This window comes from Camelina sativa, chromosome 14 (genome assembly GCF_030686135.1).
Source record: "Camelina sativa cultivar CO46 ecotype springtype chromosome 14, ASM3068613v1".
In the NCBI taxonomy this organism is placed as follows: domain Eukaryota; kingdom Viridiplantae; phylum Streptophyta; class Magnoliopsida; order Brassicales; family Brassicaceae; genus Camelina; species Camelina sativa.
Genome location: NC_141893.1, coordinates 18,331,329 through 18,438,021, shown reverse-complemented (window position 1 = coordinate 18,438,021; position 106,693 = coordinate 18,331,329). Strand labels below are relative to the sequence as shown.

Below are 106,693 nucleotides of genomic sequence, written 5' to 3'. Positions count from 1 at the left end.
AATTGCAGTCTAATTCGAAACAACACCAAAACTAAATCCTAAACTCACAGAACTCGATCTAAACATCAATGAACAACGAAAACAAACCCTAAAACTAGACAAACGAAATAAATCAAGCCACAAACGAGATTAGGGTTTTTAGAATCGCTTAGCCTTTGGCACAGAGTTGGCTCTGATACCACATAATACGATCTCCCTAGGATAGAACTCCGATGAAAGGCTGAAGATAGGTGATAGGCGACGTGATCTTGCTGATGATGATGGACGAATGACTTTGAGTGATGATGTGTGAAGATCGAATGATGAAAACAATGGTTCGATGGAGATAGAGGTTTAGGTGGTTGTATGGATTGGAACAAAGTGAAGAGTTTCTGAATCACAAAGTGTATAGAAACCCAGAAATCAAGAACACATTCTAGAATTCAAATTGAGAGAAAAAGGTGTGACAATACTTGTTCATACAACTTCTTCGCTACCAAACAAGGAGGCGTCGCTTTTGGGTTTTATAATAAACCCTAGGGCTCGAAACTCTAAACAACAGGAAGTTCAAAATAAAACAACAAGGTGTGTAAAGGAAATAAGAAAACAATGAAGCGTCTAGGTGATCTGTAGTAGTACAGAAGTCACTTGTATTAGTACATTATTCCCCATTGGTAATGACTTCTAGATAACTCGACGTAGTGATCCATTTGCCTCATTAAAAACCATACCGAGAAAACCCATTGGGACAAAACTCAGCTATGGGAAAAAGAGTACAAACTTCACACCTAAGTTATCTAGTTATCATTACCGGGTGAAGTCTTCAGGGTGGATATGTTGAAGACTTGGATCCTCGGTAGATTGAATGACCCATCAGCTATGAGTGCATGAGCTTCCTTGGCCATCTCCTTAGCTCTTGAACGAGTGATCCTTCCCACGATCTCCGGTTTCTATGCAGCTTCTGTCTCCTTGCTGGCCACGATCATATCATGTTAAGCAACTAATGCATGGATCAGACCAATAATGTTATGATATTCTTCGTATGAATCAAAGAAAGTTTGAAGCATTATGTAGGATGCTTACTACGAGATATGGTTTAGAAGAGAACAAAGATAGAGGTTGAAATGTTCACACTGAAGAAGCAGTTGCTATGTTTCTTGAGATGGTTGGTCAGGATAAAACCGTGACAGAGATTGTTGTAAGGTATCAAAGATGATGTGATCCTCCCAAGGAATCGACGCTCTAAGTTAGGTAGACTGATAATCCTAAAAGTTCGAAGGCTCGCAAAGCTAGATGATAAAGCGTGAGATAAACTCGAAAATCCTTATCCGCAAACTCTCTTAAAACAAACCTAACAAAGCAAGGCGGTGGAACTTTAGATAGAAGCTTCGCGGAGATAGATGACAAGGCGTGAGACGAATCCCAAAAATCCTTGTGCCCTAAACTCTCTTGTAACGACTCTTCAATCCTCAGCTAATGAATGGCAACGTCAAGTGCGGCGGAATCACTTGATATACCGAAAACTCTTTGATGTAACCCACCAAGGAGAAAGAACAAGTTCCAAAGGAACAAAGGAGTTTACCACTCTCAAATAAAAGATAAAAGACTTCTTGATTGAATTATTTCTCAAATGAGATTACATGTGTTTATATAGAGATAGAAAACTTGGTCATAAAGCCAAGTATTAATTATTCTTGAAACTAAAAACATTACAGATACTAAGTTGAATGAAGACCCAACTCTTGGTGCATGTTTCCAAAGTGACTCTTGATGCATGTATCTCTTATTTTCGTCACTCTTCTTTGACCACAAAATAAAGTGATTATTTTGGGCTTTCTTGGGCTTGTATTATGCTCAAAGTGGCCTGATAGATATCATCCCCAATAGAAATTCTCATGTTCTCTTTGCTCCAAATATCTTCAAATATCAAATGAACAGCTCCAACAAGCAGTTTGGTCCTTGCCCTTGTCATTGGTCCAACAGGTATAAGCATAGCATCCTCAGGAACAAGCTCAGCTTCCACTTGATCATCCTCATTGCTTCCCAATATCATATCATGCCCCTTCTCTTCAAAAGGATTTGTCCTCAAATCCGGACCATCTGCAACAAATGGAGCCAAATTAGAAACATTAAAAATGGAACTCATTTGGTACTTACCTTGCAAATCAAGCTTGTAAGCATTACCACTGATTTTCTTCCAGACTTTTAATGGACCATCGACCCTTGGCATTAGTTTAGACTCTCTTTCAGCTGGGAAACGTTCCTTTCTCAAGTGTATCCATACTAGATCTCCCACTTCAAAAACCAGCTGCCGTCTTCCTTTGTTTGCTTGCTTCTCATACTGCTTTAGAGACACATGATCTATGTGAATCACAAACTCTTTCGGCCAAAGATAGTGTTGCCAAGTTTGTAGAGCTCTAACCAAGGCATACAACTCCTTGTCATTAGTTGGATAGTTCAGGGTCGCTCCACCAAGTTTCTCACTGAAATAAGCAATTTGTCTCTCCTCTTGCATCAACACAGCTCCAATTCCTACACCATAAGCATCACATTTAATTTCAAAAGTTTTCTTAAAATCTGGTAAAGAAATAAGGGGTGCAGAAGTTAGTTTTTGTTTCTAGAGTTGAAATGCTTCTTCTTGTGCTGTCTCCCATTTAAATCCAATGTCTTTCTTGATAACCTCAGTGAGAGGAGCAGCAATGGTGCTGAAATCCTTCACAAATCTCCGATAGAAGCCGGCAAGACCATGGAAACTCCGGACTTCACCAACCGTCTTTGGACTAGGCCATTCTCGAATTGCCTAAACCTTCTCTTCGTCGACCTTAATGCCCTTTGCACTCACAAAAAATCCTAGAAAAAACAAGGTTATCTGTGCAAAAAGTGCATTTCTTGAAATTGGCAAACAGTTGCTCCCTCCTTAGAACATCTAAAACAGTTTTCAAATGCTCTACATGGTCATCTTGGCTTCGACTGTATATCAAGATGTCATCAAAATAAACAACTACAAAAACTCCTATGAATGCTCTCAAGACATGATTCATTAACCTCATAAAAGTACTAGGTGCATTTGTTAACCCAAAAGGCATCACAAGCCATTCATATAATCCATGCTTAGTCTTAAATGCAATTTTCCACTCTTCACCCTCCTTCATACGAATTTGGCGATATCCACTCTTAAGATCAATTTTAGAAAACACACAAGACCCATGTAACTCATCTAGCATGTTATCTAAGCGAGGGATAGGGTGGCGATACTTTACAGTGATATTGTTGATGGCTCCGCAATCCATGCACATTCTCCAACTACCATCCTTTTTTGGCACAAGTAACACCGGCACAACACATGGGCTCATGCTCTCCCTAATGTATCCCTTTTCCATGAGCTCACTGACTTGTTTCTGCAGCTCCTTTGTCTCCACAGGATTGGTTCTATAAGCTGGCCTATTAGGAAGTGAAGCTCCTGGGACAAAGTCTATTTGATGTTCAATTCCCCGAATTGTTGGCAAACCATCTGGATTTTCTTCTGGGAAAACATCTTCATAGTCCTGCAAAAGGGAATCAATATTGTTCGGAAGTTCCGACTCAAAATTAGTCAAACTCAGGAGAGTTTCCTTGTACATAAGTACAATGATAGGTTGATCCAAAAATAAAGCTCTCTTTATCTCACTTTCTCTCACAAAGAAGTTAGATTTTCTCACGGGGTTACTCTCAAAGGTCTTTTGCTGGGTTTTTCTCAAACTCTCGCTCTCTTCTTTATGGTTTTTAGTGTTTAGGGGTTCACTCACATTGTTCTTTCCAAGTTGCAGCTGATCTTCGTAGACCTCTTGTGGTGTTAATGGAACTAGTGTGATCTTCTTCCCTTTGTGCTCAAGAGAATGTTTGTTGGTGTAGCCGTCATGATTAACCTTGCGATCAAACTGCTATGGCCTTCCCAACAGAATGTGACTTGCTTCCATGGGCAATATATCACACAACACTTCATCTTCATACTTTCCAATGGATAAGGGAATCAACACTTGCTGGTTAACCTTCATATTCCTCTGGTTATTCAACCACTGAAGATTATATGGTCTGGGATGCTTCTTTGTGTCCAACTTCAGCTTCTCCACCAAAATAGTGCTTGCAACATTAGTACAGCTTCCTCCATCAATGATAAGACTGCACACTTTATCCTTCACCAAACACCTTGTGTGGAACAAGTTTTCTCGTTGTTCTACTTCCTGGACCTTGTTTTGCATCACCAAAGCTCTTCGCGTAACCAACAATTTTCCCTCTTTAGCACAAACCTCATGTTCTTCCAAAGATGAAGTAGAATCACATTCTTTCTCTTCCTCGGTTTCAATCTCTCCATTATGCATCAATACAAAGGTGTTGACTTATTGTGCGAAGAATGAAGTTTCTTTTCCACATCCTCCAAATGGGAAGTATTATTTGGTTGACTCTGGATATCCCACAAAGACAGGGTATCTTGGCCCGCATCGTAGTGTTAGATATCACCTTGATTAGTTTACTAGAGGAGGACCACCACAAAACACGCGGGAGTTGTTTAAAATGAAACATTCAGGACTACGATCAGTGATTGAGAGGACTTTTGTAGTTTGGAAAGAAAAATGGAGAATCTTAGATCGTAAGCATCCTAAGTATGGTTTGAATTAGTGGATCAAGATTGTGACAGCAACTATGGCACTACACAACTTCATACGTGAATCACATCGAGAGGATAATGATTTTATACGTTGGCAAAGAATAGAAGAATATCATATTCATGGCAATGAAGATGGTGATGATGAAGATGATGATGATGATGATGATGATGATGATCATGGTGGATATACTCCATATGAACCTACTGGAGACAGAGCAATGGAAGGGTTGCGTGATTATCACCGGTCAGATTGGTCGAGGACGTCAATTGCCTTATTAAAACGTTTTAGTGTGAAACTTTAATTATTTATGAGAATAATACTTATGTAATTAATGGTATTTGAATTGATTAATTACAACTTATGTCCTTATTTTATATTTTCAATTAATTTAAATTTACACAATTTAAAATTTTCATCAGTACACATATTTATTATACATTAAAAAGGTAAAAACTTAAAAATAATAATAATAATAATAATAATCTCTAGCGACAGCCAAACGAACGACATAGCAACAGTCGCTGATTCAGCGACAGGAAAACGAACAATATAGCGACAGCTTTCAGCGAACGGATTCAGAGATAGGAAAACGAACAACAAACAATGTCACTGGTCGCTGGTCGCTGTCGCTGAAACCAGCGACACACAAACGAACAGGGCCTACATATAATCTTATACTTCCTCCGTTTCATACATTATGATGTTTTAGAGAATATTTTTTGTTTCACAATACACAATAACCGAGACCCTAGATCATCCTCCTCCTCATCACCATGATTCCACGTCACATACCTGCACACCACAAACAACAATTGAGATACGTGAGTATTATCACAAATACTTAGTAAGGTGATCCTTCCATCTATTAGGTTATACTCACAAGCGAAAAGACAAACATAATCAATACACAGAACAAACAAACCAGGAAATTTTGAACACATCCGTGATTCCGCGACCTTACGTTGACCGACGCATGGTCTGATGCAATGCCTCCCGCGACGACCGATGCACTCCATCGTCTCCATCTAACTGCATCAACTGATGCACACCTTGCATCGATCGATGCAGTCACGTGAAGCATCGTCGAACATGATCTCAACCGACACTCACAAAGATCACCAAACTTAAGGCAAACACTAACAAACAATCACATAAGCAATCGATATCCAAAAACACACATCTAATCGCTTAGATCAGCCATGGTCCCGCACTCACCTCTTACACAAGCGGATCCAACGAAGAACAACGAGAAACACACCACAGCAAGCTCTCCACCACGTCCTTAGCCACAGATCTCCACTCCCACCAAAGAATCTCTCAAGAACAAGCCCCATATCTCACGGAAACTCACTGGAAACTTTTTTCTTCTTTCTAACTCTTTAGGAACGACAAAGTGGTTAAAAACACACCCTAGGCATTGAGTTTCCCTTATATACTCGAGTCTTAGGCTGCTATCCTCCAAACCGAACCAAACAAGAGAAAATAGAACTAACCCGAGCAAAAACCCAGCCTTGCATCGATCAATGTACATACTGCATTGATCAATGCACTCCCTAAACCAGGATTCTGGTTCACGAGCGTTACATTGATGTTTTATGCGAGTCACAGGAGGGAGACCGGGTTAGGATATAGGACTCAGACGTGTTTATAATTGTTTTCTCTAAAGACAGTTGGTCTTGAACGACTCTTTGGAGAACTTAGTTCTCCTAGTACTATCATATTCTGAGACTTTGTAGCTTGAGAGTATGGCTGGCATATCGACTTTGGATGACAATACAGATGCGCGCTGTAGGGTGGCAACCCGAGTGACGAATGTTGGATTCCCTTTATATATTATGGCATGCAGGCTTAGGCCCGATGAGGAGCCAATATTATGGCATACAGGCTAAAGCCTGATGAGGAGCCAATAAAAACTCATGGTTGAGACCACCGTTTTAAAAATCCCAGCCTAGCATCGATTATCTAATTATGTCCGTCTAATTTGATTATAACCTGTACTCCAATTATTTTCCGCTTAATTTTGTATATACCGTTTATTTTCGGAGCCAAATATAAATCAAATATATATATATTTTTGTTATTTAGACATTTAAATTAAGAGTTTATGATGTTTTACAATAACTAATATACAAAATTTTAATGAAAATCATTAATTTTTTTTTTAAATTATGTTTTTATGTGTGTACCGTAATTTTAAAGATAGTACTATATTTTTATATTTTATTTGATATTTTTTTTTAACATAAACATAATTATTCATATATTTAATACTATATATTTGTATTTATGATTAATTTAATAAAATAACCCTAAAACCAGTCCCCGATTAATCTCCGTTTATTCTCTAATTTTTTCGCTAGGCGCTATGCCCTTACCGACCGCCCAACTAGCGCCTAACAATTTCTAAAACAGGGGTTGAGACCTATAAGTAAAGGAAAGTCCAAAAGTCGAGAGCAAATAATGTCTGGAACGTGAGTCTATTGCTAGAAGGTAACCTTCATCGATCGGTTGGAGGAAGTGGGGACGTGGATACGGTTGCACGGGAGTCCTTGACTGATGGTTGTTCGAGATTTGAGGATAAATCTATACTGGTGGGGGAGAATTGTAACGCTCATTTTGCATGACAACTTAAATTAAACACTCAATTTGGTTTGGTTTTAGGTTTGGAAACCCTAGGTCTCGCATATAAAAGGGGAACTCGATGTTTAAGAGTGGGTTTCAACCTTTTGTCGTTTCTAAAAGGGAGAAAATTTCTAAAAAGTTCCTGTGATTGGAGATCTGAGGCTGAGGACGTGTGAGGAGCTTGCTAGGAGGCTATTTTCGTGGGTTTTAGAATCAGATTCATCATTCTCAAAGGTAAGTGTGTGACCATGGCTGATCTAAACGATTAATTGTTTGATTTTGTGTTTTTGGGTTGTTTTTGCTTATTGCTCGTATGCGTGTGTTGGTTGTGAGTTTTTGTGGGCTTAGGAGTCGGTTTCGGTATCTTGAAGCCGGGAGGAGACAGAGGAAATCGCGAGCGGCAATGCGTCGCGCGGCTGCATCGATCAATACAGAGAGTGCATTGGTCGACAAAATTAGGGATTTGACGGCTATGCGAGAAATTGCATTGGTTGATGCAAAAAGTGCAACGGTCGATGCATCCAGTAATTTGGAGGATTGCATCGGTCGATGCAAGGACGTTGCATCGGTCGACGCAAGGAGTGCGTCGGTCGACACAATTGCACAGAGTCGACGCATGTGTTCAGAGTTGTCTGGTTTGCTTGTTTCCTTGTGTATTGGTTATGTTTGTCTTTTTGCTTGTGTGTTTAGCCCGATAGATGGGAAGATCGCCTCAGAAAGTATTTATGATAATACGCATCTCATTTGTGTTGTGGTGAAGGTAAAGGCAAAGTGTGATCGTGGAATCAAGCGATGAAAAGGAGGATGTTCTAGGTGCTCGTTGATCTGTTGTCTGGCTTATGTTAGGTTGCTAGACATGAGTCAATAGAATGTTCCTTAGGATGCTGGTTATTTGATTCATGTTGTTTGCTTATGAATATTGGTTATTTATTCTATTGAGGTATCTATTGGATAATTGGTTTAATGTTTGGTATTTTCCATTCTTAGGTTTGTTAGTGAGTATGGATTCTGTAGTTTAATAAGATATTAAAAAAAAATGGGTCGGTCATTTCAATAAATCACCAAATGATATTTTTCTGTGTTTTGTCCTCACTCGCACAATTACGACAATCACGTCTCGGAATATCACTCATTCTGAAACTACTCCAGCTCAAGTACGCTTAACTCTGGAGTTCTCTCAGGACCCTTGACCAAAAAGATAAGTGCACTTTGGTGACATAAGTGGTCAAGTCAATTCTTTTAAACCTCTCCGCAAACCAGGATGTCACATAGCTAGACCGTCTGCATTTCTAAACTAATTGAGGTGATGTCCAAATGTCCAACTGATATATCCCCCAACAAGAAGATGATAACAACAAGAGAGGAAGATCAAACCTGAGAGATGGGAGTTCCATCCTTTTACCTATGTTGGCGCTACCACTCGCCCACCACCATGTGGGAAAAATTATTAAAGGGGTTTGAGAAAAATCATTTACCAGCAAAGATGAAATGTAATGGAGGCTAGTGGTTGTATCGGTTGTTGAGTTGACATTGAGAGTCTCGCTTCAAACCATAATGGAGAAAATGTTACTGTATCTCTAACCTTATGGTTTAAACAGATTCTTTTGTCAAATATTAATCTAACATTCTCCAAAAAGTGCCAACCCCATTTTTTTATTCAACTCTTGTTAATTTAGATTATACTTGTTAGTTGTGACCACTGATTGTTTTCTGTTTGTATATAATTTAATACCACAAAATCTTAGAATATGATGACATAAGATTCTATGTGAATCGTATTATTGGATTCTATGTGAGTTGTATTATGTATTTAATTTTGATAAATCCAATATTAAGAGTAGAGAGAAACAACAAAATAAATTGTATGTCTATACTATTAAAAGGGAAACATTTTTAATAAAAAGACATAGGATTCCTCAAATTGGAATAAGGATATGCATAATTCTTCAAGCCAAACAAATTGAAATTGAAATTAATTGGATCCAAACAGATTGATAGTAATTGTACTAACCGAAAAAAATATTAAATGATATTAACACATAAAAATCAGAAGCCACTAAGACCAGCCATAAAATCTAAATAAATTAACTCCCATAATTAGCATAGAATTTAAATCAATGATTTAAAAAGCCTTCCTAAAATCAATCGTTTGAAGACAATATGAAAGATACAAGTGAAGATTGTACATAGTTGGAAGTTGTATACGAGTTTCTTAGGAGAAACCTTGGAAATGATACTCGCAGATGTTGATGTGAGTGTATATGACATTATACATTATATTATTTAGCTTTATGATATATATTGATATATCTTTGTTTTCGTGTTCTTTATATAGGAGAATCTGATCCATGCAAAAAAATATATATATATTTGGTTAAAAAGTTTTTCAGATTGATTGTGGCGGGATAGTGGAGAATAATCAAGAATTTCCAGCTGACAAATCTTTGGGAAAGAACCGGGCAACGAACCATGCATTCAAGATGTCCCTAACAAACACCTCAATCATTACCTATTGTCCTGCAATATCATATGATTGGTATTTGGATCTGAAAAGCTTTGAAAGCATAACTGCTAATGAAGGACTTAATGATAACATCTTAATTGGTATGTTTTTTTTTTTTCATATTTGTTAATCTACGGAATAACCTTAAAATCACTGACGTCATATTTTCTTGTGTTGTAGATGTTTTTGGTCATGTCGTTAACATTAGGGCTATGATAACTCATGACCTCAATGGGAAAATATCCATGAGACTGGAAGTTGTTCTCAGAGACACAAGGTGACACAAACTTTAAGCTAATATATGCTTGTGTAAACAAGTTATAAACTAATTTAACCATTTTTTTACATTGAGAACCGGTTGTCGTGTACTTTATGGGGGAGATTTGCTGATGCCATGTGGGCAGCGTTTGAACAAGCTGAGGAAAGCATGGTTACTTGCTTGCTACGCCTTGCGAAGATCAATACGTTTAATGGTAATATCGTCATCTTATGAGACTTTGCTCTTAACAATTATTATAAGATGTATTAATATAATTTTATCCATTCCAGGTCAGGTATCCATATCTAATGCATTTGAGATGTCATTGCTAATTATCAATGCTGACTATCCTGCTGTGCAAGACTTCCTTGCCAGGTACAAGATTAACATAAAAATGTATATGAAATATGGTATTGATGGCTATTTGTTATTTTTATCTAATACATAAACAACCAATTCTTTGTTATTAAAATATAGGCTGCCTAGGGATGAAGTGAGAATCGTTGTCATACAACCAAAGACAGTTCAACCAAAACTGATCCGAAGGTGGATTATCTCGACCATTTTGAAAGGAAAACCATTTATGAGCTACTTGAAACTCCAATGGTAAGCTATATCTCTATTGAAAAATCATTTTTGTTATCAAAAACTAAATTTACAAAAATAATATAATTATATTAAACTGTATTCGTATGAAGGAAAATTTTAAGATAATGGCCACAATTTTCAATATCGAGATGGATTATCGTTGGTACTACTTCACTTGTGTAAGGTGTGACAAAACTTTCACGTTGGTTCCCAAGAAAGAGAACGACGTTAAAAGCAAGATAAAGAAACGTATGTTTTGGTGTAAGCAGTGTAATGAGAACACAACTGATGTGCAGCCTAGGTTATAATCATGTTTGGTCAATTAATCTATTATAATCTAATATACTATATACCAAAAATTGTTATTTAACTAACCAAGCTCTTTTTATTTATTTTTTGTAATATAATGTTAAATTAATTCAAGAAAAAATAACGTTTTTTCACAACTGGTTAGATGTGTTCTGAAAATATAGAAAGTGAAAACAGAGCAATACATTCAAACTCTTTAAAACTTTCAGAAGCCCCAGGAGGATAGCCAGAAACCGTAGAGCAGCTTCATACCACATACCCCCCTCCATTTGAATAGCTAGGAGCTTGTTTCGAATCTGCTTATCCAGCAAAGAGATGAGTTGTGTTGCCCGGATAGACGATGCACCATGTTTCCTCTCATTACGCTCTCTCCACAGCCAATAGACAATGATTTGAAAGCAGTAGCGAGCCAAAAATAGGGGAATAGGGTCATTGTCAGGCTGGTTGAGATGGTGTGTAACGTCCTCCCAATCAGTGGAGAAGCCATGAGGGATGATTGAGCGAGCTAGTACAGTCCAAACCTCTGTGGATTAGTTGCATCGAAAAAACTGGTGATCTCTCGTCTCAGTGTGTTGATTACAGAGAACACACAGTGGAGTCAGAACCTTTTTCCAGACCATCCTTCGGTTTGTAGTAGAGAGGCAGTTCCTCATTGCGAGCCAAGTACAAAAAGAGAACTTTGGTGTAGCATAAGGAAACCAAACACCTGTATGCCAAGTGACCTTGTGTGAAGCTATGTGAGTATGGTGCCAAGTGTCTTTGGTTGAGAAAGAGTCAACGAAAGAGTCACCCTTACCTCTCCAAAACACTGCATCAGGTGTGGAACTGTCACATTTTTGCCACTGCTGAGTTAAAACATTCTCTATGAGGTTTAGATCATCCTCTCTATGTCGGCGCAATCGTCGAAGATGCCATGCCTCAGCCAAAGTAGCGGACAGTTTGATTCCTAAAGCAATGATTCCTCGACGACCTGTTATATCCATAAGGCATCCCAGTGGAGACCACTTATCAAACATGAAAGAGGTCTGTAAGCCATTCCCTACTTCACACTTACAAAGCTCTCTTGCTATTGTCTTGTATTTTAGCAATTTGCTCCATATCCATGACCCTACAGAAGTTGTCACACTTACAGACCAGAAAGATGCACCTTTGAGGAGGTTGACATATACCCATTTAACCCACAAGGAGGAGCTGTGCAAAATAATTCTCCAGACCAGCTTCAAACAACAAACATTATTCACCTCTTTTAAAGCTCGGAGACCTAGTCCTCCCTCATTCCTTGAATTACAGACATCCTCACAAGCCACATTTGCTTGTTTGAATTCAGCTTTGGACCGGACGAAAGGAAGGCAGAGCAGAGCTTATCATCTCTGATACAGTCTCTTGGAAGGTGAAATGCCGCTAGCCAGAAATTGATAATGCTGCATAGGACCGAGCTTACCAAATTTAATCTGCCCACAAAAGATAGAGATCGTGTAGTCCATGTACTGATCTGCTTCTTGGTTTGAACCAGTAAAGGTTGGTAATCGGCTACTACAAATCTTTTTGTGAGAAAAGATAGTCCCAATTAGCGCACCGGGAGCTACCTATAGCGAAAGGAAAGCGAGCAAAAATGTCCTGGTGGACTGCCTCTATAATTACCGCTAAATACAGGGATGATTTTTCAAGACTGATCCTGAGTCCAGAGGCTTTAGCAAACTCCTTGAAGACATTTATGATACCTTCTATAGATCGAACCTTCCCATTCGTAAGTACTATCAAGTCATCCGCAAAGCTCGAGATGAGTAAAGCCCATATTTTTACACCGTGGATAATATCCAAAACGTATTGTGGTCGCAGCCATGTCTAGCTTCTTGGGGATAACCTCCATACAAATAACAAATAAATAAGGCGAAAGAGAGCAACATTGCCTCAGTCATTGCTTGCTACCAAAATAACCTGCTAGTTCCCCGTTACCTTGAACTAAAAACGAAGTTGTGGTAACACACAAAGTGATCCATAGCAGTAAGAGTATAAAACAAAAATAATAACTGAATTGAGTCAAAGGCCTTGGAGATATCAATTTGAATCGCACAGCGAAAGGTACCCATATCCTTATGATAATCATTTCCCAACTCTGTGGCCAACATGACATTTTCAATCAACAAACTATCCTTCACAAATGCTGATTGGTTACCTGAGATGAACTTAGGCAGCACTTTCTTGAGCTTGTTAGCAAGAATTTTAGAGATCACCTTGTAGAGCACATTGAAGCATGAGATGGGATGGTAATCTTTCATTTCCCGCGCCTCGGTTTTTTTTTAGAATAAGAGCAAGAATAGTAGCATTCAAACCCTTTGGAAGAAACCCTTTAACAAAGAAAGACTGAACAACGGTAATAAAATCAGGGCCTAAAATATCCCACATTGCTTTATAAAACTCCATAGTATAGCCATTCGGGCCCGGAGACCTATCTCTTGGCATTGCAAATAAGACTGCCTTGATCTCATCCGCCGTGGCAGACTTCGTAAGCATATCCACATCTTTAGTCGAACATCAAAAAGGAAGAAGGGTTTGGAGATCCTCCACCGTGATACCCTCATAGTCATTAGGACAATTTTGAAGAAATGTCTTAAAATGCTTCTCCGCTTCCATTTTAATCTCAGCCCCAGAGACCACCACACCATCCGGATACTGAATTGTATTGTATTGATGTTCCCTAACAGTGACATCACAGTGAAAGGCCTTATTATTCTTATCTCTAACCACCAACCAGTGAAGCTTGGATTTTTGCTTAAGATACTTCTCTTCCCACCGCGCTACAAACTCCCATCAAGAGTAAGCAACACTCTCCTCTACCATTAACTGTTGGGAAGGGGCTGCCAAAGATGCCGCCTGTTTTTTACAAAGATCCTCATATGCTTCCTTCGTCCGCTTAACCAAGTTACCAATCCTGTTCTTTTGAAAACGAAAAGAGGGAGGATGTCGATAGAAATAAAGACTCTGATTCATGCCAATAGTCTGAGACCATAGGCCAAAATTCCTCCGAATCGATTACTGCATTAACAAACTTAAATGGCTAAGCTTCCTATCTCCATCAGCATATCTCCACAAATGAATGATACTCCTCAGGTGGCCAGAACAGCCACTTGTATCAAAAACCGTGTACGATATGGGAAAGATTGAGCCCATTTGTCATTAACAAGCATCTTATCAAGCTTTTTGGATATCAGATCACCATCCCTTCGGTTACACCAAGTAAGCAATGGACCATGGTAAGCCATATTCGCTAGAGATTAGTAGTTTACAAAGTCCTTAAAATCTTGCATTGCATTTGTAAAGCTCGAAAAATCAACCCTAGAATTCTCCTCTACATCCAAAGTAACATGAAAATCACCCAACAATAGCCACGACCAGATATAAATAATATGTGAATCATAATGGGCTCGTAGATCATCCCATAGCCCTCTCCTCACGTCATCAAACTTTGATGCGTAAATGAATGAACAGAAAAACTCTCCAGCCTCGCCCTCCAACTATACTGAACATGTGACGACTTGATCACTTTAACAAAACGGTGTTAGTCTAGCTGTTGGCTTCCAAACGACCCAAATACGACCAAGATGGGAATATTCATAGTTTGTAAGCACCAGCCAATCCTTAAAAACCTTATCAATCACCTTTGGAGCCTTCCTTTCCTGTACTCGAGGCTCCAAAACACACACAAATTGAAACTTCTCCCTCTTTATCAACTGCTTTATCACGGAATGCTTAGATGTGGTGTTTAAACCACACACATTCCAAAAGAAGCCTGACATACTTATCTCTTCTTGGAGGATGGCTTCCTGCTATATACACCTGGATTAGCATCCTTGATGGGTAATGCAGAAGATTCAAATTGCTTATTGGAGCCTTTCCCCGAACGAAATAGCAACTTCCTAATAGAGTTATCAACTTGGCTTGACACCAGCGTACGCGGAGCAGCATCTCCAGTCCCTTTGGCAGTCGTAACAATCTCTCCCTCTTCTTTATCTTGACTTAGCAATTCTTTATCAATCCCTGACTCCACGTTCGCAGTTTCCTCTCTTTCAGAGATTAGAACTTCATAACGGGAAGGTGAGACAACCACTGATGTTTCCACCCGACGCTCACCCCCTCTACCAGCTTTTTTCAGGTGAAACTACAGACCATCCTTATTCTTCTAGATTGACTATTTTGGTGTGGTTAACCTCCCCTTGCAAAACAGGCAAACTTCCAGCCGAAACCATTGTCTTCATAACCTTGTTCGCAGAAGGACTCACTGCCTCTCCTATGATAATAGCCCCTATAGTCTATTTTTTGGCGAGCTCATTGCATCTGCCCTGCCTATGTTTTCCAAAGGTGTGTTCATAGTAGACTTGCGCTTATATTCAACATCCCGAGGTCCCCACTTCAAACAACTAGAACAGCGAGAAGGAAGCCAAGGGTAAACAAACTCAATATGAGCATCAATTTCCAATTTTGAAGTGAAATGGTATGTTGTAGGCAACTCCTTTGACATTGTAGCTGCAACAAACACCTTAGCTTCCTTAAAGTTGGAACATAGCTCCGTCTCAGGGTGAAGACGAATGGGCGTCCTCACAGCACTCGCAATAAAATGAAGTGGAGTATAGTTGATGTGGTACATTCTTCAAAGTGACCCAAAAAGGAACAGTTGAGATGACCTGATCCTCCTTCACTACATGGGACCACTTTGACACAACCATAGGAATATCTACTATATTCCACATACCCCGATGTAAAATTCCACCCCGTGTCTGCTAATCCTTGATTCTAAATTTGACTGTGGTTGCATTCAATACAAAGACATCAATCCGAATTGATCATTTCTCAAAGACCAGATCTTGTTAACAATGGCCTGGATCTTGCCTACATGAGGCACAATGTCTAAAAACTTACCTTGAAGGAAATCAACCCACAAAGTGAAACAAACCGACCCGTTTTTTTTTTTAATATCATAATTAAGCATCCCCATAATATTTAATTAAACCCACCAAACCACAAATCATCATTAAACCAACAACAACCAATATGCACATCGGAAACATACTAACAATACAAGAACATTCCTAACCATTCTAACCAACAACCCTAGCATGCTACTAAACCAGGTTCAAACAACATAAATATCAAGACCAACATCACAAGACTAAGACCCTAGTTCATCCTCCTCCACATCGCCATGATTCCACGTCACATACCTGCACACCACAAACAACAATTGAGATGCGTAAGTATTATCACAAATACTTAGTGAGGCGATCCTCCAATCTACTAGGTTATACACACAAGCAATTAAGGCCATACACAAGGAAACAACAGAAAAACAGCCAAAACAGACAATTGGAAGAAAAACTGCGTCCACAGACACCTGGTGTTGGTCGACACCACCACCACTCGAAACCACTTCTGCAATATGATCTCCTTCTGCGAAGTCAGATAGTGTCGATCGACACCCGCCTGGTGTCGGTCAACACTTAACCTCTGCAACACCTCCATTGACGATCTCCACCATCAACCGACCCTAAAACTCCACCACATCATCTCCCACGATGACTCAACTAAGAACAGCCACACATGTCCACACAAACACGACAAAAGCACACAAAACATAAAGGAATCAATCATACAATCACCAAATCAATCACATAAACCCTAATTGCTCAGATAAGTATAGTCATGCACTCACCTTAGCAAAGAGAAGATTGAGATGAAGAACAGCAAAAAAATCACGCCACAGCAACCTACTCACACCCAGAAAGCTACTGATCTGCTTCTCCTCTCATTGACAATACCAAAACAAGCCCTTATGCTCCTCTTAACTCTCCTTAACCTTCTACTTAAGCCTCTAGATCAAGCTCCCAAGGCAATTCTCTCTGTTTTCCTCTTTCTCCAGAATCGACCAATGACCAAAAACCAACAAAGAGACGCTGTTTGTGCCTTTTACATTGAGACTTAGGGTTTTCAAAACCAAACCAAGCTAAACCGGACAATTACAAAAAACCCGCATAATCACAATTTGATGGTGTCGATCGACACAAGGCCATCTGGTATCTCCACTCGTGAATCCCCATCCACCACTTCAACGTGTAACGTGTGACTTAAGTTTGAAAACCTATTCTTGACTACCCCTACATATGATTTAGGTTAAAACTGAACTTGCGAACAACTCGGACTAGCTTGCTCCACCAGGAGAGGAGGAGCCTCCTTCTTCGGCGCCGACATCACACTAGAAAGCCCCTGCCTGACGGCAAAGATAAGAAATGTGGGTTTTTCAAATTATGAATAGTGAATGTATCAATTTGCTAATTATGTTTCTAAAATGTACTAAAACTAAACTTTTCTCTTTAAACAAGACATATGTAATCTTAAACCCTCCAGATCATTTAGTGTCTTTCATCGTCAGTGTGACAACCAATTCTTAATCCCAACTTGTGTGCCACGTCACCAGCATTTTCATACTCATCAGAATCCCCTCTTTCATAAACGTACAAAACTTATTAAAGTTGATTGTCATTTTGTTTTTGATGCAGTTTAAGACAAAGTCATTGTGTGTGTGTGTATGTTTGAAACATCAATTCTGATTTAACAATGTGCTTTGGTTAAGCACTGTATTTCATAAGGATATACATAAACTTAATACACCACACATACATCCAAATGTCTATGCTCAATCTATACATATAATTTAGTATCTCTGTATTAGAAGAAGAATCACCACAGACCAAGATCAAAAGATGGCGCATCTTTCTCCTCAGCATCATTCCTCTGCTTGCCTTGACGAGGTATAAGCGATGCATGTTCCTTCTCTTTTGCTTCTGACCTCTGTTTCGACAATAACAATGTGGCTTGTGCTTCCATAGCATCAAAGTCTAGTGTCGCGAAGAATGCATCATCATCATCATCGTCGTCATTGTGCTCTAATGCACTTGCATTGCTTCTCACGCCTTCAAAGCTTTCCTTCTCTGTGGCTTGTGCTTGAGCTGCAAACTTGCTTTCTAAGTTAATCACGGGGGCATCTCCCGAGTTGCATAAGCTGAATTTCCTTTTCCGGCTCTCTGATGAGATTTGTACTACCGAAAAATCTCCTATCTCTATTGCATCCTGGTTTGTCTCAGAGTTTGTTGTTTGTGGGGTTCTGAGAGAAGACAATGATTTATCTGAGACGCTTCTGCTCTCATTTATTCTCTTCAAAAGTCCAGCAGAATAGGGACTCGGACTTGATGCGGCTAAATCACGAAATCTCGCCGGTAATGGTGACTGGCTGAGAAGAGAACGTCTGTGGTATACATTGTGATTTTTATTAAGTTCATTGACTATTTTACTCATAAAGGAGACAGATATTTTCAGTCCTATATACCTGTAAACGGCCATCATGTCAACTTTACCAGACTGGGTTTGAGTATTTGCCGTAGGCATTGTCCCATCATCTATGAAACTATCTTCAAATGAATCTCCAGTCACATCTTCGTTCTCATCAGCAGACATTTCTGCTCCCGAAGAGACCCTAATCAAAATATAAAGGTTTGAAACAACTAAACATCAACTTTGTATCTAGAAAACCTACTTTTGTTAAGTTGCCTTTCGTTGTTTTGTGAAAGTAAAAGAAAGACCATCAGGTGTTTTTTAGATTAGATTAAAACTTACTCCGCTTCTGCATCAATAAATACTCTGGCATCATCATCCACGCTCATCTTCTTCTTACCTGAAATTTAAAACACAGAGCAACAAAGCAGCGATCATTCAAACATGTCTATGTGATAAGTGTTTCAACTTTCGACTCTGCCAGCACATCGAGACTTTTAGTTAACGCAGATGCTTGATAGAAAAACTCATTGTTTAATTGAAAAACATCTTCTGCCACCAATGCACAAGCAACAGAAGAAAGTGTAAAATCCAACTCTCACACTTTCAATTCACTTTAAAACCGGCAACATTCTATTCTAGTTACAATAAGATCTTAAGGGTCTACTCACCAAACCAATTGGTATAATATATATTTTGGTCATTTTAAGTTAACACAGAACCAGTTACCTCTAATTTGCTTTTCACTGCGAGAGCGAGATCTCATAGGGTTTGCGTCTGTAATTCCAGGATTATTCTCCTTTACAGCACTCGAGCAATCTCCAAGTCTTCGTAGTCTCTTCAACTTGCGAGGCTGTCGAAGAGTTTCTGACTTTTCTCCAGAACTCACCCGCCAATCTTTGCTAGCGCTGCTGTTTGTGTTTGTGAGATTCGCCAAGGGAGTTCTCCACTCCTCAAGAACGGGAGAAACATTCAAACATTCTGTTCCATTGGCCAAACAGTCCTCCTTTTGAGGAGTTCTGACCTCATTGGTCTTTGACGCAATGTGATAATCGCTGCGTTTATGATGAACATTTGTCCCAGGGAAAGAAGGCTCTTCGGCTAATTCATTACTAAACCTCATGGGTGAAGAAATCTTAGGAAGATCAAGGTCTTCTTCTCTGCTCGCTTCTTCTGCAACTCCTGCAGCATTATTTCCAAATATTTTAAAGACGGGTTCGAAAATCTTTACAGATCAAAGTAAATAAGTTTCCAATTTTTTTAAATACGGTTCAAATTTCGGATGTTTTTATTGTTTTCCGAGTCCTGTTCTCGTGGAGGTTACTATTGCCTGAAATATAAAAAACTATTTAACAGAGCTTAGCTACAACAGTCCATTAATTCCACTCATCCATATCAATAAATTAAAATTTTGTAAATCTAGATTTCTCTAACATTTTCATAGAACTTTACGTATATAAAAAATTTCTTTAATATGCTAATACAGTAGCACCAACGCTCTGTGGTTGCAGCCAATTGCATCCACAATTCCAAACACTATGATTGACGCATCCAATGTATTGGGACTCTAAGGCCGATGCAAACATTTGTAGCTATATAGTTATATTTCCACCTCTAACACATACTAAATGTTCAAAATATAACACTAACCTTGGTCATAGACGGGTGACTCTGGAACAACGCCACTCTTGATAAAATTAGTGAGCCTTGGACTAAGCTCCAAGTCCTCACAGTCATCTTCATCCGATGATAGCACAATTTCTCCAACACAACTCTCGACATCACCTTTACCTACATCGGTGGAATGCCCTTTCACAAGGCTACAAGTCTCTAGTGGCTCATTGGCACCGTCTGGCGAGGATCTTTGCCTTAACTTGCATGAAATATTATTATCTTGCCGTTTTTTTGTGGAAGTATCTATCGGACCAAAGTCAATGTGCGATCTATTCGGGGAAGATTGTTGTTTTTCTGTTTCAGCACAAGGCATATAGTTTGACGTTGGTAGATTAGAAAAGAAAGATAGAGGAACCGGCATTACGAAGACCTTCCCCAGAGTATCAACGGATGCACATTCTGAACTGAAAAGATAACGGTGTTTGAGTGAAGATTCTTCGTAATCTTTCTCTGTAGTCTCTAAGGTGCTTGTGGGAGATTCAACTATTTTTTTTGCGTTTCTCTGTGATGTGTTGACTTCCCAGTCACAGAAAGAGGGTAAATCTGCCCATAAATACAGTAGAATATACATTAGCACTCCAGTTATTATTTGACAAAATATAGCTTATGTAAGCATATATACAATACATCTGAAATAGAATATATACGAAAACAAAAACCAAAAAGACTATTTTAGGATATACTCTCTGCTCTCTTAGGTGATAATATCTTCCTAAATGGTCTTGGATAGTATGAACATAATTTTTTATAAAGCTCCATGTCATTTCTCACAAACCCAAATGATATTGTCACTAATGTATAGGACGTAGATGCTTATAGACTTCGATCAAATCACTTATGGCCTGGTCGATAATGGGGCTAATAACACACTCTAAACACGAGAAGCTGCAGTATAACTATAGCTTATAAGCCTATAGAACTCCTACTAGCTGATAGCTTATAAGCCTATAGACCTCCTACTACCTCCTACTAGCCGATAACTTATAAGTTTACCGACCTCCTCCTAACTGGTAGTAATTATATCCATGCAACTGTTAGAATAGGTACTTCAGCAAAATCAACGAGACTAAATATACCTTTCGGATCATCACCAACCCTCAGACCTGTGTCAAACTCCTCTCTTTCACCCAAAGGAGCTCCAAACTAATAGAGTAAGTGAATCCACATAAGTAAACAGTGAAATTCACAAAAGGCATGGAAAGACTAAATTTATACCGGGATTATAAACCACACCTCAGTGAAGAAACTTTTACTCTGCTCTGAAATAGTTGCCTCTTGCAATTGCTGCATAGCGTCAATTAACAAGCCTGTTTGACGTGAATGCATTACTTCGTGCACTTTGGATGGCAATGTCTGGAAGTGAGGGAACGCAATCAAGGACAGTCTCAACTTTTCCTCATCGGTTTCGTAATACTTGGCGAGCATATCCGTCTCTGCAGATGTAAGTTTTTTCTTGAAAGCTGGAGTCTCAGTGGCATAGTCATCTTGTAGTTTCTTTCCACGTGGAATAAACTGCTTGATTGAAAACTCAACATGCTGAACTTCTGGCTTATAAATATGGGGAATCTGTAATTAATACATGACAAGGATATGTTATTAGAAGTAACTGAAGCAAAAAGGTAAGGAAAACGAAGTATTAAAAAAGAAAGAGCTTTTAACAGCGCCTACCATCCTTGGACTCGGATGAAAATTAAAACTATTTGTTCCTCCATTCCGCATGTGCTTTTTAATGGCCCGTCCATTTGCTTGCTTTCGCATATAGCTGTTCTTTTCTGACCCTTCACAAGCAAGAACTAGTAAAGGCTAGTCAAGGAATGGCATAATAGCTTTCCAATGAAAAAGTGATACTGCAAAGATTTGTAATGGAAGAATCAATGAGAAGTGCATAAATCAAGCGAGCTGAAGGATATCAACTCGACCATTATTTTTCCTTCCGGTTCTTCCCATCCGTTGAATCATCCTTAGAGGGGATACATTAGCATCAAAACATATAACTAGGTCGACTTCCATGATATCCAAGCCTTCTTCGCCAATAGATGTTGCAACAATAACATTGAACCCACCAGCTCTAAATTTCTGTTGAAAAACAAGTATATCATGCAGAAGATAAACCATCAGTGACTCGGTGTGATACATCAAAGTTAATTTTCATGAAATCCGACAAAGGGAAACAGACGTACCTCCAAAACTGCCTGCTGAACTTTTTGCGACTGCCCTTTCAGTGTCTTACCTGCAAGAAACATACATTGTTACAGCTATAAATGATAATTCCGTGTAACTGAAAGTTTCACAAGTAAAAATCAAAGTAACAAACCTGAACTTTGGCCAATAAACTCAGTTGCTTTGACCACATCTCCAATATTACTTAAGGCGTCCATTATGTCTCTAAAGATAAATGTAATCCAGTGAATGCATAGAAGAAACATGATGGGCGAGTAAAAGGAACACAAACGACAATTATACAGACCTCACGCTTCCTCTAAAATTTGAGAAGATTATGACCCGTGATGTCCTCGGATCTTTCACTTCTGCAGCCATAGAATAAGATCATAACAATGTTCAATTTTAAGTTAACAACTGAGAACTAACATCAACTCCAGATCAAAATTAAAAAGAATACATACTGAAATGATCAACTAGTATTTCTAACATCTTCGAAAGTTTTGGGCTTGGTGCTCCATGTGACAACCTTTGCTGCATCAAAAGCTTTGTCTTCCAAATATCTTCATTCTTACTCATCAGCCTAGCAAATGGCCTGGCAAGGGTGATAGTTTTAGAGAAACTTATTTGACTATTCTCTTGATATTAAAAGCTATAATACCTAAACCCAGTGAAGGCATCCCAACAAATCAGTTCAACAGAAGAAAGTACGAGCATACCCTTCTCTCAGTTTCTCTTCTAGCATCTCATACGCTGGTCTTATTCCATGACTAGAGAGGAGCTTACGAATGTGATAAAGAGTGATAAGAGCTGAAAAGCAAGCTTCTACATCTCCGTGATTTACATGGGGAAGGCCTGGTAGAGGTGCTTGACGAAATGTATCCCTTGCCATAAGTACTTCATGTGGACTTAACTGTCAAACATGAGTTGGTGTTTGCGTGGATAAGAAAATGTGAGCACTGACGCTAATGGTTAAACAGATATAAGGATTGAGGCACATACAGTTTGATAATCCCTATTTAATTTAACCCCAAAGTTTTTAAGCCTGGCTGCATATGGACGTATAACATCTAATAGGCGTTTGGATACATCATCTGCATCTTGCCCCAAGGGAACCTGCTCTGCCAGAAAGATGCTAAAATTATTAGACATGCATTTGGAGAGCAACACGATTGGAAAATGCAGAAACCAGACTGAACCTCGATGAGTTCTAATTTTCTGTCGTGGACATAAGGGCAAACATCATGGTCACTCTCATTTCGATATTCAAGTGTGGATATCTGCAAATTATCAATGATACCCTGGATGGCCTGTGTCTTTGCTGAAAATAACATTAACCGTTAATGGGTGCCGAAATATAATAACCTCCACCACCCAAAAAAAAAAAAAAAAAGTGAAAGTCAATCACTTACATCCAGGAGTTGCAGTAAGGGCCAGTATTCTCAACTGTATTGGTACCGCCATCAACTAAAAGTTAAAGGGAATTAGTTGGTACCTTCACATTGATCATTTTTACATTTACGAAGAGAAAGAAAAGAAACACATAGACATGCTCCAAGATATAAGCAAAGGAAAGCTTCTTAAAAGAACAACAAACCTCACGAACTACAACACAATAAGAATAATTCCCTAAAGCTCGATGTGCCTCGTCGATCACCAAGCAAACCAAGTATTTAGTAAGACAGGTTCCTGAAAGATACGGTTACTGTGATCAAATGGTAATTTGAATACAAATTAAATAAGCATAAAGAGATTTCTGCTCAACATTTTGATAGAATAACCCGAGTATCACCTGACTGTATATCCTTCTCAAGCACTTGTGGAGTAACAAAGAAGACCCTTTTGCTTTTCCACAAGAAGGCTCTTTTCGAAGGGCATGTCTGACCCGTCAAGTCAATAGTCCATTCCTGCAATCAATTCAACCCACATTTCTCAGAAATATATCTACAATTCTAATAAAGAAATGATCAGATTCTCAATATATCTGTCTAAAGAGAATGACATACTTGTGGAATTCCCACAATATTATGACAGGCCTCAATCTGCTGCATCACAAGAGGCCTAGAAGGTGCTGCAAAAACAATTTTACCTAGGAATAACAACAACAACAAGAGTTACATTTCTAAATCATTAAAGCTAAAGATTGTAAGAGCTACTTCATGGAGGGTTTTTTTTACCTTGTGGAAACCATCTGAAGTAATTATACATAACAACTGCAGCTATAAGTGTTTTACCAAGTCCCGTAGGCAAAGCCACCAATGTATTCGAAAACAAAGCAGTCTTCGTTATAGCAAACTGATAATCTCTAAGAGAAACACTCCCATTCACTTAAAATACCCAAAAAAAAAACACAAAACACATTATTCATCACCATAACACAAATTAAAAAGATTTATAACAAAAATCATAAAGTTACAATCTCAACAAACCTGGATAAATCCAAGTTTTAGCTGTCTCAGGATCAATCCCAACCAAAGGACTGTTGTCAAAATTGGGCTCGTAAACAAGTTGATTCTCCGGTTTATTCTCGGTTCTTCCTATGAATCTATCGAGAGTAGATTGTCTTTTCGCAGGAGGCTTAGTGCCATTTCCCGTAACTGGTTGATGAGCCAAAGGAGTGAAATGGGACGAAGAAGAAGAAGGAAGAGGAGGAGGAGGAGGAATTGAGGTTTTCAAACAAGCCAAATCGATTTCTTTAACTGCTGCTTCCCAATCGAACTCCTGCACAATTAAACCCACAAGTTGAAAAATCGATTCAAACAACGAAATTTTCAAAAAACAAAACCCAGAAAGAGATTGGACTCACTTCGTCTTCTTCGATGGTTTCTATTGGAACCCTAGATCCCATTTTCCGGGAAAATCAAATTCACTGTACGGAATCAAGCTTTTGGTTTTGAAATCTACACTGTTTTGTGATTGTCGCATGAATTTTGAGCTTTCAGATTTGTAGGTTCAGTGGGTTTTTTGTCGTCGTTCTTTGGAATAAACCCCTTTTGACGAAGCGACAGAGAGAGAGATTCGCGGGCAAATTTCGGAAAAGAAAAAGATGCAAAAAAATTTACAAACCAATTTTTAATTGGAAAAAATGCCAACAAAAAATCTAGAAATTATTTTTATTTGAACGTTTAACACCCAACAATTTTGGATTAGAATAAAAATATATTAAATAATAAAAATATATTATTTAAAACTTAAAATAATAAGTATTGTTATTTTTATATATTCGATATTTTAACAAAATCAAAATTTTAAATTTACGCGGATTATCTAATTAATTATTAATTTTTAATATAAAAAATTTCTGTTTTCTGTTAACTATGTCATACCAAAAATTAACCCTGATTATCTCTCTCCTTCTTCTTCTTCCTCTCTAATTGTCGTTGCTCCTCTCTCTAAATTGTCTGCTCCTCTCTCTAATTGTCGTTGCTCGATAATACCCAAAAACCACGAAACAATAAAACAATCACTATCCCTTGTTCTCTAAGCTTAACCCAAAACATTTCAAGTCATTTCATAATATATAACAATAAAACTGAAGAACTCAAAACCAAAGAACGTCACAAATAGCACAGAACAAGCTTTAGCCTCAAAGTCACTAACCTTTTCAAATGGCATCATCATCATCATCTTCTTCTTCTACAGTCAAATTCATAGAAAAAGCCTTCCTTGCCACCGGTTCCTTTGCTCTATCTTACACCGACCCTGATCAGAAATGGCTAATCAGAAAGCATCTAACTTCATTCCTCCAAGACTATCCAAACTGGGAGCTTTCAACTGATACTTTCAATCACAACAACGGAGCCAGAGTGTTTATAAACCCTGATTTGACCACTACACAACTCCCAACCGTGCAATTAACCATTTGGATTCACGAAAACTACCCAATAACGCCTCCTCTAGTGTTTATAAACCCTGATTTGATTCCAATTCGCACCAACAACCCATTCGTCAGTTCTTCAGGATTCACAAACTCTAGATACATCGATATATGGGAATACCCACGATGAAATTTACTCAATTTCATTCGTAACCTCAAGAAAGTTCTCGCTAACAATCACCCTTTTGTACTCACTGATTCAATCCCTACCCGGAACCTATAGATTTCGAGAACCGAAGATTTAGATCGATTAGCCACGAGTCTCCACTACGACGTTCTAACAATCATGGAGAGATCAGAGGAAGAGATTGAAAATGAGTGCTGATTTGTTTCGATGAAAGCTTCCATCGCCGATCAATCCTGGTTTTTGGGTATTATCGGAGCAACGACAATTAGAGAGAGGAGGAAGAAGAAGAGAGATAACCGGGGTTAATTCTTGGTATGATATGGTTAACATAAAACCGAAATTTTTTATATTAAAAACTAATAATTAATTAGATAATCGGAGTAAAATTGGAATTTTTATTTTGTTTAAAAATCGAGTGTATGAAAATAACACTTATTATTTTGGGTTTTGAATGACACGTTTTTATTATTTGGTGTATTTTTATTCCAGTCCAAAACCATTGGGTATTAAATGTTCAAATAAAAATAACTTCGGGTTTGTTTTGGCATTTTTTCCAGTTTTAATTTTAGATAGGCAAATTAATTTATTTATTCGGCATATTAAATCATATCATTTTGGGATGATTTTTTTTTCTTTTTCCAGATCTCTTAATTTGAATTGGTGAGATTTTAAAAAATATTAGGATGAATTTCAAAAATACTCCTTTACGATACTTTTTTCAAAATATCTTTTCTTTCAAAATTTACCAAAAAAAATTATATATTTTATAAATACAATATAAATACCTTTTAAAAACTTTTTAAAGACTATTTAAAAACCTTGTAAACCTTGTAAAAACCTTTTAAAATGTTTTAAAACTTCATAAATATTTGGATTGAGTCTAGAGGTATTAGTTATTCTCTAGAAGTACCTTGTGAACCATATAAAACTTTATAATTTTTCATATTTAAAAATTGGTATTTTTTAAAATAGATAGATGAAAGATGTAATTTTTGAAAAGGGGTACACCAAAAATGGTATTTCTCAAAAAAACTGAAAATACAATTCAAAAGCCAACAAAAATAGCCACACATTTTTCTCATAAAAAAAATAATTCATGGTGTTCATAAATTTATATGATAATAATAGTTTGAAAAGTGTCATCAATAATTACTTCTATTCATAGGAATTTTTCGTAAATTAGATTTAATTTTTTTGTAGGAAAACGAAAACACACCATCTATGTCGCGTTTTCTCATCGTTAAATTTTATAATAAACAAATAATAATTAAATTTTGAAAATTAAAAACATCGTCAACAGTCACGTTTTTTCGTCGTAATCTTTCATAAAACATTTTTAAAAAATGGTTTGCAAGGTTGCGTCTATAAAGTTGCATATGTTCCATTTAGAGTAGGGTCTACTAAACTTTTGTTTTTTAACACAAAATTCTTCCTTTTATGATGAATCAAAATAATATAAAATTGAATACTCAACATTTTAATTTACTCACTAAACTATTTATTAACATATAGCATTTTAAGTTTGAAGAAATTCCACTAATTCTTGATCTAATTGAAGATTTTTAGAATGACTAATAATAAGACTTTTAGTCAATTTTAAATATAAAATTATAATTTGAAGATGCAAACAATTTTTCCCTAGATGAATTATATAGTGAATTTTCAATTTAATAATTTTGTATGGTAATAGAGATTTTTTTTTTTTTACATAAAAGCAGTATATTTGGGTTGCATAAAACATAATTTAAATGATGCACTAACAATATTACAAATCTCAAATATGAAAAACATCTTCAAGCAATATGGCTTGCATGCTGAATAAATGTATTTTATAGTTTGGTCTTTTGGTGATACCTTCACAATTACTTTTCTTCTAAATTACTAAGATAGACTAGGTATCGAGCCCCCGCGATATCGCGGGAAACTCATTTTAGTAAAATATTTCTTACAAAAATTCTTTAATTAAATTTATTTATTAAACTATTGAGATTCTTAAACTATTTAATAAAAATTTCAAAAACATACAATTTTTTGAAAAAAAAAATATTTTATTTGAAAAATATACTTAAAAAATAATCTTACCTTCACACATGATTAAATAAATTTATTGAAAAGGCGACTTGGTAATTTTCTTTTTGTTTTGTTTTAAATGATAAAATTATGAATACATTGTATAAGACACTATAAATTTTTTCAATAATCATATAATAAATTACAAATATTAAAAATATTAATTGAGGGCAATTCTTAATATGACATAATGATCTGTTTAAATTCATTTTAATTCATTATTTTTTATCTTTTTTTAGTATAAATCAAACATATTTCTATTTCCAAAATCAATTTTTACTTCATAAAAATAAATATTAATATTACTATTCAGTCAATCAGTAAGAAAATTACCAATCCTCTCAAATTTAAATATAACTAAACAGAAAATTATCACATATTTTATTTACTTGAATCAAAACTCAGTTATATATTCATATATAAAAGAATATATCTATTTTCATAAAGGCAGTATTGTAAATGAATATATAATATAAACAACTATCGTTTAATGATGAAACATATTTCTATATAAAACAACCTATAGTCATTAAACATTTTGGCAATTATAATAGATTATATATATATATATAGTTAATCTAATATTGAATGTACTTACTACTTATTTTTCTCTACCTAAGATGCTGGTTAATTATCCCGAGTTACACATAAATAAAGAATATAATAAATATTAGAGGGGAACAATAATAGTTAAACCTTATAACAATAATATTTAGGTGTATGATGTAGCATCACAATGTGCGCGTCTAAGGAAGATGTTCAGCCAAGGACGATCGGGTTCATTGCTCTCACACACACCTCTTTTTTTTGCAGTCAGAATCCAAAACCTTTTCAAACTTTTAAAATATTTCATATTCAGTATCTTTTGTTGTTAAGATTTCAATTTGAGTGTAATATGACTAGAACTAAATATACAAATTCCCTTAACCAATATAAAGTTGTAGATAAGTCTTTGTCGTCAAGATAGTTTATTGGACAATCATCTCAACCGTCAATTTTTCTGTTGATCACAGGTTTTTCATCTCCCAATAAATTGAATATTCCCAACAATAGAAAATATAATAGAATGAATTTTAATATTTTATTTTTATTTTTATCTTGATATTTCATAATCAGATATTTAAAAAAAAATAGAAATATAGAAATCCATATTGTTTTCTCTAATACAATTAGTTTTCTAATCAAAAAGCATGGAGTAGACAAATATATACTTGTGACCAAAAAAAAAACCAAACATATACGAGCTAATATGCTCTCATTTTCTGAAAAACTAACTTGAACCACATTTGTTAACAGCTAAAAACAAAAATTTCGGTTTGGATTTAAGTGTAGCAGTCCATCATCTATATACTTTACACTGGTTTATCAAATAAACGAAAGTTGTAACAATTCATCAAATAAAGTATAGTTGTAACAATTCATCAAATAAACTAAAGTTGAAAATGTCCCTTAATATTTAGATTCTATAATTTTAGATAGATTGTATTTTCCGGTTTGGATTCTATATATCCGAGATTCTATAATTTCGATTTGGATATATTTTTGAAAATCTATTCTATGATACTGCTTCTTGGATATAACTCTTTTAAAAAAAATTGTTAGTAACACCTTTTTATAGATACATATTGTAACAACCCATCCCGCGGATCCCACTAGCCCCCCCGCTAGCTGTCCCAATGGACCGTCCGTGGACCCTGCTAGCCCCCCACTAGCCGTCCCAACGGATCCCAAGCTGGCCTTGCAGGACATCGATCCTAATCCATCACTGTGAATATCCAAATCAACCAATAGGTTATTGGTGCGCCAAGCGTTCCTCGAACCCTGGTCCCCACCCTTTAACAACCTTCCCACAGGACAAGCTGTCACCAATTGACATGGGTTAGGATCGATGCCCTGCAGGACCAGCTTGGGGTCCGTTGGGGCGGCTAGTGGGGGGCTAGTGGGGTCTGCAGGACGGGTTGTCACATATCTCAGGAACCTATGGGAAACACGAAAACAACAAACCCAAGCAAGCAAACACCACAAATAGACAAAGAACAACCAAACAAAAGAGATCTCAGGCTTAGATCAGCCATGGTCCAGCACTCACCTTTTCTTCAGGAAGATTTGATTGAGAAACGGTGGAAACAACACCTTAGGAAGCTTCTCCTTCGTTCACAACAACAGCTCTCCCTTCTACAACTACAGATCTCACCAAAAACCACCAAGAACAAGCTAAATCTCAAAAACCACAAGTTCTCTCCTTTCTCTCTTTTTCCTCTGCAAACGGCGACAAGACACACCATCAAACCCTTAATTCGTCGTTTCTCCCCTTATATACTCGGTTTAGATAACTAAACCAAACCAACTAAACCAAAATCACGAATTAAAAACAAACCCGACGAACCCAAAAATAGTGGTGTCGATCGACACACCCCTGGTCACAATGTAAAGTTTCAAAAATCACAATGAATTTACATATTTTCAAAAATAACTATTTTTTTGCTTTTTTCATTTTGGCTTTTTTTTGTCCAATTACAATATGTTAAATTGATTTTTAGAATATTTTTTTTAGGTTTGGGTTCTCTATTTTACTTCATGGTATAGTTTTAAGAAGGTAGAGTTTAGTATTTGGAGTTTAAGGTTTAAAATTTAGTCATTTTGTTTTTGTTTATATAAAATGATATTATTGAAAATTGACAACAAGAGAACCTAAACTATACCAACCACAACAAGACTACGAAGACGAGGCATGAATATTGATCCTTTATGTCCAAGATGTCACCAAACAGAGGAAACAATCCAACATGCTCTGTTCTCATGTCCTTTTGCTCAAATGGCATGGAGACTATCCAACACTGCAGCTATAAACATCAACCAACTTTCATCGAATGCGGAAGAGTCTATTTCTCAAATGATAATTTTTTCATCTCAAACCACCAACAGATTTGACTCTCTTCTTCCTTTTGTTCTACTTTGGCGAATTTGGAAAGCTAGAAATAATCTAGTTTTCAACAATTACCGCGAAAGTGCAACTAAAATAGTTCTGCAGGCAAAGTCAGAAACTACATAATGGATTCACAGTTTTCAACTTTCAGCAACTCCATCGACGATCTTAAGAACCGATCATAGTAATTGGCTACCACCGACACATCCGGCTATTAAATGAAATTTTGATGCAAGCTATGATTATCATACACAACAGTCAACAAGTGGATGGATATTCAGGAACAATCGAGGTAAAGCAATTGTATGGGGAGCAACAAGACTAAGCTCAGTAGGATCTCCCTTAGAGGCGGAAACAAAAGGACTTTTAGCTGCGATTCAGCAAGCCTGGATTAGGGGTTACCAATCACTTGTTTTCGAAGGAGAGAGTGAAGTTTTAATCAAAATAGTTAATGGACAAACGCAGAATGTTTCCCTAACAAATCACATACAAGATATTAAACTCTGGGCATCAAAATTACACAAAGTTTCTTTTACTTTCACAAAGAGACAATGTAACAATGTCGCACATGCTCTAGCAAAATTTGGTTGTATAGATACTTCATATTATACTGATTCTGTATTGCAGTCTCTTTAGCTAAGAAACTCTCTCTGTAATGATCTATCTTAATCAATATATATTTCATTTGTGGAAAAAAAAAACCTAAACTATATCATATCGAGAGCCTGCACTACAAATCACCCAACAAATTTGAATCACTTCTCACTCGCTGACGTTCCGTTCTGGGGAGTCCTCATTGGTTACTCTTGCTCGGGGTAATTTTCTAGCAAAACATTACCAAAAAATTTTGTAGGTAAGTTTTTCTTTTGTTGATTAATAAATTTAACATTTCAACTTAAAAAACCAAAAAAAATATATATTTCTGCAAAAAGGTATACAAAATGGTATTTGCAAATGTCCCTTAAAAAAAAGTAAATTATGCATTTTTTTTCTTCAATAATCTGATTATATTGTGTGTGCAAATCGTTTTTGTCCATTTGGGTCTGAAGGACAATCGGCTTTTTCACCCCCACAATGGTGTTATGTTAAATCTATACCTAAACTATATCGTTGTGCTAAAACATTAGTGTTTTCTTAAGTAGCCTTTTTTATTTTCTTAAGATAGTGTTTGTTGCACACTACAAAAAGACACAACTTGTATTGATGTTTTATAGTATAAAACACTAGAGAACCCACTTGGCCGTCTGGCAATTCATACAAGGTTCACGTGATCCCAAGTTACAAACACAAACGTCACGCGTCGCCTATCGATTCGGACTAGACCCGAGTGTGAGGTCCAAGTTCAGCTCACTGTCCACACTTCAAATTTGTAATCGCGATCAACACTTAACCGAAGATCCTCGTCTGTGGTCGTACCACTCGCGGAGGCACAATTCAATTTAACATAAGCGTTAACATGAGGACACGTCGGCTTTACATCTCTGTTTCGAGAATGAAACGGGGTCGTTTTGGGTTGGATGATCGAATGGTGAGTGTTTGGGTCAATCCCACGGCTAAGAAGTTTCCGCTTTATATGTGTGTTCCAATAATTTTTAATCTCATTATCTGTTCTTCCCGGTAATTTTCCAGCAATCAACGACCATCTTTAATTAAAAAAAAATTTGAAAATGTTAATAATAGATATTTTCTAAGAAAGTTAAGTAATTTTCGCTAGGAATGAGAGGAAAATTCTATAAGATAGAAAAGACTTTGTTTTATAAGAATGGCTCTCTTATATTATTGTTTAGAAAATCTCTTCCCAAAACTAAACAATGCTTTGCACTCTTTTCATACCTTTGATCACAACTCAATCAAAGATATATATAATGCTTTCATTCTCCTATTTCTATTAGAACTAGATATCTCCTAATTCTAGTAGGATTATGCTTAGCCCTTTCTTGTCCTTAACATTCCTTTGTAAGGTATCTTGGGCCTTTAGTATTTGAAGTTTATCCAACATTTTCCCCCTTAAACTTCAATTCCTCTTTCTTAACTTCATGAACACCTGTCAAGCTTCTCATTTCTTCAAACTTTACTCTAGCCAATGCTTTGGTAAGAATATCAGCCTTCTGTTCCACTCCTGGAATGTGCTCCACACGAATAAGCTCTCTCTCAATGCATTCTCGCACAAAGAAGTATCGCTTGTGTATGTGTTTGCTTCTCCCATGAAACACTGGGTTCTTAGCTAATGCAATTGCAGATTTGTTGTCGACATACATCATGATTTGAGCTTCCTTCTTCCCTGTGACTTCACTCAACAGATCCTGAAGCCATATCGCTTGCTTAGCTCCTTCTGTTACAGCCATAAACTCGGCCTCACATGAAGACATAGCAACTATGTCTTGCTTCCGTGTACACCATGTGATCGGAGTATTACCAAAGAGGAATAAATATCCAGTAGTGCTCCTCCCATCATCTTGATCGACGTTGTGACTGCTGTCACTAAAACCGATGATCTCCTTTAAGCCTCCACGCTTATACTTGAGACCATATGACGTCGTTCCTCTGAGATAACGCAGGATCTGTTTGATGATCTCTCCATGAGACTTCCTCGGGCTCTGCATATACCTGCTTACAACACTTACCGCAAAAGATAAGTCAGGTCGAGTGTGTAAAAGGTATCTCAAACAGCCAACGTTCCTTCTGAACCGAGTAGGATCTATCTCTGTTTCATCATGCAGCCCAAACTCCATTGGGATCACTGTTGAGTTGCAGTTTTGAAGTCCTGCTTCCTTTAAAATCCTCTGTGCATATCCTTCTTGTTTAATGGTGATACCATCAACTCCTTGATGCACTTCAATACCAAGGTAGTAGGTGAGTCTACCGAGATCCAACATCTCGAACTTCGACGATATCCCTTCCTTGAACTCCTTAATTGCTCTAAGGTTGTTGCCTGTAATGAATAGGTCGTCCACATAAACATCAACAATTAGTAGGTCACCCCCTTTCTCCTTTCGATACACTGCAATCTCCTTTAAACATCTCTTGAAGCTCATCTCCTTCAAGATTTGATCCAACTTAGTGTTCCAGGCTCGAGGAGCTTGTCTTAAGCCATATAGAGCTTTTGTCAGCTTATAAACTCTATGTTCTTACCCCTTGATCTCAAAACCTTCTGGTTGTTCTACATAGACGTCCTCCTTCAATTCACTATGTAAAAATGCAGTTTTTACATCCAAGTGATGGATCTCCCATCCATCCGATGCAGCCAAACCAATCAACATTCTTATTGTCTCCATGCGAGCTATAGGGGCAAAAGCTTCTTCGTAATCAACTCCACTCTCTTGTACGTAGCCCTTAGCAACAAGCCTAGCCTTGTATTTGTTCACAGTTCCATCTGCATTCCTCTTAATCTTGAAAACCCACTTGAGACCGATTACCTTCACTCCTTGTGGTCTATCAACAAGAAACCAAGTCTTGTTTTTGTTGATAGAGTCAATCTCATCCTTACAAGCCACTCTCCACACTTGATTTCCTTTTGCTTCCTCATAGAACCGTGGCTCATCATTTATCATTAACAATAACATCTCGCTTTCGATTGATGCTAATAACACATAGTCATCAAGATACTTAGGATGTTTAGATTGACGTCCTGACCTTTTTAGCGATGGTTGCTGGTTCTCATGAGCAACAACATTCTCATCATCAACTCTGGTTTCAACTCTATCTTCTCGAGTTATACCATTCTCTGATTCTGCTCTGTTTTCATCAACTCGATCTTGTTCTGCAGAATTCGATGATATTGGTCCTTTTCCAGCATCCTTTATCTCTCCCCATTGCATAAGAAACATCCCTGGATCTCTGCTATCTCTATTTTCTGCCCTGTTCCAGCTCCATTTATTTTTTTTCATCAAAAACAACATCTCTGCTGACTACAATTCTTCTAGTTGACGGATTGAACAGTCGATATGCCTTGGATCCAGGTTCGATACCAAGGTGAACTAACGACAGCGAACAACCATCCAACTTCTTAAGACATGCAGTATCAGCTTTAGCATAAGCTATACACCCAAACACTCTCAGGTGATCAATGTTTGGTTTTCTCTCTCGCAAACATTCATACGGAGTGATATTTTTTAGTGCCTTAGTAGGTATCCTATTGATCACATACGTACTGTGACGAACTCCTTCTCCCCACAGGTAGTTTGGAACCTCCATGGCCTTGAGAATGCTCCTTGTCATCTCCATTTGGGTCCTATTTCTTCTCTCCACTACACCATTCTGCTGCGGAGTATATGGTGCTGTCAAATGTCTCTTAGTCCTGGTTGATTCACAGAAAGTATTGAATTCGTTTGACTTGAATTCACCTCCTCTGTCCGTTCTAAGAGTAATGATTTCTCTTCCAAGTTCCTTCTCTACACTACTCTTGAACGCCTTAAAGCTTCCAAACGCTTCACTTTTCTCTTTTATCAAGATCGACCACATATATCTTGAAAAATCATCCATAATAACAAATATGTATCTGTTATGTGCTAAGGTTGCAGGTGTTATAGGACGGCACAAGTCAGCGTGAAGAAGCTCCAATGGTTTAGAAGCTCGATACATTGTAGCTTTTGGAAACGACTGTCTCGTTTGCTTCCCAACAAGACACGTCTCGCACAGCTTCTTCTCATCTCTAATATCTGACAAGCCATGAACCATCTTCTGTGTCGACATTGCTTTCAGAGCTTTAAAGTTAATGTGACCGAGCCTAGCATGCCACTTCCAGGTATCATCCTCGATACGAGAGTGTAGGCAGACCGGTCTTCCCACCTTGAGACTAATTTTGTACAGCCTATTAGTTGATCTCAGAACTCTCACCAACAACCTGTCGCTTGGATCATGAACTGTCAACCAGTTTTGTCTCATTCGTACATCACAACCGACTTCTGTAGCCTGTCCTAGGCTTAGAATATTGCTCTTGAGGTCAGGAATATAGTAAATGTCATTTACTAGAACCTGTTCCTCACCTTTACTCTGAAAAATTATAGAGCCTTTTCCTTTTATTTCTACACAAGATCCATCTCCAAACTTCACCTTGCCTCTAATGTTCTCATTGAGCTCAGAGAAGTAATCCTTATGACCTGTCATATGATTATTAGCTCCATTGTCTAAATACCACATCCCATCCTCCTTGGTGTAGTTTCTTGGGATAACCCTCTCTTCATTCAAGTAGACAATCTCATGCAAAAACAAAGCTTTATCCGCTTCCTCTGTTTCCAAAGTCTCGACTTTGTTAGCTTCTTGATTTTTCTGAATCTTCTCCGGACACTGTGAGGCATAGTGACCAGGTTTGTCACATCGAAAACATATGATGATCTTCTCCTTCTTGTCTTGAGCTTGGTTCTGTTCCGTGTTAGATCGATCTTGCGTGTTATACTGATTGTTATATTGCGAATGATTTCTCCCTCTACCTCTTCCTCGATAACCTCTTCCTCCATAGCCTCTCCCTCTACCACGTCCTCTGCCTCGAAAACTGTTGTTTCCACTGTTATAGTTCGTTTGAAACTGATCTGAGTTAGAAAACATCAGTTTTGTTTGATTTTCTTCAGGAAGTCCTTCTCCTGCAATTCTTTCTTCAAACGCCTTTAGTCTTCCCACTATGTCTTCGAAACTTGTGGTGTTGAGGTTGAGAACTTGTTCAAGCGAGGCTACCATGTGAATGAACTTACTTCTAGGTAGACTGTTCAAGAACTTCTTCACAAGTCTCGGCTCTTCAATGATTTCACCAAGTGCTGCTGCCTTGGTTGCGATTTCAGACAGTTTTCCAGCAAAACTGTCAACCTTGTCTGCCTCCGTCATGCGTAACTTCTCAAACTCTGATATGAGTGTCTGCAAACGTGCCTCCTTGACACGTTCTGCTCCAAGGTTCCTTGACTGAATTGAGTTCCAAATAGCCATTGGTGTACTCAAGTTACCAACCTGCATGGTAAGTGCTTCTGGAATCGACTGAAACAACAAAGCTGTAGCGATGTCATTCTTTTCTGAGTCATCCGATCCTGGTTCGATTGTTTCCCAAACTTTATGAATACGCAGCATGATCCTCATCCTCATGGACCACACCGTGTAATTAGTAGATGTCAAAAGAGGGCACTGAATAGGGATAGCTTTGTCCAACTCCTTCGGACGTGATGATTCTACTAGTTCCCCCATAGTTGTGGTTCGATAATCACAACAACAAACAGCTCTGTAACCGAATCACAACTTGATCGATTAAGCCTAGAGCTCTGATACCAAATATAAGATAGAAAAGACTGTTTTATAAGAATGACTCTCTTATATTATTGTTTAGAAAATCTCCTCTCAAAACCAAACAATGCTTTGCACTCTTTTCATATCTTTGATCACAACTCAATCAAAGATATATATAGTGCTTTCATTCTCCTATTTCTATTAGAACTAGATATCCCTAATTCTAGTAAGATTATGCTTAGCCCTTTCTTGTTCTTAACATTCCTTTGTAAGGTATCTTGGGCCTTTAATATTTGAAGTTTATCCAACAAATTCATACTTGTTTCCGAACAAACTGTGAAGTTTAACAATGATTTGATCTTCACTATCAGTGAACTTTCCACGTTTAAGATCAGGACGAAGGTAATTAATCCATCTTAACCTACAGCTCTTACCACAACGCAACAACCCTAAAATAATATAAAAGCAAATGAGGTTTTTTAAAATAATTAAGACCAAAAGAAACACACAAAGAAAAATATATATATGGGGGAAAAAGAGATCCAAAATTATGGAGAAACGAACCGGCGGATTTGGGGAGAGAACGCCAAGAGCCTTCACCGTGATTACGAATGTAATCAATAAGAAGTTGATCTTCTTCTTTAGTCCATGCTCCTTTGTTTGAGTGAGCCTTTTCACAACATGGTGATCTTCCCATGATGATGATGATATTTACAATGTGGGTATAATAATGAGACACGAGTGAGAGTATGATCTGAAGAGAGGTGTTATATAAAAGGAGGTGACTTTGACCAAGTTGGTGTTTTGCTTTGTGGGTGGAAAAGATTTGGTAGGTTACCTTCTTTTTCTTTCTTTCCTTAGATTTTGTCTCTTTATTTTGTACTAAAGACTAGAGAAAGGGGTTTGGTGGAGAAAAAGTTTACACTTTACATGTGATATGGATTATTTAATTTAATACAAATTTATGCCTTGTGTTATATAGCCTTCTAGAAGGAAACTGAGTGGTGGAAAAATAAACAAAATTCCAAATTGCTTTTCTTTTTGGCACTATCTTCTCTTTTCTAGAAGATTTTTTTTGTATGACAAAAAAAAAAGATATTTGTTTTATTCTTTGTTTAATTTGAATATACAATCCTATATACCTTCACATACTACCTTTTATTGGATAAACAAACTTCATTAAAAATTAATAGAACTATTACATAATAGCTATGTTCTTTTAACAGTCGCTCAACCAGCATGAACCATTGGAAAAATACTCTATTACGGGATTAAAAACTATCGCCAAAACAGTTAAAACAGTCATCGGAATAAATCGCAATAAGTCATAACTGTCGTTGGAATATTCAGCGATCAGTTATTGTTCTAAAAACAGTCGCTATGTCTCTTTTTATAAACACCACCATCATTACTTTATGCAATTTGTGTTTAAAGTAATAAAAATACATTGGTTTTCTTTTGTTGCTATTGCTGGTTCATCGATCATCAAAATAACAGGGCCAACAAGAGTGTTAGACCATCTCCATCCCTCATCTTTACAATAAAATGTTTTCAAATTAAAATAAAATAATAAATGAAAAATAAACATTACTTTCATTGTTTTGGTTTCTTTAAACTTAAGACATTATGGTTTAAATCTCTGTTTTAGAAATCGCTAGGCGCTAGTCGGGCGGTCGGGGTGAGTCTAACGCCTAGCGAAAAAATCAGAGATTAAACGGAGATTAATCGGAGAATATTTTTAAGGTTTTTTTATTAAAATAATAATAAAATAAAAAATATATTGTACTAAATCTATGTACAATTCTGTTTTTGTTAAAAGAAAAAATATCAAATAAAATATAAAACTATAGTATTGTCTTTAAAATTATGGTAAATACGTAATTTAAAAAAAAAATTATGATTTTCATTAAAAGTTTATACGTTAGTTATTGTAAAACATCATAAACTTTTAATTTAAATGTCTAAATAACAAAAAATATATGTTTAATTTATATTTGGCTCCAAAAATATTCGGTAAACACAAAATTAAGTGGGAAAATAGTCATTAATCGAAACGGACAGAATGGACCTAGCAATTTTACAGAATGTAATCAGTCTTAGACGGAGATTTTTAAAACAGAGGTTTAAATGTTTTCACCAAGACATTTAAAACATGATGTCTTAAGTTTAAAGACATCAAATCTATTTAAATAATATTTTTCTTTATTTATTATTTTTAAATTTTAAAGACATCTCCTCAAAACCGCTGACAAGATAAAGAACGCAACTGACAAAATTGGTATACATATATATAACTAAGGTTAATAATACATTCCCATATTATTAAAACAGCTACTAGAAGACAGATTCCTATAAGGGTTTAAAATGGTAAGAACACTTGTCCTTTGTTTCACAAAACAAAAGCAAATATATAAGTGAACCCAAAAAATTTCCCATAATTTGTAAATAAAATACTAAAAAAGTTCTTCCTTGAACAAAATATAGTTTGTGTTATGTGCAAGATATAATCGTACAATCACGAGTTCATCTAGGTTTATAATTTATCTCATTTGTATGATCTTATTTTGTTTATTAGGTTCGTATTCGTTGTCGGTGTGGTACAATTTCATGATTTTTGAACAATTTTGTAATCTTAATAAGATAATTGGCTCTAAAAGTTATGTTATGTTAATATATGGTGTAGTGATGGAAGAACCATTTATTTTGGTTGGACAATTGGTTTGTTTTTGGATAAAATATTCGACATGACAAGAGTCTCGCACTAGAATGTTTGCTGTTCGTTGTGATGATACTGTTTTAGAGGCTGCCTGTAACGAGACTACGAGAGAATTGAGCATTAGGCGTTGTTGTCTTGTTGATGTCAGCAAATATGTGAGTTGGTCACTCGTATCACACAATCTTGGAGGCCTTTTTCGTTGTCGGTTTTGTTAGAATTATTCCACATTGGAAGATATAAAATTCATTACGCAATATGTAAAGTGTATACCAAGCTTTCTTTATTAAGCTAAGTTTTAGTGTAAATTAGGTCCACATAATCACATTTTACTCATTTAAAGAAAGAAAAATGTGTGTTTAATGTTTCATATGGCCTAAAATAATTCAGATTCTTATTAAAAATAAGATCAAATTGTATCAAAATCTGAGTAAGCTTAATTTTACAAGCATCTCAACTTAAAAGTTATTATCGGTTTAATTCAGTTTTTATTAGCTGAACTGTTTAATTATGCTATATATAATAAATTTAATTTTTTTTAAAAATTAATAAAATAGTATTAATTATATCTCTAAACTTGATCATTTTTAAAAATATTATGAACATCTGAAATTATAAAAGTTTAAAACACCATGAAACGTGTTTATATAGTAGGAAGAGCTTGTATCAACATCAATATAAATTTATAATATCATTAGCTGATGTTACAACACGGGTAAATAATCATTTTATTAATTTGTTAACATCACGAATATTAAAATATTGAACATGTCGAATTAAGTTAATCAATGATTGGATAAAAAATTGTAATATGGTGTATCACAATTTAAATCCTAGTTATACTCATTATTTAAAATTTTGAATCATAACATATATCAAAAATAATCTAGATGAGGTCTCGTGTATACGAGGTGTTACAAATATAATATTTAAAAAAACCTGTACGAAGATTAAAAAAAAAATTGAAAAATAAATCTAAATCATCCATGCATGTAAATATATGAAATAATATTGAATAAAAAATTGTCATCTTTTTAGGCATGTCAAAAATTTATTGATCGATGTGAGAGAAAACATAATGATTGAATATAGTTATTAGGATATAACTCAATGTCATATCTTTTTTATTTATGTCAGAACTCAATTAAATATAGATTTTTAATTATCAAAAAGTGTTAAAACTAATTAATCTGTGTAGAGACGTTTTTACCCTCAATAATTAGAATTTTTTTTTAGTAAATGGTAATCATATTAATATCCATTATTATTTTTTTTGTTAAAGTTAATATCTATTATTATTATGTTTATTACGCAAAGAAAATATGTGTCGTCGTCATATAACAAAATGGAACCCAACATTTATAGTCTATATTCCTACTATTAATCCTAAAACATTTTAACAAAGTAACCTTAGTTTTGTAAGAAATTACATCACAATGCCATTGGAAATAAGACAAAATAATTTATTTGAGCATAAATCTGATTTTAGCTTTTACCCATTAATGTGACCCGATTTTAGCTTTTAATCTCAACCGTTTATTATATTTTTGAGCATAAATCTGAACCGTTCAATTGACTGAGTGTACTAAACCTAAATTTTATTTTTCTTTCGCATTTGCTCTCTCTCGCCGTCTCTCCCAAATGGAGAGTTAAAGATTTTTTTTCCTTTTTGTCGACAAAGTCGAAGAGATGATAAGAGGAAGAGAAGAAGGCAAAGAATTTTGGTCAAGCATCTTGTATATGCTAAGGTATTTTGTTTCTTTTATCTTTTAATTAAGTTTAGAATTTAAATCTATGTTTGATGATTAAAACCAAGTGTAATTGGAATTTTGTTTCTGAATCTTGATGTAGAATGGTTTTGGATTCTTCTCTGGTCATCAATATGATAATAAGATGATAAAACTCAGTCTAAACTTAATTAAAAGAAAAAAGAAACAAAAACCCAAAACCATATTTTACCATTAATGTTTGTTTGTTTATTGAAAGAATAAAAAAAAAACTCTGAGCCTATATCATTTTTGCTTACTTAAACATGAAGATTTCAGTCAATTGATATACTCTTTTTTTATAGCTCGATCTTCGGCTGAAGCTATGGCACAAAGTAATTGGGAAGCTTACAAGATGTAAGTTGTTTTTGTATTTTAATGAGACCTTATTTTGTTCATTTCCCAGATTTTTATTTCTTCTTAGTTTCATGTTTTTGGGTTTTGTAGGATTGACGTTTATATATACGTATGAGATCATTTGGTGAAGAAAAAAACTTCGTAATACTGCAAAATCGTTTATGATTGAAGGAAAGGTTTCACCTGATCGAGCTGGTAATTATATGACTTTCGTGATCAGAGTAACTATAAGAATATTAAACCATTGTATGTTCGATGGTCATCATCATGATTTTAAGATGGATACCTTTCACATTATCTTTTGTTAATTCACATCATAATTGGTATTGCTTAGGTACGATGAAATGAGGCAGAAGTTCAGTCGAATACATTGCTGGAGGTTAATTCATCATCTTCTTGCGCTATTTTTCTATATTTGGTGTTTATATGCATTATTAGAAGAATTTGTGATATCTTCTTGATTTGGTTTCGTTTTTTCAGGTGCTACCCATAACTCAATCAAACTGGTCCAGGTAAACGACTGTTAAACCTTATCCTCATAACTATTTTTAACTGTTAGTACCTTTGTTGCTTAACCTTACAATTTATTTGATTACTGCAGTGGATGCTTCAAACTCTTTAGGCAACCAGTTACATGGGATCCATTGGAAAGGACAAATAAAGAGAGGCAATGAAGGTTGCTACCGCAGCTGGTGTCAATGTGAGTCTTCTTTAGGTTTAGTTATTGGTGTTTGGTTCTGATTTAAGTCCATATCAACGGGTGCTATAAACTGTTTATTACCTATTGTTCTATATCCATGTCCACTCTTTTGGAGATGAGTCAAAACCTACCAGAACTTGCCGTGTCTGTGTTCTTGGTGGAGAAAGGTTAGGTTACAATCAATCTTTATATTTGCTTTTGATTATTTTCTTAATAAGATGTCCTTCTGTTGAGTTGTATTGAGGCGTGTCTCCCTTTTTCTGTAGGTCGCTCATTGCAAATCTTTCTGCTGCAAGCTGCTACAAGGTTGAACACTTTCATAAGCATGAGTACTGGGCTCTAGGTCAAATGAAATCTCATCTACTGCCTTTTTTTATAGAGTTTACTTTATAAGATTTGATACTTCCATATGTTGGAATCTGCTGAGATTTTGTGAAACATGTTTCTTTTTTGGTAGTTGGGAATGCTAAGTTCTACTACATTGATGGATTCTTCGTCACAGTATATCTCCATAATCCATTCAGTTGGTATGTGAACATGCAGCTGCTAACAACAAGCTAAGAAGACATGATCCTTTATGACAACCAGACATGTCATACATATTTTGTAATGTCTTCTCTTTGATCAGATTTCAACACATTTCTCTACTGTTTCTCCCTAGCCGTAGCAAGAATCAAGGTTTACTGACATCTGAAATATCTATCTACTCTCAGTTGGTACATGATTTTTTCTATTAAGAATTTTTTTATTAAGAATCTTAGTTATTGGATAAGTTGAGGTTTGTTTAGTTTTAGCAACCAGATGGAATCTTATAGAATCGTCAGTTTGGTAGATAACATCCATGTTGTTTCTTCTTACGTTCTTTGTTTTTGATTTTGTATGCAAAATCAATTTGTGTGACATGTTTTTGTTGGGTATATTGCAATGTTCTCTGTTGAACAAATCGACAATGCACATTTTTGGATGAACTAAATTTTTTGTTTTCAAACCAAGAAAAAGGATTTGACACTCTGCAACAAGTTTTGATTCGATTAATTTGGTTTATTTTTTACAATTATATTTTCTATATTTAGTCTTTAGAATTATGGTAAGAATATAATGTTATCTGTCAAATTAACGATGTTACATACTTAAATTAGAAATTATATGTATAATTGCGAGTGATTATATGAACTAAATAACAATAAAAGTAATTATAAATACGACAAAATAAATTTTATAATGTATCAAACTCATACTAATTTCATTCTATGGATTAAAAGAAAGCATCTCTATATTATTATTATATAAAAATTAATATATGAACATTGTACAACGGGTTAATAATTTATTATGCTTAAATGTAAGGATTACATTTTTGCCATATATTAAATATTTTTGTAACTAAAACAAAACAAAAATTATGGAAATGTAATTAAGTAGGGATACAAATCTTTAAAAAAATTCAACTTGAATAATTCTCTAAAAAATAGATTTAATTCTTACCAATTATAATTTCAATTACCAATTTGTGTTGAAATCATATCCGAAATTTTATTTTTAAATTTTACCAGTTATAGTTCCAATTAACAAGTTATAATTCCCTTCATTTTATTTTGAGAATGTTGGAAAGTTAGCTACCAATCGTTTAGATTTTTTTGTTAAAGCTTAAATTCTTGAGTATTCTTCATTCATCTATATAAAGAAGTATTATTTCAACCCTTGATACACATTGTTTAACGTTTTTGACTTTTTGTACAATTGAGTTTTATAGTTCTTTTAGTTAACTTTTTTTTATTCTATTTTGCTTTTATAACCTTTTTTCAACAACTGACCTAATTTTTTCAACATATGATTTTTTATATGTTTTATATTTGTTTCAAAGTTTGTTACTAAAATGCATCATATATATTTACACTCGATAAATATTTCATGTTTAATGTTTTCTTTTTTTTTTTAATATATATTCCACTCTTTTATTTCTGATTTACATTTTAAATAATTTGATATCTATGTTCTTTGATATATATTTTTGTTTCTTGCAGGATAAATGATTTTGTGTAAGCTTCTGTCAAATAAATTACAAACTATTCCACAAAAAAAAAATATATTTTTGGGGCAGACTTAGCAGATAGGTTTGACACATTTGCCAATTTTATTTAGATCATTTAGTTCAGGAAGTTTTACCTTTTTTGCGGCTTTTTATCTTATTTGATAATTCAAGTTTTTAACGATCGCTAATTTGGTTGACATTCGATCCAGATTCTCCATCATGCCAATCCAAAGCTCATGGCGAGACGATTATTAGATTAAAACATTCATAAACTAATATAAGTTTGTAAAATAAATTTATAAATATAATCCCGCATGTACGTATGGATCTATGGTCAATAATTTTCACAACTTAAAATAAAATTTCTTCTAAACCATATTTTAAAACAAAAATTTCAGCCCAAACGGAATTGTAACTATATATTAAACACTTTAATGGAGAATACATGTATTTTGTTTATATTTTTTAGTCAAAAATTATTAATAAATTATTATATGAGGAATTATTTAAAAGGAAACGGTTATGGGACATAAAATTTCTAACGGGATGGGTCAGGACAGGACGGAAAGGATGGGACGGGAGGAGATTTAACACCCCGTAACAAAATTACTTTAACATTTTTAACAAACACGGTTTGTGCTTGATTATTATGGATGGATTGCAAACAATATATATTTTCCAGCTGATGAAGATGATGATCATATTTATTTTCGGTACGGGTTGGAGTATTCTACATATACACAAAAATATTAACAAAACACCGTAAAAGAGTGGCAACCTAATAAATATGGAAAATATTAATATTATACAATTAAAATTTTACAACCTAAAAATGTTTATTATTTGACTGAATATATGTTTTATCAGTGTTTTTAAGTAATTAATTTACTAATTAAGTACATATACTGAAATAGTATAAGTAAACTGAAACAGGTAATTCGAATAATGAAAAACAATATTTTGATCAATCTTTTTAGAAAAAGAGAGACATATATTTTAGATAAAAGTACAAATCAGAAAATATAGTAGATAAATTCAATTGTCAAGTTTTCACTAATTTAGGTAAGAATTGACTATGTTACAGGTAATTAACCACTTTGGAATGGGCACTTTGAAATTTTGGTGACAATTATATGTTTGAAAATTATAATTTTGGATAATTTCAACTAACTAAATAAAAAAATATTCAAAGGAGAACTCTACTATCCCGTCTAAATTTCTTACCCAAATTGTTTAGTAAAATTGTCTACCGAGTAATTATTTAATAGAGAAAAAACATCGGACAAAAAATTTTATGGATACGAGACGAAACGAGACTGGATGAGACGAGACGAGATGAAACGGATGAAACGGAACGAGAAAAGATGGGTTGGGACGTGAGGGGACAAGACAGGATAGGACGTATTTTCCGTTCCAAAGTAAACACGACTAAGTTTTTTTTTTAATTTACATAAAAATAACGCTTATAAAAATATTTTGTCCCATGCTGTAGCACGGATTAGTACCTAGTATAGATATAATTTGTGCCACATTTACCAATTCTTTACAAGCTCAAGATTTGCTTTCTTCAAATCTCTAGGCGACGCTTCTCAATCCGTTGCCGCTGTTTTCTCTCCGTCTCGTCACTGTGCTGACTCCGATTGTGGTTACCCTCTAGTATAATATTCTTATCATCAACGATATACTATTAAATGCTACTTTTAGTCTATACTATTAATTGGGAAGCACACTTAGGCTTAAAAAAAAAAAAAAAAAAAACAAGTATTCCATTACATGCCCCTACAAAATAAAAAAGCAAAGTACAAAGGAAAAAATTTTTGAGGACAAAGAGGTAATCTTAGAAGGTAAAAACACGCGGATCCTCTTTGTTTGGTAATAAACATATTCGGATCTTTGATATGGTACATATGTATCCAAACAGTTTACTTCCCGTAATCCTACAAGGTAAATAAAAATCAAACAGCTTGCGTTTAAAATCATTAGCACCCACAATCTTTTCTGTTATCATATAATCTCCAATAAATCCGGGATTTTAGAGATAACCGAGTTGGACAACTTACCATTTTCCATAACGATTAGAGGATGAGCTCCGAGACACAAGGTAGTAATTGTCAAAGTATCCGGATTGTAAAATCTGCAAAAACACAACAAATCAAAAAAGATTTATATGGAATACCAATCATATCATTATAGTTTATCGTTTAATCTCCAACAAAACAGGGATTCGTTTGGAAAACCGTTTTAAATAACTTACCATTTGCTATAAGGAAATAATTTCCATATCACTTCGTCATTTAATCTGCAAAAACTCAGGAAATCTAAACAATTCAGATTTTAAAAACTTACCAAATGTAATATCAGTCATAGCAAACATAAACGTTAATTAATCTATTTCCAAGAAAAATCATCCTTAATCAAATCAATGATAACTTTAAAAAAAAAAAATGATAGATCAAAGTCTATGTCAAAATATTAACTGACAATCATTAATTGTTTCACAAAATATTCTACCATTTACACAATCACAACAATTCACAAGTCAAATTTCTATATAAACAAGCGTAGACGACATAAACGATCTAACAGAGAAAGACCTACAATAATAAGTCAGATAATCACCTTTTAAGAAGAGATGGCTGCCAATGATGCTTTCACAAATCTCTCTGATCTTAAGGCCTTCAAAACAACATGGAAAATTAGAGTCAAGATCGTTCATATGTGGAAGCAGTGTATGACATACACTGGAGAGACTAGAAATGATATTGGCTGATACCGCAGTAAGTTTATTTTTTCGTCATAGTCTATGATAAATCAATGATTATATGTTCTAAAATAGCATGATTGTTTCATTATTAGGGTGCTCTAATTCATGCAACGGTCAAGAAGCAGCAGTTGAAGAAATTCCAAAGGCTGATCGTCTTTGGAGAGTGGAGAATTATTCAGAATTTTCAACTGACAAGAGCATCTGGAAATTTCGGGCTACCAAACATCCATACAAGATGACCATCATGAACTCAACCCTCATAACTCGTAGTCCTGATTTGTCCAATGACTTTTATCTTGATCTAGCTTCATATGAGAACATACTTGCAGAAGATGGTTTGAATGAACACATTCTAATAGGTACATCTATTATATTGTTGGATGAAAATTTATAGCTATAGATACGTGGATTAATATTTTTAATATGAGTATGTGCTACATATTTCCTATTACAGATGTTGTTGGTCAGGTGGTTTCTATTGGTGATATGAAGATGTCAGAAGTCAATGACAAACCGAATAAGAGATTAAAGGTTGAGCTACGCGACACAAGGTAGAAAATTCAGTTTTCAATAATTTTGTTTACCTTGCGAGTAATAAACACTAAAAATTACTTTTTGATGGTCATAACAAAACAGTGATCAGCGTTTGTCATGCACCTTCTGGGGAAAGTTTGCTGACAATATTTGGACAACATGTCATAATGCAAATGATTCAATCGTCATATGCTTGATGCGTTGTGCAAAAATAAATACATACAATGGTAAGTTTTGTCAATTTGTTTCGTGTTATATGTGGATTATGAAGGTTCATGTTTGGATTCACTCGATTTCAACTTATGTAGGCCAATGAACAGTTTCAAATGCATTTGATATGTCCTTGATGCTAATCAACCCAGACTACTCTCCTGTTCAAGATTTTGTTGCAGAGTATTTTTCTAAACTAAAAATTTGGATGGCTCTAAATTGTTTTGTTTAAATATTTTTAACAAAACAATTGTTTTCAAATTTAATTAATAGGTTGCCAAGTGATAATTTGAAAGTTACTATCAGAAAAAGAAACTGCAATGGTGGGAACCAACAAAATGACAAGGAAGATTACATCAACCACTTCCCACGAAGCACTATTTCAGATATACTTGAATCTACAATGGTAGCCTTCCTATTTATGTCCTAAAACTAAATAATGTACACTTTACTAATTCTTTTGAATTATTTTATAGGAAGGAAAGTTTAACATACTTTGCCATATCTATCATATCGATATGGAGTTTGGCTGGTATTACTTTACCTGTGTAAAGTGTAAAGGAACATGCTTTCTTATACCAAAAAAGGAGAATGATATCATGACCAAAAACAAGAAGAATCTGTTTGAGTGCAAGACATGCAATCAAGATGTATCAAAGGTTAACTACAGGTAACTGGTTTCACTTAAAGTTATTTAGGTTTGCCTACTCAATGCAATGTGACTGTGTATAATTAATCATTTGGTTATTTAGGCATTATGTATATTAGGTACAAACTGGTCCTAGATGTTATGGATAACACTGGTGAGACAAAGTTTATTCTCTTTGACACCAATGCTATCAAGGTGGTCAACCAAGCTTCCATCGATGTTTTAGGAGGACAATACGATGAGGTTTAACATCTGATAATTTATTTATAGTAAACAAATATAGAGGCAGTTTTATTATATCTTTCAATTAAATTTACAGATTAAGGATCCAACGATGGTTCCACCAGCTTTACAAGCTTTGGTAGGGAAGACTTTTCTATTTCTTGCTTCTGTAGAAACCTCCAACATCATAGAAGGTAAAGAGACTTACAAGGTCTCTTACGTAGAGATGGGTGATAATTATACACATGTTGACAACATTGAAGATTCTGAGGTAGTTGTTGATCCTAAGGATGTTATCTCTACTGATGTCCAGGTATGTGTGTTATACCTAAATTTGGAACTAATAATGATCATTTCAATAATCATTTACATGTGATTTTGTAGGATCAAGATTGTTTGACGAATAGTAGTGAGATTGGGACAAATGTTACTACACCTTCTTCAAAAAGAAAAGATGATTCTAATGAAGATGCTACAGCCCAATCATCAACTTCTAAAAAGATGTGTCTACCATCTATCAAAGAAGCGATTGAAGAGGTTGGTGAAAAGATTCCAGGAAAGGAAGGAGGGGAGGCTTAAGATTTGGTGGTGATCGTTTAAGTTTTGCAAAAATAAAATAGTATGGTTTTTTTTAGTTTTTACTTAGTTCATTCCAGCAGAATTGGTTAGGTTTCAAACTTTTTTCCATACTTAAAATTTGATTTCTTTGTTGTTACTCAGCATTTTCCTCATATATTAATAAAATTCGATTTTAGCATTTGAAAGATTGTTATCATAATTTATAGATTTTTAAACTGGTAGACTGACCTGAAAACATTTATTCTCCAAGTATCCCCCTTTTCCAAACCACCTTGAAGAATTTATATATCCTGAAAAAAGTCAGCCAAATAACCAAAAACATCAATTTCTAGATTCGGACAATAATGGAAAATAAGTTCAACCAGACAATAACCTTAACACATTTTTTAGACAAGTATTCTGATTCTTTCAAACCATATTGAAGATTTGATATTATATATATCAGACAAAATCACATGTAAACATAAAAATCATTAAATATTTCTCTTTGTTGAGAAAAAGTTCAACAATATAGATGTCCTCCGTGCAGGTTTAATTTGTAAGATTATAAACAGAAACAGACGACAATCATAATTTTCAGATTTTTTTTTTTGATCAATACATTATAGATTATGATCCTATAATAGTATAGATCCAAACTGTACTAATGTTTTTAAGTTGCACTAATCAGGGTACAGTTTTATTAAAATAATGTTAACTATCTGTCATTATATAAAAGATCAAGTCACCTATAATCAAGGATTACCGTAAACGAATAAATTGATTTGTTATATCTTACTCTACATAATTGCAATATGTGCGGTAACAAAGAACAAGTCAGTTATAATCATGGAATCTATGTTAACAAATAGCTACATAATTTTAACCAAAATCCTATTATCAGTAGATTATTTAAAATGATCGAATTGATATGCTATACCTTAAACAGAATTGTTTAACATATAAGAAACACTTATAAATAAGAGATACTTTGTTCATAGAAAAAATGAAGAAGAGAAAAAATGATGGTCAACGTGGATCTCAAAAAACATATGAAATCACTAATACAAAACGAGGAAGGTCAGTTATCAGCGATGAAAACAGAAATCCTACCATTTAGAGTGATCATGGGAATGTTATTCAAGTTGAATCTGTTTTTAAGAGAATTTTTGATGGTTTAAAGCACAAACCTGATAAAGTTGAGTGTCTTCCCTACTTTCAAGAATTGCCAATTCATCCTCATGTGCAAAGCATGCAATCTGGTAAAATCATAGCATTTTCATCATCTATACTATTAATTCCATGATTCAATATATGTTAAGGTAAAACCAGTGTTTTCCCTATATGAGTCAAATTTTAAAATATTTTATTTTTAGCAGTTTCTACTAAAATGTCAACATTGAAACCCAGAATAGTTTTGTCAGATGTTACAAACCTATTGACGATTCCCAACTCTGACCAGCGTGCATCAGCACAGATGAAAAAACCAACATCCCAATGTATTGTAGATGTGAATCTTCAATCTGAAACTATGAAACAAGGTTTGGTTTAGTACGCGTAACCAGTAAATAGATTTAAGAAAAATACAATATTGTTACGTTACATACTTACATTGATGCAGGGACCACTGCAAATACTGGAATATCCTCATTGCAAAACCCATTGCATGATATGTCCTTCACCAATCATTCTGAAAATGTGGAAGATACACCACAAACAAAACAGAGACAAACAAGCTGTATATCAAAACAGTTGTCTCCACCATCAGTAAATAGCAAACAAGGTAAAAAGGTTTTGCAATGATATACTATATATTGTAAGTAGGATGTTGTCTTATGTATGGAACTAATTTGTTTGATTTCGTCATTTCTGTCTCAATTATAGCCTCAACAAGATTTGTACTTACCAGACCAAAAACATCGTTAAGGCTAGCAAAATTGATGGCGAGGCAAAAAAAACCCAATGCTCCCATTATATTTGAAGAAGTACCAAACACTGGAGACTATCTCCGTAATTCCTGCCAAAATAAAACGATGAATGAACCAGGTGAAAACTAATTCAATTGCTTTCAATGCTGCTATTGCATTTTGTATGAAACTTATATTAACATAATAATTTGTGTATATTAACATAACATAGAAGAACATGGTGCTAAAGATCAACAAACATACCAATGCAGCAGTTCTTCAGAAGAAAATGAGTCTGAATTTTCAGATTGCGATAATCAGCTTGGAGATGTACCTGCATAAGTTATTAAAGGGTATCAACTTTTGCACATATTAGATGAAAGTTTGACAAAAGCTTTTGGATCCAAACAAAAGAAAACTCCCAAACATAAAGCAAATAAAAAAACAACAGGTAGTGTATTCGTTCTCTGTGTTTCAAATATTATAGTTTCGAAACCTTTAAGCTTTCGACATGTTATTCATATACCCATTTTTAAATTTACATGTAGAGTATCTTGATCATGGGAACCCAACTTATTCATGCTCATATTGTGGCACCATAATGTGGTATGGGGAGCGAATTAACAGGCAACAGCGAGATAAGAATCCTACTTTCACACAATGTTGTTTACAAGGAGCAGTAAAATTGCATATTCTACACTATCAACCTGAGTTGTTATTTGCTTTGCTAACAAATGATGATGAATTGAGTAGACATTTCAGGGAGAATATCAGAGCCTACAACATGATAATTTCATTCGACCTCACTGGGTGGATGTTGTGAAAACTCTGTTGTTAAGGAACGTGGTCCAAATATGTTTCAAATACAAGGAGAGAATTATCATCTACTTGGTAGTTTGAAACCTACAGCAGGTGATTTTCCAAAGTTTTCAGAGTTGTATATTGTAGCTACTGAGAATGAGGTTGAAAACAGAGCTGGTATCGTAAGATATGTTAAACACTATTGTTTATAAATCTTTCGATTGTTAAAATTTTCTAACATTATGTTTTCTTATCCAGTAAATCAAAAAATGGAGGGAAATATATATAAAAAAAAAAAAAAACAGAAGTTAAGGGCAGAAGTAATTACTGCTATAATTAAATTGCTAGATGATGTCAATCCATACGTCGAAAACTTTAGGTCAGCTAAAGAGCGTCTAGATACTAATCCTGAAGAAAGTTTTCACATGAGAATAGTCAGTGATCGTGTAAAGGACGAAAGAACTTATGTTGTGCCTACAACATCAGAGGTTGCTGCATTGATTCCAGGAGATTTTCATGTGGCCATGCCAACTCGCGACATTGTTATTGAAGAAAAATCAGGGGAATTACAAAGAATAAGTGAAATTCATCCAGCCTATCTTGCTCTACAATATCCTTTGTTGTTTCCAAAAGGTGAGGATGAATACAGACCGGGAATACTAAAAGGACCAGGTGGTGGCAAAAAAAAAAAAAAGAGACTTCAGATGTGGAGAATGAGAGAAAGTGCATAAGTTTGCGCCAATGGTTTGCATTCAGAATACAAGAGAGGAAGAACGAATCACATAACCTGCTACTTTCGAAAAGATTGTTCCAGCAATTCTTAGTGGACGCTTACACTACTATAGAGACTAACAGGTTAACTTTCCTAAAGCTGAATCAATCAAGTTTAAGGGCTGCTAATTATGATACAGTGAAGGATGCTGCTAATCAAGGCAACACAAATCTAAATGAGCAAGGGACCAAATGTTACTTACCAGCTTCTTTCGTTGGTGGACCTAGATATATGAGGAATATGTATCTAGATGCAATGGCCGTTTGTAAGTATTATGGATTTCCAGATCTATTCATCACATTCACTTGCAACCCAAAATGGCCGGAGCTGGTCCGATTTTGTTCAGCGAGAAAGTTGAATACTGATGATAGGCCTGAGATTATAAGCAGAGTGTTCAAGATGAAGGTTAACTATCTTATGGATGATCTAACAAAGAAACACATATTAGGGAGGACATTGTCATGTAAGTAACCCTAAGAATCTATTTTTATGTACGACCCTATTTGATGCGTGAACATTTGATTAATATGTTTCGGTTTATACCTCTTACAGCAATGTATACTATTGAGTTCCAGAAGAGAGGACTTCCCCATGCCCACATTTTACTATGGATGCACCCAGATTCAAAATTGCCAAAATCAGAAGACATTGACAAAATGATCTCTGCTGAAATCCCAGACAAGCACAAGGAACCAAAGCTTTATGAGTTGGTTAAGGATATGATGATACATGGCCCATGTGGATCTCTCAACATGAATTCACCATGTATGGAAGAAGGAAAATGTTCAAAATTTTTCCCTAAGAAGCATGTTGACCACACAACAGTTGATAAAGAAGCTTTTCCAGTTTACAGAATAAGAAAAACAAAGCATTTTGTTGAGAAGAATGGTTTTAAGTGTGACAATCGCTATGCTATACCATATAACAAAGTATTGTTACTACGATACCGGGCTCACATTAACGTTGAGTGATGCAACCAAACGGGTTCTGTCAAATACTTATTCAAGTATATAACGAAAGGGCAGGATCGTGTTTCAGTTGTTGTTGAGCCATCTTCAAAAAAAAAGGGTGGAAAAGAAAATTATACTTCCAACAAAGTCAGTACAGAGACTCCCGTTTTAAATACTTCTGGTGGCAGTAGCGTTGATGAAATAAAAGATTTCTTTGACTGTAGGTAAGTATGAATATTAATTTGTTATTTGTAAATATTTCGTCTAATTGTAAATATGGTAATTGTAACATGGTAATCGTCTTTATATTAATCTTACATAATCAAACATGGTAATTGTAAATATTTGGTCTAATAATAATTTTTCACTGGCAGGTATGTTTCAGCTTGCGAAGCAGAATGGAGAATCTTGAAAAACCCAATAACTTACAGATCAACATCAGTTCAAAGGTTATCTTTTCACCTAGAAGGGCAGCATCTTATCTACTTCAAGGGAGATGATGAAGTTCAAACAGTTTTGGATAGGGGGGAGGTAGTCAATTCTATGTTCCTCGCTTGGTTTGAATTGAATAAGGTTAGTTCACTGGCTAAAACAAAAACTTATGCGCAAATTCCTGAATATTTCACATGGGACGGAAAGAGAAGGAAGTTTAATCTGCGGAAGAGACCAGGTACAGCCATAGGAAGGATAAACTATGTTCCCATAGGTATGGAAGATGGATATTATCTATGAGTCCTTCTTAACACTCATATAGGTCCAGAGTGCTTTGATGACATAAAAACTGTTAAAGGAGTTGTTTATGAAACTTATAAGAAGGCATGTTTTGCTTTGGGGCTGCTTGATAATGATCAGGAGTATATTGATGATATTGTGAGAACAACTTTCTGGAGTACCGGTAACTACTTACGTCGTCTTTTTGTGGTAATGCTTCAATCTTTTAGTTTATCTGAACCAGAAGTAGTTTGGTGGAAAACATGGGAACTACTATCGGAAGATATTGAGAAGAGACGGAGAGAATACTTTAAAAGACCAGGTATAAGATAGTTTTTTTTTTAGTTGAATAAAGTGTATATTGTTATATATATAAATTTAATCTTATAAACGTGTTTTTGTTGTAGAACTCATGCTATCTGATGAGGATAAGCAGAGGTTTGCCTTACAAGATATCGAAAGCATATTGAAAAACAATGGAACATCGTTGTCAGCCTTCACGACAATGCCGCATATACCAGAAGATACCCTTGACGACACTAATGTGTTGATTGTGGATGAAAAAAACTATGATAGGGATGAGCAGCAACAAAAACATGATGAATGGCTAAAGTCAATGACAGATGTAAACTGGTAAAACCTTTCTCTACAAAACTCTTTCAGCAGCATTAAGAGCAAGAGGATCTATTGTCTTAAATGTTGCCTCCAGTGGAATCGCTTCTCTTTTGCTAGCAGGTGGAAGGACAACACATTCTAGATTCGGAATTCCAATTAATCCCCATGAAGGTAGTGTATATACAATGAGTTCTGGATCAGATCAAGCTCAACTAGTGGCTGAAGCATCTTTGATAATATAACATGAAGCTCCCATGATGAGCAAACACTGTTTTAAATCGTTGGATAGAAGTTTGTCAGATATTATGAAAGGAACAGGAAATCGACCTTTTGGTGGAAAAGTGGTTGTTTTTGGAGGAGATTTCAGACAAGTGTTACCCATTATCCCAAATGCTGGAAGAGCAGAAATATGTATGAGTGCACTCAATGCTTCATACATATGAGAACATTGTAAAGTGTTGAGGTTGACCAAGAATATGAGGCTTCTTGCAAAGGATTTGAATCCCAAAGCTGCTAAAGAGCTAAAGGACTTTTCAGATTGGATACTGAAAGTGGGTGATGGGAAGATAGCTGAACCTAATGATGGTGAAGTTATGATAGATATCCCAGAAGAATTCTTAATCACATCAGCAGACAACCCTATTGAAGTAATAAGCAAAGAGATTTATGGAGATCCTAAGTTTTTGAAAGATAAAAAAGATCCTTTGTTCTTTCAAGAAAGAGCAATCTTATGTCCCACCAATGAGGATGTTGGCATTATCAATGAGTATATGCTTGATCAGTTAGAAGGTAAATCTTTTTCTATTTTGTTGTTTTCAAATTCCGATGGTTCTAATACATAATAAGTTTGCCATTAATGCTGACCCGTGTTTATATGTCTATAGGTGAGGAGAGAACATACCTAAGTTCAGATTCTATAGATCCAGCTGACAAACATTATGAAAACAATCCAGTGCTTACACCTGATTTCTTAAATAGCCTAAAGGTCTCTGGAGTACCTAATCATCGAATAAGATTGAAGGTTGGTTGTCCAGTTATGTTGTTAAGAAATATATATCCAAGGGGAGGGCTAATGAATGGTACAAGGTTGCAGATCACACAAATGGCTGAGTTTGTTTTAGAAGCTATTGTGATTACAGGAGACATAGTTGGGGACAAAGTATTAATTCCAAGGATATTGCTCACTCATTCAGACACTAAACTACCTTTCAAAATGCGTCGAAGACAATTACCTTTAGTTGTTGCTTTTGCAATGACTATTAACAAAAGCCAGGGACAGTCTTTAGATTATGTTGGCCTCTATTTGCCTAGACCATGTTTTTCACATGGTCAGCTATATGTTGCAGTTTCAAGAGTGGCTTCAAAAAGGGATTGAAGATTTTGATTGTGGATAAAGAAGGAAACCCTCAGAAGCAAACAATGAATGTTGTATTCAAAGAAGTGTTTCAGAATTTGAAATAACTCGTTCAGAAATCTTTCAAAAGGTATGATTTTTTCTATCGTATTTTCTCTATTTTTAATAATAAAATAATATGACATTTCTACATTTTTTCGAATATATAACCTATTACTACTTCTGGTATTTCAAAAGGATTGTTACAGTGGATGAAAGGAATCAAGAATGGTGTAGAAGAGTATGGTGCCAGTTACAGAGAAACGTTTTTGAGAAGGTAAGCAGTGAAAGCTTATGTTAAGGAGCTGATGTTAAGGACCAAGTATTTTATCTTTAATTATAGATATTATGTTGTTTGATAGTGTGGTTTTTTTTGTTTGAAGTAAACCAACAAAGCTTATTTTTGTTTGAAGAGTGGTTTTAACTTCATTTTCTCCACACTATTCAAAGCTTATTTTTTAAAAAATAATTTTTTAGAAATCGTGCATATATATTACTTACTTTTATCATAAACAATCACAAAATTGAGAGAATTTTAAAGATATGACAAAACTAAGAATAAGGAGGCTTGGAAAACTTACCAATATAAAGTATAGATGCCTTTTTCATTGATTCACTTCCAAATTGTAACTTTGATTATCTTACTGGAAAAACAGGATCATCCTAAAGAAAAAAAAAATGTAATCAGAGTTTAGTTATATAAATTAAAACCGCAATTGTATTAACAAAAAAATTGAATCTGTTTCTTATCTTTGATATTGTGATCCTCAACTGTTTGATATCCTGAGGAAATCAATAGCCCCCACATTTAAATACAATTAGTGACAAGTCGAGAATTGAATTTCTGGTGAGTTTTGATTATTCTTTGTTAATCATAAACAATTAAAAAAATTAGACAAGATTTAAAAGCCAACAATTTGAGATTAATATGGAACTTGAAAAACTTACAAGTATCAAGTGATGATGTATTCTTTACTCGACTGCCAGTTTGAAAGTGTAGCCATCATAATCTAAAAATAGAATCAACCTACAAAAAAAAATTCGTATTAGTGTTTTGTAAACTTAAAAACACGTAATTGTTTAAACTTAACATTGATTCCAATACTTATCTTTGGTTTAATCGTAGTCCTCAACAGTTTTAGATTCTGACAAGGTAAAAGATATACAGATTTTAAAAGAAGAAATGACAACTAAACAATGTAATTTCACAAGATTTTTTTAACAGAATATGAGGCTGACTAATATCTAAAGGATCAAAAAGTTGAATACCGGATTTACATGGGATAAATTCCACATTAAGGCTATATTCATACAAAAGACATCAATTAGTTTACAAATCAAATAACAAATTAAACTTATTACAGTAATTTTGTCTACAAAAAAAAAATGTTTCCTTTGTTAATCAATTTGAAGAAATCTCAAATAAAAGTATTGTCTTTAATTTTTTTTTTCTTAATCAAAAACAATTAAAAAGTTTAGACAAGATTTAAACGCCAAAGATTTGAGATGAATATGGAACTTGAAAAACTTACAAATATCAAGTGCTGATGTATTCTTTACTCGACTGCCAGTTTCTAAGTGTAGTCATCTTAACCAAAATTCACAATCAGCCTACCAAAAAACAAATTCGTATTATTGTTTTGTAAACTTAAAAACCTGTAACTGTTTAAACTTAACATTGATTTCAATACTTATCTTTGGTTTAATCATAGTCCTCAACAGTTTTATATCCTGACAAGGTAAAAAATACACAAATTTTGAAAGAAGAATTGACAAGTAAACAATGTAATTTCATAAAAAATTTATAACAAAATATGAAAGAGACTAATATCTAAAGGATAAAAAAAGTCTCATACCGGGTTTACATGGGACAAAATTCCTTGTTAAGACTATATTCATACAAAAGATATCAATTAGTTTACGAATCAAATAACAACTAAAATTTTGGTTTTAATAGAGAACTAGATCAAACCATTTACTTACCAGTTCAATAGATTACCAAGAACATCTGAAAGCAGTGATTGTAACGGTAGATCTGAGTTTGTCCTAGAGAAATCGTTTAACCTGATTGATGAAATATAAAGAGCACTGTTTAGAAAGCCACTTTCCTAGAACAAAAAAAGGAAATTAAAATCTGCATAAACAACAAGATCCAGGTTTAAAACAATCTGTAAAAATACAAATCCAACACCAAAAATCTATTTAAACGATTGATAAAATTTAAGGTTCCAAGGAAAACAACAAATTCAATTGGTAAACGAAATTGAAAATACTGTTCTAACTTTTAACTTACCCGTTCACAAAATTAATTCTCTAACCTCGAAAGATATTGATCAAGTATCTGGGTTGTATGAAAAAAGGGAATATCGATTTAGATTCAGCTGGAATCGTATTTGTTTAGCTGCGAATCCAAAGTCGAAGAGGAGTGGAGAAGAAGACCCAATTTTTTTTTTTTTGTCTTTTCGTTTCTTTTCTGTTTTTTTTTTTTTTTTTTTTTTTTGTTTAATTACTACAATTATTCATTCACAAGTCAATAATGGAAGATTTTCCACAGCCCAATTAAATTGAAATCATCGAGGCCCATTAGCAATTTGTAGGTATTCCTTACCAACTAATCCAATACTATCACTAAAAACATTTTTATTAAAATTACTACTAAACTTAATAAAAACCTACAATAATAATACAATTACAAAAATATAAAATTAAATAAGTATTAGTTTGAGAAACACATATAAAAAAAATTAATTTCGAAAAAAACCCCGCACGTACGTGCGGGTCCGTCACTAGTTAGTGTTAAGATACAAATAGAAATGATATCAGAATCTCTAGTTTTTTTTTTTAGATTGATCATCCACCTTAATTTGGCAAGGTCATCTTAATGTATGTATGTGAATTTTGAAAGATGCAGAGTACATTTGAAAAAAAATTAAATTCATGTTTCTGAAATATTAGTAACTAGATTAGGACCCACGGTACACCGCGGGACAGATTATTTATAACTAAAATATTTAAATTATAAGTTATATTTGTTGGTTAAATATGTTATAATTATATAATAATTAAGACTTTTATGGTTGAAAGTTTAAACCATATAATTTATTTTTTACATAATATTTATTAATCAATTTCATTAGATATGTCTATTCTCGGATACCGATAGTGTTAATAAAATAATGAAATGATGTTTTACCCGTTTAACACCAAATTAATTTAAATTTATATAAATATCGACAAAATCCGTCCCACTATATAACTCCGTCCCGAGATTTTTAACTCTCACTATATAATCTTAATTTTAATATTTTTTTTATTATAAATATTAGATTGAGTTGATATGTTATTTATTAAGGTTGCAACCATTTACATTTTATAAGATGGACGCTTCCTATAAAGTTTAAATATTTATAATACTTAGAATTCTTAAAACGGTTGAGTATTTCTCATATTTGAAGTTTCATAAAAGTTTAAATATATTATTAATATTTTAAAGGTCTTCTAACTTTTTTAAAAGTTGAAATATTTATAATATTTGAAACTTCATAAACTTTTAAATATTATTAATATTTTTAACACTTTATAAAGTTTAACTTTCAAAAAAATATAAATATTTATAATATTTATACTTTTTATAAAATATAAATATTTACAATATTTAACTCTTTAAAAGTTTTAAATATTATAAATATTTAACTCTTTAAAAGTTCTAAATATTATAAATATTTACCTTTTTAAAAATCTTTAAAATAAAGAACCGGAATAAACCAACTAAAAGTTTTTAAAGTTTGAATGGCTGATAAATCAAGCTTTCTACTCATTTGTATTATGAATCATTTTGGTCTCTTTTATAATATGAATCTGAACTATTGCCCAATTTTTTTAGGCGATGTGGGATATTGTACCCGTATTTTTTTATTCATCTATTGCGTAATATATGTCCGTTTTTAAAAAATTTGTATTACATCATATGCAGGAAAAAATCACAATTTTTATTAACTAAATGTATTATAGAATAATTCAAAATAATTTAAATATAAATTCAAATAAAATTGAAAGAGAATCATATATTTATGTTTAAATGAGGTAGAAAGATTTCCTTATTTTTTAAATCTTACAAATTTGTGGTAACTAATGTTAAAGTCAATGCATGTAAAAACTTTCCAAAAATTATTTTTGAGCAAAAACTGGCAAAAATACTAGTATAGATGTGAGTTTATAAAAATAATAAATAAATCATGGTCTTGCTTGAGTGTGTGTCGTCACAACAGGTATTACTATGCGGAGATTCCCCTGTCCTAAGAATCCAGGTCCTTTCATATGGTGTGCAGCCATCATCTGTGCAATAGTGTTGATCTCTCTTGTCTCCATTTGCCTAGTACTATTCATATGCTTCACTGTCGTTCACCCGCGAATCCCTATCATCAGTGTCGTGGATGGTCATCTCGATTTCTTTAGGTAAGTACGCCTCTCCACGATCTATATTTTTTTTTAATCCCTTTTGTGATATTGTATATGATCTATCTTTTAATTTTATTTGTTTTACTATTTGATCGACTAGGTATGATGACATAGGTGGAGTATTGCAGGCGAATATATCTCTTTCAATCCAAGTTCATAATACTAAGGCTAACACTTACAGAGTGTTTGATGAAGCCTACTATGAAATAAGATATGAAGTTCAACCGATCACAGGTATAAGAATTGGTATGTTTGAAGCTAAAAACGAGGGACCAATAATGGTCCTTCCAGTCTTGTGTCCGGTTATGATACAGTTGAATCCACCACAGAGGCAAGCTTTAGAGTTTGAGGTTAAAAGAAATTTGATCAGGTTCGAGATCATAGGTGCATCGAAGACTTGGTGGCAATTCAGACTACTACGATTAGTGAAATTAAAGTCTGACCTTCGCTGTGAGCTTAAATTTACACCGTCTAATGGTAGTTACATCCCGTCAGTTTGTACTTCTTCGGCTGGTAAGGGCTTTGAGTTTGATTGGCACAACTGAAAGTAAAGGAGTACTAACCAAGCGTCGATAGCTCAACTGATATAAATTCTCTAGCAAAGTCTAGAGGGACGGCGCTTTGGAAAGGACTATATAAAATGTTCTGTCCCAGGCATGAGGGGATGTACACCTATTAGGAATTCAAAAAAAAAAAAAAATGAGTACTACAGTAGCAATATGCAGCTGTATAGTGGAGGAGTTGTATGCTTTGATTAATATAACACATTTAATTAGTAAAACAATGATTGATTAGATATTAAATTACAAGAAAATACTTAATATATATATATATATATATATATTACATTTAAAAGATAATTTAAAACTTTTTGAAATATATTAATTATTTTAATATTTTTAATAAGTAAATGGTTTACAAATGGTTCATGTGAAAGCATAGAAAAAAAAGCATTTGAGAGCATATGCAGTTTCCAAATGCTTATTTATATGCATTCATAAAAAAAGTGTTGATTAGATGACAAAATCATTATGCTCGTTCAATCAAAGCCCTTTAAAATCAGATTAAGTTTTATGAGTTGGACTATTTGTACTGTAATATAGAAACAACTAAACATTTTTCATTTTCATAAAATAGAATCAAACAAAGATGGCAAGGAAACATAACTAAAAGTAATGTAAATGATATGAAATCATTCTTATTCAACTTTATAGACTATTAATAGATATTATTTTAAATTATTAGATATTTTATCATTTAAAAAAAATCATTAGGTGTGAAGTTTGTGTTAGATGTTTTTAGCCTTAATGATATGAGTTTAATTATTTTTAAATATAATTTTGTAATGGGATTCATAGTATAATATTCAATATCTTATATAAAATTATTATTTTAAAAGTGATTCTCAAATAAATAGTGTTAGATATCATTTTATCTCACGCCAAAAACTAAATCCTAAAAGTGTTTCTCATACCCTATGACATTTTCTTTGGAAAATTTGGAGCAATACAATTTTTTAACAAGTCTTAGAAAAAAATCTTCCAAACATTATGTAACTTTACAACCCTTTTGTAACATGTGTTTTCATAAGAATAATATTTTAATAAGATGCTCTATAGAAATTTATAAATCTGTATTTTTTTAAGGGACAAAGAAACAATTTGTATTTTTGATAGATGGTATTATAAAAGTAGTAATATTTCTAAATTTCTTTCTAAATTCTTTTTAAACTGGATCTCCCCAGTCGATATCTATAATACTACTATATGTATAATCTATAGATTAGGTGGATACATACATCTTTCCTTTTATTAGGTAGTATAATAAATATTCTCCATGATAAAAACAAAAAAGCCTTTATTGATCTGCAGAAAGCACTCCAAATCCAAATCCCAATGGGTAACTTATAAATATTTCCTTTTCCTTTCCTATATAATATACCTTTAGAATCTATGGATACTTTTTCTTATTATTACTTGTCAAAGAAGTTTTCCATAGAACACTACATACAATAGCGAGGAGACTCACTAATTTCGTTTCTTTCTACGAATTTAGATTTGATATCATTCAAAAGTTTTCACACTAAAGGTTGAAGTTACGATCTAGGGTTCTTCAATTCTCTCAAATTTCCTCTTCTTGTTTTGAGGTTCGTCTGTCACTGCATCCTAAAGCCCTCCACATGAATTCTTCAGACATATCGATCCTCTCGAAACAGATGGAATCATTATGAATGACTCACCGCGTTGTCCGTAACAACAAGAGATTGCCACAATCTAGGTATTCTCCTTACACTAAAGAGACTAATCTTTCCAATTATGAGAAGCAGAAAAAGGAGGCTGTGCGGCTCGGAGTTGACCTCTCACTCTCTGTGGCTGAAGCAATGTTCTTGTTATCTGATGACATGGGTTCTATGTTACTGTTTTGTCTTTGGCTATTGAAGTATGCAGGGAACAAAGACATTAACGTTCCTGTGGTAGGAAGGTTGTTTTGTGTCATCCTATATGTGTTTGAAACATATATCAAACTTAAGAATGGAGTCTATCAGGAGGATGGTGGCAAATCAAACCAATGGGGACTGGTCATAAAGACTCGCCAGAATTTTACGTTTGGAATCAGAGAATTGGATCGGTTTGTTTTGATTCTCAGAAACAGAGAAAGCTCTCTTGGTGGAGTAGTGAAGTTATCTGATTTTGAACATTACAACCAAGAGCTGAAGAAGCTAGAGGAAACGTTGAGGTCTTCCAAAGATGTTTCAGCAGAGGCAAATGGGTTTGCGAGAGAAGCCATCAAGTCTAACATTCTTTATTTGTGGAAGTCTCTATTTGAAACATCACAGCCCAAGGTGATAAACCCTAGGACTAGAATTCTTGAGATGTTTAGGCCTCTCTTTAACCAACCAAGGGAGGATGATTGCTCTAGTCTTATTGCTTCTTTACACATATGAATTAGAGTTTCTTAAATTCGATGATTTTTATATCTACGTAGTGATGACTGCTATTTTCAGGTTTTATCCAAACTTATGTTTTTCTTTTAAAACAAAAAAAAATCATGAGTAGAACAAGGTGGTAGTATCAGGTGATTTTATAAGCTATAAAACTCTGTTTAAGAAGCATCATTTACTACGGTGAAGTGTATATCTAAATAGTTACATTGCTTTCAGTTTTAGATCTTTACATCTAATTTTGTTGTTAAACACTCAACAAAACGTAAGATCTCGTCTATCACGCATCTAAAGCAATTGGTAGAGGTATGATATGATGCACGAATGTTTAGTTTCAAGTTTAAATTATGAACTGATTGTGAAAACTGGAGTACAAATTTCCAATTTTTACAGTTTTACTTAATAATCAAAAACATAGCAACGCACTAAAAGAATGCAAACACTGGAATAAGTATAGCTATATTGCCATGACTAGTCGTCCTCGTAATCAGAATTAGCATCGCTCTCTCCACTGCTAATTGAAACCTCTTGTCCAATAGTCTTCAAGGGAAGAACAACAACCTTATTGACTTATTGGTACCACCGAGAAAGAAAAAAAAAACATTCAGATTTAAGGGTTTTTTTTTCTAGAGAAATGTGTAAATGCACTAACCCCATCGCAATCAATGTTGATAGCTTGCTCTTTTATGGGTTTAAGAGTCATCTCAGCGGCAGAAGAAGAAATACCTAGTCCACAATATTTCAAGGGAAGAAATACCTAGTCCACAATATAGCTTATGAGCATCTCAATGGAGTAACTAAGTTTGAAATGAAAGTCCACAATCCATCTCTTACAATATAACAGAAGGGAAGAATGATCACTGACGTTAACTTAAAAGAATGTTATGTACACACAAATATTAATATATTAGATCCCCCGAAATTGGAGGGGAAAAATTCTTATACAGGAACCATGATACAACATAAATATAAATTACATGTATGGTTGGAGTCAAAAACAAACTGTCTTACTTTGCGTTGCTGATGTTCAACAGCACGAATCCGGTTTAAGCTGGATCGGATTCAGGTTCAGGATCAGGTTCTTTACACATGCAATCGGGCATGGGAAACGTGTAGAGTGATGCAGCAGGTTTCCTTAATTCGACACCCTTTGCGTCATTGTGTCTAAGCATATCTTGCATTTGTTTCTTGAAGTAGTCCCATCTACAAATATATATTAAAAAAAAACCCAACCAAAAGAAAATGCCCAAGGAATCTGAGTTTGAGGAATGTGAAAAGCAGGGCAAAAAAGTTATTAGGGAATCAAGTACCTAATGTTCGGTTTATCTAAGAGCTGGACTAGTTTCCGCTTATCAGGTTTGATTGTCTCGGCGTGGCCTTTGTAAAGGTACCGACGATGACCTATCAAGAAATGTGGGAAGTTTCCACCTTGTGTGGATACAAACACTTCACTGTGGAGGCATACTGTGTAATCAAGTGCAGCTAATCTTGATGAGTGGCCCTACAGTTTCACAAAGCCAGCAATTTGTTTATATCATAAAGTTACCTTTTCAGTAAAATAGAATATTAGATAACACAGTTAAAAGTTAAAACTTTTCTATTCCAAGGGTATAACATGGGAGAGCCCACACGTTTTATGAGCAACTACTATAAAATCCCATATTTTTATTTTATGTTGTCAATGATACCAATTGATATGAACCTAACGCTCCTAAGTTCAATAATAGAATCATTCTAATTCCCACCAATCAATAGACAGGAATTTCTCTTTCCTATAAACACGGTTTTTAAAAAGGAAGAACTTTATAAGCTATCATAAAACCATTTAACATCCTCACCAAACTCTTGACATCAATGTTCCCCCATCATTATATGTTTGAAATGTGAGACATTTTTCTATCAATTAAAATGAACCAACCAAATTCTATCCTATTTCTCACAATAACAATTCATAGAGCGATGAAAATATAATAATTCATGAAACAACCAAACTCTATCCTATTTCTCACAAAACATTTTCTGAACAGTATTGGAACATAGCATCTTAAGTCCTACTAAGCAAATAAATTGGTGTTTGGTTTACCTTGAACGGAGCAAGCTCCTCTGGAGAAGCTAGAGTATCCTTCGTTTGGAGAAGAGGAAACATCTGCCTAAGAGGAGCCATATATTTGTCAGCTTTGTAAATGTTTCCCGCAGCAACATAAACCAAGGTGCTATTGTTAAAACCCATGCCCCTAAGCATCATTCCGACCTACACAGTGATATTACCAAAATGTGTCTGTTACATAACGTGTTTTATCCCTAGGGTCAAATTCTGATAGATACACTGGATTTGAAATTTTAAGAAATCTTTGGGAGGCGGGGGAGCTTTTTGGTGATACCTCTAGTGGGGTTAAAGGGCATTTTCCATCTATGCGGTTTGCACCAGGCCTAATTACTCTGCCTCTCCTCCTGAACTTTCCTTTCCACCCTCTTTCCCGGGCCAAGTCCATTTCTAGCTTCTCTGCTTCTCCAAAATCATATTCGCAACACGAGAAGGCTACCATGTCCTTTAGAGGAGAAGAAAATCGAGATTATGAAGAGAGGAAAGTAGGAATTAGGAACTGCAGAAATGGAGAATTGGTAGGAATTATAAACCATTTCAAAACGAAGATGAACAGAAACATATTTTCCTCCGCTCTGAGCACTCTTCGTAACCATCCTATTGACCATTTTCTCCGCAAGCAGCCGAATGGGCTCTGCAAATCTCAATGCTTCAAAATTTGCTAAGCATCTGAGCCCTTGAATGTTTGCAGGAACTGCATGAGCTAACCTGTTGGAGAATGGTGCAACACGGACAGCCCTAATGAAAAAAGAAAAGGAAGCAAAATTGAGTAAGAAAACTTTGCAGAGTGTGTTTAGCTTTAGGTCCCGTTTTTTTTTTCAATTCAAGAGGCAACCTCATAGTAGACATAGAAGGAGAGCTCTCAATGACCAAAATCACATCATAGAGTTTTGCTAAGAACAGTCTATAGTATATTATACTAATCCTCAGACACACATACAGGTTCGACGCAGTAATCACCTTTAGAAACAAGCTAATCAAGATCGGATGCTAGTTCTCTACCTTACTCCCAATCCATTTCATCTTTGCATGTACACTATCTAATATTCAATTCAATAAGATCTTATTAAGTAGACAGAAATGCTAGAACAAACACACTGAGACCAACCATTTCTATTAAGACTGAAACAACTAAATAGAAAAAGTGAATGGCATACCCTAAACGCAAAAGTTGTGGTAGCACCTTCTGGAGATAGTATGCTGGACTTGACCAAGCTTTCAATCTCAAATTAACAATGCTGCTTATATTGTAGTTATACCGCTCAAGCACATCTTTTGGGAGCTCTTTCACAACATTCACGTTCTTACTAAGAGCATATATGAAGAAGTCTTCATCAAATATATCACCAAATTTGCTGTCACCAACACAAAAAGGAATATGTAAGCAAAAGATGCTGCAAAAGAAAGCAATTTGGTCTGAAGATTGCAGACATTTTGACATTATCCATTTCTATAGCAAGGAAGTTTCTGTTGTATAACTAATTCTGTGTGATGAAACTTTCAAAAGACTGGATAACCAGAAACCAAAAATAGTAACCTGGAATCACGCCATACACTGTTCAAGTGAAAAATCGGGATGACAAGGGTAGCATTAAGCAGTCCAGCCACAGCAACTGCATCACATATCTGAAATCAAGACGACAGATTCATACAGCTCTCTAAATTAAACAAAACAACACACAAGCATACACAAGTATCCCAATATAAAAGCCATGGAGAGTAAAAACATACTGACAAGCGTTGTTGATTCAATCCACCATTAGCTTCAATTATGAAGTAACCATTAGAATTTGATACTGCAGCAGAAACATTTGTGCTAATACAAGGTTTCCATACACTTTTAACTCTTGGCTTCCATGCTGCCATCAACTACATAATCAGAAGAAACACAACTCAATTATTAATATCCCCAAACAAATCATCATCAACAAAAACAATAATACATCAAATCATCAACATTACCGCATTGTGACTAGTTCCATTAACATCAGCCTCCATCACAGGCCAAAGCCGTTTAAAAACTTTAGGACTCCTATACACCGAACCAGGAGGACCACCGCGTCTATACACAATCTCAACACCATGGCCTAGATCGAGCACAGTGAAACCAAAAGATCCCATAAATAGCAACATCCCAGCGATGTAGAGCAGAGGCGCCAACAACAAGACACCTTTCCTCCTGAAAACTATAGAGAAGAGCAGAAACACAAGCTTCTCTCCTAATCCCTGCTGCTTGTTGTTGTTGTAAACACCTCCTCCTCCGGCGGGAGTTTTCACTCTGCTGCTGTGACGAATCCGTGGAGAAGATGGCGGTGACGGTGAAGAGAGATTGACTCGACCGTTGTTGCTGCAGCCGTTACCAAGACGGCTAAGGCCGTGCATGATCTGAACGGATTCGATTTAAAACCCTAGAAATTGGAGATAGATTTGGAAAGCGAAGGTAGTAGCAGTAGTAGCATTGTGTGGTAAGCTTCGATGTAGGAAACCAAGTTGCAGGAACGAATTTAATTTTCTCAGTCAATTTAAGGAAGAAAGAGGTAAAGAAAAATTTTCCCGAGAAAATGAGAGAGAAAGAGAAAGAGTGTTTGTTTTTTCGAGTAAAAAATAAAGTAAGCACGTGAAGAAAGCAGTCATGGCGAGAGTGGCGCGTGAGATTTAGACTTTTTGTTTTTTTGTTTTTTTCTTTCTGATAATGTAGGTGGCCTGCTAACGACATTATCCTTGCGCAAAAAAAAAAAAGTGATTAAGAACAGGGACGACGGTTCTATTGTTGTATGGATTTATATTTTTTTACAAATATATGGATAGGTCTTACTTTGTAATTTAATTTTAATAGAAAATTTGAAGGAAAAAGAAAAAAAAAAATCCGATGGAATATAAATAGATTCTCTAACACGGAATAAGTTTTTTTTTTTCTTTGACAATAGATTCTATAACATGTCATAAATAGAGAAATACAATATAGAAAAATGCGAGCACCACATTTTGATATACATAATTATGATTTTTTTCAGGAATTCATCCAAGACTACAAACATCAAGGGGTTTTACCTATAGTGTATCGACATTAAGAAGAGCAAGAAGAGCTCTTACAAAGCATAATTAATGTGAATGGATCAATATTTTCCTAAAAATAAATCATATTGCCAAGGCTGCAAACTGGGATTCGGGTTCTTGAGTGACATGTGGTTGATATTTCTTGTGTCGGTTTTGTTGTATCGGTTGCACTTGTTTTTGGTTCTGTAGTGGTTGTTGTTGTCGTCGACACTGTAAACTCCTTATCTCTCTCTCAAGAAATTGTTGCTCCACTGTATTATTATACCATTCCAAATTATATTTAATTTCAGATGAAAATTTTTGATGAAATTTTGATATACTTTACTAGTGTGGTTAAAAATTAAATTACCATGTTTTAGCTTTTGGATTTCTGCTAAACTATCCATACGTTGTTTTAAAGCTCTATTTTCCATGCTAAGCATGATTAACTGTTGATCCAAGTAGTGAATGGCAGATGACATTTCACATCCTTCAACCTATATATTCAAAACAAAACCCAAAATGTATAATATATCTAATACTTAACATTAGGGGGCTCTTGATATTATAAAGGAACTTTAAAAATACATGTATATATATTTAAATCTTACTTGTAGTACTTGGATGGTCCTTTCGAGATCTGAAATGTATTCCAGCCTTCTTAAACGTGCTCTATGAGCATTTTGGCTGCATTATAAATGAATTTTGAGATAGAAAAAATTGTGGAAGGAGAAAAGTTGCATATATTGGTTAAGGTATAGTAGACATGCATATTAAATAAGGGCACTTACTGTTTGATACGTTTAGAGTCAGTCTTTGATCCAGAACCATCTGGTTTTGTGGAAGTTCCCTCTTTCATTTTTCCTACATGTTTCTCAATGGCTTTTGAATTTGGGGTACTTAATCTATTAATAGCTCCGTATGATTGTGTTTGGAAATTGGTTCCATTTGTGGTAGACTGCCACAAATCATAGTTCTGAAATTGCCAAGAAGGACCAGCAACATGACTTTTCATAAGCTCGTCTTCCTTGAAAGGCATTATAGCTGAGTGCAAGTAAGCAGCTGTGTCACTAGCTGAACGTCTATGACCTTTGTTAATCTTAGGTGACTTTGGCTCACTTAAGAGCTCATCGAGCCAAGCTGGTTGTTCCTCTGTGAGAAGATCATCTAAAGAAGCACTGTGGTGCATATTATAAAGTGGAGAAATATTTTTTCCGATGTTTTTTTGGGGAACTCGTGATTGTCTTCCAATGAATCCGAAATTTCTCGTGTTTGACAACCTGTTTAAATCTCCCATTCTTCAAAACCTAGAAGGACTGAGCAAAACATGTTTAAGAGAAACCAATCAAAGAGTGTTTCAATAGCAGATTCATTAATTATAACAATAATTGACAAAACCATTGGTTTGACAAAAGGAGCAAAAGAGGAAATGATTCCAAAAATTTGTAGTGGATGCTCAAATGTGATTTGATTTCAACCTCAAGTGAGATGGTAATATAACATATGGTTTGATTCCTTTTGATTTTTAAGAAAAAAAAAAAAAAAAACAAGAAATCACAAAATGAATTCAACAGTAATATGAACTCCCATTTATCATCCAAAATTCAACTAATGAAAACCATTGAAGATATAATTTCTTTAATTACCTGAAAAGACGAGACTTAGGGAGATGTGTGATTATTAGACCTTCCACGGGGAGGAAAATGACATCTCTCTCGTGATGGAACCTCCTCCCGTGTGGCTGGTTTCGATCACTCCCTTCCTCCTTAGAATGCAAAAAGCAAGTAATGAACAATCTGTTTGGTCACTATATAGATGAAGATATCATGCATATTGAGACAACCCATGCATGTTGGTGGTTTCCTTTGCGTGTTTTTCGTTAAAGAGACAATTCTTGTCCTTTGCTTTATTTGGTTTAATTTTCTTTTGTTATTTCTGCATTTTCACTTTCCCATAATAGACTCCACCGTTGCTTTGTTGTGGTACACAATACTCTGTACATACGATTTTTCTATCTTACATTTATGAAATTTTGAATAATAAACACCGTAAGGTATGTTTTACATAAAATGCAATTACTGTATATGGTAATCGTCCAGCTGAATAAAAGACTACAAAAAATTTTATATTTGCAATTTTGAATAATAAACACCGTAAAGTATGATTTGCTGAATAAAAAACTACAAAAATTGGCGACTTAGAAACTTTTTTTTTTTTTTTTAGCAAAACAACCCTAAAAATTACGGCCAACGCAAGAGGAATATGGAAAGTGCTTACAAACATTTGACTTGAGTTAAGAGAAAGATTCGACCAAAACTAAAACATTGTTCGCAAAAATTAGAAACTTTTGCCATTTAGAAGCTAGAGTTTTTTTTTTTTTTTTGTAAAAGATTAAATTTTAAACTATTTTCTGATTTTTTCTGTACAAAGTTGAGCATACAAAAACGAAAGACGAAAAGAAAGACAAACTAGAAAAGGAATGAGAAACATCCAAAATATTAAGCAAAAAGAAATCTTGGAACGGTTATGAGTCGATCCTTAGCTGCTTACACTGTGGAACTTGTTGAGGTGATGGAGGTGAAGATCCTAGCATTGTTAATATAACACGGGCTCATGTAAAAAAAAAAATAGTGGATTTTCAGTTTTTGTTAACTTTTAACGATTTTTATTGTAATTAAGATGTACATATTTGATATGATGCATAGATTGTTTTTTATATTATTTTTTTATAACTCTAATCTATAAAGATGAAGTATTGAAAAACTAAAAATATGGTTCATTATGATAATCAAGTAGTTAAATTTTATTAAAACTAGAAATAGTAAAGTTTAAGTTCAATTTTTAAAAATTACTTAAAAATTATATAGGTTATCACTCAAATTTTAAATATTATCAATATATTTAATGTTTTAACACGCGAGTTTTATTATCTAGTAAATATATAAAGGAAACTAACTTAATTAGTATACTTTTATGAAATGTTTTATTAAAAAATAAATAAACAAAGCTTTATACAAATGCCGAAAGAGGAGCACTTATTGAACAAAAATGATCAAATTAAATCGCAGAGAAGAAGAAAACTCTAATTTCAGTGTTTGTTCGTAGCGTATACGACTCCAAAACCTTCAAGCTCCAAATCTCCAAATAAATTCTTAGGGTTTTCCCTGTGATCCCAAATCGGAACCGGAATTAAAAATGAGCTCTTCACCATCGCCGGCGAATTCCGCCAACGCCGGTAACGGCGGTCAAGATCTGAACTTACTTCACTTCTTGGATAAGGTTCGTCTCGCCGCTACGGGAGATGCCGAGGAAGACGAAGGCGAAGATTCGCCGACGGAGTTGAACACGATCAATAGCGCAGGCGGGTTTCTCGTGGTTTCTCCTGATAAGCTTTCGGTTAAGTACACCAATATGAATCTACATGGGCACGACGTCGGCGTTGTTCAAGCGAATAGACCTGCTCCGGTCAAGTGTCTCACTTACTACTTTGAGATTTTTGTTAAAGATTCTGGGGTTAAAGGGCAAGTTGCGATTGGTTTTACTAAAGAGAGCTTCAAAATGAGGAGACAACCTGGGTATTGTTTTCTTTAACCTTGGATTTTGGATCCAATTTGTTCAGTTCCGTCGTTTAGGGATGAATCTTAGTTGGAAACTTGATTCTTGAGTTATTCATGAAACATCGTTTTAGTTCGTAGCTTGATCATTTATTGTGTATAAGGTACTGTTTTTGGATCTAAGTTGTGTTTTCTTAATGATTAATCCTGTTAGAGTTCATACAGATCTAGCTTTTTGGATGAAGGTTGTGTTCTTGCGGTTGAGTTACGTTCTGTAAGACTGGTTTTTTGGGAAGAATCTGTATTCAAAGTACATTGCTTCGTGGCTCTTTAAAACTAGATTCTTGATTGATTACGGAAAAGGATGATAGTGCCTTTGAAAGAAGTTACGCAAGAAAGCATAATTTTAGATTGTTGTTGCATTTAAGATATGGCTTGTTATAGAGTTTGAGGTTATGTGACTGTCTGATTTTATTGTTTATTTCGTAATTATACAGATGGGAAGTGAACAGCTGTGGCTATCATGGGGATGATGGATTTCTGTATCGTGGCCAGGGAAAAGGTGAACCTTTTGGTCCAAAGTATACCAAAGATGATACAGTTGGCGGTGGTATAAACTACGCTACGCAAGAGTTCTTTTTCACGTAAGATAGAAACTGTTTCATGCGTTTTGCTACTTAAATAAGTTCTATTACTACTGGGAATTGCATTTATGATCCGTCCATTATCCTGTTTCACTTTGGTTTTCTTTGTTTGCATCCGCTTTGTCTGTTAAAACCTGATGACATTTTTGATTACTTCTTTGATGCCAGTAAAAACGGGGCTATTGTTGGGAAAATCCCCAAGGACATAAAAGGTCATCTGTTCCCTACTGTAGCTGTACATAGCCAAAATGAGGAGTATGTTCTCACTCTCTCTTTGATGATCAGTACCAATGTCATCATAGCTTCTCCTCAAAGTTGTATAGATAGGTTCAGTAGAAGTACTTACACAATGCATTTGTTCTTAATTTTTGGCAGGGTATTAGTCAACTTTGGGAAGAAGAAATTTGCTTTCGATATTACGGTAAGAAAGATAATCCTTGAAAAGATGGTTTATTAGGTCTTGTAGCTTTATATTAAAGTGGGATGATGTGACATAGTGCCTCATGTCCGTTCTTGGTACTGGGGTTATGGAATCTATGGCAGTGGTTCTCTTCATACACATTGCGCTCACATTTGGTATTTTACACTTAACCTCTAGTGTTCTGTTCCTGTGTAATCAAACCTCAACCACTTGAGCCCTGAAGTTATAATCTTTAAATACTGAAGTAGGACACAAACTTTTATGTCTTGACTTCCCCATCTCTCTCTGCATTACATATATGTTTGAAATTAAGTTTGACAAGGGCTGCTACCCTCTTTCTGTATTATTTAGGGTTATGAAGTATCAGAGAGGAATAAGCAACAAATGGCTATCGAAAAAATATCCATACCTCCAAACATTGGTTATGGGTGAGTACAGTCCTTTCCAGCATTAACAGATGATGTACTTTCTTAACTGAATTGCATACTCTGTTATCTAAAGTTTTGTTTTCTTTAACATTAGGCTTGTAAAGACCTACCTGTTACACTATGGTTATGAGGAGACACTCGATGCTTTCAACCTTGCTACTAAAACTACAGTTCCGCCCATTAATATAGATCAAGGAAATGCTATTGATGAGGATGATTCGTCATATGCTTTGAAACAAAGAAAGACTCTTAGACAGGTATTGAACTTGTATCTCACTGGCTACAGTTTAACATATAAGACATGTTTTTCTCTAAGTTTACTATTCAAACCCAAACTAAATGACTGATACATACTTTCTTCGGTACAGCTTGTCAGAAATGGTGAGATTGATGCTGCTATGGTTAAACTCCGGGAGTGGTATCCCCAAACTGTACAGGTGAACTGAGATTTCCTGTCATATGGCTTGTTTCATATTGCTAAGATGATCCACTTCACAGGATTGATCACTCCATCCGTACTTACTGCAGGACGATAAATCGGTGGTTTGTTTCCTCCTGCACTGTCAACATTTTATTGAATTAGTACGGGTATGCTCTTTGTATTCCTTATCCAGTTAGATTTCTTTGATACTTGTCCTCTTCGTATAAGAATGAAATTTGAGTAATGTAGGAAGCTTGAGGATTTGGTCGTACCATACAAAATTAGCTGCTTAAACTGTGAGAGTCTTGGTTATAAACCTTTAACTATAGAAAAAGAGTGCAAAGAATCTCCTGCACCTTTTAGATTATAAAGAAATATTACTGTGGAAGAATCTATATCCCACTGGAAAAGTTGTTACATAGATGTCATGTTAATATGCAAAATATTTTAATAACGTTGATAGAACTATGTGCAAAATTGAACACGTAGATAAAAGATGAATGGAACCTCTTCACAGGGTCTCTAGAACACATTGAGTTGGTTCCGTAAATTATACTTCTGCTGTCACTTTCACATTGGTAGTGGGATTATTTCTCTAAATCTGGTTTTGGAAAAACATGGCATAAACAGGTTGGAAAACTTGAAGAAGGTGTGAAGTATGGCAGACTTGAGTTAGCTAAATTTGTTGGGTTAACCGGGTTTCAAGATATTATCGAGGTACATACTCCTTCAACTTTGTTCCCTTATCTCTATGAAGCAAAATCTAGTTCAAATACAGAGAGATTCTATGTTGTTGATCTTTTATGAACTCAATTTTCTTGCTGATTATTTCAGGACTGCTTTGCTTTGCTCGTTTATGAAAAGCCTGAGGAATCACCGGTTGGGTATTTCCTAGAAGACTCGCATAAGGAACTAGTGGCTGATGCCGTGAATGCAGCGATACTATCAACAAATCCAAATAAGAGAGATGTGCAGAAAAGCTGTCACTTGCATTCCCATCTGGAGAAACTGCTAAGACAATTAACCGTGTGCTGTTTGGAAAGGCGGTCACTGAATGGAGACCAAGGCGAAACATTCCGGCTTCACCGCATACTTAACAACAACAGTTCAAGAAGATGAAATCGGGTTAGCCGCGCATATATTTTGAAACCTCTGTTTTTGTTTCGCTACTATCACTACCATAAGTGGCTTTTGTTCATACTTGTGTCATATTATTATGTTGAACTTTCCTTCTGTAATAAAAAAAGTTAAAAAGAAAAAAAAAGGTTCGACGTTAAGACTCTGGGACTTGCATTTTTAATGTTTCTTCAAAGTTTAGATGATTCAAATTAAACTTTTTTCAACATTAAAACTGTTTGGTAGAAATGACTTGTGACTTTTTTTTAAAAATTTCTGCCTCTCACATTTTCTACAGTTTCGAGACCAACGACGACTAGAGTTTTGAGATGTCCACATTTGATTATTATGTAGAGATGACTTTGATGAAGTTATTGGGCATTGAGAAGTCAGAAGTGTTAACTATTTTGAACACTGGAAAATTTTGTTGTTTGCGCTCGTTAATTAATTATACCGAAACTAGAAGACATGTTCAGGCGTCTGTGAAGAAATGAAAGAAGATAACTTTATGCGTAAGGATGAAGGCTTGATTGTGGCTTTCAATAACTTTATACCTTTTTATTCTCATACATCTATTCATCAGCATATGTGAAATTGTTTCTTTACTGCGACATTCTTCTGTTTCTATTAGTTTCCTAAACATTGGTTTTTACTTTTTAGTGTTTAATTTTTTTTGTCTTCTAATTATGGGTTTGATCCAAACAAACTACATGGCATGGGCTGGCATGTAAATTTGTTTTTCCTCTCTTTCAATTTAAGTTGAAAACTTCTATACAAAAATAAGATATATGTACACTTAGTGAATTTTACTACTTAACTTAAAACATAAGAATTTACTTAAAGGTGACATTATTTCATCACACAAAAAAGTATTTTAGATCTAACAAACAATCTCTCTTCTCTCTCCTCGGTAGTGTTCGCCCCAGCCGTCATTTCCGAATCGACAGAAGTGCATCCGCTCTCCGGCGCCGGTGTAGCTTCGGCTCGCCGGCGTCAGACCTTGCCTTCGTCTTGCTACTCTGTTGTTCTGCCGAAAAATCCAAGTTCATCTCGTTCCAGAGACCCTTCCTCTCCCAGTTTGTAGGTTACCTCCTTCCGTCAAAGCTTGATATAGGAAAAAGAAGGTCAATAAGATAAATACGTGGAAGGCTGAGATAAAAAGTTTAAATCAATGGTTGAGATCAGCTTGAGCTCAAAGACGCTTAAAGAGAAGCAACAAGCTGAATTGGATCATTCATGAGATTTGTGTGTTGAGTGTTATCTTCTTCTTAGTTTCTTAAATCGGTGTTGTACTCATCTAGCTAGAGCTGTTTCTTCTATCTATGCTCAAGCTTGTGAGATTTGGATTCTCGTTTTTAGAACGACGATTCAATTTGTGTTGATTTTCAAGTATTCGATTAAGTTGCAGTTTCTCTTTATCAAAGGTATTAGAGCAAAGACGGTTCTCGGAATCGATGGCGGAAACAAGAGCTTACAACGTCGGACGACTCTCACCACATATAACTACACCTCCGATCAGTTTTCAAAATCAAAATCGAGCTACACCAAAAATATCGACGACTCCGGAATTGTTATATCCTTCATCGGAGCTGATGCGATGTCTTAGATCTGGTATGTATTCAAATCCCTCTGGTGTAACTAGACTAGCGAAGCTGGATTGTCCTAGATTTAACGGTGATAAAATCAAAGAGTGGTTGTTCAAAGTCGAACAGTTCTTTGAAATTGATAGAACACCAGACGAATTGAAGATTGGCTTAGCTTCTATTCATTTCGACGACCTTGCAGCTATATGGCATCAATCAATTACTGAGTCAGTTCTATGGAAGCATGTAATGCACGATTGGGTGATTTATAAACTGTTGTTGCAAGGAAAGTATAATAAGCATGTGGATGATTCGGTTGCAAAATTGAAACAGCTGCAAGAGACTGAAGGAATTGAGGAGTATCATGCTCGTTTCGAGTTGATTAGCAATAGAGTGAGCTTCTCTGAAGATTATTTGGTTGATGTTTACTTGGCAGGGCTGAGAACTGATACTCAGATGAATGTTAGAATGTTTCAACCTAAGTCTATTCAACAATGCTTATTGGTGGGAAGATTATATGAGAAAGCTCAAGCTTATAGGGAAAGAGTACAATATAAAGGGATTTTATCATCCAAACCAGAACCTGTTCATAAAGCAGTTCTTTGTCCTACTATGGAGAAACCTACGGATACTACAGTCAAGCCTCACAAACAAGATTGTGGTGAATCAGAAGAAGTTCAGGTGGAGAAGGTAGCATCAAAAGAAACCAGAGTTATAGCTCATGTTTCGGTTAATGCAATTTCAGGAGTCTATGATTTTCGAACAATGAGAGTGAAGGGTTCTTATGGGAAGCAAGTGTTGTATATACTCATTGATTCAAGTTCTACACACAACTTCATGGATCCTAAGGTAGCTGAGCAGTTGAGATGTGTTTTAAAACCTGCAAGGTTGGCTCAAGTATCAGTAAGTGATGGAAGGGTGTTGGTCGTTGATGCTAAAATAGATAAGTTTCAATGGGAATTTAGAGGCACATCATTTCAGGCTGATCTGATGGTTCTTCCCTTGGGTGGGTGTGATATGGTGTTGATTTTCAAGTATTCGATTAAGTTGATTTTCTCTTTATAAAGCTGATTTTCAAAGCTGATTCAGATCGAGTATAGAACGACGATTCAATTTGTGTTGATTTTCAAGTATTCGATTAAGTTGCAGTTTCTCTTTATAAAGCTCTCAACCGCCTCTCTCCTTATGGGTCATTTCTTTGACTTTCTGGGTTTGCCTCCTCCCAGATTTTCCATTGTTTCAGCCTTCGCCTCTGCTTCTAGCCTGAAGAACCAGATTCCTTCTGGCGCGGCCTCTGCTACTCTTGGCTCCTTAGTGGGATCATTGGGACTCTGGTCCAACCAAAGTTTCAATCTGTTCCGCCCCTTTCCTCTCGCCATCACCTGCTTCTCCACCTTTCGAAGCATTGGATACTTCTCCCGCTCCTCCTTGTCTGCATCGGATACTTCTCCGGCGGATCCAGTTAGCCTTCAATCTAGAACCACTGATGTTGGTTCAGATTCCGTCCATGTTGGACAATGTTTGATCACCGGCTCTGTTTCATGCGTTCCTTGAGGTTGCCCTCAACCTCAACCTTTAGCAATTTGTGTTGGCTCCAAATTTGTCTTAAAGTCAAAATGTTTGGTGAATCCCCTGCTACTAGTTGAGGTTCTTGTGGCTAAAGCATTTTCTATCATGGGTTTGCTCATGTTAGGTTGTTTTAACATTGCTCCTGGTTCCTATCAAGCTTTATTATGCTTGTATCTCTATCTTTGATATTTGCTGGCTATTGTATTTTATTTTCCAAGACTACGATTCGGATGTTTCTGATAGCATATCCTCATGTAACTTTCTAGTTTGAATGAAGAATTTGGTGCACAAAAAAAGGAGACATTATTTCAATGTTATAGATAATCATCACTCATGTATAATTAATATTTAAAAACACTCCCCTTAATTATTCACTGTTATGAACTTGTTACAGCGGGGTGCACAAAAGAAAAACTTGTTATAAGTTATAACATATCAAAATTATCAAAACTAAATCTGGTAACAAATGATATTAGTCTGCATAATAAGTTTATATAAGTTGACATTTAAGATAATATTTTCTCTGATTCAAATTAGTTGTCATTTTAAATTGTTTCACACAAATTAAAAAAATAGATTGTACCCTTGTTGGACTATTAAAATTCCAAAGTATGTAATATTTTAATTGTTTAATAAGGGATACATAAAATAATGTTCTACTGAAAGTGACATTGCAAAACGAGAACGACAACTAAAAATGAAACAAAAAATTAATTATAAAATGACAACTATTTTGAAACGGAAAAAGCATGTAATAGTCGTTATTCTTCGTATCATTAAAGGCTAGTCAAACAGTCAAAGATAGTCTATTTGCTAGTCAATGTTCAACGGTACTATACGCCTGTTATCGAAACAAATTTATTGAATATCAATAACCTGACAATTACAAAATCTTATTTTGTCAAATTCTCATTATAGTTAAGAGAAATTTTTTTTTTTTAGATATGTTACTACTACTTTACATTTGAGATTTAACTCCATACTCTATAAATTATGTGATTTATGTTGTAAGAAACTAGTCATCATCAGATTCTCGAAGGATCCACATTTCAAGTCCACATGACGCATGCCCATGAATCTTTTTCAACAAATGAGTTACAGGTAATTCAACTACATTATTCTAATTCTTGTTTACATTCTTGTATTTTTATGCTATTCTAGATAAATCACGTTTTTTTTTCAATTGTGTTTTGCTTTTTCCAATTATAATTTATAAAATATTTATTTTCAAATATAATAACAATATATATGAATGTATAACATATATAAAATATTTTAAAACACACAATAATATTTATGAGAATATCTTTACTATGATTTGTCATTTGAAAGATGACTTTATTTTTAGATCATGCATAACGTCAATGTAGTGCATCATAAACTATCGTGGTTTTTTCATTTATTATTGTGTATAATAGTTTAACGCCCCGACCGCCACTTCTTAGTGGGTTCCATGTTCACTTCCAGTCTATGAGCCCACATTTCTTAATGGGCCTCACGTCCTTTCACTAGGCCTGTGAGGCCATCCATATCCAACTAACCTTAACAAGCTCTCCCATTTCAATATTTCAATAATGGTATATAAAAAATAAATGTTATAACTGACAAATATTTCATTACAATAAATTATTCAACTATGTATTTAACTTAATTAACTACAAAATTTTTGACTAATTCTTATTTTGGAAATAAACTATATGAGTCAAGATTTTATCATGAATAAATAGATAAATTATTTTTACATATATATATATATATATCTAATTATCTAAATATATATCCTTTTGTACAAAATAAATATATAATATAAATGTAGAATAGTATTTACTGATATTATATATTTAAAACTAATAATTTCAAATACTGATAATTATGATAGAACTTTGACTAATAGAGTTTATTCCAAAAACAGGACAATAAGTTGTCAAGAAAATAGTGGATTATATATTTGACTAAGTTCTTGTAATTAATTATTTTTCAATTATGACATAAACTCTCAGTCAAATATGACATAAACTCAGAGTCAGTTTACAATAATGGTCGAATTTCCAAATATTAATTTGATAAAGTTTTGACTAATTTTTATGCATTTAATATTTAATACCATCATTTATTTATATAATGTCAGTCTTCCACTAAAAAAAACATATTCTTTAGTTAACGAAAAAAAAAAGAAAAAGAAAATTAAGTTTACAGTTCTTCATCTTTTAGTAATTAAACCCTTTGTTTTATTTTTGTCTCCAACATGAGTTCGAGAAAAACCAATGGAAACCAAAAAATTAACATGAAAAAGATAGAAAATTATGTAGACCGCACGATTACATTCTACAGAAGAAAACAAAAGATCTACACTAAGCTCAGTGAGCTGTCCCTTCTCTGTGGTGCTGCTGTTGGGTTTCTTGTGTATTCCAACAGTGGAATCCCATACACATTCGGCAGCCCATCCTTTGAAGTTGTTGCAAAGCGGTTTCTCAACGGTGAGGGCTCTTCGTCAACCTCACTGCTGCAACAATCGAACATAGATGTTCAAAACAAAGAAAAGATGGAAGAACTCTGCAAAGTCTACAACAATATTTTAGAGAAGGTTGATGCGGAGAAACAGAAAGGGATGGCCATGGCAAAGGCTGAGGCGGAGGCACTGCTAGTGGAGAAGGACGCGTGGTGGAGAGTCGATCCAACAACGGTTAAGGATAAGGAAGTCCTAAAGCAGTTGTTAGCGAAGTATGAAGATCTCTATGAGAAACTATGTGACGAGGTTGTTGCAAAGAACCAAATAGAAAATGCACCGTAGATTTTATTTAGTGGATCATCTGTTTCATTCAAGAGTCCGATCCTAAATGTCACTCTTTCGATTTCAAAAATTGTTGTCATTCTATGTTTAGTTTTTGTTTCAACTTGGTTGTCGTTTTTGTTTTCAATTTTACATTGTTATTTTTAGTCGACAATTATTTCATTTACCCCTTATTAAATGAATAAAATATTAAATAGTTTGAAATTCTAATAGTCAAATAAGAAAAAACATAACATTTAGCCATTTTTAAAACTTGTGAGAAATAATCTAAAATGATAACTAATTTAAAGAAATCTCAATGCTCTATAAAATCTCTTGTTCCGACAAAATTACTTATGTGGAAGAGAGCATTGAGTGATAGTGTCTTTCAGATTTATTGATGTGTTTCGTCAAGTATTCTATCATAAAGCCACAAGAAACCACAAAAATCAATGCCAAGAATGCAAAGAATTGATCAAAACCATTCTATGATTATCATTCTGGTAGAATGTTTTTGATCAATTCTTTGCATTCTTGGCATTGCTTTTTTTGTGGTTTAGTTTGGCTTTATGATATAATATTTGATGAAACACATCAACAAATCTGAAAGACACTATCACTCAATAAATTCTACATAAATAATTTTTGTAGGAACAATAGGTTTTATAAAGCATTAAGATATCTTCAAATTAGTTATCATTTTAGATTATTTCTCACAAGTTAAAAAAATAGATAAATGTTATGTTTTGTCTTATTTGACTATTAGAATTTCAAATGATTTAATATTTAATTCATTTAATAAGAGACAAATAAAAGAATTCTCGATTAAAAATAACAATGTAAAATTAAAAACAAAACAAACACTAAGTTGAAACAAAAAACTAAGCATAGAATGACAACAAATTTGAAATGGAGAGAGTAACATTTAGGGCCGGGATCTTGAATGAAACAGATAATCCACTAAATAAAATCTACGGTGCATTTTCTATTTGGTTCTTTGCAACAACCTCGCCACATAGTTTCTCATAGAGATCTTCATACTTCTCCATCAACTGCTTTAGAACTTCCTTATCCTTAACCGTTGGTGGATCGACTCTCCACCAAGGGTTCTTCTCCACTGGCAGTGCCTCCGCCTCAGCCTTTGCCATGACCATCCCTTTATGTTTCTCCGCATTAGCCTTCTGTAAGATATTGTTGTAGAGTTTGTAGAGTTCTTCCATCTTCTTTTGATGCTGAACATCTATGTTTGGTTGTTGCGGCAGTGAGGTTGACGAAGAGCCCTCACAGTTGAGAAACCGCTTTGCAACGACTTTGAAGGACGGGCTGCCGAATGTGTATGTGATTCCACTGTTGGAGTACACAAGAAATCCAACATCAACACCACAAAGAAGGGACAACTTACTAAGCTTAGTGTAGATCTTTTGTTTGCGTCTGTAGAATGTAACCATGCGGTCTGCATAATTTTCTATCTTTTTCATGTTAAAATTTTGGTTTCCTTTGGTTTTTCTCGAACTAATGTTGGAGACAAAAATATAAACAAAAGGTTTAATCACTAAAAGAGGACGAACTGTAAACTTAATTTTATTTTTCTTTTCTTTTCGTTAGCTAAAGAATATGTTTTTTTTTCTGAGTGGAAGACTGACATTATATAAATAAAAGATGGTATTAAATATTAAATGCATAAAAATTAGTCAAAACTTTATCAAATTAATATTTGGAAATTCGACCATTATTGTAAACTGACTTAGAGTTTATGTCATATTTGACTGAGAGTATATGTCATAATTGAAAAATATTTAATTACAAGAACTTAGTCAAATATGTAATCCACTATTTTCTTGACAACTTATTGTCCTGTTTTTGGAATAAACTCTATTAGTCAAAGTTCTATCATAATTATCAGTATTTGAAATTATTAGTTTTAAATATATAATATCAGTAAATACTATTCTACATTTATATTATATATTTATTTTGTACAAAAGGATATATATTTAGATAATAAGATATATATATATGTAAACATAATTTATCTTTTTATTCATGATAAAATCTTGACTCATATAGTTTATTTCCAAAATAAGAATTAGTCAAAAAATTTGTAGTTAATTAAGTTAATTACATAGTTGAATAATTTATTGTAATGAAATATTTGTCAATTATGACATAAAAACCTCAGTCAAATGTGACATAAAATCAAAGCCACTTTCTAACAATGGTCAAATTTCCAAACATCTTCTTATAATTAAAAGAGAAGTGTGAAGTGACCTTAGTGCAGTGGGAGGAGGTAAGTCCATTTGTAGAAGGCACCATCACACCAAGAATCGAGTTCCGCCTCCTACCAACGTAGGAATTTGGCTAATGGGCCGGCCAGTTGTGGCCCAATGGTTGACAAAAAAAAAAGAGAAGTAAAATTACTGATCTAATTAATCAAATTGCCACTAAATTATTAAGAAAGGAGACACTTAATTGAAATCAAGAAGGAAAAAAAAAAGTCAAAAATTAGATTTTAGGTGTAGGGTCCGCGTGTTTATCCAGTTACCCACCCGATAATTCGACAACTTATCCAGCGAAATGTATATTGATTTCAAAATGGGCCTTACTATTGTTAAATATTTTAGTATACGTGTTGGGCCTTACTTGTAACGCCGCCAAACCGTCCTAGGCCCGAACAAGGACAAGGACAGCCACGAGACGCTACGATGGGAAATGCACCCTGGATGGTCCGGCCAAGGGACAGAAGCTGCAGCTTCCCAACCAGTCCTCCCTGGACGTGACTCCGCCCGCGGCCGAGGTTTCGCTTAGGCTTTGCAACCCTCGCGTCGCCTGGCGCGTTGCGTTGGCCCGGACAAGGCCAAGTATCATGTACAACTTGTCATATTCCCCCAAAAACCGATTATATTACTTATAGTAAATTATTACATTGAAAATAAGTTTCCAAAGCAATATATATATAAATAGTCGGATACTTTCAAAGAATACATAGTCGGAAAATATAGGGTTTTACATAAAAATCCCTATCCGGCACCCTAATATTTGCTCCAGCTCTAGAATCATCCTAGGCTTCCTTCAAGACAAATATTTATCATGAGTAATCTAAGATTACTCAGTGAGCTAGGTACCCCTTTCCTAGACATGCATTCTATTTTCCCCACCCCGAGTACCCCAACAAGCAAGGAAACAAACAAAGCATCAAAGTTACGCAAGCAGAAACATAGTGAAAGCAAATAAACAAACAAGCAAGCAAAGAAGGTTAGATCAATCAAGACTGGACTCGATAAACCTAGACACTTCAACCTACATGACAAACAAAGACGACTAGAATAAAACGAGGATAACTCGACTACTCTAGACTCTTTTACCTATGGGCCCTCGATAATCTGTTCTGTTCCTTACCACTTCCCATGCTGAAACCACAAAGGTAACCAGAATGAGCCATCATAAAGCCACATCGTCATGCAGCGTCAGTCTAGTAGTGAGCTAGACGCTGACTTGTCCCTTTGTGCGAGTATCCATAAGGAGAAATCTCACGAGACATTCTTTTCTACGCTTGGAACAGAAGATCGACCACTCTATTCTAGCTAGACTCAAGAGAAATATAAATTCGAGAGACTAGTAAAACGCTAGTACTACAATTCAAAGGGTTAGCAAAACGCTAAGAATTTACTACTACAAGACAAGCAATTAAGCAAGAAAAATCAAGCAAAATAAGCAAGAAAATCAAGCAAGAATTCAAGCAACAATCAACAAGCAACAATAATAAAAATTCAAGCAACTTAGATTGTTCTACATGCATGCAACCATCCTATCCGATTTTTATGCAAAAAAATACTGCAATTAAAATCTACCAAATTAATCATGCATGCAATTCTATGGTCCAAATTTTAAGCAAGCCAAATTGCTAAAAATGCATCAAGTAAACCTAATTTCATCATGTAAACATGGGGTTCAGTTCTCTTCAATTCTCAACACGCATGGTGATTCCTTGCATAAATTCTATGTGATTTAAACAAGAATCTAGCATGAATCCTACCAATTTAATCATGCAACATATTTAACTGATTCTATCATGAATCCTAATCTAAATGCAGAAAGCAATAGGTACGTACATGAACCCTAGAGTTCATGCAACACCCCAAGCAAAACTACCACACACTCACAGTGATTCAGCAGAGGATTGACGGTCAGACTTCACAGCACCATGGATCAGACAGCGCTCCCTTCACGTCTAGACAGCGTCCCCTCGGCGTTCAACAGCGTCTCCTCGGCGTCCAAACAGCATCCCCTTTACGTCCAGAGCTCCGACATCTTCCTATTGAGAGAACAATACTTAGAGAATTTTTGTGGTTTCTTTCTTTGAGCAGAGAATGTCGCAAATGAGAGTAGGAGAAGTCATATTTATAGCCGAGCAAGCCTCCTCCTCTCCCTTGAAATCGTTGGACAAATGACAAAGAATTTGCGACACTTGGTGCTGCATGTGTTGCATGTCGCCTGTGTGTTGCCCTCGCCGAACAAGTGTCACTCCTCTTCAACAAATGGCGATTTTCTTCCAACACTTGGCATTCCTTGTGACAAATGGCAAAGATTATTGCTTGTGGCCCAATTATTCTTCTTCTATGGTTTTGCATGAATTTCTATTGGTCAATCCAAAAAGAGAAATCTTCTTTGTCCCTTCTTTGTTCACACATGCAACATGCATGTTCTGTGTCTCTGCCAGCGATTTAACAAGCGATAGAAATGAAATATTTCATGTCTCCCTCTTTGTTTTGGACACTTGGCAAATTGTTCCCTTAAGCTGCATGAATTTTGATTGGTTGAATCAAGAGAGAGAATCTCTCTCTCATCCGCAGACAAACGCCAAGAATTTCCAGATCGCTGTTTGATCGGATCAGCGGCACTGCGTACGTACCGCATCCGTCTTGCGTCCGTACTACATATGCCCCGCGTCTATTCTGTCCGTACCATCTTCGTCTCACGTACGTCCTGTCCGTACCATCTTCGTCCCTCATACGTCCTGTCCATACCGTCTCCGTGTGGAAAAGCTGGCTTTTGATCGGAACATGAAGTCTCGATCGTACCTTGGCTTATTTTGATTTTTGGACTTGGCCATTCTTCTTCTTCTTACTTTTTAGGACTTCTTTTTGGTTTAGCCTCTTGGACATTAACCATTGGCCATTCTCCGACTAGTTGATTTTTCTTCGGACTTCTTTCGGTCGTTCTTCTTTATTTTCTCTTCTCCTTCTTTCTAAGTCTTTTCTGGGTCTTTTCTCCAAAATTTTATTTTTGGGTTTTTTACCCTTAGTGAGGGTCACTACATTACTATTGATAAATACTGCAAAACAGACAAAATATAATGGTTTTTACTATTTGAGGAATACAGCCAAAAAAGTATCCATAATGAACGGAAATTATGGCATACGTTTAAATGTTAATATCTGCCCAAATCACATCATGCAAATCATTGAAATTAGGATTAATAATTCTCCAGTCACCTTATATCAGCATCCAATTAACATATTTGCTATAGTAAACTTACCAAAAAAACGAAAATAAACATCGAACATAAATTTGATACCAAAAAATCTTCAAAATACTTTCACTCCAAGATTCACACCACCCAATCATTAGGATACCTAATGTTATCAACTTAAATATACATACATATACTCTACCCTCATTCTAATCTCATCACATCAACCAATTACCTACTCTCAATATCAAAACTCGAGTCTTTTTTTATATTACCGAATGGCGCAAGCACTTTCTTTCCTCAATGATGTCAAGCCCTACAAGACATCCTGGAGAGTGCAAGTCCGAGCACTTCACGCTTGGAAAATTTACACCACCACTTTTGGAGAGACCTTTGACATGGTCCTCGCTGATGTACAAGTAAGTTTAACTGCAATTTTTTACCCAACAAACTTTCTAATATAAAATCGTCTCTAACCAACTCATACCTATACATTCTTCCAACGTTAAAAAATTCATGCTTCTGTTAAGAACGATTGTATGAATCGTTTCGAAAAGCATATGGTTCCATGGGAATGGAGAAACCCATTCAACATTTTGGATTGGTTTATGCTGAAGGTCAATTTAGACCAACAAGGCACTGTTACAAAATGAATTTCCTAGCTCAAACCATTATCACAAGGATTGATCCACTATCTGATGACCACTACCTGTCTCTGACTATTTTCAACTAAGAGATGAGCTGTAAGCTACAAACTTTTATATTATTATTCCAACTAACTGTGTGTATTATTTATTAAATCTATATTACTATCATCACATACATTTTCTAATTGTCATAGGGATGAAAGGCTACCGTGTATTCTTTGGGGATCTTTTGTGGAGCAGTTTTTTGACGCCTGTGAAAATGCAGATGGTGAGATAGTAATATGTTTGATAAGATTTGCAAAAGTCAAGACATACAATGGTAAACAAGATCTCAAACTCATATACAAGAATTACTTTATAGTAACTACCAGCATAGTAAACGTGGATTGTTAAATCTATTTTGCAGATATCTGAAGCATAGCAAAATCTTTTAATTCCTGGCAAGTTGTCATCAGTCCAGACTACCCCAAAATTGTGGAGTATAGGAACAAGTATATTTACGACGTTGATTAAAATTAGACTTGTCTATTTAAACTAGCATGGTTTATACTTATAATGAAATTGTTCTGTATAGGTTGCCTAACGATGGTCTTGCTCTATAAGTCATTGAGAACAAACCTAAGCTAGAATTGCAGTTGGCTACAGGTCCTGAATTTTCCTCTTCAATTTCCCAAAAAAACCATCGAAGTGGTCTTTGAGATGATTAAGGTAATAAGATTATATACTAAAAAGATTAAAATCAGTTATAATTCAAAGGACAGACTCAATCATAGCAAGTATAAGTAAAGAAAATGCATTTTTAAAAATTTCAGGTTGGGAGGGTCAAGGTCTTTTGCACAATATATGCAATAGATACATACTGGACTTGGTATTACATTGCATGTAGGAAGTGCAATAAAAAGGTGATTCTGGTGGTAACTACTTCAACAAAACCTCAATTTTATTGTGATTCATGCAAAGGAATAGTTACTAATGTTCAAGCGAGGTAAGTATATCAAACTTGTGTGTGAGGACAATCTGTTTACAATTATATTGTCAGTTTATAACTACCAAATGGTTCACTGCGTTTAAAGGTACAAGCTACATGTTAATGTGATGGATCAGACTGGTCAGATGAAATTGATGCTTTTCGATAGTTGGTTGTCCTGCAAGTAATCTTCTTGATGGGTCATGAGATGAGGTTAAATTCTAATCTAGACTTCAATGTAACAAGTTAATATTTTATCAAATCTACATAACTAACTATTAAAATAACTACTTAAATTTACAGATTGATGATCCTGAAGCTTCGCCTGAATCTATTAAGCAGTTGGTGGGTAAAACATACCATTATATGATATGTGTTGGTCCTGAAAATCTCTATAATTGATTGGATACCTATAAAGTTTCTAGGGTGCTATTAAATGATACAAATGAAAAAGAAGAAGATATTCCAGATGATTCAAATGACCAGGTAAACTATCACCATGTGTTAAACTTAATCATCCCTTATTCATTCATGTCCGAAAAATAAATTTAGCTAACTCGACTAATGTTATATTGTATCAGGGATCCCTAATGATTACCTATAGTCAAAATCCAACAAGAACTTCTACTCCATCCTCTAAGCGATCACTTATTGAAGATATTTTCTCTCCACCAGATCATTCCTCCACTACGAAAAGGCTTTGTCTTGATTCCATTGATGTTGTCATGATTAAGCAGGAGAAATTAACCAAAGCAGGACTGATCCGAGAGGCTAACAAGGGTATGAATGGAATCCCAAAGTTTGTTAAGGTTGAAGGAGTCCATCCACAATCACATTAAGGAAGATATAGTATTAGTGCATATTAAACATAATTAAAATTTAAAAATACATTTTATAAAAAACAGTTAAGGGTTGTAAATTAAAATTATAATACCAGTAATTTACACAAACCAACAAAAAGTTTACCATAACTGAACAAATTACTGACATGATAAACTTATAAAAAGACATCTTATCAAATAATAGAAAATCTGCAAAGTTTATGAGTATTGTATATATTTTGAATTGCAGAATCACATTGTTTGGTGCACTTAAATATAGCATAATTTATGGTACATTACTACCGTAAATATCAAGATATGATTTAGTTAATAACCTAAACCTTCTAAAGGTTAACCAAAGAAATCCTAATTAGAATAGTATAAATACATACATTGTCGTAGAGCTACTCATCAAACACATTTCATAGCAGATAACCACTCTTCTTATTATCACATAAAACTCTCGGTATGGCTACCAGCCAAAACAACAACAAAAAATAAACATCCACTCCTTTCCGCTTGGTTTGATCTGAATGATAAATGTTCATATGCAAGATAACTCACTTTCGAAGATATTCCTGGGTTTTATTACTGGAATCTCAAAGAAAAAAATTCCAAAGAAGGCAAAGAACCATCAAGATTCAAAGGACAACATATGTTTCAAGTAAGATTGATTATGATATATATTTGAAACTCCTCTTCATGTATCTCAAGGGACCAACAAGTAACGAAGATTTGAGAACATACAATGGTGTGATTTTCAACTCATACAATGAAGCATGTTTGGCTAGAAGTTTATTAGAAGAATAAAATGTTCCGGATCACAATCCATCTACCTATTTGTTTTTTTTAAGTTTTAGTTTTTTAAGTTTTTCTTGCTTTCTGGCAAAATTTCATCAATAATAAAACTTTCATGTTCTTTTCCTTTTTATCAAATGTAATCTAGAAAGGTTTTGTAACTTATTTTCACCCAAAAATACTAAAAGTTAATGGCCAAATTAACTAATTCTCATATAAGAGTTTCGAAACAAACCTTATTACTGCAGAATAAAACTTCTTCAGAATTAGTTCTTCATCCTCTCTAAAAGCGACTGCGAAAATGGAAAAAAGTCGTTACAAACAAATAAAATTATGATTGACATAAAACTAAAAAGAAATTGGAACCCACTTAACGAAAGCATTGAATTCAATTACGAAGTAGACAATTCCGGTTTATGCTTGCTGAAATTGAGTAATTATAACTAGATCTTACCCAAAAAAAGCATCGAGAAAATATATTTTCATCCACACCTAATTTCTCCCACTTTAATGACAAACACACCTATATTTTTCTCCTTCAAACTTACATATTACTCTCTCACCAAACTAAACACATCTCATATATATATTTTTATTATTTTTTAAACTTTGCTTTATTTTTTGGTTTCCTATCTCTCTTTTTATTCTTTTATTTGTTGTAACACTTTAGCTAGTTATTATCAAAAAATTATCTGCTCATTTTTTATACAATATATTATGATTATAGTTTTTCTACATTTTAAGATGTATATTGCTATATATTTTTTTTGAATTAGTATACTATACACTGTCCATTTTTAGTTGAACATTTTTTTTTAAATTAATGTAACTGGTCATCCACTTATTAGTGATAAAAAACATAAGGTTGATAAAGTAACTTTTTTTTTCAAGAAGATACTCTTTTGAAACCCAAACATACAAAAAAAGAGGTAACTCAAGTTCCAAAAATTCTTTAAAAGAAACAAAAAGAAATCTTCCTACTCATTCTTGAGCATTACTACTTGCATCCATTTATCTCACAAGTGTTCAAGGTAAACATTTCATTTTTACTATTTCTATTTGAGTCAGCTCTCATTTTTTTATTAATTTGAAAATTTTATTTTGTAGGAATATGAAAAAAGTTATGGTGGTTCATTGTAATGCTCTGTTATATTACTTTTTTACTTTTTTTCAAAATTATTTTTGTAGCACAAAATATTAAAGCTAGATTATTTTTCATTTTGTTTTATGGAATCACATGTTTACAAAAGTACATTAGTGTTATTTTATTCTAGATTGGTTTTTTTTTTTCTTATTATTTTCTTCGAAATTCACATATTTTTGGCTTAGACATACATGTTTGCACTGACAAGGAAAAAAAAACAAAATGCTCAAAATTAATAGATATAATATAAGTTCTTAATTACTAACTACTGTGTTTTTCTGCATCAAAAACAAATATATTTGCATATTACTCGTCGAACAAAACAAATGGTTTTAAACCTTCATTTTAGCATCATAGCTTTCTTAAAAAGTTAAATAAACATAGGTACTTTATAGAATTTCTCAATCAAAAATTAAAACTATTAAAGAGAGAGAGGGTTAATAAATAAAAGATGGGGACGTCTATTGACGTCAACGACGACAAACAGATTTTGACATTTTTTGTTTATTTATGATTTTTGTTTTAATTCAATATTTGGTTTAAATTTAGTCTTACATATATGTTTTATTAGTTAACTCTAGAGGGGATGAAGGATGGGGTTCATTCTGATGGATGAATATAAGTATTGTTTTTCTTTTCTGCTTTCTTGGCTTTCTTCTTGTTTTTATCACCTTTTTCTTCTTTATATCTGAAACGATACGACTCGTTTTTTTAAATATATTATTAAACTAATGATTTTATTTTCACTAACAATCTAACCACATTTAAAACAAACAACGGAAATAACCAAACATAATAAACCAATGGATTAAATAACCAAAACGAATAAATCAATAACATCTATCCAACAAGACCAATAACATAAACCAAGTCATAGAACAATGAATCAACAACCTAAACAACCGTTTTAGACCACTACATTCCATTCAAGGAAGCAAAGAAGAAGAAGAAGAAGGTAACTCTAGATGATGAGCTGCGGCAGACAGTTAATGTTCATGGCAGTGGAGATATGGATGATGTAATTGAACTTGAAGAAATGGGATCAAGAAAGATGCAAAGGACACTTGGTCCAATGGATAAGTTTGCAACAAACATTAATTCAGAATCTAGACCTCTTCTGCAACAAAATATCAATGATGCTCTTTGGAAAGAGAACCTACACAATGTTCAACAATATATTTCTAGGTGGGTGTATGCTTCAGGTGTTTTAACATCCGCGAACCAAACTTTGATTTTTGGGGATGGGTGTCGATCGACACCAAGGATGGTGTCGGTCGACACCAGCAATTTCTGGTTCGAGTTAATTGTCAATTTGGGTTGGTTTGGTTTAAGGGAAACCCTATAACCAGGTTATTTAAACTAAACTTTGATCTAAGTCGTGGGAGAAGTTGTTTTTCGCCGCTTGAGAGAGAGAGAAAGAGGAGAAAAGTATTCTTGAGGTTTTTGGAGAGTTTGTGATATTTCTTGACTGTTTTTGAGAAATCTGTTCCTATGGAGTGGAGATCTAGAGCTAGGAACGAAGGAGAAGCTTCTTAAGGTGTTGAATATGTCATTTTGGGTCAGAATCTTCCTGCAAAAGAGGTGAGTGCATGACCATAACTGATCTAAGCCTGAGATATCTTTTGTCTTGCTTTTTGGTGTTGTTTGTGGTGTTTTCTTGCTTGTTATGGTTGCTATAGGTTTCCTACGGATTCACATGGCTTTGGGATTGAGTTTTGGACGGATTGGAGGTGATGAGAAGCGAGATTCGACTCTCGGCTTCGAGCAGATCGTGTCTGTGGAGTCAGTGTCGATCAACACAAGGAGGGTGTCAGTCGACACCATGGAGCAGCATTGATCGACACTGTAGGGTAGTGTCGGTTGACACCAATAGCCAGTGTTGGTCGACACCTCCCTTCCAGCAAAGACGATGCTTGTTCCCTGGTTTGTATGACTTGATTGTTGATTGTTTTGGACATTGGTATCTCAGCTGCTTGTGTGTATTGCCCATTAGATGGGAGGATTGTATCAATGAGTGTTTATTAAATACTCATGCATCTCAATTTGTGCTTGTGGTGCAGGTAAAGGCAAAGTGTGATCGTGGAATCAAGGCAATGAAGAGGAGGATGTTCTAGTGGCTCCATTGGTTGTTGTCTAGCTTCTGTTACGTTGCTAGTATTGAGTCCCTAGAATATGGTTTAGGTTGCTGGTTATTTTATTCATGTTGGTTGGACTATTGGTTTAATTGTTATGAATTAATACTGGTTATTGGTGTTGGATATTTATTGGTTTAATGGTATTGTTTTATGTTATCCGCTGTTGTGTGATTGTGGTTAGGTGGCTAGTGGATATGGGACCACTACTTTAGATTATTATAATAGTAATAATAATAATAATAATAATAATAATAATAATAATAATAATAATAATAATAATAATAATAATAATAATAATAATTATTATTATTAAAAAAAAAGGGTTGGGTCATTTCAGGTGTTCCTTTCAATATAATCGCAAACGATGAGTTTAAGCTAATGGCTGAAGCTATAGGACAATTTGGTCCAGGAGTCACACCACCAAGTCAACACCAACTTCGAGAGCCTTTACTTAAGGAAGAGGTTGATAGAGTTCATGGTTTGCTGAAACCACAAGAAGAAGAGTGGAAGAAGAATGGTTGCACGGTTATGACAGATGCTTGGTCTGATCAAAAGAGGAGAAGTATCATGACTCTGTGTATTAATTGCAAAAGAGGTACAATGTTTCGCTCGTCTAAAGATAGTTCAGATGAGGCTCATACAGGTGGATATATTTTTGAGTATGTCAAAGGCTGCATTGAGGAGATTGGTGAAGATAATGTAGTTCACGTGGTTACTGATAATGCCACTAACAATATGGCTGCGGAAAAAATGATGAAAGAGATCAAGTCGAGTATATTTTGGACATCATGTGTGACTCACTCCATCAATTTGATGCTTGAAAGCATATCAAAACTCACAAGGTTCAAAGGTACAATTCAGATACCGAAATAATTCACAATCTTCATATATGCTCATCATAAGACATTGGCGTTGATGAGAACATTCACAAAAAGGACAGACATTGCCATACATGGTGTTCCTAGATTTGCATCATCATTTCTTACTTTGCAAAGTCTCTTAGAGAAGAGGGATCAACTAGCAGCCATGTTTTCTAGCGGTGAGTGGAGAAACTGCAAATGGTCGACACATTCCAAAGGAATAAAAGCATTTAACATAGTGATGAGTGTTAAATTTTGGAATGGGGTGATAATGTGCTTGAAATTTTTTGGACCATTGGTCAAACTGCTTCGACTTGTTGATGGAGATAAAAAGCCTACAATGGAATTTTTACATGGAGAACTAATAGAAGCAAAGAAACAGATCAGTGATGGATTAAAACATGTGGAAAAAATGTGAAGCCGATATTGAATATCAATGAAGAAAGGACTAAGGATCGACTTGACAATCCTTTGCATCTAACAGGTTATTTGTTGAACCCATACTACTTCTATAAAGATTCAAGCCAAGCGACCAATGATGAGGTATCAAATGCAGTCTTTAAGTGTATTTATGCATTTTTCCCAAATGATGTCATCACACAATGTCAAGTCATCAATTCTGAACTGGCGATTTACAAAGACAAAGAAGAGAACTTTGGAAAACCATAGGCCATCCTAGGCTGCCAGAAGGAGGATTATGATCCAGGTATTCTTCTTTCACTTTTTTTTTTCTATCAAATAATTTGAGGAGTATGAAAACTATCAAAGGAGCTCCATTTTTGAATTTAATGTGGAGACAGTACAAAGAGTCTGTGACCGATGGGTTATGTTCTTAATTGCTAATCTATGAACATGGTGTTGTAATGTTGTTCGTATATGGTGTTGTACTGTTGTTCGTATATCAAACGAACATGGCCGATGACTGTCTTGAAAAGTTTAAAATAATACTATTTTTTTGGATTAAAACTTAAAAAAGAAAAAAATAAAATGTGTATTGCTCAATGCCTTTCCTCTTTAACCTAATTCTCTCCCACCTCTCTCCTGTCTAAAAAAACCCAAAGTGCCGCTTGTTCTCGGCCAATGTCTGGTGGCTTTATAGATCTAGATCTGCTCTTTGCGATGCTTGGTGGTGTATGTCTCAGAGGTTTTATGATAATCCGTCCCGCAGACTCCACTAGCCTCACTGCTAGCTGCCCCAACGGATCCCAAGCTGGCCCTTAGGGCATCGATCCTAATCCCTCATCGTGGAATGAAACTACTCATCCAAATCCACCAATAGGTTATTGGTGCGCCAGACGTTCCTCGAACCCTGATCCCCACCCTTTAACAACCTTTCCATAGGACAAGCTATCACCAATTGATGGCTCCTTATGAGGCTTTGTATGGGAGGTCGTGTCGTACACTGTTATGCTGGACTCAGGTGGGGGAGAGGAGCATTCACGAGGCAGATTTTGTTCAGGAGATCTCAGAGAAGATTCGGGTTCTCAAGCTGAACATGAAGGAAGCTCAGGATCGGCAGAGGAGTTATGCCGATAGGAGGAGGAGAGATCTTGAGTTTCAGGTAGCAGACAGAGTGTACCTCAAGATGGCCATGTTGCAGGGTCCGAACAGGTCATTGACTGAGACTAAGTTGAGTCTGAGGTATATGGGTCCGTTCAGAGTGATAGAGCGGGTTGGACCAGTGGCATATAGACTGGAGTTACCTGAGGTTATGCATGCTTTCCATAAGGTTTTCCATGTGTCTATGTTGCGGAAGTGTCTCCGTGAGGATGATCAGTTGTTAGCTAAGATTCCTGAGGATCTTCAGCCTAACATGACTTTGGAGGCGAGACCAGTGAGGGTTCTCGAGAGGAGGATCAAGGAACTTTGGAAGAAGAAGATTCCTTTGATGAGAGTCCTTTGGGACTGTGATGGTGTGGAGGAGCAGACTTGGGAGCCTGAGGCGAGGATGAAGGCAAGGTTTAAGAAGTGGTTCGAGAAGCAAGCCGCGACTTGAGCTTGTCTAGCCTGGTCCCATATGTAATCCGTGGCTGGAGCGGGAATAGAGTATTCCAACCCATCTCTCTTGTTTTACTTGGTCGCTTGGAATGGTTGGTTGTGCGACTAAATAACAAGATGAGGTGGTGCTCGGGGTACAAAGTTTCCGTGAGGCAGGGTTTTTGGAAGAAAGGTTCCTGAAATAGAAGTTTCCAAAAGTGGAAAGTGGTAAAAATGGAAAGTTTTATGTGAGTTAGAATTTGTCCATTTTAGGGGTTGTGAGCCTTGGAGGGGCTTGTGTGGCCTTAGTGGCAGTCTTTTGAGACATTGTGTGGCCTTTGTGGCGGGCTGTTTAGCCAATTGTGTGGCCTTTGTGGCGGGTTGTTTAGCCAGATGCGTGGCTTTTGTGGCGGGTTGTTTAGCCAGAGCGCCTGTTTAGGCGGTCCTTCGGGAAAGATGGTCTTTGTGACGGTCCTTCGGGACAGATAGTATTTGTGACGGTCCTTTGGGACAGATGATCTTTGTGACGGTCCTGTTTAGGACATTTGTTTGGCCTTGGTGGCGGTCCTGTTTAGGACATTTGTTTGGCCTTGGTGGCGGTCCTGTTAAGGATATTGTTTTGGCCTTTGTGGTGGCCCTTGCGGCATGTGTATGATCCTTGTGTGGTCATGAGGTATTCCAGTGAGGGGATATGTGGTTGGTAGGACATTGTGTTGTTTTATGCGAGCCACGGGAAGGGAACCTGGATAGGGATAGGACTCAGATATGTTCAGAATTGTTTGCTCGCGACTCTTGGGAAACTTAGGTTCTCCTATTACTGCCATATTCTGAGACTTTGTGGCTTGGGAGTATGGTTGGTATATCGACTTTGGATGACGATCCGGAGGCGCGCTGTAGGGTGGCAACCCGAAAGACGAATATTGGATTTTTCCTTATATATTATGGCATGCGGGCTTAGGCCCGATGAGGAGCCAACGTTATAGCATGCGGACTTAGGTCTGATGAGGAGCCAATAAAAAACTGAAGGTTTAGGCCTACGAGTAAAGGAAAGTCCAAAAGTCGAGAGCAAATAATGCCTGGAGCGTAAGTCTATCGCCTAGAAGTGACTTTCCGTAGATCGGTCGGAGGAGTGCGGGCCGTGGAGACGGTGGCATGGGAGTCCTTGACTGATGGTTGGTTGAGATTCGAGGACGAATCTATGTTGGTGGGAGAGAATCGTAACACCCGCAAACCAAAACTGTGCGTTTTGGGGGAAGGTGTCGATCGACACCAAGGGGGTGTCGGTCGACACGAATGTTGTCTGGTTCGACCAGTTCAATTCAATTATCGATTTGGACCGGTTTGGTTTAGGAAAAACCACTAAACCGAGATAGTTAAGTGTTTTGTTGACCAGAAGGGTTTTGGGAAGTTCTCTTGTTGCCATTTAACGCTTTTGAGAGAAAAAGAGGAAAAAGAGAGTTCTTGAGATTTTTGGTGAGATTGGTGAGATTCTTGGCTGTTCTTGAGATATTTGAGGCTAAGGGGGAGATAGAAGCTTGTTAGTAGGGTTGGATTCGTTGCTGTTGGTCAGGATCTTCCTGCATAGAGGTGACTGCATGACCATGGCTGATCTGAGCCTGTGATTCCTTGTTCTTGCTTGTTTGTTGTTGTGTTTGTGTGTTTTTCTTACTGGGATTGATTGCTACAGGTTTCTACGGAGGTATATGGCTTCGGTTTCGAGTATTGGACGATTTGATGGTGTTTGGGAGCGAGATTTGACTCTCGGCTTCGTGCGGATCGCGGTTGCAGACGGAGTGTCGATCCACACCAATTGGTGTTGGTTCACACCAGCGAAGCGGCATCGATCGACACTGTGGGGTAGTGTCGGTCGACACCAATAGCCAGTGTCGGTCGACACTTGGCTGGTGTCGGTCGACACCTCCCTTCCAGCGAGATGATGTTCGTTTTCCTGGTTTGTATGTTTGTTTGTTGATTGTTTATGGACATTGATATCACAATTGCTTGTGTGTATAGCCCAGTAGATGGGAGGATTGCCTCACTGAGTGTTTATCAAATACTCATGCATCTCAATATGTGTTCGTGGTGCAGGTAAAGGCAAAGTGTGATCGTGGAATCAAGGCGATGAAGAGGATGATGTTCTAGGGACTCGATTGGATGTTGTCTGGCGTTGCTAGGTTACTAGAGTTGGTTCATTAGAACATTGTTAGGTTGCTGGTTTCCTGTTTCCTGATGATTGATTATTGGATTATTGTTATTGTTTAATATTGGTTATTTATTTATTGGATTTTTATTTGGTTATTGGCAATTGTTATTCCGTTGTTGGTTGTGTTTGTGGTTAGGTGGCTAATGGATATGAGACAACTATTTGTAGTTTATTTATTATTATTATTATTATTTATTATTTAAAAAAAAACGGGTCGGGTCGTTTCAGTTATCAATTGGTGACAGCTTGTTCTGTGGGAAGTTTGTTAAAGGGTGGGGACCAGGCTTCGAGGAACGCCTGGCCACCAATAACCTACTGGTGGATTGGGATATCCACAGTGATGGGTTAGGATCGATGCCCTACAGGGCCAGCTTGTGGTCCGTTGGGACAGCTAGCAGGGGGCTAGCAGGGTCCACAAACGGTCCGTTGGGGCAGCTAGCGGTGGGCTAGTGGGGTCCACGGGACGGGTTGTTACAATAAAAATCGATTTTTATGTGACAACCCGTCCCGCGGACCCCACTAGCCTCACTGCTAGCCGCTCCAACGGACCCCAAGCTAGATCAATTGGTGACAACTTGTCCTGTGGGAAGGTTGTTAAAGGGTGGGGACCAGGGTTCGAGGAACGCCTGGCGCACCAATAACCTACTGGTGGATTTGGACGAATAGTTCCTATCCACAATGAGGGGTTAGGATCGATGCCCTGCAAGGCCAGCTTGGAGTCCGTTGGGGCGACTAGCAGTGAGGCTAGTGGGGTCCGCATGACGGGTTGTCACAGGTTTCTACTTATGGGGAGGTTTCGTTGATTCTCTGATGGGTAATCAATGTCAATTTCATCAAGTTAAGCGTGTTTGGTATATCCCCTGTTTGCTTGATGGTGACTTTAGTTTTTTAGTAGGTTTGTGTGGTGTGACATTGGTTTCGTTTAGGTTTGTTTTTGGTAAGTGAGGCCTGATTTGATGGATTTGGCTTTGTTGTTTGGTTTGAAATTGGATATTTGCTTTACCTCTCCTTCGAGTCCTCTTGCTGGTTTGAGGATGTGTTTTGCTCTAGGTTCGTTCTTGGTGTGAGCCATTTGGAGGGATTTTGTTGTTGAGTCACCTACTAGCCTCTCTTTGAGTTTTCTTTGGAATCTTTGGAGTTAGGTTTTAGTCGAAGCAATGGAATCGGTCTCTAGTTCTTCTCTTGCAAGAACGTCACCGGTTTTATGTCTGTAGGTGGCTGAAACTGTGGTCGACGAGTGTCCGCCTGTAAGAAAAGTTGATCTGGTGTGGCTTGTCTCCGGTCGATATCAAAGTTTTTTCTTTGACCCTAGGGTTTCATGCTCTCTCCCTCTGGCTGGTGAGGTACTATGGGAGTTGTATTTGTGTCTTTGGTCGCGTTGGTATCTTGCTTTCTTCCCTGTCGGTTTGCTTATGGTTTGGCTTCGGTGTGAGGCTATCCGGCTTTATTGGTGCTCCCGACGTTTAATGGTTCTATATGCAAGCTTTGTGAGAGTCTCTCATGCCATTGTTCAATTATAGGGCTTAGTTTTCAGTTTTCCAAGACTTTTGCTTGTTAGATTTATGTTTTGCGTTTAATTTTAGTATGTATCCTCATTTCTTGGGGCTTATTTCCCTTTTTTGGAATAAAGATCATGGGGACATTCAGAACTTCGTCGCCTTATGACTACGAGGATATCTAGTTGTCTGTCGCCTCTTGTAATGTTAACTTGGGATCTCTCTTTGGATTCAATAATAAAATTCAGATGACAAAAAAACCTATTGCTTAATGCATATGGGTATTGGCTACTACTAGCTAGTGTGACAATATTGAGAATGGTCACAACTCACAAGTTCAGTTCTTTCCGAATATTCTTTTTATTCTTTCAAGATTTTGTTTTGAGCGGACTATATTTTTTGTCACTTCTGACATGAAACCAAAACAGCTCATGTTTATTAATTTTCCCTCTACAGTTTCAACATACTACAAAATTTATACCAACACAGATAGATAAAACAGATAACACTATCAGAATATATTCTCCTCGCTTGTATAGAAAATACTTCTATTTATTAGCTCTTTAAAACTTTTCTCCTTATTGTACAAAATTTTACAGCTAAAATTCATACATCAAATCATCTATTTTTTTTTTCTTTTCTAGTTCAATATAGGATCATGTTTCGAATTTTCGAACAGATCATCACCATTTTTTAGATTTTTAAAAATACAAATTATATATAACAATCCTAAAGGAAACATTATTGTTCTTCTTTAGGTTTGCATATGCACCTCTTCTGCTGCTCTGTCAACTCCTGCATTAAATTTCAAAACCACATAAAATGATCAAATAAAATGCAAAGCCTGAAAATTTTCTTCTCTAAATTTGTGTTACTAATCAACTAGAATATATGAAGATAAACCTGGATCTGGCTTTGAAGAGTCTTCACATACTTCACAGCTTCTTCCAACATGTCTGCAGTGTTGGTTTGCTGCAACAAATAAAACAAACGAACCCAAATCATCATCGCTATACAAATCTCCCAGAATTTCAGAAACGTCAAAAAGTTTGATTTCAATATAAAAAGGCAAACTACTCAGATATAATACACGGAATCTTGATTGAAAGACTGCACAAGCATGGTTTATGGACTATGGAGTAGGTAGTTTTGAAGTTCCATTAGTGCCTTCACAATCATCAACAGTTAACATCCAAATTCCTTTACAGCTAAGCTAACTAAGAGGACTAACTCTTACCTTACGCTTTAAGCATATATAATCTTGGACCCATTTCGTAACTTTTTTTATATAAAAAAAAAAAAATCCAAGAAAACTGAAAATCAGTCTGCCCTGTAAAAGAAATTTACCTTATCCATGTTAGGAACAAGTTCTTGCAGCCGCCTGATCCGATCGCTTATTCGTGTTCTCCTCACCTGAAACGATAAATGGAAGAAAGCTTAATAACAAAAAAAAAAAAAGAATGAGACAGAAACAAAATCAGTACGGCAAAGGATCATCTAGCACAAAGTTTTAAAGTAAAATAAATACCCGCTCGGCAATGCTACGAGGATGAGTTGCACAACCTCGTTTAGCACGAACCCTACACGGAACTGAATCCTCAAGAAGCTTGTCCATGTTCATATCCATCATTCCTGATATCCCACCACTCATTTGCTCTTCTTTCTACTCAACAGAACAAAAGGGCAGAGTTTAGTATCCGTATGCACACAAAGACGCTAACGGTCTCCATAAAAACATTTCTTATATAACTAAGAGCCGCCATTCCGAAACTAGTCAAGTTACACGATCTTCCGATATGGAAACCTTTAAATGTAAGGATCAATACATCAAAACTGGACTTTGAGCAGTGACTAATGGAAGACACTTTATGTGCTGCCATCTATTAATACAAGCTTTACACAACACAACCACAAGATAACAAAGAAAACAAAAAAAAAAACTGCAACTTGCTGGGATTTTGTATCAAACAAATGCAAGTTGACAAATTAGACAAGACTACTACTACTACTCTTTTACATCTTTATTGTCTCCACAAATCGAACAATTCAAACACCCAATTAAACTATAACCGTTTCAATCCATATAACAGAACTCAATTCAGAACCTGAACTCAGCATTTTGACCATAAAAATTCAGACAAGTTGACAATAAAGTAAACAAAAGAAGTTTATCATTCAATAAAGTTCACATCTTTTTTGGCAGGTTGAATCTGAATTAGTACTAAATACTTGGGAGAATCTTACCATCTGAGAAGAGAAGTGTGCTTCTTCCATATCCCTAGACCGTTTGGTCGGAGAAATGTCAACGTTCGGCGACAAGTAATCATAACTCGCCGGAATCCCAAAATTAGAGAAAAACCCATCAGTCCCAGCACAAGACCCACTAAGAAAATCCGCCGGAGAACTATTCTGACGGTGAAAGCCACCACCTTGGTGAGTAGTACTATACAAACCCTGCTCAACAGAACTCGGGAACTCGAACGAGTCACGACTCGTTATCACACCAGAGGTGTTGCTGTTGTTGTTGTTGTTGTTACCAGTAAGAAGCTCTGTTAAACAAAGATTAGGTTTCAAACCATCTCCCTCGTCTTCTTCTTCTTCTTCAAGTAGGGTTTCAATCCAAGTAGCTGGAGCTGAACGGATCCGAGATAACCCACTTCGACTCATCTCTCCTCCTCCACCACCGTCCTCACCATTAGTTGATTGCATCGGTGGTTTGGTTTCTTTTCTTCTCCCCGGCTAAATGGCTCAGTCGGTGAATTGAATTGAAATTTTTCAGTGGAGACAATTAGACAAAGAGACACAGCAGAGCCAGACCTGATTGTTCTCTTCTCCGATTGTTTTGTCTTTTAGTTGAATTTTTTTTTGTTTTTCTACCGTGTGCTTATTTTTTTAACACGGATACGTAAACCTGATCGTTGGATTTAGATACTTTGCTGAAATTGACTAAGATCTAACGGTAGAGAAGGTAGAGTTTAGGTGCGGCGCGTTACTTTGGAATAAGTCTAGCTTTTGCGTCACTGTTGCTCCTTTTTTTCTTTCGTTTCAGTGGATATGGTTTCATTATTCGTCTACGCGCAATTGTAACGCGTGAGTTTCAACTTCCGAGTCTTGACGGCGAGGTTAGGGAAGGGGAGAGAGACAGAGATCTCTAAAAATGGAAACAAATTTGAAGCTGTTTTTTTTTTTTGTTATTTTCATGTTGGAAGATTCATCAAACTCAATATTTATTATTTTTCCCACAGAAAAAAATAATAATGATTTGGAAGTCTTTCAATGGCTACAGCTTACAAGTCCGCTATGATACCAAAGATCGTTAACGAATATAATATTAGTTGATTAATTGATTAAAATATGTTAATATTGTAACATAGAAACTCAACACATTAACATGTTAATATTATAAATTTCATATAAAATATCACTATCAAGTTTAACAACCATTTCCTTGTGTTGTACAACACAAATATATATATACCAAGTATATCATATTTAGTTAGAGAAGTATGGGGAAAATGTAATAATGGGATTATTCAGTTTTAAGAATTGTATTTTTAAGTTTTCCACTAAGAAGTTATTCATGTTGAGAAAAAACCCTAGTATTCTCTCTTGCCGCCTTACCACAAAACTTTCGTCAAGCTTCTGAGCGGCGCGTGGCGGCTCATATAGCGCCGACATTGGTCACCTCTTTTAATTTGATGTTTATTTTTCAGTCTTTGTATTTGTATCCTGCAGTGGTGGAAGTATGGTAGTTTTTGGCGATGTGGAGTTACAGATGTAGAGCTTCAGATCTAGTAAGATTGTGTTTTGTTTCCAGATTCTTTGGATTTGATGGTTGATGGTGTTCTCAGGCAGCCGCTTGTGTTTGCGATTCACAGAGGGGAATATTGGCTAGCTCAGTTATGACCGCTGATTCTCTTTGTTGAGTATAAGTGAAATTAGAGGCTCCTGGTTCTCCTTGCGACGGCTCTTCCCTCTTTTCTTCGACAAATCTTTGCATCCTCATATCTCGACTCTTCATTATCTTGGTATCCTGTTTCGTCTCTACTGTCTTCCTTACTTTGTCCCCTGTTTGCTCTGATCAGATTGTAACCGTTTAAGATCTGGTATCATCAGTTGCTCAGGTTATGTAGCTTCCCTTGATTGAGCTAAGTTTCTCATCCTCAACTATATCTCTTTGTTAGTTTGGGGATTGAGCTTTGGTTGTGCTTAGTTTAGAGTATTTAGAATTAAGGCTTGTTTTAGCTTAATTACTTGCTTTGTGTGGCGTTGAAAGGTTCAAGTGGGTCTAGTTTATCTTACGGTTACATCCCGAGAGATCCTTGACAAAGCACTTATAGAGAAAGATGCATCTTATACGAAGAAAACCAAGTTCCATTCTCTTGTTATGGTCATTTGTGTTGACACCCGTTATCATCCCTTGATATGCAGGAAGTTTTTATGGTTTTTCGAGAGCTCAATCAGTTTCGAGACAAAGATGTTTTTGGTTTAAACAATGTATCGGTAAAAAATTTTCCTCTTCTAGTTGCAGGTTATGGAAAGATTATTGTGTCTCTGTAATTTCATTCTCGTCTTTTATCTCGTGATTTGTAATTTTTCCGAATTTTTTTTTTTTAATATAATCCATTCAATGAAAAAAAAAAAAGTTATTCGTGCTGATAAAAGCTTTTGCATTTGTCTAATATTGTCATGCATGCATTTATGAACTCTTTTAAAGTAATTAAACATTTTTTAATATTTTTTTAGTGTAAAAATGGAGTGAGCCGAACTTATAACATCCGATTAATCTTTCAGGATGAGTATTAGACCTCGAGTAGTGGACTGATACTCCTAAAGCATGACATCATGTATTTTGACTGATGAAATAGAGTGATTTAGTAAATTGAGGAGAATTGATCTATGTCTGATACCTCTGTTAAAAATTCTCGCCTAACGATAATTATATCTCGTAAAATTGATAGATCTATCTTCTTTCCTTCGATTAATGATTAATCTTTTACAAAATAATAAATTTTTAAAAATCATCTAAGAATTAATACACTCTTTATTTAAACATATAAAATCATAAAAGATCATTTATTTTGAATTGACAAGTTAAATTATGTGAAAAGTGAGTGTTTTCGATTTACATAGAAATAACATTATTTTTGTTTTAAATGAAACTTTAAGTACGAGATTTAGGTGATGCAGTAAAGAAACCTCAGCTATAAGTCTTTAACAATCGATTCATTTGCATGAAACTTTTAATTTTTGTTTCTAAAAAAGCGTAAGAACTAAAAAGACAAATGAACCGCATGTGGATAAGAGGTATCCATTATATTTATATCTACAAATATATATATTCTTTGGTCAATGAAATTATATATCAAAAATGCAAAGTAAAACCAAAATATATATATATATATATATAATATTCAGTCCATATGTTTTATTACATAGTCAATTTCAAATTTGGCGCGTTATTTATTTCTATTAATGAGTTATTTGGTAAACGATTTAATTTTGTTAATGAGCGCAAGTTATGAATCAGATCATAATGACTAATGTGGAGCGCTACAGGAAACACCTATGCGATTTAGGGATATGCCAAGTATGTAAGAGTGGGGAAGATATTATCATTCATATTCTAATGGATTGTCCAGCAATGGCTGGCGTGTGGGCTCTTTTGGTTCCAGCTAGGAGGAGGAGTGAGTTCGAGTTCTTTTCCATGTCATTACTGGAGTGGTTTAAATTATAGTAATTTGGGGGACAATACTACAATGGGAGAGAGTATATGGTCTACATTTTTTGCAATGTCTGTTTGGTGGGGTTGGAAGTAGCGATGTAGTAATGTGTTTGGAGGCAATGGAAAATGTCGGGATAGAGTGCAGTTTTTCAAAGACTTGGCTTAAGAGGTTTTCGTGGTTAATATGCAGGTTGTGGTTCCTCAACAGATCAAGATCCGAGGGTGGAGAGGTTGATCCGAAGGACGAGGCCCCGTGAAGGTTGGATGCATCGAGAGGTAACCTGGGGTTAGCAACAGCCGGGGGTATCATACGAGATGAAGCTGGTGACTGGTTCAAAGGTTTTGTTTTAAATATTGGTATTTGCTCAGCCTCGTTATCTAAATTGTGGGGAGTATACTATGTACTCTTCATTTCTTGGGAGTGTCAGGTTTTGCGGTTTGAGTTGGAAGTAGACTTCGAGATTGTGGTTGGTTTTCTGAA

The 106,693-nt window shown here is 35.2% G+C and overlaps 11 protein-coding genes, 2 long non-coding RNA genes and 5 pseudogenes across 29 annotated transcripts; 11 read left to right on the top strand and 7 right to left on the bottom strand.

Moving 5' to 3' along the window:
• The window catches only part of LOC147928381 (uncharacterized), an 11,654-nt pseudogene extending 6,751 nt beyond the window's left edge, over positions 1 to 4,903 (top strand).
• A 4,824-nt stretch (positions 4,904 to 9,727) lies between these two features.
• LOC147928380 (uncharacterized) lies at positions 9,728 to 10,905 on the top strand. Its single transcript, XM_087486113.1, has 6 exons — positions 9,728 to 9,851; positions 9,931 to 10,027; positions 10,132 to 10,223; positions 10,300 to 10,384; positions 10,487 to 10,615; positions 10,782 to 10,905. The coding sequence occupies exons 1-6, from the start codon at positions 9,728 to 9,730 to the stop codon at positions 10,903 to 10,905; spliced, it is 651 nt and encodes a 216-aa protein (XP_087342239.1).
• Positions 10,906 to 11,436: 531 nt separating this feature from the next.
• LOC147928379 (uncharacterized) lies at positions 11,437 to 13,185 on the bottom strand. The gene is made up of 4 exons (XM_087486112.1): positions 12,993 to 13,185; positions 12,548 to 12,660; positions 12,348 to 12,492; positions 11,437 to 12,014 (listed from the first exon to the last, which is right to left on the bottom strand). The coding sequence occupies exons 1-4, from the start codon at positions 13,183 to 13,185 to the stop codon at positions 11,437 to 11,439; spliced, it is 1,029 nt and encodes a 342-aa protein (XP_087342238.1).
• A 4,302-nt stretch (positions 13,186 to 17,487) lies between these two features.
• On the bottom strand, positions 17,488 to 26,330 carry LOC147928378 (DEAD-box ATP-dependent RNA helicase FANCM-like). 8 transcript variants are annotated; one of them, XM_087484375.1, is made up of 25 exons: positions 25,664 to 26,316; positions 25,390 to 25,489; positions 24,870 to 25,053; positions 24,493 to 24,784; positions 24,241 to 24,390; positions 24,070 to 24,152; positions 23,856 to 23,970; positions 23,661 to 23,752; positions 23,476 to 23,530; positions 23,263 to 23,384; positions 23,066 to 23,179; positions 22,783 to 22,976; positions 22,528 to 22,658; positions 22,371 to 22,431; positions 22,218 to 22,288; positions 22,084 to 22,133; positions 21,814 to 21,979; positions 21,572 to 21,699; positions 21,137 to 21,469; positions 20,980 to 21,046; positions 19,880 to 20,446; positions 18,959 to 19,411; positions 18,572 to 18,629; positions 18,285 to 18,431; positions 17,488 to 18,203 (listed from the first exon to the last, which is right to left on the bottom strand). In XM_087484375.1, the coding sequence occupies exons 3-25, from the start codon at positions 24,909 to 24,911 to the stop codon at positions 17,639 to 17,641; spliced, it is 4,056 nt and encodes a 1,351-aa protein (XP_087340501.1). In that variant the 5' UTR covers positions 24,912 to 25,053; positions 25,390 to 25,489; positions 25,664 to 26,316; the 3' UTR covers positions 17,488 to 17,638. The 8 variants fall into 8 exon arrangements, with proteins under 8 accessions (XP_087340501.1, XP_087340502.1, XP_087340505.1 ...); XM_087484376.1 differs by having other exon boundaries at positions 25,390 to 25,476; positions 25,664 to 25,780; XM_087484379.1 differs by having other exon boundaries at positions 23,066 to 23,184; positions 25,390 to 26,330.
• On the top strand, positions 25,672 to 26,265 carry LOC104742061 (protein ELC-like; annotated as a pseudogene).
• A 15,219-nt stretch (positions 26,331 to 41,549) lies between the features above and the next one.
• LOC104742057 (uncharacterized) lies at positions 41,550 to 43,561 on the top strand. Of its 4 annotated transcripts, none has more exons than XR_015580005.1 (8): positions 41,550 to 41,731; positions 42,055 to 42,106; positions 42,197 to 42,301; positions 42,441 to 42,485; positions 42,587 to 42,618; positions 42,708 to 42,973; positions 43,073 to 43,149; positions 43,264 to 43,561. It is a non-coding gene; the product is annotated as an uncharacterized LOC104742057 (long non-coding RNA). The 4 variants fall into 4 exon arrangements; XR_015580008.1 differs by having other exon boundaries at positions 41,558 to 41,731; positions 43,073 to 43,112; XR_015580006.1 differs by having other exon boundaries at positions 41,558 to 41,731; positions 42,197 to 42,352.
• A 2,737-nt stretch (positions 43,562 to 46,298) lies between these two features.
• LOC109128799 (uncharacterized) lies at positions 46,299 to 59,400 on the bottom strand. Of its 7 annotated transcripts, none has more exons than XR_002035109.2 (16): positions 59,218 to 59,400; positions 58,908 to 58,988; positions 58,781 to 58,813; positions 58,457 to 58,655; positions 57,873 to 58,069; positions 57,506 to 57,707; positions 51,947 to 52,016; positions 51,682 to 51,792; positions 51,383 to 51,465; positions 51,211 to 51,304; positions 50,966 to 51,034; positions 50,025 to 50,086; positions 47,458 to 47,514; positions 47,093 to 47,137; positions 46,899 to 46,972; positions 46,299 to 46,775 (listed from the first exon to the last, which is right to left on the bottom strand). It is a non-coding gene; the product is annotated as an uncharacterized LOC109128799 (long non-coding RNA). The 7 variants fall into 7 exon arrangements; XR_002035110.2 differs by having other exon boundaries at positions 51,211 to 51,298; XR_002035106.2 differs by having other exon boundaries at positions 46,300 to 46,775; positions 51,387 to 51,465.
• On the top strand, positions 52,194 to 56,954 carry LOC147928377 (uncharacterized; annotated as a pseudogene).
• Positions 59,401 to 61,119: 1,719 nt separating the features above from the next.
• On the top strand, positions 61,120 to 62,015 carry LOC147928376 (uncharacterized). The gene is made up of 2 exons (XM_087483206.1): positions 61,120 to 61,379; positions 61,483 to 62,015. Exons 1-2 carry the CDS (start codon positions 61,201 to 61,203, stop codon positions 61,925 to 61,927), a joined length of 624 nt encoding a protein of 207 aa, XP_087339332.1. The 5' UTR covers positions 61,120 to 61,200; the 3' UTR covers positions 61,928 to 62,015.
• A 1,245-nt stretch (positions 62,016 to 63,260) lies between these two features.
• Positions 63,261 to 64,360, top strand: LOC104743804 (uncharacterized). The gene has a single exon (XM_087486623.1). The coding sequence runs from the start codon at positions 63,613 to 63,615 to the stop codon at positions 64,324 to 64,326; it is 714 nt and encodes a 237-aa protein (XP_087342749.1). The 5' UTR covers positions 63,261 to 63,612; the 3' UTR covers positions 64,327 to 64,360.
• Positions 64,361 to 65,210: 850 nt separating this feature from the next.
• Positions 65,211 to 69,178, bottom strand: LOC104742055 (O-fucosyltransferase 9). Its single transcript, XM_010463015.3, has 9 exons — positions 68,390 to 69,178; positions 68,159 to 68,296; positions 67,965 to 68,053; positions 67,585 to 67,782; positions 66,961 to 67,165; positions 66,705 to 66,872; positions 66,407 to 66,574; positions 65,634 to 65,824; positions 65,211 to 65,526 (listed from the first exon to the last, which is right to left on the bottom strand). Exons 1-9 carry the CDS (start codon positions 68,807 to 68,809, stop codon positions 65,370 to 65,372), a joined length of 1,734 nt encoding a protein of 577 aa, XP_010461317.2. The 5' UTR covers positions 68,810 to 69,178; the 3' UTR covers positions 65,211 to 65,369.
• Positions 69,173 to 71,286, bottom strand: LOC104742054 (basic leucine zipper 19-like). The gene is made up of 5 exons (XM_010463014.2): positions 71,110 to 71,286; positions 70,255 to 70,779; positions 70,075 to 70,150; positions 69,834 to 69,960; positions 69,173 to 69,735 (listed from the first exon to the last, which is right to left on the bottom strand). Exons 2-5 carry the CDS (start codon positions 70,758 to 70,760, stop codon positions 69,566 to 69,568), a joined length of 879 nt encoding a protein of 292 aa, XP_010461316.1. The 5' UTR covers positions 70,761 to 70,779; positions 71,110 to 71,286; the 3' UTR covers positions 69,173 to 69,565.
• Positions 71,287 to 72,436: 1,150 nt separating this feature from the next.
• Positions 72,437 to 76,208, top strand: LOC104742053 (ran-binding protein M homolog). The gene is made up of 10 exons (XM_010463013.3): positions 72,437 to 73,038; positions 73,515 to 73,661; positions 73,830 to 73,916; positions 74,037 to 74,082; positions 74,434 to 74,510; positions 74,605 to 74,767; positions 74,879 to 74,947; positions 75,039 to 75,098; positions 75,562 to 75,648; positions 75,766 to 76,208. Exons 1-10 carry the CDS (start codon positions 72,659 to 72,661, stop codon positions 76,048 to 76,050), a joined length of 1,401 nt encoding a protein of 466 aa, XP_010461315.2. The 5' UTR covers positions 72,437 to 72,658; the 3' UTR covers positions 76,051 to 76,208.
• A 5,025-nt stretch (positions 76,209 to 81,233) lies between these two features.
• Positions 81,234 to 82,135, top strand: LOC104743802 (agamous-like MADS-box protein AGL61). Its single transcript, XM_010464845.2, has one exon. The coding sequence runs from the start codon at positions 81,445 to 81,447 to the stop codon at positions 81,988 to 81,990; it is 546 nt and encodes a 181-aa protein (XP_010463147.2). The 5' UTR covers positions 81,234 to 81,444; the 3' UTR covers positions 81,991 to 82,135.
• Positions 82,136 to 82,734: 599 nt separating this feature from the next.
• On the bottom strand, positions 82,735 to 91,118 carry LOC104742052 (uncharacterized). The gene is made up of 5 exons (XM_019235557.2): positions 91,043 to 91,118; positions 90,908 to 90,965; positions 84,610 to 87,301; positions 84,238 to 84,327; positions 82,735 to 83,316 (listed from the first exon to the last, which is right to left on the bottom strand). The coding sequence occupies exons 4-5, from the start codon at positions 84,264 to 84,266 to the stop codon at positions 82,941 to 82,943; spliced, it is 405 nt and encodes a 134-aa protein (XP_019091102.2). The 5' UTR covers positions 84,267 to 84,327; positions 84,610 to 87,301; positions 90,908 to 90,965; positions 91,043 to 91,118; the 3' UTR covers positions 82,735 to 82,940.
• Positions 87,718 to 93,653, top strand: LOC147928375 (replication protein A 70 kDa DNA-binding subunit B-like; annotated as a pseudogene).
• A 661-nt stretch (positions 93,654 to 94,314) lies between these two features.
• On the top strand, positions 94,315 to 100,672 carry LOC147928374 (uncharacterized; annotated as a pseudogene).
• Positions 100,673 to 101,021: 349 nt separating this feature from the next.
• LOC104742051 (transcription factor bHLH80) lies at positions 101,022 to 103,410 on the bottom strand. Its single transcript, XM_010463009.2, has 5 exons — positions 102,732 to 103,410; positions 102,016 to 102,150; positions 101,835 to 101,900; positions 101,391 to 101,459; positions 101,022 to 101,282 (listed from the first exon to the last, which is right to left on the bottom strand). The coding sequence occupies exons 1-5, from the start codon at positions 103,194 to 103,196 to the stop codon at positions 101,229 to 101,231; spliced, it is 789 nt and encodes a 262-aa protein (XP_010461311.1). The 5' UTR covers positions 103,197 to 103,410; the 3' UTR covers positions 101,022 to 101,228.
• Between the last annotated feature and the right edge of the window lie 3,283 nt (positions 103,411 to 106,693).

Excerpts from the sequence above, each read along its gene's own strand:
- LOC104742052 (XM_019235557.2), bottom strand. The coding sequence starts at position 84,266 with ATGGACTTACCTCCTCCCACTGCACTAAG. Across the intron at positions 83,317-84,237 it reads CCTCCTCCCACTGCACTAAG|TGGAATCACATACACATTCG; the intron begins GTCACTTCACAC and ends GTACTCCAACAG.
- LOC104742055 (XM_010463015.3), bottom strand. The coding sequence starts at position 68,809 with ATGCACGGCCTTAGCCGTCTTGGTAACGGCTGCAGCAACAACGGTCGA. Across the intron at positions 66,873-66,960 it reads TTCATCTTCGTTTTGAAATG|GACATGGTAGCCTTCTCGTG; the intron begins GTTTATAATTCC and ends TCTCCTCTAAAG. Across the intron at positions 66,575-66,704 it reads GCCCTTTAACCCCACTAGAG|GTCGGAATGATGCTTAGGGG; the intron begins GTATCACCAAAA and ends ATCACTGTGTAG.
- LOC104742054 (XM_010463014.2), bottom strand. The coding sequence starts at position 70,760 with ATGGGAGATTTAAACAGGTTGTCAAACACGAGAAATTTCGGATTCATT. Across the intron at positions 69,961-70,074 it reads GGACCATCCAAGTACTACAA|GTTGAAGGATGTGAAATGTC; the intron begins GTAAGATTTAAA and ends TTGAATATATAG. Across the intron at positions 69,736-69,833 it reads AATCCAAAAGCTAAAACATG|TGGAGCAACAATTTCTTGAG; the intron begins GTAATTTAATTT and ends ATAATAATACAG.
- LOC104742051 (XM_010463009.2), bottom strand. The coding sequence starts at position 103,196 with ATGCAATCAACTAATGGTGAGGACGGTGGTGGAGGAGGAGAGATGAGT. Across the intron at positions 102,151-102,731 it reads CACACTTCTCTTCTCAGATG|AAAGAAGAGCAAATGAGTGG; the intron begins GTAAGATTCTCC and ends TCTGTTGAGTAG. Across the intron at positions 101,460-101,834 it reads TTGTTCCTAACATGGATAAG|CAAACCAACACTGCAGACAT; the intron begins GTAAATTTCTTT and ends TATTTGTTGCAG.
- LOC147928378 (XM_087484372.1), bottom strand. The coding sequence starts at position 24,911 with ATGGGATCTAGGGTTCCAATAGAAACCATCGAAGAAGACGAA. Across the intron at positions 22,659-22,782 it reads GAAGAGAAACTGAGAGAAGG|GCCATTTGCTAGGCTGATGA; the intron begins GTATGCTCGTAC and ends CACCCTTGCCAG. Across the intron at positions 21,470-21,571 it reads TTCATCCGAGTCCAAGGATG|ATTCCCCATATTTATAAGCC; the intron begins GTAGGCGCTGTT and ends TATTAATTACAG.
- LOC147928380 (XM_087486113.1), top strand. The coding sequence starts at position 9,728 with ATGTCCCTAACAAACACCTCAATCATTACCTATTGTCCTGCAATATCA. Across the intron at positions 9,852-9,930 it reads TAATGATAACATCTTAATTG|ATGTTTTTGGTCATGTCGTT; the intron begins GTATGTTTTTTT and ends CTTGTGTTGTAG. Across the intron at positions 10,385-10,486 it reads GTGCAAGACTTCCTTGCCAG|GCTGCCTAGGGATGAAGTGA; the intron begins GTACAAGATTAA and ends ATTAAAATATAG.
- LOC104742053 (XM_010463013.3), top strand. The coding sequence starts at position 72,659 with ATGAGCTCTTCACCATCGCCGGCGAATTCCGCCAACGCCGGTAACGGC. Across the intron at positions 73,917-74,036 it reads GTACATAGCCAAAATGAGGA|GGTATTAGTCAACTTTGGGA; the intron begins GTATGTTCTCAC and ends AATTTTTGGCAG. Across the intron at positions 74,948-75,038 it reads GGTATCCCCAAACTGTACAG|GACGATAAATCGGTGGTTTG; the intron begins GTGAACTGAGAT and ends TACTTACTGCAG.
- LOC104743804 (XM_087486623.1), top strand. The coding sequence starts at position 63,613 with ATGACTCACCGCGTTGTCCGTAACAACAAGAGATTGCCACAATCTAGG.
- LOC147928379 (XM_087486112.1), bottom strand. The coding sequence starts at position 13,185 with ATGAAAGATTACCATCCCATCTCATGCTTCAATGTGCTCTACAAGGTG. Across the intron at positions 12,661-12,992 it reads TGATTATCATAAGGATATGG|TACTTACGAATGGGAAGGTT; the intron begins GTACCTTTCGCT and ends ATGACTTGATAG. Across the intron at positions 12,493-12,547 it reads AATCATCCCTGTATTTAGCG|GTAGCTCCCGGTGCGCTAAT; the intron begins GTAATTATAGAG and ends CTTTCGCTATAG.
- LOC147928376 (XM_087483206.1), top strand. The coding sequence starts at position 61,201 with ATGCGGAGATTCCCCTGTCCTAAGAATCCAGGTCCTTTCATATGGTGT. Across the intron at positions 61,380-61,482 it reads GGTCATCTCGATTTCTTTAG|GTATGATGACATAGGTGGAG; the intron begins GTAAGTACGCCT and ends TTGATCGACTAG.
- LOC104743802 (XM_010464845.2), top strand. The coding sequence starts at position 81,445 with ATGAGTTCGAGAAAAACCAATGGAAACCAAAAAATTAACATGAAAAAG.